Source organism: Poeciliopsis prolifica, unplaced genomic scaffold (genome assembly GCF_027474105.1).
Source record: "Poeciliopsis prolifica strain line A6 unplaced genomic scaffold, Auburn_PproV2 SCAFFOLD022, whole genome shotgun sequence".
Taxonomy (NCBI): Eukaryota; Metazoa; Chordata; class Actinopteri; order Cyprinodontiformes; family Poeciliidae; genus Poeciliopsis; species Poeciliopsis prolifica.
In genome coordinates, this window is record NW_026562397.1 from 4,550,222 (window position 1) to 4,693,650 (window position 143,429).

Genomic DNA, 143,429 nt, shown 5'->3' on the forward strand with positions numbered 1-143,429 from the left:
CATGGGGGTGGTGAGGCTGATATTTTAAGGTTTACAAAATCTTAGCTGGGTTCAGTCCTGAGGTAAGCACCAGTCTTTTTTTTTTTTTTTTTTGTTGTTGTTGTTTTTTTTCCTTTCTTTTTTTTTAATGTGCGCCACAAATCAAAAAGAAGACAAGAACAGAAAGTCACAAGATAAAGCATGCTCGATATGATCATATGCTACTGGAAGAGACGCCCTTAAATTATTGTTACATTTGAAAAAAAAAAAAAAAACATTCACAAAAGTTTTTTTTTTTTTTTTTTACTTTAAGGCTTTCAGAATAACTACTTCTGTCACAGTGTATTTATGGCTTTAGTCTTCACATTCACCTCCAGAGGTTGGCGTTGGCACTATAGTGGTCAATTTTTTTTGCATTTTTTTTTCCTAATCTAAATCAAGGACTAGCTATAAAAAGAAAGAAAAAAAAGGGCCAACATATTCTTTGGTAGAAAGAAATGCAGACAAAGAAAAAAAATGTGCCTTCAAAACACAACTTTTTTTTTTAAGTGCTCTTTGTGTTTTCAAGTTGGAAGAATTCCTCAGGTCAGAAAATAAGTTTTTATCTCAAAACTTTGGCTTGAGCGGGTCTGACATCAGGGGAGTGAGGGGAGGAGGCAGAGAGGCAAGAGGAGACACTTGGGGCTCAGATGTAACGTTTTACAGTGGATCAGAGGAGTGAGATGGCAGGCGTGAAATGGGACATCATGCTGGCGAGCAAGTGCGAATTGTCCAGGAGAAAGTGGGATTTCACAGGGATTTACTGGAGGACAGCAGCTGGGGCAGGGCTTGTTCAGGGAAGAGTCACAACAGGCTGCTTTCATCTGATCATGTTGCTTACAGATTAGCAGCCTGCTGTGTGCGAAGGGGAATATCGTCTCTCTAAGTTGGTAGAGTTCTTATAAGGCAAGGGGCCACAACCATGCCGAAAAATGAGAGGGATGAAAGTTATGGGTGAAGAGGAAAAAAAATTGGATCCTATAAAAGAATCACAATTCCTAGTCCTGGGAATTCTGGATCAATTCAAAATGCTCAAAAATTGATTTTAAAATGCTGCGCTGAAGCATCAAGAATAATTCTTTGATCTTTTTTAAATTTTTATTATTATTTAAGAAATTTAAATTGGCAATTTATGTTGCAGACTTTTATGCACAAACCCTGCTTTTGTGTAAACTGATTAGATTTGATGCAGTATGGAATATTAAAGAATTGCTTTAAATAAATCTTTTTTTTCTCTCACGATGCAAATCGTTTAAATGCAATCTCCAGATCGTCGGAGTGGACAAATTGGTCTCTGTTTCAAAAAAACACTTCTGAATTGAATCGTCACCATGAAAATCGGAATCAAATGGAATCGAAAGATTTGCATTTGAAATTATTAGACTGAGTGAAAAATAGCACGGATTCACATGATTAAAACCAAATAGCCGAAGAAACAAATGAATATAGTTTTACTCTAAGCTTTGGAGTTTGTACATAGACACTTGTTACTTTACACTGACTGGAAGTATGAGGCAACAAGTGGGGAGTGAGCAGAGGTTCGGTGTTACTCAGTGCTCCATCATGCAGCCCCCGGAATCTAAGGAAGCGTCCACAACCAGCCCTCTGACCACTGTTGATCATCACTCAATTATTAAAATAGAAACAATGTCTGTCGGTCAGTGACAGACTCCTTCGTCGCCAATTCCGCCCCGGCGTACGCCTCTCTGCCTCTCTGTCTCTGCAAAAGCGCAAGCCAACACCCGCGAGTCGTCATGAACAGGGATTAGTGTGTCATCAGCTGGGTATGTGCAATCGTTTCCCACTCGTGAGATCACAGGGCTCTGCTCAGTGCATCTCCTAAACAGCTGAAAGCTAAGGAACATTTGTCACACTGCAGAGGAAGCTTTAGCTCAAGAGTGGTTTAAAAGCCGGGTGTAAAGCCGATTAAGCCACCGCCGCTGTCACATAAGGGATGAGCATTTATCCACACAAAGCCCCGCCCCTCGCTTGGGAGAGGGGCAAAAAAATAATAAAATAGGCACAGAGAAATGCATTACGTTTCAGCTATTTCACATGAAAGGGGGAGACAAGCAAAGAATCAAGACACACAAAGTATCCCGTACCCCAAGACTGTTCAAAAAATAATAATAATAAAATTTGCTTTTTTCTTAATGTTGTTTAGACCTGAAAAGTTCTGAATATTGAAAAAAGTCCTGAATATTGTTCCTTTTGTGCTTTTTTTTCTTTTTTCTTTTCATACATGAATAGTACACAGGTTTAGGGTCAGATTGCAAAGTATCTCTGCAACATGTTTTCTTTGGATTTCATCATATACAAAAATAAATAAACAAATTTCCTTTTGGTTTTGACTTAGTCACTATGGCTCAATGGTTGGAATTAAGAAAAGAAAAAAAACATGTTTCTTTGCATAGACTGTACATAAATACTGAAGTTCTGTCAACGAGTGTCCCTTGGTCACAGAAAGTAGAGCTCCTTTATGAAGGAGGATTTAAAAAGATACATTAGATGCATAGAAAGGCACTTACAGTCTAAACAGTCTGGTGTGCATGAGCAGGCCCAGTTCCACTCAGGCCTGAGTCTGAGGTGCAGAGGAAGATATGGAGTTGAGGTGAATGGCTTTCAAATACTGCAAACTGTGAGTGCGCGCAGACCTGCCTGTGATTGCCACCGTCACATATCAAATGTCTTAGCTTGGCGAGTAGCGGTCGATGGTTCGGCTGTCAGAGATTGGCTGGGGAGGAGGGGGAAGTGGTTGGCCCAGGATGTCCATCTTTTCATGGGTGAGGCCCAGATGCTCCGACGCAAGCTTGGTGAGCGGGTAAAGGCTCTCGATGGCCTTTGCGTCTGCCACCAGTTGCTGCTGCGCTTGAATGAGAAGCTCGTTGGCCTTCTCCTGCTTCAGCCCCAGGTGCTCCGCTGCATACTTGCTCAGGGGGTATATGCCCTCTACAAAGTCCAGCTTCAGCTTCCCGTCTGCCGTCAGGCCGCCTCCGCCCCCCCCACGCTGTGCATCTTCATGTGGCTGATGAGGTTGCGCTGCTGGGCAAACTTCCCCCCGCACACCTGACATTCATAGGGCTTTTCCCCAGAGTGGATGCGCATGTGCTCAGTGAGGCGGTACTGGCGAGTGAAGCGCATCCCACATGAATCGCAGGCGAAAGGTTTGAGGCCCAGGTGGCTGCGCATGTGACGCGTCATGGTGCCGCGCTGTGTGAACTTCTTGCCACAGATGCTGCAGGGGTAAGGCCGCGTCAGCCAGTGCGTCTTCTCGTGTTGGCGCAATGTGGCTGGATCTTTGTAAGACTTGTCGCAGTTGGAACAGCGGTAAGGCCTGATCATCTCCCCGATGGTTCCCGAATTCAGGCCTTGGTCAGATTTGGTCTCCAGATGCGACATGTTGTTTGGAGTATTACCGCTGTTGAGGTTTCCGTAACCGTTTGTATTGCCACCAATGCCTTTGGTGCCGCTGTTGTTGTTGTTCCCCATCTCCCCAACAGAGCTATACAGCTCCTCCTCTGTGTGTGTCTCCACATGTGCGTTGAGCTGCTCTGAGCTCGGGAAGCCTTTATCACAGGGAATGCAGACGTACAAATTGTCCCCGAAGCTTTCGGGCTCATACGGCATATGGAATCTCCCGATGGGGCCGGTAGGGGACGGACGGCCCTCGCTGCTGCCCGTCTCCTCCGTGCCAGAGCCACTCTTGTCGTCCACGCCTTCGCTCTCCTCCCCTGGCTTGTGATGATTGTGATGCTGGTCCCCGTTCTCAGCCCCTTCTTCTTCATCCTCATCCTCGTCTTCATCTTCCCCATTGTACGGCAGGGGCTCGTGTTTCACCCAGCGGTAGATGTTTCCCATTTCTCTTCCTGCATTTTCACCTTCTGTTGGGGTGTCAGGGCTGGCGGGGCATGGGTAGCGGTCTGTCCCTTGGGAACCTGAGCGATGTAGATGAGGCAGGTGGGGGGCTAAGGGCTGATTTAGGTGGGGAAAGGATGGAGGTGTGAGGGAACCTGGCTGGTCGACAGGCTCCATCTTTTCGGACATAAAAGCTCTCCCATTTGCTCCGTGCATGGGACTAGTGGCTACAGTTAGAGCTTCATCCCGCTCCTCATTGCTGTGACTGTTTGCCATATGGGTTTGAGAGGGTGTGTGCTGAGACTGGGAGGTGGGACTCTTTTTGGAAAGATCGAGGCCAAAGCTGGGGGAGCAGTTCCTCTCGCCGTGGCCTGGGCGTCCCAGCTGAGCAGGCAGAGATGGGAACACCTGAGAGGCCTGGTTGGAAGTGGGGGCATACAACTCGCCGCTATGGATGGTTATTCGATGGGGGACCAGCTCATCCAGCAACGGCGCCCTGGGTGTGTTAAGAATCCCCCCCGGAGGACAGGACTGAATCACAGGAGTAGAAACTCTATACCTGCCTCCACCTCCTAGGCCCATGCCGCTGGGTCCCAATTTTGGGTAAGGTAGAAAGGCGGGACCGGGACGGGGCGGGTACTTCCCAATTTTCCTCAGCTTCTTTTTGCACAAGGCCACCAAGTCGAGCAGCTGCAGATAGCTGGCCGCTGCCAAGACGGCACCTAGATTGGGTTCAGTGGGAGACGTGGGGTCTCCCTCACTGAGGCGCCCGGTGTAGATGTAGTCCAGTATGATCCTGAAGACGGCTGGACTCACCATCTCGTGGTCGAGGTTGATGAGATTGTCGTGGACCACCAGGGACTTCAAGTAGTGGCTGCTGGCGGCCAGAATGTTCTTGTGAGCTCTGAAGAGCGCATTCTGCACCACAATGATGACATCACACAGAAAGCCTTTGGTGCGCTGGCTGTTGAGCTGCAGGAGGAGATCCCTAGCATGACTTGGAACTTCCATGGCATCCAGCATAGTCTTCAGTCCACCACCTGCAAGAGCAAAAATCTGTAAAATTTCATGCAGAAGTTGTCGTTCTGAAGTCAGCAAAAAAGGACACACAACAACATGGATGAATCAAAGGAAAATGTTTTTTTTTTAAAAAGTAAATAATTTTGCATGTTGGATTAATGAGAGTTTGATTCATAGCACATACATGCATTTTGAATTAAAGTTGTTGTTACGAGTACAAATATGCGGAGAAGTGAGTGCACAGGGCATGCTGCCTTTCAACTCGACAGGTTGGGAGATGAAAAATCTGACTTTTTTTCCGACCAGTAAACACAACATATGTAAACACTTGCAGATTGTTGCATCAACAACACTTTGAAGTGAAAGCTGCTACTGTTGGCCTTATCCAGCAGTATCAGTGAGGTGCACACACAGATGTATGAAGCTGAACGGATCAGTGGATGCTTTTTTTCTGATATCTGCACACTATTTGGTCTTAGAATCTTGTCTGTACCCTGCAGTATTATCATTCTTAATTAATTTTCTGTGTTTTTGACACTCTGCATGAATCTACGCGCCTCAATATCACGTCACTTTGCTGCCGCTACACCTGAATTTCCCACCGTGGAACAATAAAGGACATTTCTATTTTAAGCTATTCTTTTTTATTCTTTGGAGTTCATTCAGGTCTCAAAAGAGCCAGGTTAATAGCAGTTCACAGTAAGGCTGTAAAAAAATAGAACAAAGTTGTTACTTTTTATTTTTTTGGGTTTTCAAAACCTACCTTTCAGGGAACATGTTGAACTTAAGACACACTGGCAGCTCTTTTCAAAAATCTCAGCGTTAAGTTTGGTGACGCTAACCCTGCTAATAGGTAACATAAAATGCTAAAGAAAGCTTTGAATATACACGCTACAGTTTATCCTTTCACAGACTGCTGACCCGTGGTCTCCTCTTCTAATTTAAATAATGACTTTTTGTAGCTTGAAACACATTTAGCTCTGGGACAAACGAAGAGCCCTCTGCACCGAATCCCATTGAAAGCCTCATGGTTATTCCACCACATATTAATTTCTGAACTCGTCCAGAGTTAAAGCATTAGTGTTGTTGTTTCTAAATGAATATGAACTTGTTTTCTTTGCATTATTTGTTTTCTGAAAGCACTGCATCTTGTTAATTATTTTTGACCACTTCTCATTTCCTACACATAAGTACAAAATGTTTGCTTGGGATTTCAGAGACATGTTATCTATAGTTCATAGGACAAATAACAATGTTCATTTTACTCAAACATATCAACATAAAAAGTAAGAATCAGAGAAACTGACCATTTTAAGTGGTCTCTTAATTTTTTTTTCCAGAGCGGCATATATTTTTAACCTTGTTTTATATATATATATATATATAAATGTATTTTCTCTTATTACATTTCGTGAAGAGAAATCCAATTTGGCCAAAACCAGAATCTTTGCAAAAGTCGAGGAGTGAGCCACAAAATGTAGATTTTTGATAACAGCCTCTTTCTAATTTTGCCTTTTATGATTTAGGCTGAAACTTCATCTGACTCCACCTGACGGGAATGAAAGGGAAGTGTGTGGGAAGCGTCCACGAGGGCCAGCCAGCAACAGTGAACTTTCGCTGGAGGTGAGCACTGGGGATGGTTTTCTCATTAGCAGAAATTCAAGTCTGTGCATTGACCTCCCACTCGGCGAGCAAAACGGAGAGAAAGAGCTTGAGTTACCCAAGCCTCAGATATACATCTATTCTGTAAATTGCCAGCTTCCTGCTGAAAGTGCTGCAGAGGAGCAAGCGCAGAGCTTTCCGCAAGGCGAGAGACGAATGTTTCACAAGTGTGATGAACAGCAGGTATAAAGCGGCGGGGAGGACGGACGCGTCCAAAAAAAGAGAGAGCTCCAGCTCGCTCATTCTCCTCGGTCTTATAAGGACCACAGAGCGCACGAGGTGTAAATCAGCGTTAGACGGTTCGATACTTTGCACCGAGACGGGCTCCGGGAATCACACACACAAACGCACGCACGCACTTAAACATCAACACCGATTGTTCCATCGGGCCTAAAATAAACGACTGGGTCCGAACGCATGAAAAGCGCCGTATTGTTCAAGCGGTGGCATCCGAGGACAGTTTACTTCTGAGATTAAACGTCTCCAGCCGTCCCCCAGGGGCCTCGGTGTCACTGATGGGGGAAACAAGCAACTAAATAAATATCATGTCATCCGTCTGATCGCGGTCTTCCTGACACCAGCTCATTCACTTCTTGTTTATTTCACCCGCAGTGCAAGCGCTCAGAATAAGAAGGAGGAAGTAGAAAACCTTGACGAGTGAACTCATGAGAGGAGGAACTCGTGAAGAAGAAAAAAAATCTCATGCTGATTTTTATCCTTCAAAAAAAAAGTGCAGATTCTTGAAACTCGTGGGGAATTCTTAGCACTGTTTCTGATGATTTTTTTTTTTTTTTTGCAAGTGCATGTTCAGCACGACAAACGACAAAGTGGAAAGTCAGTCACAATGAGGAGTGGCAATTAGAACAATTGTTTCCAAATGCATCTTTATCATATATAAAAACTCCAGCATGGTTTTTTTCTTGTGTGTGTGTCTCTAAACAGCCCGATTATGACAATAAACACCAAGAGATGACGAAGAAATAACGCCTGATAAGTTGCATCAGACTCTGTGAGGTCACTGTCATTGCACACGTTCACACCTCTGATGACTTCGTTCTCTGTCCTGCTTCTGTTGCCTGCTGCCTCTCTGCTCCACAGCGTCCGTCGGACGCGCCGAGCCAGATAAAAGCGTGGCCCAACTTTTCAGACTTGCTGAAATGTTCTCTCTCCACTCCACTCAGCTCATTATCGCCCAGTGCCGAACCCTGATACCGTCAGTGTGCGGTTCTCAAGCAGCAGGCCGGCGCATCGAGCGACGGCTGCATCGGACGCAAGAAGAAAAAAAAGGAGAAAAACAGTCTCCCTTCTTCTACTGACTTATATTTATGAGGACAGATATTAAAGAAAGCTCAAGCTCAACAGCACTGTGTGTGCACCTAAGCGATGTTGTGCGTACAACACATTATTCTGGATTATGTGTTGTGGTGACAACAAGCATGATAGCTGTGGTCTAACCATGGAGATACCAAGTTTTGCTTTTTTTTTTATCTTTAGCTACTTCAAAACCCCACATCTTTAAAAAATAAATAAAATTAAAATATATATCTCAATGTGACCATGCAAAAAAGTACAAATAAAAAAATACAAAAAAGGCGTAACCACAGTTTTAATCACAGCATGCAGAGGAAATCTATAGAACTGTGAAGTGGTGTTTGAAGGCGATATTCTGCTGTTTGCGTTATATTAACGTTCCGCTTTTGTAACTTTTGTGGGTATGGAGAGAGGCAAAAAAAAAAAAAAAAAAAAGGACTCCAAGCCCTGACATCTGTTCAAAACATTGACATTTCGTTTGAGTGCAGCCACGCTCATTTAACTCTGCTCGTTTAGCACTGGCTTTATTTTTATTTTCTGCAGCACACAAGCAAATGTTGTGAGATTTAACATCAGCTGCAGAAAAAAACAAACAAAAAAAACTTCTTGTTAAGAGTTTAAGTCGGTCAGCAGAGATCAGAAACAGATCCCTGCTTGTAATATCAACGCATCAAAAAAAAAAAAAAGAAAGAAAAATAATTAGAATATTTTAAAAACTCCTCACAGATGCTAGAGATGCTGTTTGAAAGGGTCGTGCTGGTTTCTGCAGGAACGCTAAAAACCATCAGGTTCATTTGTGACCTGCGATTTCCTTCCAGTCAAACCCAGAGCAGAGCCAAAGTGTGAAGAACTGTCGATTTGTTCCTTTTCTCGCTCAGCTTCCCCATTTCGAGTGCGATTTCCAGTGCGTTGAAATCCAATTTTGATGCGTTGTGTGACTTAGGTGAGAGAGGGACAGGCAGACAGACAGACAGACAGACAGACAGACAGACAGACAGAGGGCTGCAGGCAGGCAGCTCTCCGTCCGTAATCTGTTTTACTCCGCTTCGCTTGTCGTGCAGTAAACCGAATCACGAGTGAACCCGGCTTTCTGATCCGAACCCATGCCCACCTCTAACCCCGATCCGGCTCACAAATGAAATGACAGAAAGTGTGAGATCGCCAGCAAAAACGGACACAAACAAACAAAACAAAAAAACCCAACAACGTGTCAACTCATTATGCAGTGGGAATGTTGCTGAAAGCAGCTTCAGATTATCATCAACCAGATGATTGGTTTCCCCGCGTGAACCCACGTTATTAAATCAACAACGTGACTGATGTTGCGTTCAAAAAAATAATAAAATAATAATAATAATAATAATGAGGAGAAAAAAAGTGATAGAGGGGAAGAAATGGTCTGAAAACGATACTGGAGGGGATGTTCAAAAATGCGGCGTTGAAACATGCTGCTCATTTTAGACGCTCATTTTTACGCACGTAAAAAATAAAGACGTCCGCATAATATCGCCAATGTAATATTCCCCGTTAATAATAAATTAATTAATTAATACAAAAAAAAATCCGACCGTCTTTAGATCGCCCAGTGTGACACAGAGAGCAACCTCTGTGCTGCTGATCAACCAAGACTGGAGCAAAAACGTAGCAGGATGGACTTCAATAAGAAGTAACAATGATAGTAGGAGTGATAATAATAATAATGATAATAATAAAAGAAAAGTCAAATAAAGAAAGAAAGCGGAATAAAGCCGCCGGTTCTGGACCGGAGCGCAGCAGCGCCATCCTTCCTCCCCGCCGCGTGTCGCCGCCTGAGCGGCGCGGCTCTTACCTGCATGCCCGATGTCTCCTGCCATCCGATCTAAGTCTCCCTTAATGATCATCTCAGCAGTATCTGGGAGTCATATCTGACGTTTCAGTGCTCAACTGCCAGCCTCCAAAAACCCATGCCAGTTTTCCGAGCGCGTCTGCCAGCTCTCTCTCTCTCTCTCTCCTCTCTATTTCTCTCTCTCTCTCTCTCTCTCTCTCTCTCTCCTCTCTATTTCTCTCTCTCTCTCTCTTCTTTTTTCTATGATTATTAATTGATATGAATTTCTTCTCGCTCCTCGGGTCCGTCCTCCCTCCCACCTACGTTTTTTTTCTTCCTCCCACTGTCTCTCACTGCCCCGCCTCTCTTTTTTATCCTATACGGAACCCCCTCCCCCCCAAAAAAACATATATATTCACATATGCTTGCACCAGCATCAACCTTTCCCCCTCTCCTCTTGCTCCCCTCTTTTCTTCCTTTCTCTCTTCTTCTCTCCGTCTCTCTTAATTTCCTCAGCTATTTCTGAGTTCTGCCCAAATAACGCGGAGCGAGATGATAATGGAGCCTCTGTGCGCCTTAAGTGTTTTAGCGCCCCGTGTGATGTCAGTCTATAATAAAACTAAAAGGTAACGTCGAGGGCAGGAACTTCGAGTGACCCCGACGTGAACTCCCCAGCACGTCGTCTTAAAGGGACAGGCGCGGCCGTCGCTGAGATCCGACGGCGAACACTTTGAGGATGTTGGGGAGAATGATTTGCGGATAAATAGCCTAAATAATAAATTTAAAAAAAAATACTAGGAGTACGTTGTGCTTATTTATTTATGTATTTCAATTTAGTTCTGAGATGCAATTTGAACTAATTAATTTCACTTGGGTTCATTTGCATTCTGGTTTTGCTCTCATTGCCGAAGGGGGAGGAATGAAGGTCGTCCACTTTTTCACAAGTATGCAAGAAAAGCCCCTCAAACGGAGCCGCAAATGTTCAATTCAATCGACTGGACACCTGCTGTGCAACACCAAGTCCGCTGCTCGTCAGCTGGACGGATCCAGCCGACGGCTTCTTTACGCACGGAGGCCTTCTAAACGTGATGAATCTAGAAAACTAAAAGTTTGCGTTTCCCTTTTCATTTGGGGGACGTGCTCAGACAATATTTGAACTTTTGTTTGCCTTATTTATTCTCAAGGTTCTTTTGCATCGCCTAAATGTGGTCGACCACTTTTCAGCAAATATTACAGCTTCATTTATTATTATTATTTGTTAAAGATAAACGGATGAGTCAAATCCACATGTTTGGTCCGCTTCATTAAAAAAAAAGACTTAAAAGGAAGTCATATAAGAAACCCTTGGATGAACTTCATCCCTGCGGTCTGGGTGCCATCCCTGTCCCCTCTCTCTCTTACCTCGGACTCATGTCTGGTGCTCCCGCCGCGCGTCTTCGCCCCTTTTCGGCATCCGCACCCCCCTCCAGCCGCCGCCGCTGTGATCTCCGCTGTTCCCCACTGGAGTCCTGCGAAAAGCCCAGAGAGAGAGAGAAAGGAAGAAGCGTCTCTCCGGGACTCTCTCCCTCTCTGCGTCTCTCAGTCTCAGTTCCCTTCTCTCCGCGAGTCGGGATTTTTTTTTTTTTCTCACGCGTTAACAGGACCATCTGACACTTTGGGCTGTGTTTTTTGGGGTCCGATCGGACCCAAACGCGCGGCCCCGGCCGAGAGTCTACGCGCACAGCGACACCTAATGGCGGAGCGGCGCACAGAGCCGGTTCCCCGGGGCCGGGCCAGCACGGGGAGGTTCCGACTTTTTTCCGACTCATTTTTACATAAAAGTCATTGATAAAATATGCAAAAAGTGTTAAATTTTTATTCTGCCTATAAGCTAGCACAGGCCATAAGCTTTTTGTACACACAAAGTCATATGTGATCACTGCATTGGCACAAATTAGGGCTCCGTCGATTATTTTAACTAATCCATGGATCATTCTGACAATTGCAGAAAAAATGGTACTTTGTACAGATTTTCCATTTAACCACTTCATGCTTTTTTTCATCCAAACGTGCAAATATAAGCAGGTCATTCTATTCCTTTTCTAAAAAGGAATTTTAAGCGATAAAATAAAAACATAAAATCGCTTTCACAAATCTGAGGTTTTATAGGCAAAGGTGATTTTATCTTACATGCCTACTCTTTCCATACGGCGCTGAAGTTGTTTTTTCAAGCAAATGGCCCTTGTATCAGTTAACGATTAATCGATTGTGAACTTAGCTGACAATTATTGCAGCAATTGATTGATCACAATTAATCAATTCGACCCCAGTTTTTCAGGCGTTTTTTTTTTTAAAGTCTTTCCATTACAACCAGAGCTCCTTGAAGGACGACAGGTTGAACTGACGAGGCTAATTATTTTACCATCACACACAGCCGATGTGATCCAGAGAAGCACTCGCCACGCCAAGGTCTATTCACGTCTGTTTTGATCACAACAGCATCTGACAATCTCATAAAGGACGCTGGGGTCTCTTCCTCTACGAATTATGCAGAGTTCAAGGAGCTGCAGGTCTCATTGAAATGATGCAATCCACCCCAAGAGCCTGTCGCAGTCGAGGAAAGGTATTGTCTCTCGCTTCCAGGTTGCCTCGATGAACTGGTGATAACCCCGGCGGGAGAAGGGCCCATGCAGAAGAATAGGTATCTTCTATCAAGGATGTGGCCGTTTCAATTCAACGCTCCAAAAATAGCGTCTGCCAGCGGAAGAAGGTAATGATGCATTATGCTGATGCTCGGGTCTTTTGGACAGGTTTTTTTTTTCTTTTTTTCTTCATATTACCGGTCACTTAAAATGATTTTAACTGTTGTTTTTAAAACGCCGTAACAGTTTTGTAAGAAACTGAAGTTTTTTTTTGTTTTTTTTTTGTTTTTTTTTTTCTCACAGTAGATCTACAGACCTTTCAAAATATTCATACACGGCACTTTTCAAATGTGGATAATAACCATAAATTATACAGTATCTTATTGGGGGTCAAAGCAACAGGTCAGCACAAAGTGGCCCGGACATGCAAAGTGAAAGAAAAAGAACAAATAACATTCAGCATTTTTGGCAAGTGATCGTTTGAAAAGTGTCACTCAGCCCCCTTTAGGCGGTGTTTGGTAACGTTTTCTTGGTCTGACTTGAACCTGCTGAAAGGTGAGTCAGTTTGTCTCTTTCACCTTTTGTGCATTGAGACACTAAAATTGCTGTCCTCTTTAAATAGCATAATTTTGTCCCCACATGTCATGTTGAAATCAACAACCTTGAGGAGTTTTCCTCCGATTTTCTGACAGACTAACACAAGCTAGAGAATAAATGTAGTGGAAGAGGCACATAGTGGCATTTTGTAGCACAATCAAGTGACTTCAGTTACTTTCAGCAATACAAATGCTGTACATATTCATAACATACATTAAAAGAAAACTTCCTTTGTGATTTAATGCTTTGAAATATGCTTTTGTCTCTTTAAGAAACTCCTGCTCTTTCTGACAACAATGCTCCTCATTATGCCGTTTGCAACTGTTCCTCGGATTGTTGGACTAGTTTTTAATGAGGTTCTTTCATTCAAGGTAAGCACCTTGCACCGCATGTTTTCTGTGTCCTCTGGGTTTGCGGCAAATTGTGAACAGGAAGGAATCACAACCTGATTCACCAGGCTGAGCTGTAGATCTCTGCACATCCTGGATTTAAAGAAAAAGTGCAGATCAACCAGTTTGAAAACAATGCATCCCATCCTCTCTCTTCATATTTATGCAACCTCTCATGTTGGTCTACAAAACACGTCAAAGTTTTGGGTTGAAACATTGCAAACCTTTGAAAAGAAATGACAAGTTTTGCGTTTTGTCTCCTTCGGCTCCATGCCACTTTGGAAGAAATTCTGATTGCAGTGGCTGTCAAATGTCTCTTCGTTGTCAGGATGAAGGCGGGACGGTGCAGGCAGCTTCCACGGTCATAAATAAAAACACATCTTGCACTCGCACAGGCAAAACGGATCCTGCAGAGAAGGCGTCTAATCGCCAGCGCGCGGCCATGAACAAATACGATTAAGACAAATCAAATACCTCTGATGCGATTAACAGCGCATGCAGGCCGTATCTGAGATAATTAAAGAGTCGCCACAGACTCGTAAAGATCCCAGTTCACTTCCAGCTGGAAGGCTGCTATACATACCATACCCGCCCACACCCGGCCCCTTCTTCACCCCGTGTTTTCTCCCTGCCAGTCATCCATTAAAGGCATAAAAAAAACACCCCTCAATAAAATAATAGTCTTATAAAAATATACATTATTATAGACGCACTGCCAAATTTGTGCAGGTTTGCAGGTCTCCATTGTCTTCCCAGACGAGCTTTATCTCCAGTCAATCAGCCCCTCCAGTTCCCGAGGCCCGTGCTGGACATTACATTTCAGCCTGTCCAAATACAATTTGACATACTGCAATCTGGAGCTCAGCAAACCTGAAATGTTGAACTTTTGATGAACCAAATGCAAAAAAAGAAAAAAAAAGCGCCTTCAAATGGTTGATTGTTAGCATATATTTGATTAAAACGCAGCCACGAGAGCCCATCGTACCGCCTTGTTCGTGCAAGGCGCCTTTCCAACAGGAACCAGAGCTGGAGATAAGGCGGTCCGAGCAAAGCTAAGTCCTTTAACAGCCAGCTGTCACCCTCTAAATCACACACCTTCCGCCACCCGGACTATTTCTTCAAGTGTGAGGGTTGCAGCTTTTTTCTTTCTTTCTTTCTTTTTGCATGTGCAGAACCTCAGCAACTATGGAAAACACAATGAAGGGGCGCTCCGAATGACTGTAACAGAATCTCGCGGTCGCCCACATGTTGCGGAGGTCACCGTGCTACTCGAGGCCCCCGGGGCCCGCCTCGTTCCGACGTTTATAGTGATGAATAACGCGATCACCTTATTATTGTTCCATTTGTGGCTGCCAGAACACAAGACCGAGCGCTTGCCGAACAATAGGCAGGACTGGCTAAAAGTGACTTTATCACCTTAAAACAGATGTTCCGCTCTTTTTCACGGCCTCCATCGCACCGGGCCCTTTTGACTCTCTCCTGTCGTTCTCTTGTTCCAATCCGTCACCCTGTTTCTTTTGAGTTTCTCTCTCGTTTCAAGACAGCGACAGGGCCACACATATCTCTCTGTGATGACTTGCCATGACCACTCCGCCATACCAGACGCACCCCCGCCTCTCGAGCTTCGGATTCCCACCGCCACCAGAAATTGAACGGTAGGCTCGACATTTACGCGCAGGCCTCTCCTAATTCATCGTAATGAGCGGCTTCTCGACAGCTTTAGTGCGAGGGCGTGCAAGACGTGTCATTTCAAATGAGCAGAACGTTTGTCCACATTCGGTCGCTATAGCTTTTTTTTCTTTCTTTTTTTTTACCCATATGGTGGTGATGGGTGGGGGCAATTATCATGCCATGATTAGTGCCAGATAAGAAATATTCCTCTCATTTTTTTATATATCGTAAAACGGAAGCGTGCTTGCCAAATTGTTTCTGGTTTTGTGGACACTTGGAACAAAAATCCAGTGTTCCATCTTTTTTCTCAATCAGACTGAGATGAGCGTTGCTGCAGGTTTCAGTGACGCCCCATCAAGATACGATATCTCTGTCATTTATAAGACAGATACTAAATTACTGATAATGTAACTGATGAAACTGTCGGCCTTTGCTACGTTGACAGATAAGCTTTGTTACTTTCTTGCCTAAACTCAAAGTGGGATATCGATTCTATCAACGAAGAAGCCCGGTGGATCATACGCTTAAAAGGGGGATATTATGTAGAATAAACACTTTTATTTTAGGCTTTACAACATGACACGTTCTTCCATTATCAAAAACCACTGTGGCACACTGTAAAAAATAAGTGTTGGCTCAACTAAAGACCAATCATCATCATTATTAGTGGTGGTAGTATTATTATAATTATTATTTAACAAATACTAGCGTCTCATTAACTTACCCTCATTTCCTCTCTTATCCTCTCTTACCCCGCTCACCATCATTTGCCCCTTTACCCCTCACTAAAGGGGTGTAAGCAGAAATGATGGTAAGCCCCCCTTACCACCATCTCCAAGCGCCATCTGCAGGAGGGACAGGATGCTGCACTAGCAAATTCAGATCAATATGATGCCTCTCAAGCTAATCCGAGTTCAGGTGGACCGCCAGAAAACGTTGGCTCAACTGACCGCATAGTCTACCTGCCAAGAGAGCAAAAGTGACGAATCCTCAGATAAGATTCATGGTTGTGGGGTTGAGGAGTGGGCAGAAGAAGTTTGCGCCAGCATGCGTGTCCAGCATGTTGGAAGCACAGATTAGGCTGCTTTCATATTTGACCATCTCGAAGGTGAAGCCATTAGCTGAACGGTAGCACTGCTGCCTTGCAGCAAGAAGGTCCTGGGTTTGATTCCCGGTATGGGGTCTTTCTGCATGTTGACATGTTCTTTTCGTGCATGCGTTAGTACTCTGGCTTCCTCCCAAAAAACATGACTGCCACTTGAATTGGTCTCTTTATATTCCCCCTTGTTGTGGATGTGTGCATGATGGTTTGTCCTGTCTGTCTGTGTTGCCCTATGATGGGGCAGCAACCTGCCCGGAGTGTTCCCCGCCTCTCGTCTGGACATAGGCACCAGCACCCCGCCTGACCCCAAAAGGATAAGGCTTGATTTGTCATAGTTGTCATCAACCAGGGCACATTGCCCAGTATCTTAATGCTCCTGCCCATTTCAGGTGCTCACGTTCGCATGGATCCCCTCACACTCAAACACTCCCGATCAGAAGGGTTTATGAATCTTACATGGACCATAAGTGAACGATTTACATGTGAAAAGGAAGGGCTTAAATGCATCATACATCCACTTTAAATCTAACCAAAGCAATCTACTGTGATTTTTAAAGGCAATGAGCAACTATTTTGTTATAAAAAACCTAGTCTTTCAACTTCCGTGCATAATAGGCAGAAAATAAAATCAGTCGAATTTTCTCTGAAATTTAAGACCCTGCCAACGTCTCAAGGTTTTAGCCAGAGAACTTGACTACTGGAGTTGGTCCAGTTGCAGTGAAGTTGCAGGTCATTTCACGGGACCAAAGAGAACTACAGAAGACGGGTTTATGCTCGCAATAACTGATCTCCTAATCATCTTTTTTTTTTTTTTCCGACAGGGAAAAAATAAGAATCACTTTAGCAACAACTGATGTTGCTTTTAAGGCACAATGCGGTATGCATATTGCTTGCTTTGACTTCCCCTGTCCCCTCTGGAACCTCCATCGCTTCTTATGTGGCCCTCTAGATTCCAGACTAAACACAGGGTGTGTTTAAATATTATGTTATCAATCAAATCGATGCAGTTTTTACCCGATTACTGCTAAATTATGTCAATGAATCCCTCCAGCTTCCTGAAAATTATCGTGGAAATTCACGCACACTCAACAAATCCCAAACAACTACTTTGCGCAAGCACATAATTAAGAGTTTATTGCAGATTTTTTTCTCAAAAATTGTAAAAAACTTCCTTACTTGCACTAATCAGCTGCCTCAGCCTTAATTGATGCCAGGCTAGTCCATGATCTATACAGCAAGGAACAAAACTTTGCATAAGTAGGTGCAAATATTTCCAAATTAGTGTCACGAACGCTTTGAGTTTTATTGCAAAAACGTTACCAAAAAAATCGCAAACGCCTGGAGACTGAAAACATGTTCAATAATATTATTTAATTTTACGAATTGGCTTGTGAACAAGTTTTATCAAGACATCCTGGCACAACTGGCCCTTTAAGAGCATTTATGATCTGGATTTGGCCCAAAATGACAATTAGTTGCCTTAGAGGGAATATTTCTGGCATTTTTTAAAATATATTTTTATCCAGAACGATAACTCACTCCCTGTGTTTCCAGATTCCCGCATGCCAATCGTCCATGTGTGTGTCACTGAAGAAATGACTTTAATAATAGGAAAGCTGATGTGAATTGATCTCCAGCCAACGTTTAGCTAGCAATGCTAACAGAGCAAACAGACTGAAAAGTCCACCGACGCTGGTTGTGTTCCGACGTGTGATTAGTTTCTTTTAGTTATACCTCGAGAGCATTAGATTACAGCCGCGATGAAATGCAGTTGTCTTCAACAACAGGGACGTGGAGCCTGGTTTTCCGTCTTCTCCTAGCGGCGTTGCTAGCATGTTTCTCCCCTCGCGGGTCTGCTCAGCACATGGCTGTCCGATAATTGGACCCTGGTCTCCCCTCATTAGCCTCATACAGCGCTGCATCCCCCCCACTTTTTTTTATTTTACTTTATTTTCCCTCCCCTGTAGCTTCCACTTACGGTGCACACAGAGGTTTAAGAGGGAAACTTTTGAGTTTTTCTCTTTTTCTTTCTTTCTTTCTTTTTGTTTTTTTTTTTTAAACTCCGCTTCTCCTCTTCACTGACTTAAATCACTTTTCCGGCTTCGTGTTGCTGAAAACCATATGCGTCGTGACATCATCACGGCAGGAAGCGCTGGGAGAAGCGAGTGATGCGGCCGCGGAGGGAGAGAGCGGCCTGCCAGGTTCTTTGCGAGGTGATGTCACCAGGAAAACACTCTGGGAGGCCCGACTGTGGACGAGGAGGATGAGGGGGTGAAAGTAGAGCAGGTCGGATTTGTTTCTTCTTTCTTCTTCTTCTTCTTCTTTCTATTCAGAGTTAATTCCCACCTGGATAATCAGGAGAAGCGGAGAGAGAAAGAGAGGCATCTGCACTTTAAAGGGAACCACGATGTGATTTGTGAGCGTGTCAGGTCGTGGACTGTTGAACCTGCGCTGCGTTTTTGGTGCAGGTGCAGCTTCACTGCTGCTCGTCCAAAAAATGTCAGGATGATGTTTTTGTTGTTTTTGCAGAGGGACAAGGGGAGGTGATTTCTGAGAGTTACAAAACTGGTTCGAGGCATCTGAAGATGTTTTTCTGTCTCATCCTCTGGGACTTAAAAAAAGAAAGAAAGAAAAAAACTTGTGCAGATCATCTTTGCTCCTCGTCGCTGGCAGCTCCAATCTGCTCACCAGGTTTTTCCTCCGACACATTTTTTTGTGTGTGTGTTCTCAGATCGGGCTCCCCCGTGCATCGCCTCTCTGTCGGTGTGCGCACGCGAAGCGCCCTGTCCCGTCCTCCGTGCCAGGCGAGAGGAGCGGAGAGCGGGGTGGGGGTGAGGGGGCGAAGCACTTGCGGTTTTGGAGCCGGGTCTCGTCTTCTCCCCCTTTCTCCGTCTCCTCCCTGGCCCCTCCTGGGACGCGGGGTCTTGGCCGGGCCCCAGGAAGCATGGAGTCAAGACCAGGCTGAGATGGAGCACAAAAAAAAGGGAAGGTGGGTGGGGGGTAACAGAGGAGGGAAGGAAGGATATCGCCAGAGGAAAAGGGGGGAAACAGAGCAGAGTTGATGTTGAAGTAAACAAAATATGGAAGGGAAAGGTTTACAAAAGTGGCATTAAAATGAATTTGTTATTTGCCGTTTGCCATTTCGCTCACTGCTTTGAAGATCAGATATATTTTATCATTGTGGGTAAAGTTGCAGTATGTAACATTGATTTAAAAAAAAAATAAAAATTATGCATTTGCTAAAACTCTCACTATGTTGTGACAGTTTAACATGAAACAGACGCTGTGAAAACACCGAGAACCTCCACGTGGTCCTTCTGCCATCTGCAGAAACCCACAACCCCCAGTCAGAGACAACCGATCGGAACCAGGAAGAGGGTCTTAAGCTCTGTCAATCTTCCTGACGTACGCGCTGCTCGGACCTTTTTCCTTGCTCTCTGCATTGCTGCAGCTAGTTCTGCACAACAAAGTCTGCCACGAATGCGGGTTAGCGTGGCCACTGACGACAGTAAATAAATGTTTTTCCTGGAAGAGTGAGTCATTTCTACACCATTATCACATTAAGTGGTTGGATTTCTGTACTACCGCTGGTCAATCATTTTCAACATGCAATTTTTGTTTGAATAAAACCCTAATAAAAACTGAAAAGTGATCATAAAGCTCTGCTCTTGTGTGATATCTGTCCTTTTAATGGCATGTGTATGAATATTATGTTTAAAAAAAAAACAGCAAAATCAGATTTATAAATGAGTTTTTTGACATTTTTGGCTGCAGCTAACTGACAAACTCAGCTTTTCATCACAAACAGATCAGTTCTGATTAAAAAAAAATCATCTTCTCTCAACTAAAGGCTCATGTTACATAGATAAAATATTTAGATTTTTTTTGCTTTTTGTTGTGTGCCATAAGCAGCACATCACTACCTGCGTTGGTCAGCCTCCTCTGAGTCTCAAAGGTCCTTCAGATGCTTGCAACTTGTGCTCTCCTGAAGAAACCAGGGCAACTGGATACAGAAGCACTTCCTGCACTTAGACATTCTCTTTTATTAAAATGCAGTGAAATGTGCCACAGGAAAGAGAAAAAAAACAAAAAAACATTCAGCAATCACAAAGAAAACGATACGTAGCTCTTCTAACGTTACAATAGACAGACACAAAGTAGAGTGGAACTGGAACGGAGGGAAAAAACGATGCAGAGCGATTTCATAATGTTTCTTCAGTTGAAAATCTTAAATGAATTCAAAGTCCGTTGGCAGATTATTTCACTTATGCATTTCACCAACGTTGTAAGTTAAGTAAGTCACCTTTTAAAATAAAAATCAAGTAGTTATAACTCACTAACTTCTATATCTTTCTAAAATGTGGACTAGATTTTAGAAGGGCTTACAGCCCAGGGCACCAATTTTAGGGGGCCAGCCCTAAAAGTTTTCTTTTTCTTCACAAATGTGTGCTTTTCAAATATTGCGCTTTATATAAAACTCACAAGCTGATGTATTAATTTTATTTTGGGGATATTTATGAATGTAAACATATATTAAATATGCCATGCATCAATTCTTACTACATATAATGTACTGCCATTTGAATTAGGGAAAGAATTGCATATGGCGCCAAAACTGGCCCCAGCCCAAAGGCCCACACTCACCAAGGATTCTTAGGGATTCCTGTCGGCGGGTGGATACTGGAGAGTTTGGACCAGCTCGGCTCGAAACTGGAATACGTTGCCATACGTTTGGCTAACCCTATCCCTACCCTAACCCTAACGCCCACCTGCTCCATCAAAACAATCAGGGTTGGGATCCACAACACACCGACATGTCTTGTGTCTGGACACAGTTTCATGTTGATTAGCTCAAAGAGGTAAAATAGCGACCGTTCACAGCAAAACAAGACGCTTCCTGTTCTCAGGGGGCATGGCCTAAGTGATGTCATCATCTGACCATTGGGTGTTGTACGACACCTGATGATGTTGAGTTTGTGAGTTTTTGTGTAGGAGATGCAACAGTTTCATGTTTCATGGCGAGTTGGTGAACTTTGACCCCTGGTAACGCCCCTTCAGTATACTCAAAAACTCACCATTTGGATAACTTTGAATTGGCCACGCCTTATGAAAAGACTGACCTTCGGTCGAAATCCCGAGGAGGAGTTCGATCAAACGCCGAGGCTGTAAACAGCCAAAATGGGGTCAAACTCGGCCAAAATGGCCGACTTTCTGTTGGACTTCCACTGTGACATGAATTGTATTGTCTGAGCGTCTTGGGGAGCTCTACAAGTGTACCAAATTTCAAGTCTCTACAATGACGTAGTCATAGTGGAGGGTCTTTTAAATGTTGCTAGGTGGCGCCATTGAGCCGTTTCTTTTAAGGTCGTCAATTTTTGCGATGACCTTAAAATACGTAAGTTTCACACAGGCTGCGTACATCCACCAAGTTCGGTGAGTTTTGGAATATGATGTAACCCCCGAAAAGGCAGAATCGTAATATTAATCAGTATTATTACAATAGGCCTTCGCAGCGCTTAGCTTCTCGGGCCTAAAAATACTTCAGTCAATGTGACTAGTTATTCTGTTCATCTCAGTGTCAGAACCGCTTTCAGTTTTAGTGACTTCAGCTCTGATGTGAGCAGAAAAGGAACTCATTCCTGAAACCGCGTGATTCCTCACGGTCTGACGGGGCCGCGCTTTTAAATTCGATGTCTTCTCTGCTCCATTCTTGGTGTTTTTTGCATTAAACCTGCCTTGTTTGCCAGCGGCGCTTCGTTTTCTGAGCGCGACTGAACACAGAAAGTGTAACGCATGGCGTTCTGAAAACGGCGAGGGTTCGAGACCCTTTCCTGGCTGTTTTATGGGGCTCTGTGCTGCGGCGCGGTGACCTCCCTCTCACCCTGGTGCCACCCAGCCGGTGCAGGATCCAGGCTCACTCGGGGCCCCTGCCAAAACCCCAGCACGCCACATCTGCAACCCATAAACGCCAGCCACTCTCACTCCTCTGCTCCCTCGCCCACATCGCTTTAGACTCTCACACTCATCTGTTTCACTCTTTTTTTGTTTTTTTTCTTCTTGTCACCCACTAATGTTTATTTTAATTTCCCAATTCTGCTCCTCCCCCATCCTTTAAAAAAAACAACAAAAAAAAAACATTCTTTTACTGTACATCCTTTATCTCCCCTTGTCTCTCTTTCTCTCTCTCCTTCCGTTTCTTTATCCACATCCAACGGAAAAACCTCTCACCCATTATATCTCTGGTGAGAGCCAACTGGAGTGTGGTGGCAGTGAACTGGGAACCGCAGGACATTCCTGATCCCAGCAGCACTAAAAGTCACCAGCATTCGTGTCCTCTGATGAGAGCGTGTGCCAAACACACACTTCACTTATGGGCTGGAGGCAGTCTCACCACGTCGCTGTTGGTCCCCCCTCCGAAGGCAGCTAAATGTTTATCTGTTTAAAATTGATAGTGTTGGGTGAGAAGGGGCGGGCAGCGGGACTGGGGGGGGGGGAGATTTGTGCTCAACTTATTTTTTTTTCCCAGTATTTTGACTCCTCTTACCGTGAGTTGCCACCTCCTGAAGAATTAAAATGAAAAAAAAAAAATCAGTCTTCAAAAGACGTACAAAAAAAATTAAATAATGAAATGTCCTATTTCTTCTGGATGCTGTCACTTCCGGTTTGCCCTCCTGCACGGTAAAAACTACATTTTACCATTTTGGCCTATTCTAGTGCAAGTATCTTGAAACACATGTCACTACTGAGCTTGTGTCAAGTAAATAATTTCTTACTTTTGATTTGTAAAAAGTACCAATTCCACTGGTCTGTCGTTCCAACTTTTAACTGGGCATTTTTCCCAAGTTACAAGTGAATTAATTTGATACTGGAGCTATAAATGGTGAGATAAAAATTTTCATCATGTATTTTGTCATATTGCCAGAAAATAAAAAGTACTTGGTGAGATTTTGTGCTTTTGCAGTGTAAGAGGCAGGCAGCCATTTTTTTCTTCTTCTTCTTCCACTTTTTCCAACTGTAATCAAATAAAAACAAAGTGAACTTTTAACTTACTTTCTTTCTCACCTTACTTTCTTTCTCACCTTCTGGCATGCCTCTGCGGTTCAGACCCAATTTAATGCGGGGATGAATCATGCAGAATCATGTGAAGAGTTCAGCACTTTTTTTTGTATTTTATTTTTCTTTTACGATAAATACTGAATGTCATATAAATCAATGTTTTTCTACACAAGAAAGAACGGGCCAGGAGGGAAGGACACAAAGCTGGAAAGCGTTTCGGTTTTAGATTTTCAAAACAACAAAGAGATTGTGATCCGAACGTGTGTGTGTGTGTGTGTGTGTGTGTGTGTGTGTGTGTGTGTGTGTGTGTGTGTGTGTGTGTGTGTGTGTGTGTGAGTGTTGACTGGATCTGAGAAGAAGGGTTATGGGTCAAGACCACTGTGGTGAGATAAAGAGTTTTATCAGAGCGTTTTAAGATGTAAACGCTTCTCCTCTGAGGATGTTGTGGTGTACAATGCCTAAAAGAAGTAGTTTTCACAATAAAACCACAAACATCAATGTCAAGCATGTCAAACTGGAGGCCCGCGGGCCAAATCCGGCCCGTCTGAACTATTTCTGGGGTCTGCAACCTTTTCTGGTTGTTTTCAGGCGAATTAAATAAAATTGATTTAGAGCACCTTTAGAGGGGGAAAAAAAAGGAGACAAAAAGTACTTCTTTATAATTTTCAGTCAAAGAAGGTCCAGAGAGCCACTGGCAGCTGCGGAGCCACAGCTCTCGACTCTAGAGGGCCATAAAAATGGTTCTGTTTTGTGCTTGAATATTATTTTGTCAAATTAGTTTTTGCCAAATTGCATCATTGTGAAAAGACCACAGTGACGCAAATTAAATGCAGAAGCTTTATCAATACGTTCTACCACAACCGGCTCTTTGTGGCCCAAAAAGAAAATGACTGGTGGAGTTTAATCAAGATGACATACGACTGAGCAAAACACGAGATGAGAGGACGACAACGCGTGGCCTTAAAATGCTGACAAATAAAAATCTGAAAAGTGTGACGTTCACTTCCCTTTTTACTCCGATACCCTCAAATAACCGGTTTAGTAAGTTACTAAATCACTGCAGCAGCACCAAAAAAATAAAAATAAAAATCACAACTTCTCCTTATGGCTGAAATTATATCGGAAAAATCAAGCTCAGTCAGAGAATTTTATTTGATGCTAAAGAGTTAGCATGTTTTACTCAACTAGCTACTTTTTTTTGTCTGCTGATAAAATCCATGTGCTTAAATGATCCAGTCCAAGTCTAAAACTGAATTTAATTGACAAAGCGTGGCAACATTTTTAAGATAAATCTTTTCCGGCCCCCTTTTGAAACTGGAGCTACAGTTTGTACTTTATCGCTGTGCTGAACAAGACATACCCGCCTCGATAAATTGCAGCTGGACCAAAACAGTTTGTCAAAAACCTTTGAATCCAAGGTGACTTTGCAAATAGTTTGTTCATGTAAAAGTGAAGTTTCTCCTGTAACATGTCACAATGTGAAACAGATCCAGAGGTGTGAATACTTTTGAGAGAGACCTCAAGAACAGTGTGCTTGGAAAACAGTTGTTTCCATTCCCTTTTCTTCCCCCCTGCCTTTAAACTGATGTAATGTTGGCACTGCCATGTATTTTGAAACAGCTTATAAAATGCCTAATCTTGTACTTTCCACAATTGTTTTCTGCATCAGGCTCATTCTGAAACCGGTGATTTATTTCGCCCTGGTAGCCTCTCTCTCATTCCCCCTTTTTGGACCGAAATCCACTGAAGCATGGCTTTGATAAAAGATAATAAATACAACCCGACAGCTGCTATTTGTCCGAATTCTGAAACATAATTCATTGATTGCGGACAGGAATTTGCACTCCGAGTACGACTTGGGAGTTCTCGTGTCGTGATTGCACTTCCTCAAATATCGCATCATCTCTGTGTAATTATTTTGTCCTTGTTGCATTTTAATGCAGCTGAAGGCTACACACCCGCGACTTCAAAGATTGAAATGATGGATGACGAAATGCTCAGATTATTACAAGTTGTTGTAGCAACAGGTCCTGCATTTGTTTTATCATTAAGTGGGATTAATAATAATAGTAATAGCACAGTGCTCTTCGTTGGGTCTTCCATCAAATTTGCTTGACCCTTATTTCAGCAAAAATTGAGTATGATAGTAAAAAATGTATAATTACTTATTCGTTACTGCCATCTAGTGGTTAAAAAAAACGTCAAAAGCAGCACAGGAAATCAGAACTAAACAGGTACTTAGCAAGATATTTAGTTTATTTAATAGGTTTTTCATTTTTTAAACATTTCTAAACATTATCCGTTTCTCGTGTTTTATTTTTATTCTTCTTCTACTCCATATCCAAGTCATCCATTTCAATGGTCACTTCTTTCTTGAACCAAAGTAACTGTGGGGGAACGTATGGGTCGTACGTCCAGCGAGGATACACTCTCTTGTACAAATTCATTAGGACGGTGTCCTGGGAGCGAAGCTGATTATCAAATACGCATTTCATGTGACCGTGAGTTCCTGAAATGATGAAGCAAAAAATATTTAGAAGTCCCATTGGTGAGAAGAGTTTAGAAAACGAGAATAATTCGACCGTTTCCTCACCTAAAGCATCCTTGATGTGGCCTCTCCTCCCCCATTTTGTCCGCAGCTCCACTGGTTTGAACCACATGATGTCGTCTGTTGCAGGAATGAACAAAAACAATAAAATCTAGCAGAAACACATGCTAACATCTCTTTTTCTTTCCTTTTACCCGATATTTGTGTTGTCTTCATCTGAAACCTTAAAGAAGTTCCAAAATACAGCTGTTCCCTTTATATTACGCTGCATTCACATGATGTTGGAAGTTTCTAGATAGGGAGTCAGCATTTCATGTTCTCATTTCTGTAACGCAGTAATAAGTATAATGTCACTTTTAACTATTATTAATATCATAACAGAGTCGCTCCCTGACGTGAGGGAGTTTTCAAATTATTTATTTTCAATAGGAAATTTGTTTTCTCCAATTATACCGACGCTGCTTGAATGTGGGCCCGCCGCAATAAGCAATACATTGCATAATTAATTAAAATAAACTCAATAATTTCCATCAGCATGACTCATAATTTTCTCTCTTTCTACCCAAGACTGGATGGTAAGTCTGCAACGAGTACAATCTTGTTCACAAAGACTTCATGATCCATTTTATTTGTTGTTTTGGATATTTTAAGTGTCTTCCAGTTCAAATGTTGAATATTTGAAAGTTTATTGATCTTTGAGAATGTGTTCTTGCACTATTAGGCCATTACTATTATATGATTTAAAAATGCTCTGCAAAACAGCGATATTATCGTTTATTGCAATAACTTCTGGGACAATTTATCATCCAGCAAAATAGATTTTGACAGACATACTTGATTTGTGTGAATGTCTCAGGCTGGAATGGGAAAATAAGCAAATAAAGCCACGCCACTGAAAGTGTTAACAGTGCTAACTGTTATATCGGACGTTGACATTTCTTCATACTGGGTCGATAATTATTGTGCCTATAATTATTGTGTGCCCCTGAAATCCAGTAAATATTTCTGCAGACAGCGTACAGAGAAGAGTAATGTGCCGTCTTCTCACCTCTGTTAAAGAACATGTAGCGGACGACGGCTGAACGCCTGTTGATTTTGAACGGGTGTCCGCTCAGCACGATCCGCTTCAGGACGACACGCTGGGGGTCGCAGCTGAGCAGGCTACCTGTAGCAACCAGGTCCTGGACGCCTGCAGAACACACAAAGAAAAACAAACACACAACTTAGAGCGACACTAGACGAGCCGACGGGAGCAAACTTGGAAGACTGAAATTCCAGGAGAACACAGAATTGACTTGAATAAAAACTAGTCGACGGTCTCACCGTCGTTTCTCTGTTTGAAGAGCAGCACTCCCGCAGGGGGGAAGGTGATGGGGGCGTACACCGACACCACGGTGGGTGCATCCGGCCTCAGGAAGCGCTCCATCTTATGCTTGTCAGCTGGAGTACAGGACAATACTTTTGTTATACATTTGCCATTATATAAAGAAATAATAAAAAACAAATGTAAGGGAACATTTTTAGTTTGCAAAATTATTCTATGGGCTGTGTAGAGACATTATTATTATTTATTTTTTTTGCACAAAATCATTCTTAAGATAATGAGATTTTAGAATGAGCTGTTTTAGGGCTTTGTCACTTTAAATTTAAATAAGCTGCTTCTGGCCACGCCTCCCAACTCAGCATTAAGACTCACACGCGAGAAGCAGAAGTGGAGCCTCCTGCACAACCAGCGAGAATGCAGCAAGTGGTTTCTCGAAGGTCGACAACTAAACACTTGTTTTTTCTTCAGTCTGGTGCATTTGTCTGCATTTTTTGTTTTTCAGAGACTTCAATGTCCATTTTATTTGCAGTTTCGGTTGTGTTGTTTATTTAGTTTGGATATTTAAAATGCCTTCCAGTTCCAGCGCTAAATCATTGCTAGAAATTAAAGTTTATTGATCTTGAAGAGGATGTAATTGCATTATTATGCCATTTTGTTCCTTGGAAATTGTCTCTGAACAACATCATGGTTAATCGCAATAACTTCTGGAACTGAAATTGTTTTTGTGAAATCATAATTTTTTTTTCATAAATAATTTCAGTATTGCTGTGGAGACATACACTACAATACTTGCAGCTGTAAGTAAAGAAAAAAGATTGAAAAAATAATAAACTTTAAAGAAAAAAAAAAGTCCTACTTTGTTAGTCTGTCTCATAAATTCCCAATGAAACACATTAAGAATTGATGCCATAAGACGACTAACATTGAAAACTTCTGCTTGATGACTAAATATCTCACCTGTAGTGTGCTGAGAGAATATAGGGGAGGCTCGAAACCTTCGAAATCCGCAGTGGAACACCAGTTCCTCCTTGGACTTGATTGGCTCCGTGTTGCTGGGGTGCCTCTGCACCAAGAGGTGCATCACTGACATCTGTTCAAAGTGGGGAACAATTCAGAATGAGTCCAGAAAGCAGCAAGCCGCGCAGTCTGCGACTCCGACGGAGACGATACCTTCTGCTCGTGCGGCAGCAGAGACACCAGCACCAGGGGCTTGCCAGACTGGACGCTCTCCATGACGGAGAAAGGAACGTCGATGATGTGCAGCGTGACGTACCAGCCGTCCTGGAGGAAAGGACATGCGGTCAGAAAGAAAAGTTTGTTTTTCACTGAAAGACGAGTGCTGTTTTTTTGGTTTGTTTGTTTTTCAATACCATGGCTCCTTCCTCATCGGCGGCAGCCTCGGCCAGGATTCTGCGGCGAGTGCGTTCGAAGCTCTGGAACTGGAATATGCGTGAATAATCCGGAGGCAGGTTCTCCATGGGGTCCCAAGGCGAGGATCGGAAACTTTTCAGGCCCCTATAGCGCTGAAATCTGTGGGATGAGTCAACTGTCATTGTTTTTTTTCTCTCTTTTTTTGTGTTTTTCTCTTCAAAGAACGCCTCCTCCCGCATGAAAGGTCGCTGACCTGATCCTAGCTGGAGCGTCGAGGGGCGTGTCCACCTCATCAGGAAACAACTCGTGCGATCGCGCCTCCCGGTAGCGCTTCAGGCCTTCTTCTTCTGCCGCTTCGTCCATGTTGTCGTCGTACTGCTGATCTGCTCCGCCTCTCTCTGTGGAGCACAACTCCTCTTCCTCTTCCTCCTCCTCCTCCTCGTCCTCCAAAGCAGCTTGGGAACCAGTCTCCTGGGCAAGAAGGAAGCGGAGCGCAGAAGAATTGAATCTAAAATACTAGGGAGGCTTTCATCGTTTGACGTTTTGCAGAGCCATGAAAGAGGAAACAAAAAAGTAAAAACGAGGCAGATAACCATTTGTCTCGCAGTAGAAACAAATATTCTCAAGTTGAATTGACCTGAAGAGGAATAAGAAGAAGGAAGGTTTAGAGATTCACAAAAAAAACTAAAACATATAGCCAGAGCTCTCAGATAAAGTAGATCAAATCAAGAGTTTATTCCTTTTAGTCCAGACACGAATTCTATTTAACGCTAGGGCCAAAAAGATTTAATTGGCTTAATCGTGATAAAATGATTAATGAAATAACCGTCAACTAATTTAGCAATTAATTAATCATTAACTGGACGATTAACCGCTAAAATCAGCTCCTTTTTTTCAGCAACTAAAATGCAATTAGCAAAAAGAACAACACAATGCAGCAGTAACAGTGCAATAATGAAGCCAAAACTGTAAAAAAAAAATACACATATTGTGTATTTGTTTTTTAAGATAAAAAAAAAAAAACTAATTTGCTTGTAAACGTGTTCAACTCAGAACTCTTCAATTTGGAGTTTTAGCACCTTTTAACCACCTCTTGCTATTCCATTATCAGTTAATCCAAAAAATAATCATCAGATCAGACCTACACTGTAATGATCAAGATTTTACTAAACAAAAGCTCTTATTGCATATTAGCCATAAATGCTCATCGTCTTATTTAAATACAGGAATTAAAAATGATTTGCTTGTTTTCATCTTCCCATGTGTTCAATCTTGTAAAACAAAATATGGGTTAAGTGGTGACATGAAACATCTGCAGAATATATTTTATTTGATTAATCATCAAATTAATTGATAGAATAGTCGATCACTAAAATAATTGTTAACTAGAGCTCTGTTTGAAACATTTTTTTTCCATTTTAGGACCTGATATCCATGTCCTTCGATTTCATGATCATGCATTCATTTACGTTAATCTATCTCTTTGGTCTGAAATATCTCAAGTAAGTTCACAAATGAGCGTCGGCCAACGATAGCCGGTGTTAGCTGGTTAGCTCACGTTGATCCTGAAGTCTGTGCTAGCCTGACCACAGAAAGCTCTCTTGTGGATAAATTAGAAATATTTCAGGCCAAACTAGGGATACAGAGGATGGGGTTGCTCATACTTCCAAACCTTTTAAACCTTTAATTCATGATGCGCTTCAGGACAGGAACATACAATTATTAATTAAATCATGAAATAACTCCATTTCATTTAAAAAAAAACATTTATTTGAAGCACACAAAATTAATTCCACATTTATTACCAGTTTTCAGAAATTAATGACATATCTAAGTCATTATTTCATAAGTTATTTATTTTAATTTGGCACTCAACCTGTTGGAATGGTCGCTTTGCATACACATAAATGGAGGACTCTGCCAAGGATGCACAGTATGGACAGGATTTGAGAATTTCGTAGACCCTACTTCCAGTTGCACTGCATGTGTGGGAGGAATGAATCATCAGTAGTCGCTCAAAAGGCAAATCACATGAGAAGTCTGACACATGAGACGAAAACGCACAGCATGGGGTTGATTCACAACCTCTCCAACATCCTCGGCGCAGTAATAATAATCACTGTCATTTGAAGTGCCCCTTTGCCTATTGTTACCCCGTACGACCTACGTATTCCTGCTCGCCAATGCCGACATCAAATGGACCCGATTAACAATTACGGGTCGTAATGAACCCTTTTCATAAGGCCAGCTTCCCCTGCTCCCCCTCCGAGCTCCGACTTCTCTTCAAACGCCGCTGGAAACAAATAAATGCTCGACCCCTCCCTCCGTCCAGACAGGAAGTTCGGTTCACAAGACAGGAAGACAGGAGGCTTCTCTCGGGACTCTGGCTCCAAACACTATTGTTGTGATGTGGCGAGCAGCCTGGCACTGCAGGCTGGAGACGGACACAGAAAACAAACAGTGCCTCTCAGCAGAGAGGTGCACCGTCTGTGGGTCACGTATGCACCGCTCGGCCGTTTTGCGACTTCGCCGCCGGTTACGCCGTCCTGGTTGCCATCAGAACGATGGCGCCGTCTTCCGAAAGCGATCTTGACTGTTGGTTTTTGTGATTTGTCATGCCACAGGCACAAATTGAAAGAATAGTGAAAACATTTCCTCACTCATCCAAGGCAAAGGTTACCTGGATTTGGTTTTGAAATATCTAACAATAAGAGTGATGTCGTTTGTTCTAACAATCCTCTGAGGCCTCAACAGCATAACTGGATTTATGCTAAGGTTAAGTCTTAGCAGTCAGGTGAATTCTGACGTTGGTTGCATTATGTTTTTTTTAAATTTTAGGTAAAGAAGGGTGAATGCAAATGAACGCCACACATCTCTCTGGAAACCTTCTCCTTCAACATCATAACACTATCCAATTCTAACTATAGCCATAAGTGTAACTCAGGTACAGCAAACGTCAGAGAAACAAAGAGTGGTGAAGCTCGTTAGCTGTTATGTTACCTGAGACATTCGATGAGGCATTCTTTCCTCATGAGCCGTCATCAGGGAAAAGAGGATTGGCAAAAAAATATATTCAAGAAAATAAAAACATCCACAGTCATACATCTGGTGTGTGATGTTATTTGTGGGAAACCACTTAGAAACTGACCTTAAAGTTCAAAGGTCGGATCTTGAAAGAGTCCCAAAAAGTACCACAAAATTGCTTGTGCAAAACGTTTGAGTTTCGTGTGAGCGGGTAATTCTTTTTGTTTGTTTCTTCTTCAATTTCTCTTTGGCTATCTGGTGGTTTTCTGCTGAAATTTATTTTTGAGAATTTAGCATGATTAAAGGTGGATCATGGCATTTTCTTGTTTTGGTTGTATCGGGTAAACATCGTCAGCTAAGACATTTTTGGTCAATGTAAAATATACTGTTACTAAGAAAATGCGACAGGAAAAAAACTGGCCTATTCATGTCAGCATGAATAACATTCAGTTGTCATAACTACATTTGCTATTTAAATCCAAATGAGCATTTTCTTGAACAACTTAAATCTGTTGTCGGTCAGCTTACCTGAGAGCGATTCTCCTCATCCTCTCCATCCATAGCTTCATCCATTAGGTCATCATCATCATCATCACTGCTTTCTTCATCTGTCTCACCGTTCTCCTCATCTTCGTAATTGATCCATGTGGCCTGGTAGTCAGATGTTCCCTTAGGAACTTTCATCACACGCTTGTTCTTTCTGGCCTCTAAACAAAGAAAGAAACATCCAGGAGAGTAACCCGTTAGCCTGCAGATGATACCAAATGTGCTCATGCCTGTTGAGGCATATTGGTGCATTTTACAAAACTGAAAATTTGATCTAAAGTAGCTCCGTAGGATTGTTTCCTGTACCTTTATGATTCATTACAAATCGAGATACTCATGTCTTCCGTGATTTGTTTTGTTGTCTTAATTTCTCCTCTTACTTGCTTCCAGTTTTAGGACCCTGTCTCCTCACCTTCAGCGTCGAGCAGCTCTTGTTCTGTCGGCCATGTCTGCTCTCCGTCCATGGGGTCCACCTCCGCCTCCGCCTGCAGACTCTGCTGGCTGGACGGGTCCGCCTTCATCAGCACCCGCACTGGGGCCTCGTTTTCATCTCCGTCCTGAAAACAACAAAATGACAACATGTTATGCTAATGGCAAAATTAAAGATGTTTTGACATTTACGTTTTCTGTTGTTTTGCAGGATGAAGCTGAACCGTGTCGAGTCGAAGGAGTCTGGAGGAGCTGAGCGAGGGAGGCTTTTCTGTTCTGAAAAGTTCGCAATCTTCAGCTTTTTGTGAAAAAGGTTTGTGCAAACGTCATATTTCTAGTCAAACTTACCATATTGTGAGAATCAAACGCGCTTCTAAAATGAATGGTTTCAGCATTTAAGCATTATTTTTTAAATCAACACACATTTAATCACTATACCGCTGATTTAACACTTTAAAAAAAACAACACATTTTATTCACAGAACAGATGATTATTCAGATGTAGTTTTGAAAAATGTGCCAAACTTTGGAGCTCCACATTCCTGAACAAATGTGGAAAATGTTTTATGAATTTAAGTTCATTAAAATTATTTTTTATGGCCCATTACACGAGAAACACAAAGTATGAATTTAATAGCTCTTCAATAATAGACGTTTAATTCAGTTGTCCTTAATTGCTTGGTTACAAAATAAAAGTTCTGACAAGTATTTCTTTTTAAACCTTTACAGTGGCCTCTACTTTATCATCACCCTGCTATATTTATTTGAGAGGATTTTACAAAATGCTTGATGTACACCTTGATGCCTGTGGTTTAACGTCTACCTTCATCTCAACATCTTTTCCCCTTCTGACTGCGGTCAGGTTGAGGGGCAGAGGGTCCGGCGGAGCGTCGATCTGACTCAGCTGAAAGTCCCCGTGCCCGCTGATGTGCACCAGTCTGTTGGCGTGGAGGGCACGACCTCGGACGTACCCGGACACACGCAGGGTCCCCAGGCCGCTGAGCCCGCCGACCCCCTCCGCGGGGCCATTTGGCGTGAACGCCACGCGCTCGGCCAAAAGATGGGATCGTCTGGAACGGAAGCCCAGCTTCCGTTGCCTCTGGCTTCCCAGGTGCCTGAGGAGGAGGGTGGCGTCTTGATCCGAGTCCAACGGGAAGAGGCGGCTGTCCGGGAAGCGGACCTCTGTGATCTTTGACAGAGCTTTTCTGAAATCGACCCGCTTCTTCACTGAGATGTCAGACAAACCCTGACACACCAGAGCTGCACAGGGGTGGAGCGAGAAATTCAGGAGAAATTAGATCTTAGAAGACAAAACCAGGAAAATGGTGTCAAATTTTCCACATACTGTACAAAATATGGGAACCAACCATGGCTGGGGAGGCCCTGAGCGAAGAGACAAGACAGACAATGATCTCCGTAAGCGTCCCAGCCTTCAGTTGAGTCCAGGACAAACACCAGGCTGTCTGCAACCTTGGCAACATCCAGCAGGGAGTGCATGTCATCTGGCCAAAGACACAAGGAGAAGAGCTTGAAAAATGGGAGGAAGAAAATTTCAAACAATAGCTATTCTGAGCTACAAAAAATAAAATAAAATAAAAATATTAGAAAGGCACAACCCAGTTTGCCAATAATCTGAACAATGGTCATGTCAATCTATAATCAGCTCTAATTAGGGATCGGCACCCCAAACGGGAAAATTATTAGTCTTTTAAATAAACTATGTAAAATTTCCCATTTATTAAATACATCATAACAAAGTACCGCAACCATATTCAGCTTAGAAACAAACCAACCAGCAGCATGAACTCTGAGACCGCTTAAGTTCAATAAAACATAGAAGGAAAATGTAAAACTAAAAATGGCAAACAATTTTGATTTATCTTTAATCTTGGTTTTCTTGTCAATTTTTCTAGAAATACCAACATCGAGTAACAGAAACTGCTGTAGAATCTGTTTTTCTTCATTTTAAAATAAAAAAATATAAGTAAAATATTGCTTCTTTAAAAATGATAACAGCTTCTCAATGGTAAGTATTGGGCCATAATTTTAACAGTTTTTCTTTTTTCAAAAGATAATATAACATTTTGAGTCTCTAAGAGGCATGAATTGCCTTCAGTTCACATTGTAAAGCAACAAGAAAAGAAGAAAAATCCTCTCCCAGAGTATTTTGACATTTGGCAAATAATAGATAAAAAAGATAACGTTGTTGACACTAACTGACCTAAAACATGCTAATTTTGTTTTGATTTAACATGAGAGAGTGAGGAAAAAAACTTGATTATGTGCCTTGTTATACAGTATATGTAAATTCCCAGCCTCAACAAAAAAAAGTATATAAAAAAGCCAGCTAAATATGGGATTAAAGATTATATACGATAATCTTTTATTACTGGGACATTTAAGCTGTCACAGTAGAAAATAGACAGTACAAGATAAGAGAAAAACAACAGAATAAAAAACAGTTGAATAAATACACTACTTCATTTATGCAACTTTTTAAAACCAAACTTTTGATTAAAAAAAACCCCAATACCAAACATTCAACAAATCGTACCTGTGCTCTGGTTTAGAAATGTGAACCTCTGTTTGAAGCGAGGCATAATCAGTCCAAAACTATCTCCGACGCCGCTGACGCATCGCTCCAGGTGCACCACGCCCCCGGCGCCTTCGCCACGTAGCAGCGTGCAAACCGCCCCGGCGTCGCCATTAGCATGCAGGGACACCACGGCCACCAGGTGAGGAGGACCGTCCCTGCTGCCGAGTCGTCGCTTTTCCGTCAGAACCTAAGGGGACAAAAAAAAAAAGTTAACTTTGCAACAGATCGGATATTTTAAATGTTTTGTTCTTCGTGTGCATTGAAATGACCTGGTCTTTCTTCGTTTTCCGAAGCTGATTGGCTTTATGTCGTCTGTCCATCTTCCTCAGCTCTTTCCTCTGTTTTTTAGAAAGGGTCATCACTGACACCCGGCCTAGGAGGAACACGGGAACAAGGGCGTTAAAGAGACGGAGTTCTTTTTAAAATCAGGAAAACAACTGGGGGAGAAAAAAAAAGACAAAGAGTGTGAAGTTATAACTAGGCCTGTCGCAACAGGAAATAAGTCAATTAATCGCATGATAAATTAAAACAAACTCAATAATTTACACCTGCATGATTTGTCGTTTTTTTCTCTTTCTACCAAATACTGGAGGACAAATGTCCTCAGTCTGGTGCTTTGATCTCAACTACTAATTTTATTTGTTGTCTTGTTTATTTATTTTGAGTATTTAAAATGTCTTCCAGTTCCAGGTTTTCCACCTGTGCTGGAATCCAAAGTCTATTGATATTTGAGAATGTGTTCTTGCTTTATCGGGCCAACATCACTGTAAAGCTAGACAATGATTTCAAAATAACAATATTACAATTTATCGCAATAACCTCTGGAACAATTTAATCGACCAGAAAAAAGTAGTTATAGTGACAGGCCTAGTTACAACTTTGCACTCACTGAGCTTTTTCTGTTGAGTGTTTAAATATCAAAATGGCAACAAAAGAACAAAAACAAAAAAAATCTAATCAATAACAGTTCAATTTCTTCTCCCCAACAAGTTTCAATAGTTGTATTTATTTTTTGCTCATTTATGAAAACAATTAAATGCAAGTATTTGATTTGCATTTAATGAGAAAAAGTGAGAGCTTGCATCTTAATAAGTACTGATGCAAATATTGACCATGAATTTGATCGTTGGCTGCAGATCGCCGTACATTTGACTGTGACTCTCAGCTGCACGTAGATCCAGCGAAATAACCCGGAGTCGATCTAAAAGCAAATGTCATGAACTGTCTGACTGAAACGAGTGTTATCTCATCCTCTCAGTATCTTCAGACTGCAGAACACGTGAGTCAATCAAAGCAACAACCACAAAAGACACGCAACGACATCTGTGACACTTCGCCACGGAGCGGGGCCTACCTTTGTTTTCTCTTTCAATTCCACCTTTCGTCCTGTGTTTGCCATGTTTGTGTCCCTTGTTTTTCTGTTTGTAAACGCCGGGTCTGTGGCCCTGTTGTTTTTCTTCATTCGCAGCCATTTTCACCACGTGCGGAAGGTAAGCGAATCTACTTCCTGACTCCTCTGACGTCACCTCGGAGGCGCGTCCTCCAAAGTGATTTTGTTCTTTCAAAATAAAAGCCTCTCCACAAGCGGTGTCTTTTCCTGTTTCTCGTGAACTTCCGTGAGCTATACTGCCATCTACTGGTCAATTAGTGCAAGTGTAGAAAAGTAAATTGTATGGTTGATAATTGTCGAAGTTTCAATTTTATTTTCGGTAAGAAAAAAAAGAATAAATAATAAAAAAAAGAATAATAAAAAAATGTCAACAAAATATCATATTACCTTTGTTTGCTGAATGATGTCTGTACTCAGATTTATGCCGTTGTTGCTTAAATGTTGATTTGCTTAAAATGGAATAAAGATTCAAGAACATGACATTTAACGTTTTTAGACATATCTAAAGTATGCGGCCACAATCTAAACAGTTTAGAAGTGTTTGTTATTTACTTCTCATTCAATATAGTGTCACTAATTTGTGCAGGTAGGCTGTGTAAAGGAGACTATTTTTCAAGGAGAGGATCACAAAAAAAAAACATGTATATTTGCAAAGTGCCAGAATAATGACAAAAAAGCAAGTCTTTTATTCAAATTCATTCACTTAAATATATTTTCTTAGTATTTGACATTCTTGCCTATATACTTTGGTATCGTTCCACAATTCCTCACAGCAGTTTTATGGAATTTTGATCCATTTTGATCCATTCCTCCAAGACAAATAGGTCTAATTAGTCAATTAGTCAAATCAGCTATCTCAGTACAAGAGTTATTCCACTGAATCTTGAAAACATCTTCTGCTTTGTTATTGCAGCAAAAACATAAACATTTCTCGGACACAGCACCAAGAAATGTTCATTCAAAGGTGGGTGGAGCACATTTGATCAGTATTTTGACAAATAAAAAATGTACTTAAGCTAGTAGCTGTGGAGCACTTTTGCTTCTTGTTTTTATTTGAGAAATGCTGAATAATCGCTCCTTTTGCTCGAGTGCACTTTTATCCCAAAATAGATATTACCTGCTGTATTAGTTTCCTAACCTTTGTAGAAAAAAAATACATGGCAAATATTTATTCTGTCTTCATTTGTATTTATTTATACTTTAGTGCAAAATAGTAAAATTTCAAAAAAAAATTTTTTTTTTTAGGTTTATTTTTGAGATATTAAATGAGTTGATCTGATCATTTTATTGATCATTATTTTCACAAGATACCTTCTTACACTTGAAATTTGGTGGACGTTTTTTTTTTCTTTTTGCTTCTGCTTGAGTAAAAATCTGTTGAATTTTACGTCAACACACTTTTTTTTCCCGTACTCTACTAAACTCTGAAACCTCGTTTATTGAAAAATATCTAAACCCACGCGATCCTCCTGCACGGCCCGTGAAAAACTAAAGACTTGAACCTGAAGACGACTGGATCATCCTCATGATCAATACTTATTTTATTGAAGTTGAATCAAAAGGCTACAAACTTCTCCGAGGAGTAAATGCTTTGGATGACATGTTTATGTTTCTTTGCGTTGTTGTTGTTGTTGTTGTTTTTATTTCGGCCAGCCTTCAGGGGTTTTTGAAGCGGTCGGCTCCAGAGTTTCCGCCTCCTGGTGTTCCTGGGTCAGGGAGAGTTTACTGCAACGGGCAGGGCGGAACTGCAGTTTGTAGCATGTCGAGGAGAAGACCTTTACGTAACTCCGCAGTTCAGGTGTCATTTGCGCCAAGTTAAATCTCCAGTTCGTCGAACGGCCTCGCAGACTCCACGGCGGCGCGCTCATGGGTGTTTCTGCCGCCGCCTGAACTTTTTCTCGCGTTCGTCCCTGGTGTATTTTTCACCGAGGAGAGGCGCGGCGGCGGAGCGCTCGGCAGCCATCTTTGGAGCTGGCCTGGGAGTGGGAGCTGACTGCTGTGTGCACCCCGGTTCACTTCAAGGGTGGGCATTTTTAAATCTTTTGGTAATTTCACTGACCTCCTCTGTTAAGTCGGCTGACAGCGCGAAGAGCCGCCAGGACTTTCGCTTTACGAGGCTTCCGCGCTGGGGATGAAACTGGAAAAGTACTTTCTAATCCCAAACTGGTCTGAAGTGTACGCCACTCTCCTCATCTCTCCGAACTGGCCTGTCATAACAGGGTGAGTTCCAGCTAACCGGCTAAGCTAAATTAGCAAACATTAGCTTGTTAGGCTTTTTAAACGTAACTTCCTCTTAATTAAACCAAACTGGTGTTTATTTCAATGTTTGTTGAGTAGTTACACAATAACTCAGACTGTTAACTCATTTGGAACACGGCTTGAGGTGCTCCATCCCATGACACGTAACTTGGATAGCATGAAGTTTGGGGTTAACGTTGTACAGTCAACATTGGGAATCTCTGGAAACCTTTCGACCTACACTCGTGCGTTAGAGCTCAGAAGCGCGTGCCGGCATACGGTCGTCACTCACGAGACGAGCGACTACTTTTAGGAAAATGAAAGAATGTGAAGGCTAACTTGTAAAAGTTGGGAGTTTATCACCAGTGACATGAGCTGAAACGCCCAGGTAAGATGTGATGCTGGTCAAACCCCAGAAGGACTCGCCTGGGAAACACGTGATCAACCTTTACATTTACTAACGGTGCTGATTGTATTAATGCCCAAATGTATTCACGTTTTCCCACAGATTTTTCTACTCTTGGTATACTTTTTGGAGCAGTTCTGCCCAAAGTTGGCCCTCGAGAGCCTGCATCCTGCATGTTTTCGGTTCTCTCCTTGGCTCTACGCGCCGGATCCAGTGATGGCTCATCAGAAGACCTGAGAAGAACACTGACATACTGAAAAGCTTGTTACTACCACCAGCGAGAGAACAAAAACCGTGCAGGATGCCGGTCCCTCGAGGACACACTTTGAGCACCCCTGTTTTATAGAAATTGTCTTTTCATGTCAGAGAGAGATTTTATGTGTTAGAAGGGTGAAATGTGAAATTTTAGGCCTGTATTTTACCATTTCTATATCCTTACTATTAACTGCTCTAATTTCAGTTTAAAGTGCAAAGAGGTTTTTCCAAATGACACCAAAAACAGAGTTTTTAGAAGCTGAGACTGAGAACATGTATGACTATTGATTTACCTGGAAGAAAATGTAATTTCTTCTTTCATGAGCGTTTTCTTTTTTATTGACAAAAATAAATGTCAGTTTATTGGCTTGTTATATTTTTTATTCAGATAAAATATAGGTACTGTAGCACAGAACACATTTTCTAAACCATATTCTGCTTCAAACTAAATATATTCTGCTCACGTTATTCCTCAGTTTGAAACTTAACAAGGCTGTTTTCATGGTAGCTGGGTGTAACAGGAATTGCTCACATATGTTCTTAAAGATAATTTTATTAACATAAACCTCTTCAGTAAGCCCCAGCTATGTTGTTATCAGAAGATGAAATGAAATGACAGCTATTTCTTTTTCTTTTTGTTTTTTTTTCTTCTTTTTTGTCACGCTTTGTGTTTTTCCCCTTCTGCTGTCAGATATTTCAGTGCATGTTTGCTCTTGTTTTTGTGTCAGGGATGCTAGATGTAACTTGTCAAGTTTCTCACTAGGGCCCATTCCAACCTCGCCAGAGCCGCGCGAACAGGAAGTGCAGAGAGTCACGGCGTAGTGAGGGCATACGTTGGGAATTCCAGCCCTCTAGCTTTGTTGTCCTGTCCTGCCGCATTCTTAAGCGTTTTTGTGAGCGGCGGTTTGGAAGGCTTGTCCTGACTCACGGAGGTATCGGCTATCGGCACTTCTTTCCCTTTTGTGTGGGTGTGTGCGTGCGTGTGCGTGCGTGTGTGTTTGCGGTCGAAAACGATGTCATGACATATGACAGCAAAGCTCATTGAGTCGCGCCGATGTCATGAAGGACAATGGCAATAAAGAGGCACAGTCCTGCATGGTAATGAGGCTTTATTTCGTGGCTGTGGCTACATCTGTGTGGAATAGTGGGGTTGTTCAGTGTTGTTGTGAGACAAAAGATGTCTGCTCGGACCGGGGGCTGTTTCGCCCAGGCTGGGGAAGAAGTCTTGTGACTCAAGCATCAGCTCTGCATCTGTTTGCAACTGATCATCTGAGCCACTGCATGGACTCAGTAAATTTTCCTCAGTGATCTTCTACAGTCCACATTAGCAGGGCTGTTCATAACGATGGTGACGGAGAGGAATATTTACTGCCCCAGTGGAGTGTTTTTGCGAAAGAAAAATTTTGAAACAGAGTTTTAACTATTAGAATTATGGCAAACATAAGGAAGATTGGAATTAAAATCAGCGTTAATAAAACACTACAGTCGACTTGATGTATCTCGTAACTCCACATTGCCCAGCTCTGCTTTATTTCTTCTGATTCTAATTCACATGTATTTCTAAAATTGAGAATTGCCATAATCTTGAAAGAAAATGTGTAATGTTCTGTTTGTTTGTTTTTCTGCTCCTGTTGTGTTGCAGCGCTGAACACATGAAATCACAGTCTTGCAGATGAGCCGTCGCAGGGGGCTTGCCCGTCGCTGTCGCAGACCCAGATAGTTCCCGGCGGCGGCGGCGGCACCGCCCCGACGTCCCCCGGCATGCCCAACAACAGCCGGGCGGGGAACCTGAAGGACCCCGAAATCGCAGAACTCTTCTTCAGGGAGGACCCGGAAAAGCTCTTCACAGATCTGCACGAAATCGGACATGGCAGCTTTGGAGCTGTGTATTTTGTGAGTTTTTTTGTTGTTGTTTTTTTAACCGTCTGTGTAGCAAAGCACCAGTAAGTCACCTGGTGATCACATCCACTTATTTTCCCTCAATCAGCTTCCATTCTTATTCAATAAATACGTCAGAACTGCAAACTTTCTAATTAGTTTTTGTTTTTTAGATAATTACATTAAAAAGCATGTGATGCATTTTTTTGTTTGATAAATTATAATGGACTATAAATTGTTCCAGAGATTATTGTGGTAAACAATAATATTGTTGTTTTGACATCATTTTCAGTTAATATTATGATAATGGCATAATATTCTCCTAATATTATGCCATTATCAGATATGATGCTAGTCACATAGTCAAAATGCATTTTGGCCTGTCAAAGACCAATAAACTTTGTACAGAATACTCCATGTTTTAAATGTCCAAAATGTTACACAACAACTAAAAAGAATAAATTCAAAAGAAAAAAAGCCACATACTACCAAAACCATAAATAACAGATTTTATTTCTGTAAACAAAATTTTCCTTTATCCAAAAGTAAATAATTGAGCTCATCTTCATTTATCATGCTATTAATTGCTCATTATAATAGGCTTATTTTAGTATGAATCAAATTATGTTTAGGGAAATATTCTGTCATAAGTAAGTGGAGATTACTTTCTAATCCTGCCACATTTGAGATCAATGTAAAAAAAAAAATCCTGCAGCACATGTGTAATTTCCGAATTAAAACAAAATTTGGACAAATTACATTATCGGCTTTCATTGTCCTTAAAATACAATAATAGTACAATTAGAAGTAAAAGAAAAGCAGAAATTGGAATTGGATTATGAAGTGATCTGTACTTACAGAAATGTTTATGGTCTTTTTCAGCATGACTTTTGAATTTTTGTTAAAAAACCATAACAAAAAATTACATTTTTGTCCAACTACCTAAAAAAAGGTTTTATTCCGTACAATTCTAGATTAGAGTGTGTTTATAAGTTTGTTTCAGTCTGAGGCTTCTAAAGATTATGTGATTGATTGTGCTTACCACAATCAATCACATAATCATTGCCATTGTTTATGCTCTTAATACCGGACGAGTATGTGTATTTCAGTTGGCTCTAAATGTTTGAGTACTCCCAACACATTATTTTTGCTCTTGATCAAGTAGTTTAAATGGTTGAAACCTAATTTTGTTTGATTATTTATTGTTCAGTTATTCTCCAAATCTTCCATTTTATGATTATTATTATTAGATCAGTGTCTCCAAGCAAAATCTGTTTTTTTGTTTGGTTTTACCATCCAAATACAACAAATATTGCTGTTTATGCTCTGTAGCAACAAACTGCTGGTTTGACGGTTTAAGGAAAGCATTTTGCAATTTGTGGATGTGTTCATGCACAAAAATAAAACAAACAACACAAAGAAAACAATCTTCAAGTATTTGTTAAATTACAGTGTTTACAATCAGTTCTTCTCATCTCCTAGGCACGGGATGTGCGGTCAAATGATGTGGTGGCCATCAAGAAGATGTCCTATAATGGAAAACAGTCTAATGAGGTATAATGGCGTTTTCTGGATGCAAACATATGATCAAAAACCAGGAATGCTTGCGCTTTGGGTCATAATGTAAACACTTTTAATCAATTTTGCCTTGAATGCAACGGGAGGAAAAAAAAAAAAAAGAATTGCCCACAAACACAATCTATGTTTCTACAAACAGCTGTGTATAGTTGGACTTTTTTTTAAATTTATTTTCACAACCTGGACAAATTATGGACAACACTGCATGGTGTGTTTGGGTGTCCTATATGCTACACAATGCAAATGTAAAGGTTTTGTGGGGCTTCAGATTTTGCACCTTTTTGCTGTCATTTTAATCACATTGCATGCAAAACAATACATGTGAATTAGTCAGTTTTCTGAACTGACAGCATTATATTCTATTATTATTATTTTTTCCTTCATAAAATGTGCTTCCAAGTTATTTTGGGGGTATCTTAACGCAAAAACTAATTTGATGTTGGTGTTCTTTTTCCAAACTCTCTGCACTGGTTTCACAGAAATGGCAAGATATAATCAAGGAGGTGAAATTCCTGCGGCGAATACAGCACCCAAACAGCATAGAGTACAAAGGATGTTACCTGCGAGAGCACACTGCTTGGGTAAGGGCTTCTGTTTTTTTGTTTTTTAAATCAGGTAAATTGGAAAGTGACGAGGCCTGCTTGATTGTGGAAACAAAAACTTGTGATTGTGATTGTTTTTTTAACAAAACTAATATTTAAGATGAATACACCTTTAACAACCAACTTGAAGGACAGGTAGTTGCTGTGAACATGAAATTAAAAATTTATTTAATTTGTTAAAAATAAGTGGGAAGTATTGATCCAGATGTAGCCTTTCTTTAAGAAGTAAACGCAAAGAAAATCAGCCACATGGTTTACATCAACAAACCTTTGGAAAATAAATGAATACACTGAAAATAACTAAGGGCTAAATTTTAAATAATATACATTGTCTGAAAATTAATTATGGTGAAGATAGGTTTTCTTATTTTATCCTATAATTTGTAATTTTGCTTGTTTTTTTTTAATGCATCTTATCCGTCAATAATTATTAAGAGCAGCTCAACCATTTTAATGTACCGTATTTTCTGGATTATAGAGCGCACCTTAGCATGAGCTACACCTACAAATGAAAAAAAAAACAGCTGGAAGCGTACATAGATAAGCCACGCCGGGCTATAAGCCGCTGGTATCTCCGCTGCTCTCGGTTTTTCACAAGGACACAGCAGAGGCATAGCCCTCAACTTAAAAGCTGCACCATATGAACTTCCTCATGTGGTTTCCATGATGAGGAGGTATGAGTTTGAAGACATTTCTTCGTCATGCCTGCTGCTAGCATGTGTTGTTTTCAGTTGTTGTTTTTTTCTTCTTTTTTTTTTATTTGGAGTCAAAATCAAACTGAAATGATAAATATCCTGTTGGATAGACGTATAAGTAGCAAACGTTGAACAAAAACTGAGAGACGAAAGCAATAAACAAATGCTCAATCTCTATTTCTCAACAGTTGGTAATGGAGTACTGTCTAGGCTCAGCTTCAGACTTGTTAGAAGGTGAGTTAAAGTCTATCACAACGTGGGAATGTTGTTCCCGCCAGTTTTTTTTTTTCCCCGTATTGCATCTCCAATGACGATTAATACCTTCCAGTTCACAAGAAACCCCTGCAAGAAGTTGAAATTGCTGCAATTACCCATGGTGCTCTTCACGGATTGGCTTATCTTCACTCCCACAACATGATCCACCGGTGCGTATTTGAGTATTTTTCAAGCAAATCTTTCTCTGCTCCATGTTCTACGGTTCCAGTGAAACGTCACTCGTTTCCTTCTGTATGTTTTTACAGTGACATCAAAGCAGGAAACATCTTGTTGACAGAACCGGGTCTGGTGAAACTAGCAGACTTTGGCTCGGCCTCCATTGCCTGTCCGGCCAATTCTTTTGTCGGGACTCCATATTGGTATGTGAACAGCCATGTATCAATGCATCTCGATAAATTAGGATACAAACAAGAAAGTCATTTCTTACAGTAGTTCAACAGAAACGTATAGCGGTTTGCAAGTATTCATACACCATGACCTTTTCCATGTTTTGTCACATTAAAACCTCAAATATGAATTAGATTTTATTGCAATTTTATGTGAAAGACAGAGTGGTATACAGTTGTGAAGTAGAAAGAAAATTATACAAGATTAAGAAAATTTTTTTTTTTTTCTTTTTACGAGCAAATACCTGAAAAGTGCGTATGTATGTAGCTATATTAGCCTCGGGCCTGGACTCCTTAAATATGGACTCTGACCTAGTAAATTTCTCCAATGCCTTTGCTTCTATTTTCTGTCTGTCAGTTTGTTTTCGTATTTGTGTTTGTTTTTACTCGTCCCGTCTTATCTTGGTGCATATGTTTTCTTCTCAGGATGGCCCCAGAGGTCATATTAGCCATGGATGAGGGTCAGTATGATGGAAAGGTGGACATCTGGTCTTTGGGAATAACCTGCATTGAATTAGGTACGTCCATATTGTCAAGATTGTTCCCCTCCCCTCAGTATTTTCACGTTTCTCCCAGTCAACATTACTTTAAGCCACTTAGGCTGCCTCCTTGCAACAACAAAAACCTCCACAAGCCTTTACTGGCACTGATGTGCCTTTGTTCATACGTAACTTGCCTGGGCTTTCAATGCATAGGCATGTAATTAATCTGCATTCCTTTTTCACCTTGTAAATGAAGGTTTCTCGCAGAGTGGGACGCACCAAGCATTCATCTCTATCTGCTTTGTGTGAGCTGTTGTGTTTCCTAATTGAGGGCAAACATGCTCCAAATACTTCATTGGCTCTGTTATGTGTTTAGACTGTACACGGCCAGACAAAAGAACCTTTAGAGAACGAAATCAACAAGTCAGCACTGCTCGAAGGCTAAGATTAGCTTTAAAAAACTAAAGTCATAAAAAGAATTATATTGCGACTTATTTTTTTACCTATTCAAATGTAAACTAAATGTGTAAAATTTGAGCTAAACACGTAAAGTTGTTAAAAGTTTGGATATTTTTTAAAACTGATAGACTTCTTGGTTTCTAGCTGAGAGGAAGCCTCCATTGTTCAACATGAATGCGATGAGTGCCTTATATCACATAGCACAGAACGACAGCCCCGTTCTGCAGTCGACTGAATGGTGAGTGAAAAGCCATGTGACTGAATGCTTCTGAAACTTTCGACGACGAACGACAAAATCTGTCATGCTTTCATGCTTTCTTCAGGACGGATTATTTTCGGAAATTTGTCGATTCATGTCTCCAGAAACTCCCTCAGGAAAGGCCAAACTCCGAGGAGCTCCTAAAGGTGGGCAATTAAAGATTTGACAATAGATTCTTCTTAACTTTCTTGTATTTTCTTTTTAAACAAGGTGCTTGCACATCCTTAAAAAATTTTGATGTAACTAAAATTAGGGACTTGAAAAGTCTTCAATTCATTGAGGAAATGTAAGTGGGCCTTAAATGCATTAATCACAAGTCTTGAATTTTGCTGTGGCAGGACTATGTAATCTCATATATTCTATGTAGTTTCCTTTTCTCAGAATTTTACTGTTGTGCAAAACATTTATGACTATCACTAACTAGCTAGCTTTACTTGCTGGTTGCAACCTAACTAGCAATGGGTAGATGTAAATTTATTACAAGTTGACTGGATGTTATCATGGATGTGTTGCCAACACATACAATTTATTTCTTTGATGTTTTCCTTTGTACATTTCTGTCGTGATATAGGTCTTACATTCCATTGATTAACGGTCTTAAAGTCTTAAATTTTAGTGGGTTGCACTTCCAGTAACCTTATTTAAACCATAAAAGTCCCAACATTAATTCTTAGTTTCTTTTTCGGCCCCCAGCATGCGTTTATCCAGCGTGAACGGCCAGAATCGGTCCTAATAGATCTGATAAATCGGACCAAGGATGCTGTGAGGGAACTAGACAACCTGCAGTACCGCAAGATGAAGAAGATCTTATTTCAGGAAGCTCACAATGGCTCCACGAATGAGGCGCAAGACGATGATGAGGTTTGCCCCTAGCTGGCCTGTTTATGTTTTAGCAGCATCCTCTATTGTTGTAGCCCTTTCATTGTTTCCTGCGCCGTATGTGTGTGTATAGGAGCCGGACCCCAGCGTGAGTGGGACGGGCACGGTGAACAGCGTCGGGAGCAACCAGTCCATACCCAGCATGTCCATCAGTGCCAGCTCCCAAAGCGGCTCCGTCAACAGCCTACCTGACGCAGGCGAGGACAAGAGCGAGCCGGACATGGACGGCGACGGCACGGTGATGTCCAACAGCTCGGTCATTAATCTCAAACCCGTAAGAGAATCAAGACCCAGAATCCTGAGTGTTCTCATCAAAACTGAGCTGTTGTGTCTCTGTTTTCTGGTTGCCGTGCGGTTTCTTCACTCTGGTTTTGTTGCTTTTCCTTCTGATCCAGGAACAAGAGACGCGCAAAGAAGAGTCAGAGCCTCATGGCAGAGGCACAACAGAGACACAAGCTGCACCCACTCAGACCCAGAGGACGAGACGAAACCGTGAAGACTTTGCGACGATACGTACAGCGTCAGCGGTAGAAACGCCTTCTGTCCTTACCGGGAGTTTGGGAATGAAACTATTTGAATTCATAAAGATGATGCAGGTGGAATTAGAGGCATTTCTACATAGAAACCTGATTCATATAAATGTATGGACATAAACATCATACTTTTGGTTCCCACAGATTATTTGATAGCATGGCCTATACACACACATACGGCGCAGGAAACAATGAAAGGGCTACAACATTAGGTTATGTTGCTACCATGTATGTTGTTTAGTGGATTCTATTACGTGTTGACACTTGCCTGTTAAAAGGAAAACTGCACCAATTTTGTCGTAAGAAATACTGGATCTAATTGTTTAAATTCTTGTGACTCAGCTGATGGTTATTCAGAAAGATTTCTGATTTTCCTGGGATATGTTGTCTTAACAAGCATGTGAATATGTTCTAAGTTCACATCTTTTTCTTATATCCAGTTTTTAAAAAACCTCCACGAAAGGCTTTTTTTTAATTACTCTTAATATAAAGAAAATGTGTCTCTTTGAGCTCACTGCGGAGTTTCTGAAAGGCGACAGCATGTCTGTGGCATGGCAGATTTTTTTTCTAGTTCAGCACATTATTGACAATATTTATGCAAATGTAATTCTTACAACTTGTTTCCATCAAGTTGATTTAAAAAAAAATAAATAAATCTTGCGTCTTGTGTTTGTCAGCTCACACGCCAGATGAAGGAGCACGAGCAGGAATCGGAGCTAAGAGAGCAGATCCTGGGCTACAAGCGAATGAGACGGCAGCACCAGAAGCAGCTGCTGGCTCTGGAGAACAAGCTGAAGACCGAGATGGACGAGCACCGGCTCCGTCTGGACAAGGAGCTGGAGACCCAGAGGAATAACTTCGCCCAAGAGCTGGAGAAGGTGGTCAAGAAACACCAAGCATCCATGGAGAAAGATGTGAGCTTCCAAAACACAAGCATGCACCAGCTCACAGCTGTGTTTAGCAATGCAGAACTTCTGAATATATTGATATTGCATTAGGGAAGCAATGGTTTCAAGGGTTGGTTTTTGAAGTTCCTTTTACCAATAGTAGAAAATGTCATCTTAGCATGAGCTTGTTGGAAAAATGCATAAATCCTCTAAACCACAGAAGGTTAATAAGTGAGTCAGATGTACACTCAGCACGACGTTTACATCAAACGGGAAAATATTGTCAATTGACAAAAACACACAAAAGTCAGTAATAGTCTGCTGTGTAAATGAAGTTGTTTTGAAGTGCTAAAGTTAGCTAAAACTGTACGTGTAAATTAACTATAACCAACTGTTTTGCTTCTTTATGCTTAGCAACAGCAAAGTTTACATGTAAGAAACAGACTTCGGACTGTCACTTCCAAACTTCAGATTCAGTTTAAACCACTGAAATTTGAATTTGCTTGACAACCAGCCACCACCTACAGCTAAATGTTTGTGTCTTTCCAGCACAACATTTGCAAATCAGTAGATAAGTGACGTTTTTAGATGTACAGTTTGGCTCTGTGCCTTGTTTTTTTTTACATTGTGAACCCAGTGCTTTAACATGTGTCCGCATGAATAGAGGTTATACTTCATTAAGAGTTTTTTGTTGTTGTTGTTAATTCACCTTCTATCTCGGTGTCACGGATGAAAACAAAAGTTCAAATCAATATCTGAATTCTCATTTTCTGTGGATTAAAATGTAGTCCAGTTTATGGTTTTATGGTGGCTGCTGTTTTGCATTGATCACACTGATAATGGTGGGTTTTTTGTTTTGTTTTGTTTTTTTCCACTAGGCAAAAACATTTAGCAACGATGAAAAGAAGTTCCAACATCACATCCAGAGTCAGCAGAAGAAAGAGCTGAACAGTTTCCTGGAATCCCAAAAACGAGAGTACAAGCTCCGCAAGGAGCAGCTGAAAGAGGTGTCAAACTTCATTGCATTTATTTTCATCCATATTTGTCTTTCAATGTAAAATATAAAACAAATTCGACTTTAGTATTAAGGTTAAATGTCTCTATTTTCCTCCAGGAGCTGAATGAAAACCAGTCAACGCCCAAGAAAGAAAAGCAAGAGTGGCTGTCCAAGCAGAAGGAGAACTTCCAGAACCTCCAAGCAGCGGAAGAGGCCAACCTGCAGCGCAGACAGAGGCAGTACCTGGACCTGGAGTGTCGCCGGTTCAAAAGAAGGATCCTGATGGCTCGCCACAAAATTGAACAGCAGCATCTGCGAGAGGTCAGCACTTCTCACTGTGACATTTATTGACCAAGGATGGAACCTGGTTCTTGTAGAGAATTGTTAATCTGCCTGCCTAACGATTCCGCTTGTCTGTTCCAATAACATGAAATGTACACGCCTCATATTTTGATTTAAAATGCATCCACAGAAGCGATTCAAAGTATGGAGTAAAATAACAGTCAATATCATTTTGGAAGAGAGGATTTCTGCCTTCCTGAAAGCAAATACAAAAACAAATGTGCAAAAAGTTGCATTTCATGTTAAAATGTTCATTTGACAAATGGATTCTTGTTATTTTTTTGAGCCAGTTTTTATTTAGTTTGAATCAAATGCAGCATGGTGCGTAGTTTATTTCCTAATTCAATGACAGTCAATAAGGAGTCTGTATCACAAAATTCTCATCAATTCCTGACAAAACAAAGTCTTTTCTTTGTTTTTGTTTTTTTAATTTTCACCTCAGGAAGTTCCTTTTGTGATTTTCTCTTATGTACTTGCGTTGGCAGGAATTAAACAAGCGTCAGACTCAAAAGGACTTGGAACATGCCATGCTTCTCCGTCACCACGAGTCCATGCAGGAGCTCCAGTTCCGCCAGCTCAACACCATCCAGAAGACCCGGGTCGAGCTGATCCGGCTACAGCACCAGACGGAGCTGACCAATCAGCAGGAGTACAACAAGAGGAGAGAGCGGGAGCTTAGACGAAAACACGGCATGGAGGTTCGTCAGCAGCCCAAGAGCCTCAAGGTTAGTCTCTGACCTGATGTAAAACTTGGTTCACTTTTTTGTGTTTAACATCAACTCCGGGCGGTTGAGGATACAGCTAACTAGTTGCTAGTCAACCCTTGCCTAGCGAGCAAGTTGTTTTTTTGGTTTTTTTACATTTATCATCTATTGTTCATTGTTGCCACTGGCTGACTTCTGTAGCCAGCCCTTACTATTTTATTTTATTCATTTCTGCCATGATACAGGTCTTAAATTTCATTGACAATGTTCTTAAAACACGTTTTAAACTCTTGCGTTTGCGTTGGTGACACCTGCAAAAACCTTTATATTAAAGATATTTGTCTCCTGATGCGATGAATGTCTACACACATTATTAATCGAATCCCTGTTTTTCTGTTTTCAAGTACAAAGAGCTGCAGATCAAAAAGCAGTTTCAAGACACGTGTAAGATCCAGACCCGGCAGTATAAAGCATTGAGGAACCACCTGTTGGAGACCACACCAAAGTCCGAGCACAAAGCTGTCCTCAAACGCCTAAAGCAGGAGCAGCATCGCAAACTTGCCATTTTAGCCGAGCAGTACGACCATTCCATCAGTGAAATGTTCTCAACACAGGCGGTGAGTCTTTCAGCGCCAGAAACGTACAAGCAAAGCCTGTTGACCCTCAACGCAGCATTGCATTTTTATCGTCTCGCTGTTTCAGGATGAGTAACATTGCGTTCTTCATTCCTTGTCGTTAGTTACGCCTGGATGTGACTCAGGAATCTCAATGCCAAGCATTACAGATCCAGCTGCAGCAGGAGCTGGAGCTTCTCAATGCCTACCAGAGTAAAATTAAGATGCAGACGGACGCGCAGCATGCCCGCGAGAAGAATGACCTGGAACAAAGGGTGTCACTCCGAAGAGCGCTACTGGAGCAAAAGGTTCAACATTTGTTCACATTCAGGAGTTTATTTCCTCGGTTTGTTACAACTTGTCATTTTAAGCTTATTTGCTTGGAATTATGTTTTTTATGAAAAGAAAAAAAAAAGACACAAGCTTGAAGCGGAGAAAAGTCAACACAAGGCAGCTGAAAACGAGCCAAACAAGATGACTGTTCATGTTAATTTGATATTTGGAAGCGTACTGAATGGAGCACTGCCGTGGCTAAAACTAGAACCAGACCACAAATTCTGAAACGGCAGAGAAAAACATCATTGCTCACAACTTCTCCTCCTGTCTGCTGATTGGCCAGGTTAAAATCCAACCAGATATTAAACTCAATGGGAGAAATCCCAGAAAAAACAGTAAGGGCTCAGAGATCATCCATTAAAAGAAAAATGTGAGTTGGCCGTAAATATTTTAATTCCACGTCTTAAATTTTGGGACGGCAGGACTGTTTAATCTCGTACATGTAGTTTGTGTTTTGTTTTTTCTCGTGGGTCTTGGCTCGACTCTGTCAAGCAAATGTTGCAGCTACTGCTAGCTCAGTGCTAATATACCGCCGCTATCCAGCTAGCTTTAAATGTATTGCCTGTTGGGTGGACGACATTTGTCTTTGCCATTGGCTCGTTTTTGTTTCCAACCCATACAATGCTGCATTCGTGCTGTGCTAAAAAACTCAATACTACTACTATGCAAAACATGCGATTTTCTTCTGTAAATTTCTGTCATGATACAGGTCTTAAAATTGATTAACGGTTTTAAAAAGTGCTTAATTTGCGTTGGTGCAGAAACCCTGTACATCTACTGGACTCCCATTTGTTTTTACCCTCGTACCTGTGAATAATGCTCCATCTTTTTTGGCTTCCCTGTAGATTGAGGAGGAAATGCAGTCGTTGCAAAACGAGCGCACCAAGCGCATCCAGAACCTGCTGGAGCGCCAAGCCCGGGAAGTCGAGGCCTTCGACTCGGAGAGCATGCGCCTGGGCTTCAACAACATGATGCTGGCGGACCTCTCCCCCGAAGCGCTCAGCAACAGTTTCCCCGGTGCGCCAGGCGGCTACAGCCAGCACCAGCAGCTGAGGCCCTCCTCGAGCGCTCAAGGGCCGCGCTGGAGCAGCCGCGGTTCCAGCCTGAGCTCCAATCACAGAGGCAGCCACCACCACTACCAACTCAGCTTAGGAGGGTCGCCTATGCAGCAAGGGTGGGCGGGGCACGGCTCGCCGGGCGGAGGAGGCGGAGGTGCGGGTCAGATGCAGTGGGGCCACCCACAAGGCGGGGCCCTGCAGGCAATGGGGGGGCGCGTGGAGCCCGGGATGAGCAGGAGCTCCAGTGTTACCTCGCAAATATCCAACGGGTCGCAGTTCTCCTACTCTTAGATTCGCCTTTCTGTCTGCCTTGGAGTCACTTTATATAGAAACCTGTCTGCCTGTGACGCTACCCCCCTCCCAAAACGTCTCCCCTTGTACAGATGTGGATGTGTGGTGGAGAAAATGTTGCTCAGGTCAAAAGGGGGGGGGCTCCATCTCCCCCAGCCCATCCTCAAAGGCAGTTTTATGAGCACACACAGATTCTGAAATGCATGTTACACAAGAGTATCAACAAGTAAGTTTGACTTGTTTTTCTTTTTTTCTGTTTTTTTACCGTTTCCTCTGTGGAGGAAATGTTTTTGTAAGTTTGTGCTATTCACAGCCATTGCTCTCATTTTGCACATAAAACACCACTCTAAAGCCTTTTGTTGGTTCAAACAATCGCATTAAATAGATTTTTGTAATTATTATCATTTTTATTTCAAATTTTTTTTAAACTTCCCATTTATGTTTAGCGATGCACTGGCCAATTTTTTTTTCTTTTCTTTTCTTTTTCTGTGGTACGGTGGAGAACCCAGTCAAACGACTGGGGATGCTTTGCTGTTGTCTGCCAGCCTGCTGTAATGGCCCTTCATGGTTTTTTTGTAATTAAGAAATTTTGCTGCGCCTTAATTCTCGAGGATCAACCAAAAAAAAAATCTAAATAAACTTCACAAATACAGAACCAAACAAATCTTAATCGCTTTAGACGGTTGCTTCTACTAACACTGCCTTTTTAAGCTTTCATTAGCTCAGTTTGTTTCAGTTAACTCGGGTTAAATATTTTTACATTTTTCATTTATCTCTGATCTCTATTGTAAATTGTATTTTAATCTTTTTTTTTTTTCCCATGCCTCCAAAAGGGTTTTGCATAAATTTCTATCTATGACTAAATATAGTAGAAACATTCAAAGCTACTTTTTGGCATTTTTTTTCTTTTTTTGTTGTTGTTTATGCTTGAGTGCAGAGAATGTCACTGTAACCCTTAAACGTATCAGCCTTCAAAAACAATCTTTAGTGCTAATCTTTATTTTTTATATATATACATACATATATATATAAAAATATATTAGTGCCTTTTTAATACTGCTGCCTTTTTCGAAGCACTTTATACAGCTCGACGAGTGTAAGATTAATATTTGACTTCTTTTCTCAAAGCTCCTGGTGAATGTTTCATTGGTACGCATGTAGAAAAGTCAGACTTACTGTGCTGTGATATTTTCTTTTTCCTCCTTTTGCATGTTGGAAAGCATTTTCTCAAATTTTACACAGCCTTTTCTCTTTTTTTTTTTTTTTTTTTTTTTGAGACTGCAGATGTGTGTTACTGCTTCTGTTTCTGTGTGACTTTGACTGAACAGAATATGTGAGGATGCAGCCTTTTTTCTTTTATTTTTTTTTTAGATGTGTACAGATGACAGTTTCCATGAAACCAACTGAACAAAAACTCGAACCTTTTATGTGCAGACAGCAAGTTACGCAAGACGACCGGCTCTGTGCTACTGAACGTAAACACTTATTGAAAATAACATTTTGAGGCCTAAATACACATTAAAAAAAAACACTAAAGGTCAGTAGAGATATGCATGATGTAGGTTGGTTTTTTTTTTTTGGTTGATGCAGAATCTGTCAAAAGCATCAATACCTCTTGAACTTCTTTTTTGTCACATTACAACCACTAAGTTGATTTCTTGGGGATTTTACATGATATTACAACTGATGACACGTAAAAATTCTTAACTGAGAGGTAAAATAAAAATGTTTTATTTTTTTCTGTCCAATTCTTTGTTAGATCTTTTAGAAAACAGCTGAAGGTCAGTCTGATTGACCTTGGACGGTATCTCAACATCAAGTATTTCTGCAGATTTAGTCAGACTTGGCTCAGGACTTTGACTAGTCCATTCTGACTATTGCAGCTTTGACCATAGGGTGTGGATTATTGCCCACTTTTATGTTTTTTGTTTTATTTTTACCCATTTCAACGCTAGAAATGGGTAAAAATAACCGCCCCCCCCCAACTCCCAAGTTGACTATTATACACTGCTCAAAAAAATAAAGGGAACACTCAAATAACACATCCTAGATCTGAATGAATGAAATAAATATGAAAATAATTTCCACCTGTTGTCTATTCCATTTGCACAACAGCAGCTGATATTGATTGTCAATCAGTGTTGCTTTCTAAGTGGACAGTTTGATTTCACAGAAGTTTGATTTACTTGGAGTTATATTGTGTTGATTGAGTGTTCCCTTTATTTTTTTTGAGCAGTATATATATTTTTTCATTTAATTTATTTCTGCATCACATCACGTTAATGTTGCCTCAACCAAAACCGTATATTCCGCTGTGGGGACTGTGTGATCATCTAGGTGATCATCAGTCGTACTTTTTCCAAACACACACAACGTTTGTGTTGAGGTCTTCAAAATTGAAGTTATGTTCTCATCCGACCAAATAAATAAAAACCTAATGAGATACTTTTAAAGTTTGTGGTTGTAGCATGACAAAACATTAGAAGGTTCAAGGGGTGTGAAGGCGTTTTCACTTTTTTTTTTTTTTCTAACAACGTACCTGCTTTTAACAGATTTTTTTGTTGTGTTTTAAGAGTAATTTGACAGATGGATAATTCAGGTCTCTCCTGTGACTCGCGGTAGAAAAAGAATTCTTATTTTTAGTGTCTATTGAAAGAGTTTTACTTTTCTGAACTTTATGTAGCAGTATCCACCGTCTTTCATGGTTTAATTTCTTTTTTCCGCCAAGTCTCGCCTAGTTATTTTGAAAGCACCGGACTTGATTCCTCATTCTTGAATTCAGTCCTCTCCTTTGAATGCCACTTTTGTAGTCGGTTAAACAACACTTGTGCAGATGATTTTCCGAACGCTACACCTTGGAGCGTTTTTTTTCCTCATTCCAGTCTAGTTCAGGGCTGTTATTAAACTTTCCTTTTTCATTTTCTGATGACACAAAAAGTGCTGGGATTTTTTTTTTCAGGTTGTACTTTAATTTCTGTATATATATTTCATCACAGAAAAGTATGCATAATATCAAGTAACGTAATATATGGCCTCAAAAACTGTTTTATGCCTACTGCTACTGTATCCAAGTAAGTTGTATTCAATTCCCTTGAATTTTTTTTTTTTATTTGGCTTAAAATAAAATTATAACGTACTAATAATTGGGAGTTTTTCTGCAACTCTAAAGCCAAAACCAAGTGTTTAAATGTTACGCCAACAAATGCCAAGTTTCACTTTCACATTGGACAGTTTGACTTCACTCTAAAATGTGGCTAAATCTTGATGTTACAGTTTTGCTTTTTTTTTTTTTTTTTTTGGTCCCCTCTCCCGATTTTATTTTCATCGTTTCATGGAACAGTTTCTACCATCCTACTGACTGAAAGCGAGTGGGATGCAGGATTGTGAATCGGCAACTGAAAAAAGATTCTTTCTCTACAGTCAAACACTGTGCCATACCGGAAGTCGCCAACACCGAACACCCGCATGTCTGTTCTCATCTCGAAGCTTTGACCCGTTAAGTAACTGTTGGTTAGAATCGAATCATAACGATCAAGTTGTTTTTTTTTTTTTTTTTTTTTTTTTTGTGGGTTTGAGGGTTTAAGTTTAATTTAAAAAAAAACAAAAGGCGGAGTTACAGACAAATGATGAAAAGATCGCATTTCTTTGAAGATGTCAGTATTCTTTGGCACATTACCACTACAACTTATAACCTGTATTAAAATGTATAGATGGTGGAGATTCTTATTGAATGTCAGATGCTATGAAGATACTACGTGAAAGATGGTAAAAGTACTAAAAGTGGATTTAAATTGTGTAAAAGAAAAAAAATTCTTTTTTTGAACAAAAATAGGATCCATTATTATATTGTTTGTATTGTATACCATTTTATTGTGTTGGCAGAGGGATATTGAACAGAATCAGCTGTAATAAAGTAATTTTAGTATAATTGTAGGCTTGTGCTTCCTTTTTTCTCCTGCAGCTGTAAAGAAGTACAGATTACAAAGCAGGTTCAGAATATTTTTAATCGAAACTTGTCAACTTACATTCTTCAACCACATTTTATTGTTCATATTTAAATACAATTTGTTTAAATATTGTTTTGACTGTCAACTGTCTGACTTTCAGAACAAACTTCCCCAGCTAGGTTAGTTTGTTCAGTCTTGGTCAAGTCAAAGTCTTGGTCAAGTCAAAGTCTGTGGTTCCACAGACATCTGTCACTTGTTCAAAACAACACAACAACACTTGTTCATCTGTTCTTTGAGAACAGATGAAAGGAAATTGTTCCAAAAGAAATCGCTCTCATCCCGAGAGCTACTTTAATCCGAATCCTTTCCAGGAAAGAAATGGCCACACTCTTTTCTTCATTCTTGTGGTCACTAAATATCCAAGCCCGAAACCAAGCGGGAAAACCAATGAAGCTGTAAAAAACAGAATTGTGATTATGTTAGGAGTTTGCTGGTGACAAGTTAATAATTATATGCAAATACTGCCATTGTATGCTAAGCTGTCAGTCAGTGAATGATGTCAAAGCAGTGAGAGTCATGACACACTGACTACTAAACAGCACAAATCTATATCCTCTTTAAGAAATTCTACTTATAAACGATTAACAGCTTATCAATTAAACATTTTACCTTCTTACTTCCCGCTGCACCGACGTCCTCCAATGGCTTCAGTTGACTGGAAAGTTCCAGAACTCCAGACCCAAGAAACGACGTGATTGGTCGATGATTCGATGGATGGATGGATGGATGGATGGATGGTTCGATGAATGGATGGATAGATAGATGGAGAGATGGTTCAATGGATGGATGGATAGATAGATGGAGAGATGGTTCGATGGATGGATGGATGATGGATGATTGGATGGATAATTGGATGATTGGATGGATGGATGGATGGTTGGATGGATGGATGGATGGATAATTGGATGGATGGATGATTGGATGGATGGATGGATGGATGGATGGATGGATGGATGGATGGATGGATGGATGGATGGATGGATGGATGGTTGAAAAATGACATCTCTTCTAAGAGTGTGGCATGAATATTGAACAGGGTAAATGCAGAGACAAGTGTTTACTGTATCTTATTGATCTCTTAATGGAACAACAGGCCAGCAGATGGAAAAATAACAGAACAACAAAGCTGCTATAAAAGCAAGGGTTCTGTAAGTGTGTCTTAAATGTTTGTGGGTGAAATCTGTTCATTTTTGGTTCATTGAAGTTACTTCTGTTGGATAGAATATTCCAGTTTTTTTTTTTTTTACTCAAGTAAGAGTAGAAGTAGCTCCTATGTAGTACTTTTAAAAATTAAAAGTAAATTATTCCTCAAGGTACATTTATTTCCTAAAACGTTGTACTTAAATAAGTACTTCACACCGAGAACACTTTTAAAATATCACTTACGTTATAAACAGGCATTTTGTTTTGGGCCCCTTTAATGAAAATGGGCTGACACAACCGGGGTCCATCGATTCAGCCTCGTCCAATGGAGTCCAGCCAGAATCGGAAGTGCGTCCTACGTAGGTGATGACGAGCATTGTAAACAACGGCGAGCGAGTTAGCTTGTAAAAGTTATGCAGCCTCAACAGTGTCTGACCTGAGTAAGTATTCAGACTTTGTGTTTTCCAAAATGAGCTTGTTAAGCCTGGGCTTCGTTTTCTGCTTTACAGTGCTGACATCCGGCGCACACAGGAAAATAATCCCGTTGTGCCAACGTCGCATATTGTTGTTTTTGATTTGCGTCACAAATAAGCCCTAACAGAGCGTGCTTTGACAGGGAAACCAAGCTGCTTCTCGCAGTAGGCGCGTTCAAAGCGCAGCTAGCTTTGTTGCGTAGCTACTTGGTGCTTGACTCTGGAGACGCGCTGGCTGTAGTTGGTATGCGGCTCAGTAAATTGTCCAGGTAGGAATAACTACACGCAAACCTCAGCTAAACGGTTGCAAACCCTCTTGACTGAGCTTCCCTGGCCAATGCCAAGTTCACAAACCCAGGAAGCGTCGTAATTTTAGTGACCTTGATTTAATTACTGATTAACATAATTTTATTGCACGAATTAAAAAAGAAAGAAAGAAAGAAAAGAATCCTTCCATTGCCTGCTCAGGCTTTTCTTTTCCTTTGAAACCACAACGATGCAACTGCTTTGTTTACCACATAATGTCCAAATAAAGGTTTTCACAGAAACATAAATGGTTCTGTGATGCGACATAACTTCTATACGTTTTGTCCCCCCCAAACATCAAATAACTCGATATGTGTAACCTTTTTAATTATTATGTCTTTTCGTCATTACTCTGCGTTGTGTGAATATGGACCAGGAGACAGGATGATACAAGATGAAGTTTATCTGGATGAAAACAGGATATAAAATAATCAGGGACCAGGTTCATCACCGGCAGTACAGCACCTCGCGCCCATCTCATGAACTGGCCAACTGCCGTATTTTATACATTAACATTAGACAGAATTACAAGGAAATAAAACAATAAATAAATGAAACAATATGTACCTGGATGAAACAGGATATAAAATAATCAGGGACCAGGTTCATCACCGGCAGTACAGCACCTTACGAGGAATAGTATTTTATGTTAGCAACAAACTAACAGAACATTCCACAGGACCGTTACAATGTTCCCAGTGAACCTACCTCGCGCCCATCTCTCATGAACTGGCAACGAGATATCTATGTTCACTATATTTAACGTTGCCAACCACCAGGAGGGGGTGCTGTTCACCCATTACATCTGAACCCAAACTTGGAAGTAAAGACAAGTGGAATTCTGTACAATATTTTAACTATGTTACACTCCCTCCTGCCGAATTCCACTTGCCCCATTACAACAAACAAAACTACACAACAATAGAAAAAAAAAACAAGAGAAAGAAGAAAAAAAAGTACAGTAACACTGGGCAAGGTCCAGGTACAAAAGCACAAAATCGACTAAGACCACTATTCAAATGCACAGGAAACCATTACACAACCACCGTTTCCAAAGTCGCTTGTGAGGTACAATCACATCAAATTCACAGTTACAAATATCCAATCACTTAGACTATCCCATGGGGATCAGTATGAGAAAAGGTTGGCCAAACCCTCCCTACATACATAGGAAAAATAATATGCCCATTTACATATTTTGTTAATATGCAACTGCAAATGCACCTCCCAAATAGCAAAACAGACATGACATATCAAAGTTGTTACAACACATCAAGGTCAAAATTGAAACAAACAGAACTGTAGTTTTACCATGAAGAACTCATCAAACTAATGCTGTTCTTTGGTGCATCATTTCAATTAGTCTAGTCACTGGCTTCAACAACCGCCCAGCTCTAGATCTACGGGTAGTCGCACTGTCAACTACTGCCACTGTAGCAGTACGAGTAACAGGTACATCAGTAAGAGTGTCAGGAATAGGATTCAGAGAGGTCTCTGGCAAGCCATTCGGACTGCTGTGCAACCGGGGTCTGCTGAACTGCTGCCCATCGAAACAGATCCATCAGAGGGTTGTAACTTATCAAGGATTGGCTGGGCTAATGGCAACACCCTGCCCTCTGATAGGGCATTAGTAGGTTCCACGGCTCCCTTCGGCACAGTGCCCTCCACCTGCTCGGCATTTTCTGCATCTGTCTTGCTGCTTGCTCTCAAAGGTAGGTCAGATACCCATGCTCTTGTTCTAAACTCTGCTGAGTCAGAAATGACATCACTGATTGGTGACCCCAACACTTAGGTCAAGTGAACTTGATGTTGGAGACAGAACAACCTCCTCCTGGTCATCCTGAGGTAAAGGCAGAAAGTTTATTGGCATTAGCAGGTTGCGGTGGACCACTTTTACGTGGCCTGTAGTGGGATTCTGGATCCTGAAGGTGTGGCTCTCATCATCCTTTCCAACCACCACATACACCGTGCTATCCCAGCGATCAGCAAGCTTCCTTTTTCCACGTTCTCCTTTGTTGGCCAGCAGCACTCTGTCGTTCACTTCCAATGGTACACCTCGAACTCTCCGGTTGTATAGCTCAGTGTGACGCTGGAGCTGTTTAGTCGCTGTTGACTGAGCTACAGCCATAGCCTCTCTCATGTCCCTTTGCAGAGACTCAACATAGCGGTCATAGTCCACCACCTCCGGATCACTGAGCACTGAGCCAAAGATGACGTCCACCGGAAGACGTGGCACCCTCCCAAACATGAGCAGGAATGGTGCATATCCTGTCGTCTCATGCACTGTGCAATTGTAGGCAAATGTCAGAGATTTTAGGGTCTGAGGCCAACGATGTTTAGCTCTTGGTGGCAGTGCTCGAATCATGTTGCCTAGAGTCCGGTTCATTCTCTCACATGAGCCATTCCCCATAGGGTGATAAGGCGTAGTGTGGGACTTTTGCACGCCCGCCACATTCAGCAACTCTGCAATCAGCAAACTCTCAAAAACTGGCCCCCTGATCAGAATGCAGTCGCTCGGGAAACCCATAGATGCAGAAATAGTTGTTCCATAGCTGGTGTGCGACTGCTTTAGCTGACTGATTGGGGCACAAGAACGCATGTGCCATCTTTGTGAAGTGGTCAGTAACTACGAGCACATCCAGTGAACGGTTTGAAGAATCCTCAGCAGTCCAGAAATCAATACTGACAAGTTCCAGAGGTTCAGAGGTCCTTATGTTTGTCAAAGGAGCTCTAGCTTCTGGCTCTAGTGACTTGCTGACAACACACCGTGTGCAGTGTTTTACATACTCGTTCACATCGTGCATTAGGTCAAGCCAATAAAACCTCTGTCTTGTGAGGTACAGAGTCCGTTGCTGACCCTGGTGACCAGCCTCATCATGAATGCCTTGTAACACCTTCTGATACAGTGAGCTGGGGACAACAAAAAGATAGGACTTGTTCTTCGTGACAGGGTTTTTAGCTACCCGGTACAGAACTCCATCTCTTATTACAAACTTTTCCCAGCCTTTCAAAAGCTTGAGGACTTCTGACGACTCTTTGACACGTTCCCTCCTGGAAGGTCTCCATTTTCTTTCTACAAAGAAGATCACCCTACTTAGAACCGGGTCATTTCTGCCTCCTGCAACACTTTAAGGGAGAGCACCTCCGAGTTGACCTGTGGGGTTGTCAGAACAGTCTGTGAGAACTGTGGCAGGAGAAGAGCATGAGGGCACACCACAGGACCATTTTCACTGCATCCCTGGAGTACAGCAGCAACCTCTAGTGATGATACTGCTCCTGTCTTAACAACTGCCACACCCTGACATATCTGTGGGTCACACTCAGATGCTGCAGGAGGGTTGGCTGACCAGCGAAACACCTCCTGGATTCCATTAGCACCAACCACTAAAGGCGAAGAATTCCAGTCTGTGGGCTGGATATTTAGATTGGGGGTAGCTTAGCGCTTTACTTGCAAACGCAATCGGTCTGGCTGTTGAACCACCAGCAGGCACTTGTGACAGGACTGCACCAAGTCCGTTAGTAGAAGCATCCACAGATAGGAGAAAGGGCTCATTGAAGTTTGGGTGGGCCAGCACCACACGATCTAGCAAAGACTGCTTCAGTTGATGGAAAGCCTGCTGACAATCTGCAGTCCAATCTTCAGCACGGAGTGTTTGCGGATTTGGCGGCGTTTTCTCCCACCTCCACGCGGACCTTTACAGCATGAGATCAGCTGAAACAATGGTTTGGCCATAGCAGAACACCCCTCAATGAACTGCTGGTAGTAGACTACCATGCCAAGGAAGGAGCGGATCTTCCTCTGTGAGGGAATATTCGTGCCAACCTCCATAAGGTCTGACTCAGTAATGGCGGTGATAGCAGTCACTTTATCAGGGTCAGATTGGATCCCATCAATGCTGATGAAATGACCGAGGAACTTCACTGACCTTCTCAGAAAGTGGCATTTCTTTGGGGCGAGCTTGAGGTTATGGTTCTGGAATCTCTGGAAGACCATGTGTAGACGCTCAAGCGCTAGCTCTTCTGTTGGAGCAAACACCAGGACATCATCCAGATAGCACAACAAGCTCATGAAGTTCTGGTCACCGAAGATGTTTAACATCATTCTCATGAATGTCGCTGGGCTATTACAGAGTCCCTGAGGCATCCGATTATACTTGTACAATCCAAATGGCGATGAAAAGGCAGTGTACTTTCGGTCAGCCTCATGCACTTCCACATTGTAATAGCCAGAGGTCAAATCCATAGTTGAGAAAAAGGCATTGCCCCCCAGGGCTGCTAGAGCATCAGCTGGATGAGGGAGTGGGTGTGCATCCTTGACAGTGCGTGCATTGATCCACCGGAAATCATTACAGATCCGTAAGTCACCAGACTTCTTCCACACGATCACCAAAGGAGATGCAAACTCACTGCTTGACTTTTGTATGATTTCACGCTCCTCCATCTCATCCAATGCTTCTCTCAATTTTTCATACTGGGTTGGTGGTATGCGCCGACATGGCAATCGGAATGGTTTTTCATCCATGACTCTGATGCGATGTAGAAAACCAGTGGCTTTACCACAATCCAGCTTGTCCCTTGAGAAGATCGACTGGTATTGGACAATGAGCTCAGCTAGTTTAGCCTTATATTCAGAGGCAACATCACATGAATCAATGTCCACATCTGACAGTCCCAGTCCTCTTAGCTTTGCCTGAGGAGTGTCAACTGTGCACGGTGTCACAAAGTGAGGATGATCTGGCAAGGTGGAGTCCTCTGAGACGAGGCTGTGTTTTGTACTGTTGTCCAATGGCACTTGTATTTGTTGATGGATGCCAAGTTGAGAACCAGCAAACATCTCCACTGAATCACAAGTACACACATCAGCCAACTTAGCATTACGTCTCAAGGTAACCGGCTTGTCTGATGGATTAATTACCTTTAATGGGAGCCACCCATCTGCTCTAAGAATCGACACCGACCTCCCCTCTAAGACTGTTCTTGGTTTACATCTTACTGTTGTTGGCTCCACCACAACAGTACATCCAGCCAACAGATTATTCACCTGTGGCAACTTGCCCCAAATCAGATGCTCTGTCATGGGTTCAAGAGTAACAGCTCGCTTGATTTTGACAGTTCCAACTGCATCATGGATGTTTTCATCGGCAGCTTCCACCTTTGCCAACAAACCTAGCAGTTTCTGCTCTGCCTCACTACTGTCACAGAGTGCTGTGGGGCCCTGGTCCTGGAGATCTTGCCTTTGCTTAAACCTGTTAATAATGTATCTCAACAGGTTACTGCCAACAATCAGTTATTCATTCTGATTTTCAACAATCAATGTCGGGACAATCACTTTGAAGTCATAAAGTCCCATCTCCAGATCGCACATGCCAGAAGGTAAGGTCCTGGAACCCCCACACCCAATCAACACAGTGGCTGTTGGCTCAAGAGTGGGGCTCCTTAAAACATCCTGATGTATCAGTTGAGGTATTACTTTAGAGCTCAGTATCACAGTGGTGTCAGTGCCTCTCATCGTTCGCTACTTCAGAAAGACCGGACTCTTTAAACCACCCACACCTGCTCCCTGATGACTCTCCTCTCCCTCATGAAACAACACATCCTGTCATAAAAATCAAAGCTTTTGTGTTTATTATTATTAAACTTATTATCGACCCACTATCCAGCAAAGCTCTGACTGTAACCACTCCTCCCAGTGTCACATCTTCATAGAACAAGTTGTCATGCTGTTTGAGTCTCTGAGTCTTTTGTAATATTAGTGTATATCCCATTTTCTCACTTCACATGCACTTTGACAAATAGACTCCATGTCATCTTCTACATTTAGAACAGGGGGATCACTTTTAGGCCAAACACTTGCCCCCACCACATGCAGGCCAGTCAGTTTTCCTGAGACTGCACCTCCGGCTTGTCGCTCCGAGGCTTTCTCACAACCCCTGGACACTCTGCTCGGGTGTGGTCAGGTGCAAAATAGCTGAAGCACAGGTGGTTGGACCTGCAGTGGTACTGAGTAGTGTGTCCGCCATCGCTGCACACAGCACAAGGTCCAGCAGGCCTTACTTTCGTCGGTTGGGCCCTCTGGGTGGGTACATTGATCCTACTTTGAAACGTGTGCTGTTGTGGTTGCTGCTCCAGAACACGTTCAAGCAGAGCGATGACCCGATCCAGGCGGTCCGGCAAGCTCTCAGCTGACATCCCAACAGGTGGTGGAACCACAGCAGCTGGAGGCAGTACTTCAGCACTGAGTGTCGCACTTTGCACAGAGGAGGTGACTTCCTGGTGTTGAGAATTCAGGAAACTTGACATTCTGTGTTTGGTTAGTCGCTTGCGATTTCTGCAGTGTTCAACAAGCTTCTCATGAATGTCAGCCACTGTCCAGTCTTTCAGCTGCCTACATTTGAATATGAGTGACAGTTCAGGATCAGGGCAGTTCTGGATAAACATAGTGGCTAGATCACAGGACAGAGAGTCAAAAACCTTATTTTGTCTCTTTAAAGAGTCCTCTGCCACATCCAAGGCTTTGTTGAGTCTCAGCCAATAGTCAAAGGGATGTTCATTTGGGTGGGGCACAGTAGCAAAAGTCCGCTAAGGGCAAACTAGAGGACACAGTATCACTGAAGTGCTGCTTCAGTATTTCAAAAATGGGCTCAGGTCCTGTAGTCACATTTAAAACTGGTTACTGCGTATGCCAACTTTAACTACTTCATGTGCCCTCCCGACCAGCTTAGACATCACCTCATCAGCCTGTTCAGCATGGGAGTGCCTTTCTTTCTCATGTAAGATAACATCAAAACCTCCCACTCTTGGACTGAACATGAATCATGATCCCCTTTAAAACTCACAGGTTCTTTCACATCAGGGCGAACAATGACATTTAACATGGCAGACTCGTTAGCTTTAGCTCCACCCACCCTGGACCCATTGTATTACTGAAACGGGTTTCAATGGATGATGCAATACTTTCACCAATAGAAACTCCAATTCGTGAAGCTATGTCATTCAAAAGTCTTCCATTACATCTGAACCCAAACTTGGAAGTAAAGACAAGTGGAATTCTGTACAATATTTTAACTATGTTACATATGCATCTTTTGCAAGACACTGTAGTGAGATGAAAACTTAAACGAAAGTCAATCTGTATTATGTTAGCTCAACAAGTTTCATTCTCAAATTTCATAGTCAATTCCTTATGTGTTTAAAATAAACCACTTTTCTTTAGCGTACAGATTAGGCCTGCAGCTCCTTATTATTTTAGTAATTGATTAATCTATCCATTACTGTGATGATTGATTGTATTGAAACATGGTAGTTTCTATATATCTTTCATTTAACCACTTAAACCTTTTGTACACAATGTTAGAAATGCATTAAAAGATGCTTAAAGTGAAATAACATAACATTTATTTAGAAAATCTGAATCCAGTGAAGCTAAAACTTGGCCACATGAAGAGTTTTGTTTAACGACAAAGGTTTGTATCTTTATTTGGAATATGTATATTTATACAATTTTTTTTCAACTTTGGCTTAATTTCAGCTCTGAATTTTTTTTTTCCAGCAAATGGCCATTTTTTTGCTAATTTAGTTGAGGATTATTATAATAATCAATTGATCACTATTGAGCCAATTAATCGTTTCAGTCCTGGTACACCGACTTGTATCGTTAACTTGTTGGACCTAACAGCCGATTGTTTGGCGCTAATAATCAAGTCACACACTGTGGCTGTTCTTCCTTTTAAAATATAAAAAGCTAAAAATAAGCTCAATGTTTCTTTTGGGATTTCAAAGTCATATGACACTGCTGCTCTCTGTTTTCATAGTTGGAACGAGGACAATGTTGTATTGTGCCTATTTTTGTTGTCCGATAGCGCAAATCTGAGAAAGTCCTCTTTTAACCTGTAGAAGTTTCTAGTGGTGTTCTGCATTCTGCATCCAAGTTGTTGGTTTCGTTTTACCGAAGGGTGCCACACGTTAATGTGTGTGACTGCTGTTCTTACAGAGCTCCACGATGCTGTGTGAAATCCTCCTGTCGTCACTATGGTTCCTGTTTGTGATCTTCTGGGCCGAGACAATAAGCGTGTGGCTGTTTTTATTCATGTTTTACCAGGATCAGGCCTTTTACCACTGGGGAGATAGGTAAGAGTTCTCCTTCCTGTCCTTTTTGATACCTGTAAACTTGAAAATGTTACTTGGAAAATCTAACTCTGACTTAAATCTATGAATCAGTGACACATCTGCGATACATTTTCTCAAACATGCCCTTGATTTTCACAGGTTATTTGCAGACGATCCCGGGCAGATGATTTACATGTTGAGCAGGTCGAATGTCTTGATGCTCAATCATTGAATTTATGGCATTTTATGTGTAAGAATATTACTAATTTGCAAGTTTTATATTATTTTATTGTGTCTGCAGAGTTGAGAACACAGCAGAGACCGAGCCACAGACCTGAAATGGAAATATGTCAAGAACTTTAAAGAAGACAGTGTTGCTCTCATGTTACTGAAGAGCCAATGAAAAAAAAAGCCAGTTTCTCTTTGCTTCAAATGTACTCTTATCAGTTATCTGGGCAGCAGAACAATATAAAATATGCAAATCTGATTCTCACATGAGCTCAATGCAGCTTTGTTTTACTTTTTTTTTTCCTTCACTCTAAACTCCATTTTGCACTTGCACTGAGACCATTTCTGTCTTTTGCCTTCTCTATGCAATCATTGTTTGCTAGTTGCACTCATATTTGTGTTTTTGTGTAGTAAATTGCAGCCAGTCTGATGTTTTAAGGCCTTTCATGATTTGGCCTACAACTTGTAAGCTTATCAAAGCAGAGTAATGAGAGTTTCTATTTTGAATCAATGTTTGTAGTATTATCCTGAGTTTCAACAGAAAAGCAGTGGAAATGAACATATTGTTGTTGTTTTTTTAAACCCGATGGTTCACAAATTATATTTCTCATGTGTCTTGTTTATGCATGTGTGCTTTATGGCATGTTAATTTTGTTCTGTTGTCCACTTTCAGCTGATCAACTGAAATTTCATGCTGACATCAGCGATGACTTGTGTGTAAAACAGAAACACTTTTTTTTTCTTAAATCAAAATGTGTATCACATTTCCTCCTCTCCCCGACTGATGTGTAGCAGCATGTTTTAGTGTCTTTTTGTAACTACAACAAATATTATTTTGTTATGTATATTGAGTTATTAAATAAAACTACGTTCGAGTTTGACTGACGCGTTCCCGTTTTATGCCACTCCGAGACAGCAGGGGTCGCTCTCGATAAAGGGAGCCCTTTTCTGTCTGCGGAGGTTTTATCACCGGTTCCTCCTCTACATCCTGTTTTGTCGTGAGGAGCTAAAATATGCGTCGTTTGCTGCTTTGTTAGCAGCAACGCTTACACGTTGTAGGTTGTGCGAAGTCGCGTCGTGTGGATTTCGGTCTCATCTCCATAAGCAAGCAGCTTCGGTTTGAGTTGCGAGGGGGAGGTCTCGTCGCAAACATGGCTCCCACGATCCAAACTCAAGCTCAACGGGAAGACGGCCACAGGTACGACACCGCAGCAACGCTTTTAACGCCAGCGAGCGGCGTCGACTCCTTTAATGTCCAGCGCGAGACATTAACAGTTACTTAACGTGACCCAACAATGCAGATTACCTCCAATAACTTCGCAGAGATTGTTAGTTGAGGCGGTGGAGTTCAGTGTAAAGGAAATTTAAACGTTTCAAATGGCGCAGAACAAACTGGTTGACCGTGGTTAAGTTGAAGGGGCGCTGCGGAAGACGTATAAATATGAAAGATGTATTTATTTAATGAACAGTTCTCTTGTTAAATAGGTTAGAGGGTTTAAAGTGCGACATAAAGTCACCTGTTACTGGAAGCCTTGGCGTTTAATCGATAACTAAAATAATTGCTAGTTGCAGCTCTTATCTGAACGTTTTTCTGTTTGTTGTTTTTCTTGTAGCAGGCCCTCTTCACACAGAACAGTGCCAGAACGGTAAGCACATTTATTGTTTTGTGATGATTTAATGCAAAATCATGTCTGTCCAGCGGAGGTCAGTTGTAAATGTTGTTTACTGTGCATCTGCTGCAGGTCAGGGATTGTTTGCAGAGTAAAGTACTGCAACAGCCTGCCCGACATCCCGTTTGATCCCAAATTCATCACCTACCCGTTCGATCAGCACAGGTGAGTTCATGTGCCCACTTATCTGCCTTCTGTTGAATCCAACCTCTTCCAGAGCAACACAGTTGTGTGTCTTTTGTCCAGGTTTGTCCAGTACAAAGCCACTTCTCTTGAGAAGCAGCATAAACATGAGCTCCTCACTGAACCGGATCTCGGGGTCACCATTGACCTCATCAATCCAGACACCTACCGCATCGATCCTAACAGTAAGTTTAGATCAGTGCACAGTAAAAATATGTTTGTTTGGTTGATTTTTTTGTTTTTCAACTCGCAACTGAAACACTGGATACATTAATCATACATGTAAAAATAAGGAAATATTTTACATTTTTCAGTTCTTTTGGACTCTGCTGATGAAAAACTCTTGGAAGAAGACATCCAGGCTCCATCCAGTTCCAAAAGGTAAGACTTATTAAATAAGCAGCACAATGTTTTATCTTCTTTTTGTGTCTTTTTTTTTTTTTAATAAAAAACATGCCATTATTTTATTTTTTTTACTTTTAAGGTCACAACAACATGCCAAAGTGGTACCATGGATGAGAAAAACAGAATATATTTCCACAGAGTTTAACAGATACGGCGTTTCTAACGAGAAAGTGGAAGTCAAGTAAGTTGGTGTCTCCCGACTCTCAATTTGAGTGCCTCTGTGTTTTTGGCTGGTTGTGTTTAAATCGGACCTTCTGTTGTGTTCAGGATCGGCGTATCTGTTAAGCAACAGTTTACTGAAGAAGAGATCTACAAGGACCGGGACAGCCAGATTTCTGCCATTGAGAAGACGTTCGAGGATGCACAGAAATCGGTGAGTGGGCGTATTCCGTTGCAAAAATGTGATGGGTGCACAACTCAGATCCTGAATGAAGTATGAGTACAAATACGATAATTTCTTTCAGTGCTTTACAAAAACTAAAATATTGGTACAATAGTACACTACTAAATTGTACTGAATTATAATGTAGTACAATTTAGTCCAAATATCAGAAAAGGGAATAGGCTGAAGGAAAAACTTAGCGATGCCTGTTGTGTTCAAAATTCATTAATCACACAGAAACTCTGTCATGCAGAAAAATATGTCAGCAATCCATAAAAATGTCGCCCACCTTACATTCATTTGACTTTTAATTGTCCTGAAGTCTACATTTGTTAGCTTAATTTGTCTCTCTATCTTTTTGCTTGTTTTGAGCTCCTCCAGTTTTCCTGCAGAGATGATCTTTGTTGTAAATTGTTCTCCCCTTCCTTTCTCTACTTTTCCATTAAATGGCTTCACATGTAATTCACCTATTTCCATTTTAAAATGCTTTTGTGCATTGTCACAAAATCAATCAGTTTTGTTGAGTTATTTTTGTTATGCTTAATGATGCTATTCCAAATATAAAAAGTGAGGGTGTGTGTACACGTTTGTAAGAGTTTCTTTGTTTCTCATTGTTTGCAGATCACGCAGCATTACAGTAAACCCAGAGTCACTCCTGTGGAGGTCTTGCCTGTGTTCCCTGACTTTAAGGTGGGCTTACTCCTCGATAAAGGATTTCAAACCTCTTTTATTTGTGTAAATGTTATTTTACGGTTTAAGTAATGGGTAGAGAAGACTAAATGTGGGGAAATAAACATGTTTGAATAATAATTTCTATTATTATTCCTGAAATCCAATATCAACAAAAGGAAAATTAATTTTCAAGGTAAAGGAAAAATAATTTTGAACATTTTGTCTTTCAGATGTGGATCAACCCATGTGCTCAGGTCATCTTTGACTCTGATCCTGCACCTAAAGACATATCAGGGCCAGCTGGTGTGGAAATGATGTCTCAGGCTATGATCAGGTATACACTTTTGTGTGTGTGTTTTTGACCTTAAATGCTTACCATCAGTACCACACGTTTTACTTGAATGTGTGTTTATTACAGAGGAATGATGGACGAGGAGGGAAATCAGTTTGTGGCCTACTTCTTGCCCAACGAGGAAACGCTTCGCAAGCGGAAGAGAGACTTCGAAGAGGGAGTGGATTACATGGCTGAGGACCTGTAAGCAAAAATCTTGGATGAATATGGAGCTTATATCTTTATAAGTCAGGGGCAGTAAAAAAAACATCTTTTGCTTTCAGGTACGATTACAAGATCGCAAGGGAATACAACTGGAACGTCAAGAACAAAGCCAGCAAAGGTTATGAGGAGAATTACTTCTTCATCTTCAGAGATGGCGACGGGGTTTACTACAACGAGCTGGAGACAAGGTAAATACTCAAACTATTATGCATTATTTTCAAAAAGAGGATGATGGTTTGCTTGATTCCTTATTAAAAAAAACCAAAACTTGATTTGTAGGGTACGCCTGAGTAAGAGGAGAGCCAAGGCTGGAGCACAGTCCACTACAAACGCTGTGCTGGTGTGTAAGCACAGAGATATGAATGAGAAGGAACTGGAGGCACAGGTGAGTCTCCTGCTCTGTTTATAGATATATGAATGTCGGGGCATATAAACTGAACATGGGAGCCAATTTACTGCACAATAGTTGCGTGATAAAACTCAGTCTGTTGTATTTGACCCTGTGGATCACAATAATCAAGTCGGTTTTATGTCTAAAGTCAGGACATATTTATTTAGGGTGAAAAGGGGTTGGGGAAGCATAAGGCAGGCAGGTAGAGTTAAAACTTTAAGGAGAAATGTTATCTGTGAACAGTAGTTTAGAGACCTAACTGACCAGCATTCTACGGGGCAATTTAAAAGCTCTGTGTGAGCTGTGGAGAGTAAAAATGCCAAATTACAATAAATACATAACTTAGAAAATAGTTATTTAATAGTAATTAATATATTAAAACTGCAAATAATTACAGAAACAATTTCGTCAACATAAGTTTAATTATATTTGTTCGCAAGAGAGCGATAGCCGGTGTTGACTAGTAGGCAGGGCTAACGTTGATCCTGTCTGTAGTCAATGTGAGCTTCAGCACTGATAGAGGAAGTGCTGTCAGTTCAAGCAGATTTAATCTACAATGCCATCTGCTGCTTAAAATAGGAACTGTCTTGCCCCTCTTCAATTTCATTTTTAAATGATTATTTATCTGATCTTTTTTTTTTTAGAGGGTTTTGTTAATGCTTTGAAAAAAATTATGAAAGTTTTAACTATTTTCTAGTGTTTTACAGCTTAAACCTACTAGAAACCTACTGGCTTTATCAGTGAATTATTTGGATTATTTTTAGTGTTTGACAACTCATTGATGATTTTGTTGATATTGACTTTCAGGAAGCACGTAAAGCTCAGCTGGAGAACCATGAGCCCGAAGATGAGGAAGAAGACATGGACATGGACAAAGACATGCAAGATTCTGGTTAGTTTCTTAGAAACGAACTTTCTCTTACACATTCTGGATTTTTAAAGACATTTTAATTTGCACTTGAGTAAAAAAATAAAAAGTGAAATAAAACTTCCAAATTGTGTCTCCAGGCGACGAGAAAGAAAAGGGCAGCGGCAGCGAGGCAGAGAACTCCGGCAGCGAATCCGAGAGGGAAGAGGAAGACCAGGAGCAGAGCGGCGAAGACGACGAAGAGGACGAGGACCGGGTTAAGAGGCGGAGGAAGGTCAGCGGCAGCGGGAGCGAGAGCGGCGAGGAGAGGACCCGGGAGTTGCGAGACGAGGTGGAGATCTTCGGCAGCGACGACGACAGCGATGACAACGAGCCCAAGAACTCGGCAAGGAGCAGCGGCGAGGAGGGCAGCGGCAGCGAGGATGAGGCAGAGCACAGGCGAAGCCGCAGCGCCTCCCCAGCACACAGCGACCACAGCAGCGAGCGCTCAGAGACCCACGCTCCGAGCGGAAGTGAGAGGGGATCGGACTCCTCTGAGGCCAGCGACAGCGAATAAGACCCTCAGTCTGCTTGAGCTTCACGTTCAACTCCAAAACTTGACCTTCTCACCCTGCCGGCGAGCCCAAAGCGTCGTCGACGTCCATAGCTACTTGATGCACTCTTTGCATTTGAACTCAATCCGTCTCCTTTTAGTCTAGATTTTATTTGTAGATTTAGATCGCATAGTAGTAGCTGGATTTTGTTGTCGCCACTGATCTCTTCAGGATTGTGTGTAAGATCATGTAAAAATTAACTTTGTTCTCTTCATGTATAACTTACTATACCGATACCGCTTTTGAAATGGATAATAAATCACTGGTTACATTTTGGTCATAAAGTTGGTTTGTTTTCAGTTCTTTGAGCTGCACGGTCAGCTCAGATGCAACATTTTATGAGATTATCCATAACTGAAATTGAATAATTTATTCAAGTCAAACAAGTTTATTTGTATAGCACATTCCAGCAACACAGAAACATAAAAAAACATCTTACATAAACACATTGGTTATAAAAACCAATAATAGACATTACATTTTGTTAAGTGCCATCATCAATACACATCATGTTGGTCAATGATTTATTCATTATAGTTCAAACTCAGTGTTTCGGCTGTTATGCAGTTTTCTGGAAGCTTGTTCCAGATTTGAGGTTCATAGAAGCTGAATGCTGCTTTGCTGTGTTCGGTTCTGGTCCTGGGGATGCAGAATAGGCCAGAACCAGTTCTGTTCATTTACGTAGTTCCAATTCTCAACAAATGTCATTGCAAAGCATCTTTACAAAATGAAACCAATAATGTACACTTACCAAACATCTCAGTCTTAAATAAGCTTATATTTTGTTTGTTCTTTCTTTGCTTCTTGCTTTAACTTTTTTTTTTTTTAATTTTATTTTAGAGGAATGCTTCAGATTATTTTCATTCGTTTTATGTGTTGCAGTTCTGATCGGGTCATTTCTAAACATTATTGCATAACACCAATTATGTAAAAATTGGTGATATATATATATATATAACATTTCACATACATTTTTAGAGTCATATAAAGGTATGAATACATTTAACATGGTTTGGCTTGAAATCATGGCTATAACGTATGAAGAATAACTGTTTGATGTTTAGCTTACACTTACAAAATTGAAAAACATCAACTTGAGTGGATACATGTATATATAACCAACCCGCTTAAATTTGAAGGTAAATTCACTTTATGACTCAATCATTTTCATGGAAACTCACAGAAATCTTGTTACAATATGAAGAAAAGACTTGGAAACCAAAACTCTGCTGCTGTAAGTGAACATTTTAATGTCACAACACACAAAACAGGAAGCCAAATTCAGGATATCGCCCAGGGAATGAGAAGCTGGCTTGAAAGTTGCAGAAGAAGCAGTTTCAGCGAAAAAACGCCAGCTGGTTCTTGAGCCATTCCTCCGTCAGGTCGTCGGCATTCCTGGTTTCAAAGATCTTCCAGAGCAAAAGAGATGCTGTTAGTTAATCAAACAAACAAAAAAAATCCAAATAATGGAAAGAACAACAGCGTTTTAAATGTTCACTTAGCATAACACGAAGTCCTGGCTAATTTCTGTCAATGAATGTTGTTTCAATGTCAGCCGTTTCAATCAGAAACAGCTCAGAACCAGTAGCCGACGGTTACCTTTGTGAGTTCTGCGATTTGGACCAGTCGGTTCTTGCTGCCTGCATACATCATCTGCTGCTCTGGCTTACACCCTGTCATAAAATGCGGGGTCAAATGAGCATGCGGAGAGAAAACAAAGTAATTTGCTGCCTTGCAGATTTTATTATGTTTTTGTAACATTTATACGTTTCACATCACCAAGCAAATTTGAATATCCGATGATGCATTTTGTGTTTTTCTCCCATTGAATTTTCTTGCCCTTTACTCAATAGCTACCATGTTTTCTAAAAACAAATCTTATAACAATAGTGTTAGTGATAGTCACAATTCAGCAATGCAAGTAATATTTCCACAGGAATTCGTAAACCTGGGTTGGCCAAACTTTTTTGTCACATGGGCTGAAACTGCTGAGTCAAAAGCACCCACGAGCCACGAAGAGCAAAAACCAAACAAAAAACAAAGATCAGGCAAATAAAGTTGTCCCTTTTTTTTTTTTGTAGTATCAAACTTTTTAAAAAATGTTTTCCTTTGGACATCCCTGGCATGAAAAAATTCAAAAACCTTATGATTCAGGAAGCTGTAATTACTTACCCATTGGGCTTGAGAAAATGAAACAGAGGGGATAAGACACTCTCCCGTCCGCATGTGTGTATTTGTAGCTGTAGACAATGTATGTGGGCTGTTGTCAAGGAGAATCCTCCATCTTTTTAAAACCGTGAAAAACCTTTCAGTTTGAATGGGGAAAACTTTTTCTAACAGTGAGAATGGTCCAGACCCGAACCACAAAGTGAACCTCCGCGATGGAGCGAGTGCCTGCTATCGTGACCTGTGAGAGTTTTGGAAACAACTGGGGGAAAAGTCAATTAATTTCTGTCTCTTTTTGTTGATCATCGCCGTTTCTCTCTACGGAGCGGGTAAATACTGTCGACTCTGTTAGGATATCTGGGTTGGCGCTCGGGAAGCTCGTTTCTCAGGTCGTCCAGTGAGATATCCTGGAAGACAGCGAAGGATGTAAGTTATTAATATAATATAATGTAAATAAATGCAAATGCAGAAAGGTGTATCACTTTTTATTCGGATGTTATTCAAAAAGGCCTGGTCGAAAATCGAAATAACGACAATCAAGCCCTTCTACTAATCCCGAGCAGATTTTTTTAAATGTTTTTTGACTGGTATTTTGTTTATTTATTTATTTTATGCTGATCTCCAATTCTTTGAAGGCCTCTGTGGCGCCACCTTAATTCAGGACAGAAAATTTGCTCGATGGCTCCAAAATAATATCACTTCCCTTCATGAGATGGCTAAACTGTGAATAAATTTGTTAACTTACCTCATACTCCTCCTCAAGGACAACAAGCTGTTTCGCCATATCTATTTTAACTGAAATAAAAAAAGTAAAAAAACTTCTTTATTACTGCCGAAGAACTAAAGTATCGATTGCATTACATTTGGGGGGGGAGTGAATATTTTTCACCAGGATACAGTTCTTGCAGTACTTACTGAGTATGGCCGCATTGTTGGTTTCTTTTCGAAATCTGAACTTTTTCAGCTTTTCTCTCAGACTTTCTTCCACCTCGCACACGACAAGAGAGCTTGACTGGGAACAGGTTTCAAGAATATATCTGTCAAATACAGTACTCGAACTATGACCTGATCAAAATGACGCCAGACAAGGGCCTCACATAAATGAGTTCAAATTTCATAACAAGTTTGATCGTTCTGACATGCTAAGAGCAGGAAGTGTCATTCTGCACGAGCGAGAATCTAGTTTCCTGTTTGAACATGAGAGGCGGATGGTCGACTGTTGCATTGGTGCTAAAATAAAATTAATGTGTCTCGGTTTTCCATTCTTATGCGTAAGATTGCATGAAGTCCGGTGAAATTAAACTGAATATCTAAACTCTGAAAGCCATTGTATTGACTGCACCTACCATCTTGAAAGGATCCTGTCCTGTGTGACACTGCCTTGCTGAAACTGCTTGCAACAAACAGCTTCTGTCAGATTGTCAGCAGGTCCTCCTTCTGTTGACGAGGGGAGGGCAGACAGGACTCTTTCCTCTTTTTACTGACGTAACATCAGTCTTCATATTGCACAAGCACAGCTGCAAAAATGCTGTTCTTTATCGCTGAACACAGAAAGAAACCAGATTATTTTCAGGATTACCAGGGCTCTTGTCTTGCATGTCATTCCCACCTGCTTGCTTTCACTTCCAAATTTTGCAGAGATGTATGTGACTCTGGTAAATGTGGAAATGTGTGTGTTCTGAATGAATCGGCCAGCCTGAAGCACGCACACACACACACACACACACACACACACACACACACACACACACACACACACACATATATATATATATTATATGAAGTTTAAAAAATATTTAATATTTTATTGTATTTGAAACTGGAACTAGTTTGTCCTTTTCCACATATGTCACACTCTATTAGTTTAATAATTTTTACATGAAAAATATCATTATTGAACATTTTGTCTTCTGGTTGAAGTTATGTTATTCATTCATATTAACTTTGTGATTTTGTAACCTAATATGTATGATTACATTTTAAAACATGAAATTATACCTTGTTGCTGTGTTACTCTTACTACTTTTTTTATATTTCTTTTTTGATAACCTACAAACTATTCACCCGTCAATGGAAGCTCTGAAAGGTCTGGAACTATGGCAAGCCGTTTTAACATAAATTCGGTTTTGCCTGCCGTTTTAACATAAATTCGGTTTTGCCTGACTATCCGTAATTACGTTCCAGATATCTCAAATTGTTTTATGACTTGACGTTTTAGCAATTTAAGATATGTCCAATTACATTCTGACTAGTCAAAATGACGTCAGATTTACCATTGATTTGTATGGGGACTTCAATTCAAGATATCTACAATGAATTACTGATTATGTGAAATACACATTTCAGATATCTACAATTAAATTATGACTAGTCAAAATTATAATTCAAGATATCTCTAATTAGTCCATAATTCAAGATATCTTAAATGTATTTTTGGATAGAAGAAATGTAGTTTTGACTAGTGGAAATTAAATTATAGATATCTTAAAAGCAAATAATGACTAGACAAAACTAAATTAGAGATATCTAGAATTATAATTTTGACTAGTCAAAATTCATTTTACGATATCTCTAAATGAATTAGAGATATCTTGAATTACTCAACTTTTCTATTTAAGATATCTTAAATCAACATCCTGACGAGTCAAAATGACATTACTGATATCTTGAATTGGCATTCTGTCTAGTCAAAGCGTCACTGATTTACGTGGCAATTTGAAAGTTTAATAAAACAATGAAAAATAGAAAAAACGAAAAAAGATGTTTAAAAATGCACAACTTTCATGTTGAAAATGGAATTGACAAAGCAGTTTTAGCTTTTCAAAGTTGTTTTTAAGTGCATTCAGTTTGTCAGAAATGAATAAACAGGACATTTTTTGCAGACCTCATTAGCAGTCTTATAGTTTATAAAGTCCAACATTGCCGAGCTCTTTCTAATTTGTGGCATTCATGGACAATTTTGTGCAGGAAACATAAAAGGCAACAGTTTGGTCGGCACAAAGGGGCTTCAACGCCATTCTTAATTCGGATATCTGAAATTGTACTTTTGACTAGTGATAATTACGTTCAAGATATCTCAAATCGTAATTCCGGATACGTGTCTCGTCAAATTACAAATCCAGAGACGTGATTTGAGATATCTTGAAAGAAATTTTGACTAATCAAAATGTAATTGAAGATATCTTGAATTATTATTCTTACTAGTCAGAATGTAAATGCAGATATCTTAAATTACCATTCCGGATAGTCAAAATGTAGTTTTGTCTAGTCAAAATGCATTTTCAGATATCTGGAACGTAATTACGGATAGTGAGACGAAACCGAATTTATGTTAAAACGGCTTGCCATACTGGAACAGTGGGCGGAAAACCATCTTACGCAGGTGAAAACGTGATGACACTGTGCCCACGTCTTACGTCAACTCAAAATCGAAGAGGATTTCTCCAGGCGTACACTCCTTATTTTCTGTATCCCAACTAGCATTTTTGTACATACGCTTATTCAAAAATGTTGTGTTCAAAACAACAGTTTGTCGTCACCGCCAATGGCAATTCTTAAGGGTTATCATGCGTGGGGATGAACGTAAGTGTTCCTGCCAAGTAAGCTAACGTAACTGCAGCCGTTAGCTGAACTATCCCTACTCTTCTGTCGAGCTAGCTGTGGATTAGCACTTTAGCCTAGCTCGCTAACCAGGCACATCTGAGAAAGGTAAACAAATTTTCAAATTCCATGTATTGTAAGTAACAGCTTGTGGATACTTGTGTTGATATTTTACCATCACCTTATCTCAAGAGGAGTTACCTTTGGTTGGACCGTTTTCGTCGCAAATTCTTTAAGTACCAACGGAGAAAAGGTGTAGCAGCAGCGTCAACGCAAAACAATACAAATCCCGAATCCCTCACCAGAGACTAGGCCGACCGGGCTAACTCCAGTTTACTGCTACTAAATATGCTCGTCTGCTTGAGGACAAGTTTTGCTTTAGTTGTCACTGTTAAAATCACAATTCACACATCCACGACTTCCAACCTAGAGTCGACATATGATACAGAGCTGAGTTTTTATTTTCTAATGCTAAGTGAGATACCATTTTGGCCGTGATGGGAGTTAGCTCTTTTGACATGTATTGAAATCTCACATTCCCTTCGCTGTTTAGATGTGCAGAACAATTTTCTCTTGAGCAGACCATTTGTATTATAATTATATCACAGACAGACAAACGGTGCTTCTCGTTTTATAACAGTATAGTTTGGAGTAATGCTTTTTTTTCTTTCGCTGTTAACTAATACAGACTATAATCGCCCAAGGAATAGTTGATTTATTGGTTTTCTTTTACAGACGTTTCTTATTCTTGTTGGAACACGTGTTTATTCAGACATACGTGGGAAGCAACTTTTTGAATACTGACCTCTTGAACTTATGTCCCATTCTTCGTCACTGGCTTTGCTTGCATATTATTTCATAATTGTCAGCTCAAATTTTTTTCTCAGTGAACTTTTTGAACTTTCGTGTTCATAATTTATGTACTTCCATAGGTGAAAGAACCTGCTATTCCTAGAAGTTGCAGTGATGCCACACTCATTTTGTAGCATCACTTCTCAGCCACAAGCTTCAATGTGTATTCTGTGTGTTGCGCAACACAAAGCAACACACAACTGTGAGCATGAATGCTTTTACAAAAAGCAATATGGAAAAAAAAATCAAACATGCATTGGTGTTGAACTTGTGTAGTAAAAAAGGAAAAATGTTGAACACACTTTGGAACCACTTAGACATATATAAATGTCTAAGATACTCCGTGTTTATGATACATCAACCTCATAATGTTTGAAACTCTTCCACTCATTAGTTTTAGTGATTTTGCTGACTGATATTTGTTAACATATTTATTATCCAAGTACTGTATTTATACAATAAGATAAGGTAAACTCAATTTTTTAACTTGGTGACTTTTACTATATAAACAGTCGGTTGCACTGGGTTTTATGTGTGGTGATTTGGAGGACTGCTGGTTATTTTAGTAATCAATTATTCTATCTGTTTATTCAGGCGACTAATAGGCTAAAAAATATAGGTGAATTCTGCAGCTTTTTAATTTAACCACTTAAGCCTCTTTGTACAATAGTAAAAATACATTCATAGATGCAAATGGTTCAATTCATTTTAACATTTTATTGCATAAAATACAATAGCATATCATTCCTTTAGTGTATGCTTGATCATTTCCAGCAAAGGATGTATGAGCAGATTTAAAAATGCTTCCGACTTCAACATATAAAAAGCGCCGCCCTTTCTACAGAACAGTGTAGATTCAATCTGTTGACTTTTTTTGAATCAACCAGTTATTAATTGGATCGCAAGAATTGGAAATTGAGAAATTGGAGATTTATTTGACACAATTTAAACTGGATGAAGCTAAACCTATGCAATTTCATGTATATTTTTTTAATTGTTAATGCAAAATAAATATTTTTTGCAGTTTTGCTTAATTCCTGCTCTCAGTGTGTTGTTCCTTCAACAATTATCCTTTTTCGTTTGAGTGTGTATCTTCCAGTTAACGATTATTTGATCTTTAAATTAGTTGACGATTATTTAAATAATTGATTCATCATGGTTTCTTAGTGATAAATATAGGGTTTAATACAAATGTCCATCTCCTTTTCAAGATTTTTTTTTTTAAATTGCAGCAGTTTTAAAAATTATGCGTTGTTTTCCTTCCAGCTAGCAGCTATATGGTACTTTGTGTCAGCCTATCATAAAATCCCAGGTTTGTGGCGCTGTATGTGAAAATGTCCTCAAACACAAAAATAAATACCATTGATTTAACACTGATATTAATTTTTAAAATTGTTTTAAAAATTGCATTCTTAAAACAATTTTGAGAATTGTTTTAACTTTATTTTGTTGATCTAAATAGGGCACAGATGACGTGAAGTAACACAACTCCTCCGTCGTGAGCCATTACCTGCTTCGGCCGACGCACAGTGACCCTCGAGACATCTGAAAAAAAAAAGAAAAAATCCCAGACAGCATTCGTGTCTGCAGCTCCTCCAGCACCTGAACCATGTGAGGGGGCCCCCTCGGTCCGACCTGAGGGGAACCCTGGACTGTTGAAACGACGACCCCTGACCCCCGCTGTGCGGGGAAGGACTCATCCCGTCTCAAACTTCACAACCCCCCCTCAGATCCCTGCCCGCACACTCCCACTCTCTGCACGCCATGATGTTCCGGGATCAGGTAGGTATCCTCACAGATTGGTTCAAAGGCTGGAATGAGTGCGAGCAGACGGTGGCGCTCTTGTCGCTCCTGAAGAGGGCGTCCCGCACGCAGGCTCGCTTTCTCCACATCTGCCTGGAACACTGGCTGGCAGACTGCACTGAGATCCACATCCTTGAAGCTGAGGCCAACAATGCAGGTAACTCCGATTTACCGTTTGACTTAAGGGAGTGAACAATTAATCAACTTACAACTATCGATTACTAGTTTATTAGATTTAAATTAGTTCCAATCTGACATTTAAGGTCTTCAGTTAGAGCTTCTTTAAGTTTTGTAGTTTGGCCACCCTCCAGCAGAGGGCAGAGCCAGATTATCTGGGAGGAAAGATGGCATGACTATTTTTGAAGAAAAAAGAGAGGGTCCAAACAGAGTCCAGTGTGAGATGTAATGTTTACTTTATGCTGTACTGTTTTGAATTATAAGTACCTGAAATAATCTTTTAAGTTTGCCCCTTCAGCCGAGCTGCTTGACAGAGCTTCTTAACAAAAAAAAATACAAAGGTTGGGCTGATGTGACAGAAAAGTGAAGGGGATAACAGAAAAATAAGCACGGTTGATTTTGAGAGCTGTCATTGTCGTTTAAAGCGCTTCATGGAGTGAAGTTTTCATATTCTTGCACATAAATGCTCTCTGTTCTTGAGGAATTAAATGTGTAATATAGTTTATTGTTTTTCATCTTTTATTTTTCTGGTAAGCAATGTCTTAAGAGGTTTCTGTTTTGTTATTTTTAATATAGGTTATGTTTCCGTTTATTCAGTCTATTTAATACCACTGACCCAAAATATTGTAAAAATGTAATTATGTTGGGCGCAGCTATGATGTAAAGGACAGCTGGGACACTGGTTGAGTCCCAGCTGTTGATGCATGGCTTCCCCCTCTCATTACCTGCTTTCCTGTCTGACCACTCTCAAACAAAGGTCACCAGAGCAATCCCTTAATGTTATGGAAAGACTCGATTGTCTTAATACAAAAGAAAACTCAGGTTTTTAAAAATCAATTAATTGTTAGTTGATTGACAAGATCAGTCGACTTCAGATTAACTCAATAATTAGTAACTGACATCCCTTTCGTCAGTTACTATGTTTTGCTACCTATAAGTAACTGATATAATAATGTTTTTTTTACTTTACTAAGTAGCAAAACATTCATTAATTAATTTATTTTTTTTAATATATTTTAATCAGCAACCGTCAGTCAGTGGCATCAGGAGCCAAAAGAAAAGGTGGTGTCCCTGCTGCTGTCCCACTTGCCACTGCTTCAACCGCGTAATTGCGAGGCCAAATGTGAATACATGAAGCTGCTGCAGAAAGTGTTGACTCACACCATTGAGAGTAGCCTTTTCGTGGAGGAAAGCCGGCAGCTGCTCTCTTATGCACTCATCCACCCAGCCACCACCATGGACGATCGCACCTCACTCGCCACGTGGCTAAACCACCTGGAGGACCACCTCTCCGGTGGCTATGCATCCAGGGCGCCACCCAGTCCTTACCACCCGCGCCAGGGCTCGGACGAATGGCCCGGCTCGGCCGAGGCCCTCGACCCGGGCAACACGTGGCCGGACAAGTCCCCGTCGTCCAGCACGTCTCCCGCGGGCCAGAACGGACACATGCCGTTCCCAGGCGGGCTGTCCTCACCAATCAGTGGCAATGGCAATAACACAGGTATGGGTGGTAAGCTGTTGATTTGAGAGTCGAATGTGTTAGAACAGTGTTGGCCGCCAGGGGGCGTTATGAGGGCCTCAGAAAGTTGGAGACATGAGAAAAAATATGCAAGAATAAGAAAAAAATCTGAAACCTATAAATTTTTTATCATAATTTTTGTTTTCTGACTTTTAAGCATTTATTATTTTCTGCCAAAGAAAAAGACCAAAAGATCTGCTGCAAGTAAATAGATTTCTTTTGGTCTGGTCAAATAAAATGTTGTGATTTTATATAAAATATTACATACTTTCTTGAAATCACAAGAAAATTTGATTTTCTATTAATAGTCATAATATATTATCTAGTAATATTTTCTGCCACAGAACTCATGACCATCTAAAATCAAAGGTATGACGCAGCATTTATGCTAAATGCACATCCTAATTTCTTAAACAGTTAATCAAAAACTTTCTAAAAGTTGATGTTTCTTTGTATCTTTTGTCGCATTGTCTGAGGGTTTCTAAAGTGGGTCACTGGCCAGCGGTTAATGCTCTGTGGGGGGCCATGACACGGAAAGGTTTGGGAACCCCGGTGCTAGAATGCCGCTTTTGTAATAGAGATGGCTACGAGTGTTAAAAATATGGTTGCTTTTGATCGCTTCTCCAGGTCTAGTCGGACACATGCAGCCAAGCCCTCTGAAGAAGCCCATGCAGGTCATCCCTTCCAATTCCCAGACCTGTGGCTCAGAGTGGGGCAGCCAGGACGACGCGGGGGGCGACAGAACTTCATCTCCACAGACCACGCACCGCTTTCACCTCAGAGCAGCATCGCGTCTTCAGGTAGCGAGCAGACAGAAGAGCAGGGCTCCGCGCGCAACACTTTCCTGGAGGACGGCAGCGGCATGAAAGGTCAGAATTATCTCCTGTTTGGCTCTGGTCACATTCACCATGTTGTACACAATAGTACAACCTTAAAATTAACTGTGCTTTCAAGATTTTGTGTACTTTGTTATGTTGATTCGTTTTGTCTTTATCGCTGTTTAGAAATTGTGAGCAAAACTTTGATTTGCGATTCTTTCTGCAACCCATGGCTCGTCAGCCCCAACCTCTTCAATCTGATTTGAGAATTATGTTATAATGTTATTCCCTCATCAAAAACATTGCCTTAGTGCTGCCTTGTTTTTTTTATGCATGTTTAAGAAATCCTTTAATCTCCTATGGCAACCATTCTGCTGTGGTAGTTTCGCCTTCAAGGCGCAGTTCCTCCTCATAGCTGCAGTTCCCAAGCTTTTGAGCTTCCACCTTTCCATCACTCCCGCGCTCAGTTCCTTCAGACTAGCCTGCAGCAATTAACAAACACTTGGTGGAACTGAGTAATACAAGCAAGTTGTCTGTGCAATGCTGGTAAAAAGGATGTTAAAGGGTTAATAGAGGAGCAAAGTCATGATGACTTCCTGCAGGTGGAGTTTCAGAAAGAGCAGGAATTTTTTAAGAGTGAGAGGTTACATTTAAAAGGTTAAATTATGAAGTTAATTTAAATTATACTTCATATACATTAAATTTTTCTAACAACTTGATTGTGCTATAAAATGTTACTATGTGCCTGCCACTTGAAAAAGCTCTAATCTAGTTTGACTGCATCATGTGCATCCATTTTTCACCAGTAAATTTACAATAATTCAAAGCCTGACTGGGTAGCCTGTGTGTGAATGTGCATAATGTTGTAAAGGAAAATATGACCAAATATGTGAATCTCCCTACAAGTACTGTACTTGGCTCAACAGCACTTTATTTTGATTGGCAGGTCAAATGCTGAAACATATAAACACACATAAAAGAAAAAGAAGACCTACAATTTTTGTTGCATGAACCTACTTGCCATCATATTAAAGCTTTGATTCATAAACTATGAGAGTCTTGTAAATCATATATTGTGTATTGAAAACAAAATTACTACACAGCTACCACTGTATCTGTAAAGGAAAGCTGCAGAACGTTATTTTACATGGCACAGCTCTTAAACAGAAAAAAACTCGTAACTTTCAAAATAGTACTACAGTTGTAATGACAGCAAAAATCCAACAATCAGGTCTTTTAAACTCTCTTGTCATTTATGTCCAATGGGAGCAATAATTATTACCCGCGTGGCTTTGTTTACAAATGGTAGTCTGCTTGCAAAAAAAAATAAAAATAAAAAAGCACAATGTGAAAGCAAACCGCAGCAAACAAAAAAAAAGTCAGCTTTTTTTTTGCGGATCAAGGGACTTTCCCGGTGTGAATACTCCCTTCGCCAATCATTAAAAGGTTGATATTTTTTAATCATCTGACTGACTGTGCTAATTTCTTTTTTTTGACCGTTCTTCGTCCTCTTTGCAGATGTTCCTGCATGGTTGAAGAGCCTTCGCCTTCATAAATATGCATCCCTATTCTCACAGATGACCTACGAGGAGATGATGATCCTTACGGAGCAACATCTAGAATCTCAGGTGTTTCCATTTGTTCTGTCATATTCACTGCTCGTCTACCGTGATTTCTGTACAGTCTTCAAACCCGGTGATGTGTAAGCTTCCAATGAGGCGTGAAATTAAACAATGAACCCCACAGTTATATTGAGCCGGTCACACATTGTAGGAGATGGTCGGATACTTTCCCCCTCCCCTCACTTTCCTTGAAACAGACGGTGATTAGGTTTGTTATTTAGTGACTGTATAAATTGCTCAGCGTGCTTTGAAGACACGACTTCACACAGCAGTCTGCTGTTCGTCTTCTGTCTTGTTCAGAACGTCACGAAAGGAGCGCGACACAAGATTGCGTTGAGTATCCAGAAGCTGCGAGAGAGACAGAGTATACTCAAGTCTTTAGAGAAGGTGAGTACTTCAGCTTCCTCTGAAGTTAAAAAAAGACATCAAACATCTAAATTCAGAGTGTGCACGTCCACATTTTTGACATTCATGTCCTCATGTCTGGTCAGGATATTTTGGAAGGGGGAAACCTGCGCAGCGCCCTCCAGGAGCTTCAGCAGATCATCATCACACCCATTAAGGCCTACAGTCCGCCCAGCACAGCACAACTCGTCTCGGACTCCTCCACTTCCTCAACAGACGGCACAAAAACAGGAGCGGACAAAGAAGCGACGACTGAGGACTTGCAGTCCCACAACCCACCTCCCTGTGACGGAGACTCATCGGTCGCGCCCATCTCCGATGGGGACATAGTGGGACAGTTCACTCGTGTCATGGGAAAAGGTAACACCATCAACTTCTCGGCTTCAGATTGTTACTGATTGGAGTTAAAGTGGGTTCATAGGTCAAATTCTATTACTTATTTACAGTGTTTTTTTTATTATTTATGCTCCCCAAACAAACCTTTTCAAAATTGTGTCACGTTACAATGACAATCTTCAGCGTATTTCATTGCTATATTCATTTATGTGACACAGCAAGACAAAGTTGAGCACTTTGTCTTGCTGCAAAGTTGGAAATGCGGAAAAAATATGCACAATTTAAAAGCAAAGAAGAAAGAAACTAAAATGTTTATGCTTTGGGATTGAGCTCTGCTTCCTGAGCCATATGTTTGCATCACAACATTTCACTGAAAATCCATTTAGAGAATTTGCACATCTAGAGACTAACGATAGGTCCAAAAGTTCTGATTTGGATCCAATCGTACAGATTTGATTAGAATAACTTTACAGCATTATTTATGTCTTAAATCAGACTTTCTATTGGTCTGGATTTTCACTGGACCAGATTAGCTTGTGTATATGTTAAACTCCAAACTTTTCTCCACTGGAGCTTTGGGTGTATGAAAATATTTTATAATATTTTATGGGAACTGTAGTTCCCATATAATTTTGACCCCCTCAGATTGGACTTTTAATATTTGATACAATAGTATTATTATAATTGTACAGCAACACAAGTCCACATCAAACTATTTACATGTAAAAAAAAGTATTTAGGCTGTTAAGTATTTTTCTTCCACTAAATGGTTACATTCTGCTTTGTTAGTCATTTATATGAAATCCCACTTGACGAAATGTTAAAAATTCTTACACATTACTCATAGAATCTTTATTATTTGTCAGATGTAAATCCAAAAGTTATGACCTTTTCTCTATTTGCCTCACATCCTCTACATGTGTGGTGATATAAAGTATTGTTTGGCCATTTCAGTGTGCACCCAGCTGCTGGTTTCAAGGCCAGATGAAGAAAACATCAGCTGTTACCTTCAACTTATTGAGAAGTGTCTAGCACATGAGGTGAGAATTCACTTCGATTTTTTTGTTCTTGGTCAGCATGTTGCATGCAAGCCGTATCAGTTATTAGAAACTACATTTTTAGAGGCTTTTTTTTGGGGTATCAGGCTTTCTCAGAAACTCACAAGAAAAGGCTGGTCACCTGGAAGCAGCAGGTCCTCAAGCTGCTGCGCCTGTTCCCTCGGAAAGCTATGCCGGACATGTCGGCGTACCGACAGAAAGGGTGAGGCTTCTCGCTTTCTTTCACCTTTGATCTTTTTTTGTCAGAGTAACTTAATGCAACCTCACTGAATTCATCCTGCTCTTTCCTCTATGTAACTTCCTGTTTCTGCCTGTGCTGTTTCAGCTGGAACTATGGGTCAAATTCCCTGCCCACAGCAGGCTCTGTGAGTGGGGGTGTTACCCGACGGGGCCAGAGGCAGTTCCCAATGACCCCTCGTAGTGGACTCCCAGCTGGGCGCATGTGTCTTCCTGGCGGGATCGGCGGAGCATCTCCACGCCACACACTTGCTAATCCTGCGTTGGCAGTACAGGGCAGACAAGTCAGTATTACTTACAGGGAGTAAATAATGGCTCCTGCCCAGCATAGAGTTATTTGAAGCTAAAAGTGAGGTGTCCACTCATCTGTAAAAAAAAATTAAATTTATGTATGTAAAATGAAAGTCTTAAAATGCCTTAAATTTCTTTTTAAAAATGTTAGTTGGCCTTAAATGTTACTTTCAATGTTATCTTTTTAAGAATCAGAGTTTGTCAAATTATTTTGGCATATGTCTGAATGATTAGCAAACCATTTCCAAAAGTCTGAATCAGATTGATAGGACACAGTGTTGTTTTTCCTCCACAGAACCTGTGGTTTGCCAACCCTGGGGGCAGCAACAGCATGCCAAGTCAGAGTCGCAGCTCTGTGCAGCGGACCCACTCGCTTCCTGTCCACACGTCTCCACAAACCATGCTCATGTTCCAGCAGCAAGGTGGCGCACATTAGCCAGTTCATTTTTGAACCTTGCAGACAGACATTGCATATTTAAAGGTGTATCTCAATTGGACATAAGAGAACAATTGAAGAACACTATTACTTCTTCTACTGCTTAGACAATGTACAAAGCAGACTACTTTCACTCATACAACTCAGTATCATGTAACACAATCTGTATATTTTGATTTACTATACTAAGCCGCATTTTAAAAAAAATCTCTTAATACTATTTTAGTAGTAGTACTGTATTATTCTTAAGTATGCTTTGGTTTAGTTTTTTTCTTGTTTTTTTTTTCCCATTTGTGTCTTGTTTTTTTTTTCCCATTTGTGTGAGTATGCACGCCCCCACTTACTTTAACTTGCTGCTGACACCTGGATGTCAACTATTTTCTTTGCCAACAATTTACCTATTTTTCATTAGTTGATAAAGTGGAATTATTTTCTGTCTCACAGCATGCTTTAATCCTGATTTTGTAAAATAATAATAATAAAAAAAACCCACATTCATCTTCTTTCTACATGTAAGAAAAACATATCGGACATTTAAAAAAATTAGCGTGAAAAAAGCAACAAAAAGCAAATGATCTTAATGTTAATTTTTTCCCCGTTTTCTTAAGAATGCCAAGTTCCAGGTTCTGACCTGGAGATCAACCCCACGCTGGAGTCACTGTGCCTCAGTATGACGGAGCATGCCTTAGGGGGTAAGTGTCCTCACCACACATCCTGAAACCTTACATGTTTGTTCACTCAAAGAACACCAACTCGTGGTGTGCTTGATAGGAAATTATGAGAAACGGCCGTGCAGCCAGAAGAAAAATACTAATCCCTGTTTGCGTTTCCTTTGCAAATTGGCGCAAAACTTTGTCAACATTCTAATGGCCGAAGAACAAAATTTTGCATAATTAAAATTACAAGTCATTAAAAAAAACACACCGGGCCGTCATCCTCCAGCTACTTCCTGCCATCGTCTTCTTGTTTGTTTGTGTCAGTGGCAGCATCTGATTGCTTATCACGTGACTCGTAATGCAAAAAAGTGTTTCATTGCAGTATTGTGAAATGAACCACTTTTGATACAGACAAAAAGAAAAAAGATCACTCTAGTGGCAAAACGTTTTATCAAAGAAAACTACGTATCTTTCTATGCGTCCTCAATGAAGCTGATGATGTTGTTGATGATGATGATGATGATGACAGCTTTTTTTAAATTAGCTTGTGAACTTTACGCAGATTTATTCTCGAAATGTCAAATTGCTCAGTATGGTCAACAGAAACTCAGCAAGTGAGGGCAACCAGAGAAAAAGGCTTCAACTTGTAAGGGAAGTATAATGTTACAGATGAATATAGAATTATTTCAGCTGATTGTGTCACTTCCTGTATTTTGCTATGTATATCTGCACCCTAATAGGGAATGAACTGTTTAAAACTAAAAAAAAAAGGATTAAATAGATGGTACTGTTTAAAAAAGAAAAGAAAAACTAAAATGGCATCCTAAAGGTGGCATATTTCATATCCACTGTCTTGAATACAAAAACTGTGACTGCAATGCATTCATTAATGTCAGGATTTGTGGAATGTTAAGATTACAATGGAAAACTAAAAAAGAAAATGATTTTTTAATACATACCACCACCTTCTGGACAAGAGATGCAATTTCACCCCCCTGAACAATTTCAACATCATCAGGGTTTCCCTGCCTGCCACTATTAAGACTAATATGTATACAGTCAGTGCAGGCTGTTACCTAATTGTGTCTCATCTTCTTCTCAGATGGAACTGATCGGACATCAACAATATGAAGAGGAAAGAAAAGACACTTCATTTGAGGCCTGCTCGGTTCAGCACAAAGACAGACATGATGCTTCAAAAAAGACAAGGAAAACAAATTACAAACCCAGGCAACGCAGTCACTACAATATGACAAAAAAACTGTGTATATGTTCTTTAATATTTTTGTACTTTATTATATACAACTAAGTTTATTAAAAATGGAATACAGATGATTATTATATTGTGGAACAGAGAAACGGTGAACTGTGTCGGCTGTGCCATGTCACCTGCAGCAGGACTGTGACATGGTCGTGCAGCGGTTCAGTTTACCACAATGCGGAGAAAAAGAAAACAAAAAAAAAAAAAAAAAACGAGCAGTGGACCGGTGCTGTCTTTAGGGGTTCTGCCCTGAATTTGCTCTTCTTCTCTTACTGCCTTGGAACAAGGTTTTCTATCCACAACACACTGACAGCCCCTTCACCCGTGTTCTAGATTCGACAAAAATAATAATAATAGTAATAAATTTCCAGCCACAAGTGAGGCACTTTTATTAACTTATCTTTGATATTGGGCACTAACTGTAATTGGTCATCATGGTACACTCTCTGAGGTTTCACCTGGAGATTGGTGTTAACCTTCTAATCCTATAGGCAGCTCTAGTCAGGGCTTTAAAATTAGGCTGTTTCCTTTTTTTTTCCTTTTTTTTTATGTCCTCGTTGGAGATTTCGTTGCACAAACGGAAACCAGAGGACCAAACAGGAGTGACAAATAGTTCGTATTTCAACTTTAGGACATCTCTTTTTGTTTTGCTTTAACATATAAATTAAAAAAAAAAAAAGCAACTGTCCTCCTCTAAGCTTCTACAAAGCCAAAGACCAGGGTTGTGTGTTTGTCGATTTGTGAAAGATATTTGTAGTGAGTTGCAGCAGAAACAATTAAACGGAAAAAAAAAAAAAAAATAGCAGAGTGAAAAATTATTGCCAGCTGCAACTTGTCTTTTATTTTAACGTCCTATGTCATAAATGATGATGAATCTCATTTTGTGCCAGGGAAAACCCGACAAGGGGTGAAGGGGCGGCTTAGAAAGAGCTGGCTAAGTTTATACCGTGCAGGTATAAAAGCGAAGAGGTCAGAGCGTTTTCAATTTACAATCCAGCGAACGCTAAACGCAAAAGGTTCTCTTGTGGGGAACTTTGCGATTGGCTTTCCGAAAACGTTTAAGAAACGCTCGCAGTGCCCTCGTCCTTTAAAAACGGCCAACGTGACGATTTGATGAATCATTCATTCTTTTTTTTTTTCTTTTTATTTTGAGGTGCTTGACGATGTCCCTGTTTGTTTGTTTTTTCCGTTTGTCTGTGTTTCAAGTCTCAGAGCTCCCTACGTTATCATCTGTTATCAGTGTTGAATCAAAAATTTCTCTTTTTTTTCCCCCCCAGCCTGTCTTTGAATGTGACAGAGCCGGAGGTGCATGTTTGTGTGATAATGGACTTTTTGGATCACTTTTTGGTTGCTTCATAAGGCAGGGAAAAGAGAGAGTGAGAGAAAAAAGACATTCTTATATTATTTCAACAGAGCCATAGGAGGTCTGTCTAGTAAAGATGGTTATTTACAGATATCTTTTTTTCCAATTGTATTTTTTACTCTTCCCTTGATATTGATGACTTGTGCTTCTTTTCTATAATCGCATGTTTTGCCACACTAATGCAGCACTGTTGTAGATAAGAGGACATGATGGCTGACGGTGCCAGGTGTCGCCAACAGCTAGAGACATCTTGCAACAGATGTTGTGTTCATATCGCCTAAATGTCACTGTTTACATCTTTCTGGGATTATCCCCCGATTCATAATATTTGATGTCATGAGTAATCTATTGTCTCGCTATGTAACGCATAAAAGAACTGAAGCCTTCTCGATTTCGAGATGGCTGGGTGGAGTCTAAAAAAAACAAAAAAAAAAAAAAAACAGTCCTCTGTCTGCAAATCTGTGGACTTCCAAATAGCACTCAGTTTTTTCCCCCCCTGTTTATACAAAGTCTGGATGATGCGGTGAGGAGAAAGAACAGCTTTCTCTAGCCGTGCGATTTCAAACTGTTAGCTGTCCATGTCCTGATAAAACTGTTCATCTGGTGCCTAAAATGGAAAGACTCGAACCATTTATTTTAGAAGTGGCCGCATTCTAGTCATGGATTTCTTCAGAGCAGGCTCTCGGATTGATCTGACATATTAAAAAAAAAGAAAAAAGCATTGCACCCACAGTCTGAACTCCAGTTTGTGGGGTAAATGTGGACTTTCTGACACGCAATTGACTTTTTCTTTTAACTGTCCACCACGTTCATCAGCTGTGTTGTTACAAATGGCTCAGATTATCCTTTTCATAGCCTCTGTTGCTTTCAACGGCCTATTTATTACATTTAATGGACACAGAGGTACAATACAGATTTCTGCAAGTGTGTGTTTATGATTCTGATGCAGCAGGGGATGACGATGCTTATCTGAGCCAAAAATAAAAATGATGCGCTGAGTCAACTGAAACACTATCAACGGGCCAAGGAATACGTTTACTCCATGTTTACATTCCAGCGATCCAAGAAATGAGTTGGGGGTGGGGGAGGGAGAAATGCATTTCCTGAGTTCAGCCTGGTATTAGGAATCCAGTAGAAGAGATGCAGAGCTTGTCATATGGAGACATCTACCAAGTGTTGCCCAGGGTTTATGATAGTTCAATTTTGCAGCCAGCTGTAGGTCAGACTGCGCGCGTGTTTATCGTGTACAATTTATATTTAATTATAAATAACTTTTCCCCTGACATTTTCTAATATTTTGTGAACCTTTTGCATCACATGCTTTATTCTACTTTTTTACTGTCACTGTTGTGTGTGAATGGTCTGAAGTACAACATCCGTCGGATCATGACAGTCCAAATAAAGAGGTTCAGTTCTTTTGCAAACTGAAGCTGTGTTTTGTTGTTTTTTTTGTGTGTGTGTGTCCACTCTTGGATTGACTTTTGTACGTTTGAGAATTTCATTCGTATGAAAATGTCCTGTTTGCTTTTATTTTATAAATTTGCCACAGTTTCGTGTGGCTTTCACTTCCGAGTCATAGGTAGTTCCCCCTTCCCTCCCCTCCCCGCTCCCCCGTCTTCTGTTCGTCAAGCTAACAGCTAGCTTCCTTGTTAACGTCCTTACTTTATCAAGGGAAAAGCCACGTAGTTGACATGGAAACTGCATTGCAATTGCTCGTGGTAGGTTTCAGTTTTGTGTATTGGCAACAAAAGTTGAGTTTTACGAGTTGTTTCACCATTAAAACTAAGTCGTTGCTTTCCGGGAGTTAGGAGTAGCCAAGTTAGCAGAAAGCTAGTGGCAAAGCTAACTTAGCTTGTACCCAATGAAAACAGCTGACTTAGCTTAGCTTAGATGCTAACTTAGCAGTTGCTGTTAACATTTTTCAAGTATTTCTAAAGCATGAGTCATCAGTAAACATGCGAGAAACAAAACTAAAGATCCCCCAACATTAAGCGAGAGTTAATATTAGTAATATGTATAAAGTTGATGCACGTCCGAGTCTTTCTCGAAATCCCAGTAACTTAGTCTGATTTAAGGAGACAGAACCTGGTGTTTTAAGTACGAGAAAGTAAGTTAACATTACAGTGTTTGGCTTTAAACGGAAAATAAAATGAGGAGTGTCTTCATCGGGATGTTTTTATACCACGCAGCCTTCTTCAGAATATGAAGTTGTTATAATAATGTTGAGTCGTTTGAGCAACTTCAAAAATTTTTTGAATGAAAGTCGAAAACTTGGGGTTAAATCTTAGCAGTTTAAGTCAAAAACTGTTGAGCTCGTTTTAAATATAGGCGGATAGATGGACTCACCTTAAATTGAATGAATATGCATATTTCTATCACTTTTTAATTCAACCAAAATTATATAATAAACACTATGTGTATCACCAAAACTATTCCGAGTCGAATACTTTTGCATCATTCACGCTGTGCATCGTAATCTGGATTCGATGGATAATGTTTCAACGCAATAACTAAGGTTTTTTTTCCTGGTTCCAGCGCCTAAAATTTTCTGGTATTTGTCTGAAAATCTTGAGTGAAAACAGTTTTGAGTCAAAAAACTATTTAGGTTGTTGAGATTGCATCAGTTTTTTGTGTTGTGATGTAAAGCACTTTGAAATGCCTTGCTGCTGAAATGTGCTATACAAATAAAATTTGACTGATTGATTGATCAGTGCATATAGCAAGCCTTTTAGTGATCCACGCCACTGAGCAAGGCAGTGAATTAGATAAACAAAATAACAACCATGTTCGAAGTGTGTGGCCAGAATAAAATATCAGAATACTTCAAATAAAAATCCGGAAGGAAATTAGAAAACAGGCCGTCATTGGGTCTTTGCACATTAACATCCAATGCATCAAGGTAGAAATGATTTACCAGACACGAAATCAACTTTCTTCCATCTCAGGCTTTGGTCCTCAATCTGTGACAGAGGTTAGCTGAAGACAATAGAGGATAGGAGGAGCAAGGACTCAAGGCTGCAGCCTTGTGAAAGCATCGTCTTTTTGGTGGTCATAAATATATATTTTTCCCAATAAATTGTGTTAAATTGAAAAGACTATTTTTTTTTACATTTCTCGTACGAGACTGTTGGACTGCAATATTTTAAGACTTTTTACATACGGTCAGCATGGGTCAAATTTGTTTGTGCCTGTGTGGCATAAATTTTTTCTCGTGAGTTGTAAATTATACTTTCATTTTTGTTTTTGCAGGTTGTTCAACACCTTGCTGGCTACTGTACTTGGACATTGATAGACATCTGAAACTAGTGATGTGGATGAAAAACGTGCCTAAAGATAACTGCATATCCAGCTTGTCCTATGGCGACTTTCTAGAGTGGTACAACTGTGACTCCTCCACATAATCTATCATGTCATTACCGAATGAGTCGGGAAACAGAGGGAAGGAGCGAGAGAGGGGAGCCCGCCCAAAAGTGAGACAGAGCCGGTCGGAGGAGAGAAGAGACTCTGGGGGTGGTCGGAAAGGCGGGAAGGGGAAGAAAAAAGGCCTCTCCACGCACGACGCTGCTGCCGAGCGACCCGTCAGTGACGGGTTTGAATATGGCGAACTGTTGAACGATCTGGAGGCCAGGAGCCAAACCTCCTCTTCCACCTCCCCGCTGAAGGAAACCTGGAAATGGCAAGACTCGGACGTGGCGGGGTCCACTCTGGGGCAAGGCGTCACCGCCAAGCAAGGTCAGGGCACCGTTTGCTCTGCCGCAGAATTACCTCCCCTGGGCGAGGCAGAGGGCCGAAGCTCAAGCAGCAGCCGCACTCTCAGGCAAAAAATCCAAGACGCAATGGGCCAGTGTTTCCCGATAAAGACCCACAGTGCTGCAGCGGCACCTCCTCCACCCCCGCAGGCCTTCTCATCATCAGCTGCCTGCGCCTCCTCCAGGCGGAAGATCCATCTCAGCGAACTGATGTTGGACGACTGCCCGTTCCCCGTAGGGTCAGAGCTGGCTCAGAAGTGGTATCTCATTAAGCAGCACACAGCCCCCATCACCCAGGCTCCCCTGTTGGATCCCGCAGTGGTGGTGTGCAGCGCCCCGACTTCGGCGACGACCGCCGTGGAGGATGTGGACGACAAGCTGCGAGAGCGCAGGCGCATTAGCATCGAGCAAGGCGTGGAGCCGCCGCCCAACGCCGAGATCCACACTTTCGAGGTGACGGCTCAGATCAACCCGCTGTACAAGCACGGCCCCAAGCTGGCTCACGGCATGAATGAGCTGGCCGGCACCGAGGGCGCCTCCGCTCACCAGCAGCAACAGCTGCTTCTCCAAAGGCAGCAGCAACACCAGCTCCTGCTGCAGAGCTGCTTGGACACGCTCGACGAAGTGGCAGCCTCAGCGTCCGCTTCCCTCCACGCCTCGGATGCCGCCTCCGATCCGCCGGTCGACACGGAGGCAGCGGTGGCGGTGAGCAATTCGAGCTCGAGAGCCGCCGCACTCTCTCTAACCGAGCACCAGACGCCCCACGAAGGCTACCGCTTCCACACCCAGATCGACTACATTCACTGTTTGGTGCCGGACCTTCTACAGATCACCAACCTCCCGTGCTACTGGGGAGTCATGGACCGCTACGAGGCAGAGACGCTGCTGGAAGGGAAACCCGAAGGCACCTTCCTGCTGCGCGACTCCGCCCAGGAAGACTACCTGTTCTCTGTCAGCTTCCGGCGCTACGGCCGCTCGCTGCACGCGCGCATCGAGCAGTGGAACCACAACTTCAGCTTCGACGTCCACGACCCCAGCGTCTTCCACGCGCCCACGGTCACGGGCCTGCTGGAGCACTACAAGGACCCCAACTCCTGCATGTTCTTTGAGCCCCTCCTCTCCAACCCCATCCACCGCGCACACCCGTTCAGCCTGCAGCACATCTGCAGGGCGGTGATAAGCAGCCGCACCACGTACGACGGCATCAACGTCCTCCCCATTCCGAACGCGCTGAAAAAACACTTGAAGGAATACCACTACAAGCAGAAAGTGCGAGTACGGCGGATGGACACGTGGTGGGAATGAAGAAGAATAGAAACTGGACTCAACCAAATATTTAAAAGTATTTAGCTGTATCAACTCACACAACACTGTATTTATTTATTTTATTCCTGCTGAATCTCATAGCAATTGTACTAAACCACACTGACGAGGCATCGTGTAATCTCACTGATCTTGCACATCCAGAGCGATGCTAAGCTGAAATTAAACAAACAAGTTTCAGACTCCTGCTGCTTCGAGGACTGCATCTCATCTGTGTCTTCAAGTGTGACTAAATCATCTTAATTAACTGATGATGAGGGTATGAATCAAGATGATTATAATGGAACTGCTCATCGATCACACACTGAGCAGCTGAAACGCGTCCTTACGGGGATCGTCACTGAGGTGCTGCAAGTTTTACACCGCAGTGCAGAAGAAGTCTTTGTACTTGAGCTTTTTTTTTTTCTTCTTCACATTTTGTCACGTCACAAACCACAGATTCCACTTTTGTTCTTAAATTTGGACCAACATAAAGTAATGGATTATTTTAGTATTAATATTGACCTTCATTTCACCAGGTAAAGCCCATTGAGATTAAGAGTGTTTCCTCGTTTTGGTCCAATGGGGACCAAAACCGCAGCATTTGTTCCGTTTTCAGCTGGTGCAGTTCGCTCTCACATCGCACTGTCAAACCAACCGGACCGTTTGAAAACCCTGCATCGAGAACCACTGAAGGAAACAACACAAAACCTCCGGAGAAGATATGAGCGCAACTTCCTCCTTCTTGTAAACAAAATGGAACAGCATCAGATTTTAGCAGCTGTAGGATTTCCCGTCTGTCCCCGGCAAGAGACCACGAGCCATTTTCCCACTAGCGTTAGTCTCGGGTGTTTAGTTTAGTAGTACTTACCCAGAATGCCCTGCTCTTATAGCAAGAATAAATTAGTGAAAAGATTAATTAAAGCGTTTATGGACAGATGAATCCTTCTCAAAATTAGTGGGAGCAGCCTTAACACATTTACTGAAAACAGGATCTTTAACTTCACGGTTTTCTGTTTTTTTCCTAACTGGTTCCTAGAAGATGAAGCAGGAAACAGAAAATCCTTCTTTCCAACCGGACCTTAGGCACCGAAAGTAAAAAAAAAAAAACAAACAAAAAAACAAACTGCACCTTATCAGTGATTGATGTAATTAAACTGCATGTAAATCCAGCTGTTCTGTGAAGACCTCAGGTAATTGTTAGGGAATATTGCTGCAAAGCTGCACCATAAAAACCAAGAATCTCACCTCTCCGGATTCTGAAAAGAAACGGCACAAATTTTCAGTCTGTCGTTGTGGAAAGCTGGTAGAAATGTGGCTGCACCTGTTCTTTCAGAAGCTGCCTCTACAAGCCCTAAAACAGTGAGTAGAATACAAATGCGCGACTCAGAGTTTTATTTGTGTGACGAAATATGAAAAAGCTTTCAGCAGCAGTGTGTTTTGTGTTTTGTAATTCTACGCCATGAAACCAATCGTCACGTTTGAGTTTTAGGTCAGTATGCTACCCTCCTTAAAGGTTTGTGTGCTATACTGAAGCAGCCCTGTGCTCCGTCATCAGTATCCTGCAGCAGAGTACAGGACTACAATTACAGGTGAACATAAACCCAGACTCCTGACTAACACTGAACTGCTGCGCAGTGAGGCATTTAACTGGAATTTGGACAAAACTATTTTCCCCAAACTTCATTCCTGCTCTCATTGTTGACAAAAATAACTAAATTTCTAAAAAAAAAAAAAACCTGCCACTTCTTTTGGTCTTCATAATTTCAAATGTGGGCTTTGAATCTGAAGTAGATGGTTAATAAAATGTTTTTTTTTTGTTAGGTTTTTTTTTTCAAATTTGTTAAAAAATACCACTTTGTTGAGAGAATATAATATGAGAGATGATTATGGAAAAAAAAGCTCCTCTGGCTTCTTGTCGTCTTATGACCATCTGCCGATATGCAGCCAGGCGGAGGGTCTTAGCGTAGCAGAACCTGCCGTGAAAGCTAAGGCCAGTTAGCATGCTACCAGTGGCAGCAGATAAAGAGTTTCCCTGAAATGGTAAAATGTTTCTCGGCCATTCACACATATATCTAGCGCCACATGGACAGACATGATTGACAGCCAGAAGACCCTCCTCCTGGCTCTGATTGGTTGTTTCTGACCAGTGTATTTCTTCAGATGGCAGTTAGACCACAAAGAGGAGGTACAGGAACTTATCTTTTTTACAGATTATCTGTCTCATGTTATACTGATGCAACAAAATGACAGTTTTAACAAATATGTAATATATATTATTTTTATGTTTTTTGTGGAAGTTATAAAACTTGTTGGATATATGGAGATTTTACAAGCTAGTTCTTAATTTGAGGAACGAAAGTTTAGTAAATAAATAGGTGATTAAATATTTATGGATGTGACCTAAATAAAATGGAAAATACTCTTAAGAATTACATTTTATATCTTTAAGTTGTTCATTAAAAAAAAAGTTAAAGCAATAATTTATTGCATTCATGATGTTAAATCTGCTTCATCAGTTTCAGCCGTCAGAAATAACCAATCAAGCTTTGAGTGAAAGCATGCCAGAGCCAAAACGCAACAACTTACTGTATGCTGATAAAATGCATATTCAACTTTTCTAAGTTATTGAGTTAATTAAGCTATTTTTTAAAACATTTTGTCTTGGCTGTTTATATATATATATATATATATATATATATATATATATAATATATATATATATATATATATATATATATATATATATATATATATATATATATATAATATATATATATATATATATATATATAATATTCTTAAAATGCCTTAAACTTAAGCGGTTGGAAGGTGAATGTCAGTGTGCTTGGTTAAATATGGTACTAGTGTAATGTCCTTTGTGTGATTCATATGTTTAGAGAAGAATAATATAAATTTGTTCTATTTACCTTAACCCCAGACTTGTTTTTGCCTACCACCTTCGCCCAGGAGTTCAGCATTTCAGCGTTTTAGTCGCAACTTTCTGAATCCCAAACTGAAGAACCGCAGGTGCGCTCATCATCAAACACCTCTGAAGGTTTTATGTATAGACGACCTATCACCTTTTCTAGAACAGGTGATAAAGACGAACCCCATGATCTCACAGCTCCAAAAACAGCTAGGTGGTAATTTCTTAGTGTTGCTTTATTTTTTTGTCTTCCAATCTGCTCACCGTCGAGTTTCTTAGGTTGCACTTCCTGATTCCAATACTTTATCGAATTGTTTCTACTCAGTGAGATAGAAAGTGCAATATAATGCCCAAATAAGGCAAAGTCAACTACCAAATGAAAATTATGTAAAACTGGAAGACATTTTTTGACCTCTGCTGTATTAACACTTTGTCTCCAAATATAGTTCTCTGTAAAATTCAGCTTTAATCTGCACATCTGCAGTATTGTACAAGAATTTATGTAGTGCTTACAATTTTAACATTTTGTCATTTTGCTGTGACAGACCAGCCCAAAGCAGTGAGGTAATATGATGTTGAACTCTGCAAAAACACAACATTTTACCAAGCGGCTTTGGTCTAGTTTTTCTAGTGCAAATATCTTAACTAACTTACAAATGGCTTTTCAGCAAGTATAGGAGTTTGCTTTAAATCAATAACTCTGAAATATCAATGAAAAAGTATCATTTTCACTTACAGCCTCGGAAATAGGCCTTATTATAAGCGAAATAATCAGCCAGTGCAGCCAGGCCTTTATTTTATTCAATATTAAGGAGTTATTAACTTAAAACCAGCTCTTGTTTCCTCCTGAAAAGTTACTTGTAAATTAATTTTGTCCTATTTCAAGTGTATTGAGACATTTGCACTCGAAACTAGACCAAAATAATTGGTAAGATTTGAGGTTTTTGCAACTCAAAATGAGATTTAAATGATTAAAAATTGTACTTAATCAAAATTGTCAAAGTAGGTGTTTTTGTATCCTGTCCCCTTTAGTCTAATTCCCCCAAACAAAAACTAGTGCAAACCACTGCCATGATCTAATGCGCCAGATGCAATAAATACAGTTCAGGCTGCTGTGAAAGCAGGTTTTGTTGGAGAACATGAGGGAAGAAACAGCAGAAAAGCAGGATTAGATTGCAATACAATGTCCTAAGCTTCAGGAATCTCACAAAGTGACATTCCATCCATTGTCCGGAAATGGAAACAGCAGATTTGCAAACTCCCTCCGAGAGATGGCGGCACACCTCAGCTGACAAGTTCTGTCTGCTGTTTGTTGACAGTCATACAGGGGAACAAACGAATCCTGTTAAAAGAAGCAAATCTGGTCAAAAGACCACCGCCTCCCACACAAAACATTGTGTGGGAGGCGTCATGCTGTGGGAATGTTCATGTGGTGAAGGACAGAAAGCCCAGACATGAAGCTATTCTGTAATGAACCGTTTCAAACAACGTCGAGGTTTTTGAATGACTCAAAGTACAAAATTAAATACAGTTTGTGTCCGTGCGTAGAAATCCACAGACGCTTTCCGTCCAGTCGAGCTGGGATTTGAACCGTTTTAGAAAGAATATGCAAAAAAAGAAAAAAAACAAGTGCACAAATTTCCTACCTCCAAATTATGTGCAAAGATTTGTTGCCATTTTTTCTGTTTTTAGCATTTGGTATAAAGATAAACATGGAAGAGGATGGCTATTCTTTTTTTTCTGTGGGATGAAAAATGCCCTAAAAAAATAAATAAAAGAGAGTGAAAAATAAAGCAGATCTTAAAATAGATATTGGTACATTTAGTGTCATTCTCTGTAAAAAAATTTGTGCAAAAATCTTGTACTTTATTAGGAACCACTGGAGAAGCTCCAAATAGGTTGTAAACTCCTGGTATATCCTTTCAAATTTTAACAAACTACAACAGAGGTTTTAGTTGCATTGTGACATTTAACAACTCCCTATATTGCATTCAATAATTGAAAGATTTTTTTGTTTTAAATGGGCCTCCAAATTAAATCTTCATGCTGGTACAGATGTTCAGTTTCCCCCCCCCAAATGTTTTTCACACAATTCTTCGATTTGTTTACATTTCTCGTAAGAAAAAAACCTCTTGAGGTCACCGTCGGCATAAAGAGCTTCCGCATCCGGTTGCCACTGGCCATACGAGCACATTTGAAGTGTGACGTGTCAGAAATCACGCTTAAATGTCTTGAATTCCACGTCGGGCCGCTTCTTGTTGCATCCGCAGGGCGTCTGCGGGCTTTCTGGGGTTAAATGACAACGAAGGAAGAGCCAGCTGCCCTCATTAAATTCAAAGTAGAGAATCAAAAGTGGCCTTTGTGAACTTTGTCGCCGGTGATGCGGTCGCGTTATCAGAATGCCCGGTCCGACCGCCGTGCTGCCCAGTTTCATTAGTCCGAAGGTTCGGGGTGTCGTTCTTTCTAATTAAGATGTAAAGCGCCATAGAAGAAAGAGAAAAAGAAAAGAAAAAGTCATCCGACTGTATTTCCTGTTGTTTGGAAAAAGGCGGTCTAATCTCCCACTCCTGTTTTTAAACGATGAAAATGACCATAAACAATTGGCTCGGGTGAATCTCCTGAAACGGAGGCAGGATGAATATGTTTTCAGCTTTCTGTGAGAGTCTGACACATTAGTTGTCATGGAGACAAACAAACAAACAACAACAACAACAAAAAACGCTAGAGCCTTGAAAGAGCTCTCCCAAGAGAAATCGGTCCAGGTATTTTTAATTTTCATTAAAAAAAAGCAGTAATGACCAGCAAAAAAAAAAAAAAAAACAAAAAAAAAACAAAAAAAAAAAAAAACATTACCGTGGCAACTGAACACAGATGAGTCATGTTATTGAAATACCTTCCCGCCAAAATAAGGTGAGTTATTCTATTAACTAAATCACCATAGGACAGCATGCCACTAAAACTGAGTGTCCTTGAAAAGTTAATTATTTTTCCAGAATTTGATTTTTTTTAATTATTAAAGATTTAGTACATGCAGAAATATTTCAAGCATTTATTTCTGCTCATTTTGAATGTTAAGACAGTTAATATGCTCTATCCAAGCATATTAACGGGAAGTCGAAGGAAGCAAAAACTGGCATTGATGTTTTTGTTTGTTTTTTAGGCAGACTTGTGAAGACGGTGTTGCAGTCATCAATACAACTAAAGATAAACACATGGATGAGTTTCTCTAGATCCTGCTGGGGTGTTTGTCCTCTAATCTTCCTAACTGCTTTATAAGGTGACAGAAGACTGACTTTGCAACTGTCTTTATGTGGCTTCGATGGTTCAAGCCCAGGTTTGGGGCCTACTGCTCACGAGTTTTTAAGCTGTAATGACTGGAGCTGAGTGCTGACTCTAGATCGTTCCTCCTTAGGTCCACAGATCATAACTGTGGACCCATTTCGTTTTTGTTTAGCAGGAGTGAGTTACGGCACCTCCACACATTGATTTGTTCTGAGCAATTTGTTTAGCGCTTGGACGGGTTCAGAGTCAATTAGTAACATTGTAATGTAGAACTGTGGGTAGTTAAGGTAACCAGTCTAATATGTCTTCTTCTTGCTATTAGAGCATGTAGTTATTGAATAGGAGGGGCCCCAGGAGTGAACCTTGGGGTACCCCACATGTGACAAAATCTTATTAAGATGTTTGCACTAGGCTCTAGTGCAAACATCTACATTTTAAATAAAACTTAAAAGCAACTTTTCAGCAAGAAACAGGACCTTACCTCAATGTAAGGTCAATAATTCTTTCATTTGGATGAAAAAAAAAATACAAATTAATACTCAAATCATGTCCTAATCTCCAAATCAACTGGCAGATTATTTTAATTGCAGCTAGGACCGTTTCATCAATGTTAAGGAATATTAATATTATTATTTTTTTTTTGCAGTGTAACTTGTTAAGTAACGGCTGACAGAATCTGACCTCCATCAACTCACAAACAACCCCGATGCAGTTTTCTCCTTGAGATGTCCGATTTGGCACGCCGGACGCAAATCATCCATGACGGGCACTCGCCCAACACAGACGCAGCTTTAATTTAAACAGCAGCAGCGAGGCACCATTAAAGTCTGCATTGGAAATGCAGAGTCAGGATCTGTGACCTTTCCATCCTGAGCGAAGTCTCTCCAGAAGATCAGCTATAAAATGAGATTCGCAGTTCTGGACGACATTTGACCCGTCATGCATACTCCAGTGGCCCGCAACGCTGAACCTTCCAAACAAGCAATTTGAACGTCTTGACAGCTCACGGCTTCTCTCGGGTGCTTTTGCAGAACTCCACACTTTGCTTTCTGACCCAGACGGGCCAGGGATGACGCCGTGGAGGCGGTCGACCAACGGACGTTACTAAAAAAGTAACGGACGTTACTTTTTTAGTAACGGACGTTACTAAAAACGTCGTAGGCTCCTCATCAGCCTACGACTACAGTAAGTCGTAGGCTCATGACGTTGTGGCCTGTTATATTTTTTGTTTGGACAATGAGCAGCTGATGAGGAGCAGCTGATATCATGGCTGAAATATGACTCACGGAGCTGACATGTTTTTAATGACTTAATGCGTGAGCAAACTTAAGATATGTGTCATTTGTATTGGATTTGGAAACACAGCAGTTGCGAATCGTTTTTTTCGACGTTTGCAGAATATCAACAAAGATTTGCACACATTTGTAATGGAGACACAGCTGCAGTCAGACAGTTTTTATGTGTTTTGTGGAAAAAAAAGAAACTTTTTTTTCTTTAAAATTGTGTTGTGGAAGTTTGCACCTAATTATCCACCTGTATTTATTTTATTTTTTATTTTTTTATGAAAAACAAACCTCTGGTTACTAACTTTAGCACAGAAATACATTTATATTATCGATTTGAATAAAAAAAAGTTGTCTTTGAAAAAAGAACTGCATTTATCACCAGTAAATTACACATTCCTGTCATTCACAGCCCCAAATGTATCATGAAATTACATATTTGTTAACTTGAATCGGCTTTGCAGTTAGCAGGAAACTGAGAAGACACTTGCTATATAGCAATTATTATAATTTTTTCTTTAGCTTTTTGTCTAATATGCAGTTTTTGGTGAACGTTGTATTACAACAGCACACCAGAGGGCTCTAAAGAGCTTCAGCGTTCCCTCAGCCACTGCTCTGTGTGTGTGGATGCGTGTGTGTGTGTGTGTGTGTGTGGGTCGTTCACTTGGTGGGATTGAGCTCGCTTGCTGGCACTCATCACACAGGTGTTACAGGACCTGAAGGGGAAACATGGAAAAGGCTTTTCTTCTCCTGCATCCAAAAGGCCCAGAGGAACAGGAGACTCGCAGGAAACGCCGAAAGCTGATTGGCCACACATCCTCAGCGCGTTTGTGTCTTCGTGCACATCCTTTTACCCCATCGCTCCACTAAGGGAAAAGATTTCCCTCCCAGCTAAAATCTCTACCGTTGAGTGGCACCAGGGGTGGAGAATGAGCTTTACATGTTCATAACACCTGAGGACAATTACGTCCCCAAATCTGCCAGTCATAATCTTCTGAAATGCCTTAAAGGGGCTCGTTGCCGGACATACTTACTCGTGACGCAGCCTGTCTGCATTTGGGGAGTTGTAAGCAGACCCATATAGATTGCAAACTCGGTTACCGTGAGATGTAGTGTGTGTGTGTGTGTGTGTGTGTGTGTGTGTGTGTGTGTGTGTGTGTGTGTGTGTATCTGGGCCATTAATTCTACGGAGGGCGTATCAAACCGACTAAGAAATTCCTCCAGCGTGCGTACAGCCAGACGTGTTTCTTATCCAGCCAGACAGGAGGAATACATTTCTTTGAAGAGCAAAAAAAAAAAAAAAAAAAAAAAAAGGCAGAAGGGGAATGAAATAGATAATTTTTTTATTATTTTTTTTGTTCTATTTGAAAATGAATCCAGCTGAATAACAACCTCGCACATGAATCGGAACATTTTAGCCCTTTCAGTCAAATGAAGCTCTGCTTTTGTCAGAAGCAGGCAGGAATCGTAATTTGACTTGTATCAATTCTTAAAAGACTCACAAATCCCTCCAGGAGGCACACAGCCGGTGACATCGTCGCAATTGAAGCGTGTTCCTGTTAAAGTAAGTCACAGTGTTTCCAGGTGGGGAGCCTGTTTTAAATCCACTCTCCAGGCCTCTGCTGCATCACTGTTCTCAGTTCAAGCTGCTTGTGTGCTGTGAAGAAATGTGTTATCGCCTTTGGAGTCTTTCATTTTGTTTCAACCACAAATTTCACTCTAAGTTTTTGGACTTTTATGTACTGGACGGCAACAGAGTAGTTTATGTTTATTTTATGTGGAAGTAGAATGACAGATGGTTACTTACAAATATACAAATACATTGTAAATTGGTTATGCAGTAGCATATGGGGCAACAAAGGGGGGTGAGTGTATGACATAATCTGTACCTTTGTATTAAAGGATCTAAAACTGCTTATTAGAGAAATAAGTATCTTGTCTAGAATGACAAAGAAAACAGAACGGACACAACGATTATTTCGAAGGAAATGTTGAACCAGAACAGGAGGATTACTGAAGCACAGATTTGTTTCTGCCTCATCATTCCTACCTGTTCTGTACTTTTTACAGGAAAATCAGCAGCTGTGACGCTGACACCAGTCCTGGTGCGTGTAACACATGATACAATCACAATCTTTAGTATGTTTCCTGGAGATGTTGGCGTCAGGGCTGCCGGCACAGGCCTCCATGGGGGCTGAGCAGAATTTTATTTTCTAACTGCTATGAACGTGGATTGCTGCAAATCAACAGATGATTAGAGAATTCGAACAACTACTATAAACTCATTGCATCTCTGAATAGTGCTGTTTATGTTATATGCTACATGCATATCATCAAGCATGCTCTGGACTTGACATGGAGTACATTCACACATTTTCATGACATACTTTGATTAAATTAATAAATGTAATTCCAGTACCGAAAATTAAAACTTTATACCAGGCCAATATCTCTAACCTGAGAATGTGAATCTGTATTGGACTGATTCTGTGTCTTGAAATAATTTTAACAATGCTCCTGGAGAAGATTCATAACTTATAACTTATAAGTCTGAAACAGGAACAGGTTTAAAAAAACAGTCTGTGCTACACTTAAGAGAGCGATTCATTTGATGCATCAAAGAGTGATGTCATCACTGCTGATGTCATCGTTACCATAGGAACTGAACATTCTACTGGTACATTGACATTTTGAGCGCCAGGCGAGTCTGGTTTGTATTCAACGTCAATGTGGAGTGTTGAATGTGCTAGCTGTGTCAAACGCTCCGAACGGTTCAAATCGCGCCGCCCTAGACACTCAATGCGCCTCCACATAGAGTTTGAATGCAAACCAGACGCGCCTGACACTCAGAACACGTTTGGTGTGAACGCACCACCATATGTCCAGTGTTACTATGTCCATCGTATCAGGACCAAAGCCTGGTCCTAACACGATGGACTCATTGATTTGGGGCAGGGGTAACATTTAGAGGTAAGATGCAAATTCAGTTTTAGTTAATGTTGAGGTTAGGAATAGATTAGTTAGGGAAAATGTGGGGTTGGGCAAAATCACATCTACTAAAATGAAGAGAAATCAATGGAAAGTTCTGATATGGGTTGAAATAGTTTTGACAAACCTGAATAGCATCTTATTTTTTAAATCATTATATAAATAAACAATGATGATATAATGTTAGGTTGTATTTCTACCAATTGCATAGCTGCAGTAGACTCGTAGTCTAATGTGATGAATGTGTTCAGACACGTTCAACACATCGATATCCCGCTTGTTTCAATGACTTTGAACGTGCTCTGAAGAGTGATCTGCCGCGATAGAACTGAGGAACAGGTCTGAGAAAACACTCTCTGTGAGCTACATTAACGAGAGAGATTCCTTTGTGGTATCATAGAGTAATGACGTCACTGCTGATGTTATTGACGTCATTGGAACTGAACATTTTACTGTAGCCTGATGTGAAAACGTTTACCTAGACAATGTCCAACATTGAAAAGTTAAAATGTTTGTCAAACATTATGAAGCCAAAAACTCAAAAATAAAAAGGGTAGGGTTGTCACCCGTCCCCTATCGAACCAATACCGGACGCAAATTGCGTTCATTTATAGAACGCAATTTGTGTCTATATTTTGATATATATCAAATTATTGATATATATATCAATTTGTGTCCAACAGACACGCCTATCATACACATATCAACACTAAGTGTAACAATAATAACATTATAATAATAATAATAGCAATAATAATGATAATGTATAATAATAAACTGTCAGCCAAAGTAATATGAATGGCAATTTAAAGAACAAATGATACTAGTAGATTAACAATACATACCTAAATATTTCCTACTTTGAAACAGTTTTTGCATGTTCTATTTAGAAATGTTGATACATCTTATGAATAATTGTTCAGTAGACATTTAATGTATTATTTAACTATTTTATTGACGTGGTTTACCAGATTGGATAACTCGACTTCCTAACTACAAAGAAAAAAACATGCAAATCAAAAATACACCAGACACAGACCTGCAGCCCAGGAGCGGTTCTAGACGGGGGCCACCGGGGGAACCGAAGAAATTATACTTTCTTCGGTTGAATTTTTAATATTCAGTGGCAGCTGTTAATTATTTCACAAGTCCTTATAAACCAAGCATCACATCCCTTTATGAATCCAGACATGGACAATCCTAAAGACGAAGCGAGCAAGACGGAAGGACGTACAAGACCCATTATTTGTGATGCTGTGCAGCTAAACAAATCGTCGATGTAACGGTCAGTCGACAACAAAACGAAGTTCTAATGTCCGTGATAATGCGTTTTGCACAAACCGACTGTAACGGATACACAGATGTATTCACAGAGGAGCATCGTTTGTTCTGAGGACAGTGCTTAATCATGACAAGGCTTCACAATTACCACAAAAAACCCCCAAACAAACAAACAAACAAAAAACACAGCCCATGCATCGTTGACAAAAAGGTACGGTGGGGAAAAAGCAAAAATGAAAAAATGCATTGCATGAATGATGCATTAGCTTGTGTACCTACTAAATAATGACTAATTAGGCTGCTGCTCTTAGAGAGACCAGGAATGCGCGGCCCCCACCCCGTACCACTCCTCCTTCAGCCGGTGGTTGAAGGAGTGGTTACCTTTCAGATGAAGCAAATATTTTTTTGGCATTCGTTTCTATCCTTTTAGCGCTGTCGGCGAACGGACGAGTCTAATTAGTAGGAAGCAGAGATCAGACATCTAAATTATGTAGAAGTTACACTGTGGCACTCAGAACAGCCTGGGTGCATGCTTCACTTCAGCTGCCTTGCAAAAAAATCTGTGGCTATAAGAAGCCATGAAGCATAATGATATGCTAATAAAGAGAGGCGTAAAGAAAAGGGTTTACTTTTTATTTTCATCAGAAAACAACCTTTGTTTTCTGATGAAAAGCATGAGCTTTCAGGACGTTGACAGGACGTTTGTAGCTAATTAACTAGAATACTGCTAGTTTGCATTTATACACTGAAATATAAATGTAGGACTGGGGGGAAGTCCATGCACAACTTAAATAAGACAGATGTAAAAAAAGGAAAAAAAAAAGAGCGAGTTTTCAATATGGAGAGCTTACTCATCCATAGCAACTACCTCCACCAATTCCAGTCAAGCATGGACTTCCTTAATAACACTGTCAGAAATGAACATGATAAGAACTAAAAGGGATTTGTTGTGCCTGACTTGGCAGTTTGAATTTGGTGGTTGTGTTTGTGTAACCCCGCGGACGTACCTGACTGCCTGATGAGTTTATTTTCCTTGTCGCCAAATAAAACATGGCCAACTCTGAATTCTTCTTATTTGGAGCTGAAGCACCAAAGAAAAAGAAAAAAAAATCTCATGCTGATCTTATAGGATCTATTCAAATGAATGTCCAGATGATCATTTTAATGTATAAAATAATTACAACCTGAAATATTCTGGAATAAGTCTTAATGATGTGGTAGATATTTTGCTGGTGCTAAATCTCTAGTCTTTAAATCCCAGGTGTATTTTGAAATCTATCATTTGCAATAATCAAACTGCTAAAAGTCAAGATTTTTATCTAACAAACTTTAGTAAAGGACTAACATTCATATTTAATATGGCATGCTATTACGATAATTATTTATTCTACTAAGACTTTTGGCCAGCTATTGGAAGGAGGCGGAGCCATTTTGTTTTGATCAGGGATATAATGTCTTTATAAACATTATCTGAAAAAATCTGCAAGTCTGAAAATCAGAACCATGAGAATGTGGAGCAAATAATTTAAGATCAGATTTAAATATGTTATTTTACCTTTATTTAAAATCGTTAGTTTCTCCTTTACCATTTTTAATGTGTAACAGAAGCTTTTTCATGATCTTTAAGAACAAGCTAAATGCTTAATTGCATTTTGCAAAATGCATGAAGTGAAAACCTGCAAAACGTATCAGAAACAACAAGAGAACAACAAAAAAAGTCACATTTTACAAGTCACTCATAAAGCGAAGAGAAACGAGCGGCGCACACCAGCTGTTGGCTGAAACCCAGTACAGGATATTAAATAGTTAAAGTTCAAGTGTTTATTATTCTGGAGGCGCAAAAGCGAGGAGCAGCTGCGGCAGACGACGAGAGAAAGAGAAAAAAGAAAAAAAAGGGGGAGAGATTTTCTCCCTCGATATATGTAATGGGCTGAGATTTCACAGAAACCTTACACTTTCAGACGTATATGAGCAATGGAGAAAAAAAAACACAGCTAATGCCACTCAAAAAAAGAAACATTCAGCAGCAGAGAGAACGCTGCGCGCTTCGAAATGGACCATTTAAATAATGATAGGAGGTGGGCTACATCTGAGACAAATAGGAGCCCACTCAGATCATCTTGACCCTCTCCGGCTCTGTCTCTCTAATATTCTAAGTACTTTCTAAAGCAACGTTTCTACGTTGCGGCTCCAGGCAGAGTGCATCTGGATTTTGTTCTGTAGATCAGACATTTACTCAGTTGCTAAGAGTGGAACGCGAATCCGCAGCATGTGTGTGTTGAATTCGGTGTGTGGCGTCGGTCGTCAGTATGCTGTGATCAGAGTTTGCTGAGCAGACTGCTGAAATGTGTTAAATTAGGATGTGAGAATATTCATGCTCTCACACTGTGCCCAAGAGCTCCGTTTCTACCAGAAACCTTTGCAAGTTTTATGGCATTGCTGGTTTGAAATTAGCCTGCCTTCATGTGGAGTGAGTCTTTGGAGTGAGGGTCACTGACAGGTCGACCTTTGTGTCGATCAGACTCAAAGAAGTTTTTTACAGAATCTGAGCTGCGTGCTACGTCAGTGTTTTGTTGTGCAGTGGATGTCAGCAGTCAGTTAAAACGTTGCAACTCTGGAAGAAGAAACTTTGCATCAGCATCATGGGCAAATAAAGTTGCCGAAACTGAAGAAGAGTGTTCCGTGAGTGCAACGCTGTTTGTGTGTCAGGTTTCCATCCGTCCGTTTTCTAACACGCTGATGCATCTCCAGCGGTCATATATTTAGGTTTATGTTGTACGTATTTCATACTTTATTTGCACTTGTTCCAACTGGATTTTCTTTCATTGTACATGTGCAAATTACAAATTAATTCTTTCTATCTTGTTATCAGACGAGCTCAAAGGAAGTGAAAATGAGGTGGAACTGCGGTAATTTAATTCAAACTTGGAGCTTTGCAAATCAGTCAGGGGCTTTAACAATAACGCGTTCACACTTTTCAGTACTCGAACCAATCAACATTTTGATTGACTGGAAAAAAATGTATATTAAGAATGTATGTAAAATTAAGGAGCTCAGCACTGGCCTTTGTTCGAACCACAACATATGAAAATGTCCAAATCGTGGACCCAGCCATTCATAAACTGGACATGTGCCTCCATTGATTTTTAATTCTTGAACTGATTCGCCGCGTAAGCGCTGACACCACAGACCAGGTATGCAGATATATTTGGGAATGTCAGATGAGGTGAATGATCAGGGTCTCTGCTCCAACTTTTCATTTCAAACGGGTCAACGTGTCCAATGTTAGCTATTTTTTTCCATGTAGCATTTTGTTGGCTTCTGGGAGAAGCCACTTTGTTTCAAACTGCTTTCCAGCATTATGAAAGAGGAGGATACAGCGGTAACGCGATGAAAACGCCGGAAAAAGCTTGTTTTGGAATGCGGCCGTACAAGATGGCGCTGAGAACTAATAATCCTTTTTATTTATGGTTTCGGTTGGGTGGTGCTTTTAGTTTCTTTCCATTTATTGCTTTTGGTTCTAAAAGCAATAAATACTTGATACCAGTTCTGATATCAAGTGTTCTGTAAAAAGTTAAAGTTCATTAGTCCTTGAGAAGGCGAGCGTGCATCATCATGCCATTCCCAATTCATTATTTGAAAACCGTCTCAAAACGGCAATATTATCGTTTATCGCGCAGCAAAAATTCATCGTGACTGGCCTTGATGTGGCACACCAACACAGTGTGTATAGTGATAAAGTCGAAGGAAGATTTTTGCAAATGTGAACAGAGTGGGGTGAATTTGTATTCAGCGCACATGTTTGGTCAAATGACCGCTCACACCACTTTGACTTGCTCTACTACATGAGTGCAAATATGTTTTCAGTGAGCTTCAGTACATCTGCTCTGTCAAAACATTTTACTCCTTCAGTTTTTTTTTTTTTTTAAATGGCTTGATGCTCAAAAACAAACACACACGTACTGTTGCATATGTTTGCTTTGTAGAACATTGGAAACCACCCTTGATTGGTTGCAGGTTTGATCTCTGCAGCTAATTTAAAGGTGTGAAGAACTCCTGATGAGATGTTAGCAAGCAGCAAGTGACGTCTGAACAAGCCTAATAAAGAAGCTGTAACTTGTATCTGGAGCTTAAGTGGACATGAAGGCCTTAAGTTTGTTTGTTGGCATTGTGTTTCCTCTCTCAACATTTGTTCTCTCATTCACCTCTGGTGGTGCCGCACTCCAACGAGCACTCTGGCGTCGAGAGCTGTTTTATGACAATGGCTTAGCAAATCCAGAGAGCTGCCAATTGAGAAAGTGCATGCCATTAAAGTCAGAGTTTGTGAAGTATTTATGAGTAATCGCTACCTAATCGGCTCAGGAATGTGGTCCAGATTGGCCGTAAAAATTTATACACCCACATGTGCAAAAGTTTCTTGTTCTGGGATTTAGTGTCTGTTTATCTGAGGTTTTCTATTACTGCCCATTAAGATTTTCTAAATACATATATTTTTTTATCATTATTTAGCAACATAAAGTAATTTTTGGCACCGCTAACACTTCCTATAAAATCACTGTCATTGAGGCATTTTATATTTTTTCAAGAATACCCCTTTTTTCTTTATGATGGTCAAAATTTCCATTCACTTTTTAAAAGCAATTTACAACTTCCTGCTTATCTGGGATATAATGTGACTCTTTAAAATGGGAATTGCAACACATCATAAGATATATATAACCAAGAGGTTTTGCGCACGAATCGCGATCTCGGCCACCAACCTGAAGCTAAAAGTTTGAACAGCTTGTGTCCAGGATGTGTGGGGTCTGCACGGATGTTCGCTGTGACGAGGGTGATGTGGGAGGTACGAAAAAAAAATCTCTATATATATACGGTATACTGTATATCAAAGTTCACCCTTAGAAAACGAGGACAAATGTTTTATTGAGAGATTACACTAGTTATCTCCTTCAATCACAATTCACTGACATCTTGAGTAAGTTGCTGTATTTTTCGGGTTAATTTAAATAAAACAAGTTTTCATCTCAGCATGCTGAGCTACCTGATTAAAGAAGCAAATGTGCAAAATCAAATATATTTTTGCAAAAGGGAACAAGAACAAAAACATGAGACACAAAAAGCAGACGGCCCTATTATCAGCCGCGAAGCTCGATTTTACATCCTCGTCGCATTTGCTCTTGTTTTTTCTGTGTACAGCGAAAAAGCAAAACGTGTCATGAATATTAATGCCTCTCGCTTTGGACTTGTTCCTATGAACACCTCCCAGTTCATTTGTGACCTAAGCCTGGCATTTGTCTGTCCGCGTTGCATAATAACTCTCGCTCCGTCTCCACGGTTCTTAATTACCTACTGGATATGCTAAGCGAGTGACATGTGAGAGTAATCTGAAGAGAGACAAGAGAACATGCCATTCAAGCATAATTTTAAATCATATGTCATTTTCTCTGCCTTTTTTCCACCCAACGGTTATAAAAGGAATACACTTTTTTTTTTGTGGTAAAAATAAGCAAAGTATTTACCCCCTCACATGTTTCATGTTTTTGCTTTTTTTGTCACAATCACATACTAACATCAGACAAGATAACTAGGGTAGAATAAAAGGTAATTGAATTTATTATAGCTCGTTATGTAGAATTGACTTTTTTGAGCTTCATATCTTGCCGTAGCATGAGTGTTGATGTTGATTCTTTAAAGTATATCTGATAAATCCTTTAATCTCCTGTAGCAACCATTTGAATGTGCCTAAACGCTTGTTCTCACAAAGCTCCGCCTATTTCTGCAAGGCTGTAAATTAATACCTGAATATGTTAACAAGTCGTCAACCTGACAGATTTTCATAAAAACATGAAACTTGTTATAAACTAGTTTGAATTGTTCGATTCAAATGGCTTGAAGGTTTCTGGACGTGTTGAAAAGTCCAGGCTGACAATGATTCTCAGCAGGAATTCGTTTCAATTCGGGCACAAAGTGCAGCAGCAAAAAGCTGCAAGAGCTGCAGCAGAGCAGAAACTTTCTCGGGCTCTTCCGGTTAAAATAAATCGGCCCATTTCATTCCTTATTCACAGAGGACGAAATTTCATGCGCACTTTTAAGTCGTTCTGCCATATTCTCTGAACAGAACCTGCTATGCTCGGCTGTTTGATTCAGCTTTTAGAAGCGCGATTCCATAATGTCATCAGTAATGACGGCCTCACCTGCAGAGAGGGGGGAGGCTGAGCTCTTTGCGCAGCAGTGCAGAGACATTAACTTTGTCTTTACGTTATTGAAAACAATAAATCTGACGCGGGTTTCCTAAAGAGTGTGCATTCGGCATTGCGGAAAAGCTTCCCGTTTATTTGTGGCGCTCGGTGCCGCAGCCATTAAAAGGGCCCAGCTGTGTCTTACTTTCCCTGTTCCTCAGTGGAACGGGCTCAGTGTGTCTGTCCTTTACTGCGGACTGCAGGTGAGTAACGAGAAATGCCCCACATAGGATGATGGGTCACAGAGCACAAAAAACATTATTGGCACATCACTTAAAGAAAGACGTTCAGACCGCACATTGTTCCAGACAGAAAGAATCATATCCAGACTACAATAGCAATTTCCTTCAGTCTAGAACCTCAGAGCTGCTGGCAAACTCCATGTTTATTGTACGATGTGACACGGAACCTACAGAACAGGCCAACAAGGTTGTCCTACTTTTTCTGATTTCTGTAAGTGAAAGTCAAGGCCGTGGTGCAACTGTATGATTCCCAACTATAATGGATGTGGAAGGCCCTCACCTGTCTAAATGCCAGAAACGAAAGACAAAGCTGATCACTTCGCTGCTGGGCGTGATGACGCGTCTCTGGCTCACGGCATGTTCATCCCAGCTGCCAGTTTCTTCTTCCTGTGTCCTGGCATAATTAATGGACAACAAATGTTCCTGGCACAAAGCAGCCATTGCGCTCTCCCCATTAAGTCCACAAAGAGGAACATAAGAACTGTGTTACGATGTCGACTGTTTCTGACTGTTCTTTTTTTTCCCTTTCTTCCCCTGTAGCGACAATGCAGCAGAACTGCCGCTGCTCTGTTTCTCTCCCCATCTGTTTTTGAAATGGATCGGCATGGATACGTCTACTCCTTCCATAGGAAAGTGCCAACATTTATCAGAGTGCTAAAATATATTTCAAGCAAACATTAATCATTAATATTTTTTTTATCATACTATATCTGCTTTTCTCCTGTGCTTTGAGGTACGTTTTCCTTTTTATTTTTTTGGAAGCTGTGCATGTGCTTTCTTTTGACTGGGACTGCACTGCTGAAGGAGTTCACTGATCATTCACTGATCATTCACTGATCATTCACTGATCATTCACTGCCAAAACACCAAATGCAATCGAGTCTGACATGTCGGGAGTCATTCCACGTCCACTTTTGACCCGTGTGTCACGGATGAAGCAGCCTAACGTCAGTTTTTCTTCCATCTCGTCGACTGGAATGAGCCAGTTTCATTGTTTTAGGAGAACCTTCCACTCCATAAAGCAGAACGAAACAGATCCAGTTAATATTCGATTATCTAGAATCCTATTCAGTTCAAAATTATTTCAAATCAGTCTAATTCCCTCAAATCTCATTATATTATGCAGGTAAATTCAAATCCAGTTCCAGTGCCGTCCAGCACATTGGAAGATAATAATCTTCCAATTGAATAAAACTATGTCAACCTCTTTTGTCTCCATGTCATTAACTTTTTTTCTTTTCTCCCCCAAGTATTTTTTTTATCATTTACAAGCACAGGTTAACATCTAATGACATATTTAATCTTTTGGTATTAAAAATCCCACACATTTTCCCCTTTGCAGTCATAAATTTCATATTTCCGATTAATTTAGCGCCACACTGGGGCCATTTAACACCGACGGACTGCTTTGAGGTCATCCGAAAAGGACAGTGATGTTTCAAGTATTTTATTTTATTTATTTATTTATTTTATCTGCTCCAGGAGATTAAAATATTGCAGGACAAACTGCCTCCATCAGCCTGCAACATGCACAGTTATTAGCCGGGGGTAGCTTTTAGGGAGCAGCTTCCATTAGCCTGACACTCTGCAGCCAAAAGGCCAGCCGCTGACTGACGGGACCATATTTTACCACTGAGAGGACTGTGACAGTGCGAGTGTGCCTGTTTAATAAGGATGTGTCAGTTTGAGACGCTCCTGCTAAATGAGTGGCCTCGCTTCATTTTTACCAAAGCTGATTGCTCAGATAAATGGAAGTCGCAGCTGTGTAGATTGAACGATGTAACGGCTTACATCATTTTTTTTTTGTCCCATTTTTATTTTTTATTTTTGTATATTGAGTTGTCTTTCAAGCCACCCAGCTGCATCCTGAATTTTTTTTTTTTATATTATTTTTTTTCCCCCTCCTGGCCGTTTTGTAGGACAGAAAGGTAGGACAAACTTCTGTCTGAATTTGGGGGAATTTTAAACCAAAAAGAGGTGATAAATAGATCATAACTATATATGACTCCAATAAAACTGAGGAAAATAGGGGAAGGATAAAAAAACAAAAAACAAGATGTTGCTCTGCCGATGTAGATTCACAGAGAGCGTTTTTAAATTAAATAAAACCTCACCTGCTGAATGAGTGGACGTTTGCTCACATATTGGCTTTTTACCCACCAGCATATTCTGCCCTTCCTTTAAATGAAAGTGCTGCAAAATTTGCCCTCACATTTTGGACTGAATCTGAAAATACTAGTATGATTTCCTTTGCGCCCCCCCCCCCCACTTCAATATCTTTGTTAAATTGTCCATACATAAAATTGAGCTCAGTACATTAAAAAAAGTATAAGCACAACTAAATTAGAAAATATGTGAGCACTAACTCAACACTATGTTGACATTATGTTTTTTTTTTAAAATCATTCTTATTATTCTGTTACTTTCACACCAGATGCCAGGCATTATTTCCGAATAGTTCCACCTCTGTCTCGTTCCCCATAAAACATTAAAGTGTCTCTCGGTTCATGGAGATGTCTTTTGGCAAAAGTGAGACGGATCTCGGTAGACGCTCAGTCCCTTTTATTGAAGCTGGATTACGAATGCTGAACGACCCGCTGGACGAGGCGTCGGCCAAACTCTACTTGGAAGCTGCTGCACTTTCCAACGTTTCCTCCATTTGTGGACAGTGGCCGTAACTGTGGATCGCTGCCGTTTCCAAGCTTGGGAAATGGCTCTGCTACCGTTTTCAGGCTGATGGATGTTAACGACTCTTAGCCGACTTTATGCTGTCAGGTCGTTTTAGCTTCTGTTTAAGTGTTTTCCTGATTGCAGAGGTCTGACGTTGATCAGGCTAATGAAACCAAGCTTAAGTTTTCCAAAGCCGGTGGCTAATTTCAGTTCATTCATGTCAGGAAAGTCAATTGCTTTGTCTCGTGGCGCTAGGTTGGATGCAACAGTTTTGATTCTCAGTAAATCACCAATTTATGTCTTTGTGGGTTATTTTGGTATGTAAAAATCATGTTGATGAATCAAAACTTTTAGTTATTCTAATAGCAATTCAAAGATTTCTTTGACATGACTGAATGTGACAAGAGGCAAATTGGATGCCATGTCTGTGTGAATGCACAAAAACAACAAATGTTTACCAAAGTGCTGCACAACTGAATGAAATAAAGAAAGATAACAATAAGTACAATAGAAACATAATTAAAAGTAAAGTTAAAACTAAATACACATATACGCCACAACTGTCATCATAAAAGAAACTCAAAAATAGGATTTGAGCAAAGATTTAAAAGTCTCAACATGCAAGTCGGGTGGCATGCTAGTCGTCGTGGGCAATCTGGCTTTAGGGTCATAAAAGGTGACCTCACTGGCAGGTAACCAGTCAGAGCCGTTGTGACATTGAGCGGTACCATCCAGAAATACCTGGAGTCGCCTTTATGCACAACTTGGACTTTGGAAGCCAACTCTTGGAGACGGGCTGGAGTCTGTCTTACTTCCCCAGGGAGAGAGGCATCAGATGAGGGTGAGGAGGAGACAGACAAGCCCTGGGCAGAGAGCCACAGATTTCACTAGTTTTCTTTGACCGAGAGGGTCGCCTCGAGGCAGCTGAATGTTGCAAGAGGGGCGATTCAGACTGCAAGCTGTGCTTCTACACCAAACGGCCAGACCAGATTGCCAAGCGTTCTTGGAAAAAAAATTCACAATTTTGCAATTGCTGTGTCTCTATTCAATGAGAAATGCAGTTAAGTTTGTTCATGAGATAAATTGGTGAAAAAGATGCAGAGCCATTACCTTTCTGTCACTTCCTGTTGTCTTTTTCGTCTTCAGCAACATCTAGTAGCTGATCAAATGAATGGCTTGTGATACGAAAAAGTGTTTCCATTGCAGTTTTGCGAAATACACAAATTTTGATTCAGCTGAAAAAAACAAAAACAAAAAAACCTGCCTCATCCCAGAGAGAACACTTTTTATAGAAAAACTTTAGATTTTTTGCAATTGCTGTGTTGATTCGACCTTCTCACTTTCAGACAAACGCCGAGAGGATTTCATTGTCATGAAAACAGAGAGCCTGTTTTTGCCAAGTTTGTTAAAAATCGAGTGAATATTGGAGATGAAGTGCAGATTTTCTGTGTTAAAGGAGGCATTTAGCCGTAGCTCCAAACTTTAGCTTTGACAGAAAGTGAAGCATTTTTAATTTTATTTGATCACTTTGTCTTTGAGCATTGACGCGCTGTCTTTACGACGGTTTACGTTTCTCTTTACAGATAGTCGTCTAAATGTCTGTCTGTGTATGAAATCCTGATTTTTGGACTTTGTTTTCCTTTGACACAAAAACATTTTTGCAGCAGACAGATGGCAAACAGTTTCAGTTTATTTTCTCCTGGAGGCCGGCGTCAACCCCCCCTTTTTTTTTTTTTTTTTTCCGTCTAATACAAACACACAACAAGGCTGAAAGCCAAATATGTGCTGAAGGTTCATTCCAGTAAAGCAATACTATGATCTTTTATGTCCACAGTGATATGAACAATTAAGGGTTTGTTCAGAGCGGAACGAGCAAGGCTGGCGGCGAAGAGCCGCACGGCGAGCAACAGGTGCTGCTCAACCTAGCAACCGCTTTGTGTGTGCAGAACCTCCCAGTGCACTGCAACATTTTGATTCCCAAACACCTAAAAAATACATAATCCCATTATGTTTTGTTTGATTTAAGCAGAGTCTGGCACCGTGGACAATATGTTGTCACGTGAACTCATTGCACTGCTCAGTAAAACGTTTTTCCAGCAGTTTGGCAAGCTGAGGTGAAAAACACATCAGCAATTTGGAGGCAAAATTTATTTTATTCCATTGTGGTAAAAAAAAAAAGTGAAATGCAGTAAGTCAAAAAACTGTTTTAGCAGGAAATACTACTCGATTATAAATAGTGTTATAAATTATTATTATTATTAAAGAGTGATGGTCAGCGCTTGCATCATTTGTTGGGTAATAAACGAACCTTTCAGTTGTGACGTGTGTGTTATATTTCTAGCGTCTGCAACTCTGTTGTGTTTTTAAAGAGGTGATTGCTTCTGCAAAGTTCAGGACCTGCACAGTTTATACACATTTCATACACACAGCACATGGATTCTAAAGGATCCATTCTATGGGACCTGTGTGTGTGAGATAAACTCACTTCTTTGGAGGTGAGTTTATGCAACACATTTGTTTGTGTATACTTACTTACATGCTGCTCTAATGTTGCCGTCGTGATGCTGAACTCATGCTGTTCTTGCACAGATGAAGATTCACTTACCTCAGCACCCCGGAGTCTTGAAGTGGTGCCAGCAGGAGAACAATCCGACCCGTTTCCCTCGTGTCTATTTGTTCAGTTAGCTGGTTTCCCTTTGGGACTAATAGAGTGTTTTTGAATTGGAGTCGAAATGAACTGAATTTCTGCATAAGGACCCGAGAGATCGTTTATAGAGCGTTGACGTCCCATCTGCAGATATTCTGTCGATCGATTATTACGTGAAGAAAATAAGCAGAGGCGATGGTGTCACTTCAAATTGAACTCCCTCATAGAGCAGGCAGTGAATGTTATGACATTTACTCAAGTACCAAAGAGAGACACGCCACAAACGACGCACAGGAATGGATGAAAGCGCAATTTTAGATATGCAAATGTTCAAGGAGAGATAAGAGAAACATTTTGACTGGATCTACATTGATTGCTAACTGTGTGTTTAAAACGAGCCGCTGCTTTGATTTTTATTTCACAATGATAAACTGCACAGCAGTTTTATTTTGCAGGGCTATATCTCTGTCTCGCTCTCTTATGTATCAAAGTCTGTGCTGCTGGCCATCGGTAACCGATTGAACAGTTGTTTTCTCTCCTTCGACATTAGAGAGACTTGCTCTTGATGTGAGACCCAACTGGTAAACTGAACGCGGGTTTGTTCTGATGAAAGGAATATTTTAATGAGATATGGACAGGTTTGGTGCTTATTGCTCACCTCGTCTAGCATTTGAAATGTTCTGGAGTCCCAGCAAAACAGAGGTATGCATGTCTGAATGCCCATCGACTCAACAGTAGCCAGTCTTCAGAGCATATGCAGACCTAACAGGGCGTTGAGTCCGGGAAAATCAAACCTGGATAGGTAATTGTTTCTGCATCTGTTTTCCTTTTAGCAGCATTTTGACTGTCATTTAGTTGGAGCCTCTTACGAAAATCGCGCACACAGCTTCTAACCGCACACTGTTAATAAACTTTTTATGTGTGAGCTCCAAAAAAAAAAAAAGCCATATTAAAGAGTTAGAATCTGATTACATCTATTGAAAAACTTGTCACATCAGTGTATCTGATAAGATTACGTTTTAATACCACAGTCCTCATTTTTGCATCTGCAAAGCTTTCCATTATGTTCCGCTTTTGAAATTCTTCCCTTAATTAAAATTTTGCGTCATTCAAGAAAAGAGGCTGTCGGGTTAAGCCGCTTTGCTGTGATGCAAGAAAAGTGCATTATGTGTGAAATAATGTACATGAAAGGACTCCAGAAGTGAATGCGTCTCCCCGAAATCTCCATTGCTTTACACGGGGAAAGTTTTACTTTTCTTAAACAGAGAAAGAAGAAAAAAAAAAAGAGTATGTTGTAGTTTGTAATTTTTTTTCGAAGACCCTAATGATTAAGGGTCAAAGCTAAAAATCAAAATCGTTGGACAAAGTGCAGTGGAAAAATCCAACAAATATCGGTACTTTAGTCCCCATTCGAGCCGAGTCTACCGTGTGAAAACACCCGTAGGAGTAATGGTGGCAATGGGTCCAGTAATGACTAGGCACAGAAAAGAAACCAAGAAATACTGAAGCATTTGCATTTTCTAGAGGAAACAACACTAAGACGGTACACAGAGTTAATAGCGTCAATGGTTCTATCAATTACTCAATTTGGAGAAAATATAAAACTAAGCACAGGTGGGCATTTGACATATACCTTTAATTGCAAATGTTGAATAAATTGAGAGTAGTTAGAGTGCAAACAGCCTAGTAAAGCAGAATAACCACAAAGAAAACCCCAACGTTGTGTTGGTCTTTAATTGTCAGTCGTAATGAAATGTACCTGCTCTTCATTACACCATATAGAGCTCAAGTGTGGGGACGAGCTGACAGTTTTATTAAACTGGAGCCCTAATTATTATGTCTGTTTATTAAAAGCGTCATGATATCAGCATGCCCCCCTCCCCCCCCGCGCCCGTTTACACATTGTCAACATAACAACTCGCGCTGACGTCTGACTCGATCAATTATTTAAAAATCGGATCAGCCTTTAATTCGTGATGAACGGTTGTTTAAACATTGATGCCGTCATGGCGTTTTAATCCCCAATAAGAAGTTCTGACAGAGTGCCAGAGGCTCTGGTCACTTTCATTACGCCAGACAGCTGAGAAGATTTGGTCTGTGCCGCAGTCGCCAGGCAGCTGTAATCAGGAGCCCCGGCTCCCTCGTGCTCCCGCTCTGTAATTAGAAACCCGGAGGATGGAGCGGGGAGCCATTATTTCAACCTTCCATACCCTTGTCATATAACAAAGCGAATCTCCTCGATTATTATTATTTTTTTTCCAATTTCTTTTTGAGGATTTCTTCTTCTCTGTCCACTTTCACGTTTCACAACGCATCAGAATGCGTTAGTAAGAAGCAGGCCGCGTGTCGTCTTTGCACACAGCTGATTCTAAACGCCAAGTGGGGTTGTCGGCTCGCCGCCCTCAGCGCCTGCACCGAGGGAATCCCACATTTCCATAGTGGAAAAAAAAAAAAAAAGGAAAAAAAAAAAAAAAAAAGAAGCACAGGAAGCTGTGACCTCCTTTGAGAAAAGCATGAATCATCCTGTTATCTCCATCTCCTCGGCAGCGGGGGACTCTGCCTGGCTTTTGGTAAAAGCGATGCTCCTGGTATGGAGATCGCAATGGCGGTCTCGGGATTGAATCGTGGAATCACATTTGCACGCCTGCAGATAATGCGCGCGCTATTAAGGAACCGAGGTGCAAAGGGAAAGTCGATGCGGGAGGGAGTCTAATTCACACAGAAAAGGTAGGATGATCGAAAGATGTGTTGAGTAATGGGCCTTTTAAATAGTGTAGTTCCAGTTTGGAGTAATGAAGCGCAGGGAGTCATTAGTATGCCCTATGGGTGTCTCGTCAAATTACCTCTTGGCCTCGCTGCTGTGACTCAAAACAACTAGTCCTTCCAGTCAGCTGATTAAATGCAGCAAATCCCCACACGGGCTGATTTTCTCCTAATTGGCGTTGAAACCTCAAGCCAAGTTTACACTCAAAATATCATTCCTGGGATTTCCATTTCATTTGCACTACATTCAGACCCACCGGGGATTTCATTTGTGCGCAACAGTTGAAACGGTGAATTTAAGAGACAGCTTTCAGACTCTTACGCGCTTTGAGGGCTGTTAATTATTCCACTGCTGATGTGAATTTGGGTTTCCATATCTTAAAGGACAGATTATGCCACCGGGAAATGGCACAGTCTGGCAATTCCCCTCGCCTGCCACCTGGCCTCTGTAGCGCCTGACCTTGACGTCCACCCCCCAGCTGGTGGGCTTAGGTGGCGGACATTTTGGCACACATTTTGAAAAACTCTGTTACTCTGTTTGCTTACTTCCCTTCCCAAGCGAAGAAAGTACAGCTTCACATGTGGCGACATGTTAGAGGATGAATCACAGTAAGGCTCAAATCTGTAATGCAGCTATTTCAGGCATAGATTTCAGGGACACACAATGAATCCAAATTAGCTTGATTTCAGCAAGGTATCATTTTCTTTGTTGCACTCATCCTTAAAATTAGAACAGAAAGACATCCCACACCACAAATGTGTCTAATCTTTTAGGTAGGTTAAGGTTTTCTGACCCTTCGTTGATATTTAAAGCTCTGTGTATCGCTTGCAGGACTTTCCTCCCATGATGTCGGCTTGATTTGTTTTGTTTTTTTAATCATTTGTGTGCGCGAGATGTTGCTGGCTTGGTTTGTGATGTATGGCTGCTTCTTTGCAGGTTTGTGATGGAGCTGCTCGGTGAAGCGTGGTGCCGCCCCTGCGGCCGCTTTGCCTACCAGGAACCGGAGATCTAGGCGGCATATAGTCCCCAGGATTGTGATTAGATTGTTAAATCAATAATATGTATAATATGTGGTGATTAGAAAAGTAAGTGATTGACTCATAGGTAAACCTGCCAAGTATCTATCAGATACTATGTAAATAATAGTACCTGCTACCTCTATTTGCGTAGTAAATCCACTAGACCCCCTTCCCGCCCACCAGCCTCATTAAGTTCCTGTTCCAGTTGATAGACACAGCAGTGGGTGCTTCATTATTGGTATTTCTGGCAGATTTAGATTTTTATTTCGGCAGGAACTTCAGGGAACAAAATTGTCATTTCTAAAAAGAAAAAAAGTCTGTATCAATTTGAAAATATATTTATTTTTAATTTGCATCATATTAACAAATGGCACATCAAATATAAATTACACACTCAACAGTCAATTGAAACCACTTTATTGGCATTAAATCAGTCAGACCTTAGAGTTGCTGATCAGCTTTTTAAAATTTCCTCTGGTATTTTGACTGTTTATCTTTGGTGATGATCTTCAGACTTTCTATCCCATTCTAGTTGGGCTGCTGCTTGGTTCACTTCAAAATATGATAAGAAACATGTTGATCTAATGAAATGATCACTCCAGACCTTTAAGGAAATAACACTTTTGGGCTTAATATATCCCTTTTGGCCTTGGGAATGCTGTTCAATTCTTCAGAATGAGTTGATGAGTGTCGTTAGGGAGAGTCTAGTTACCCCACCGCCCCACCTCAATGGTTGCAGGTGTGGGTTTGTGAAACCGTGTAGACGCAGAGCGTGATTGAGAGCAGTGAGTGTCAATGAATCGGCAGGCCCTTTCCAGAATGAGGAATTCCAGAGCTGATTGTTGAAGTTGCCGAGTTTTTGCTTTTGAGTCGCGTTAATCCTCCGGTCGAATTAACGAGGCGGGTTCCGATGATTAATTTCTGTGAGTTTGGCAAGAACTTAAAAAAACCCCAAAAAAACCCCCAAAAACATTTGCTTGATTGAAAAGAGGAATTTCCGGTCCACCCTTCAATCTGAGTGCAGAAAAAAACTGAATCTCAAATGTCATTTCTTTGCAGACATGATTGGTATTTTGACTTGCATTTCTTTTTCGTGACTACCGCCTATACAAAACGGTCACGCCGCGTATCAGCTCTGGATCCTCAAGCATGAAATTACAGCCCGGCCTCTCGTTGGCGGGGATGCTTCCACAATGGTTGGTGACTTTTTTGGGGGTTTGCTCGAAATGGCTGCGAAGATCAGCAGTTTAATTTTTAGCAACAAACCATATCCAGGATTAAATGATTGTGTTCATACATGAAGCAGGGGAAAGGAGAGCGTAAATCACTGCAGGCAGTGTTCACAGGTGGTGTAATTGAATTCTTAAGAGGGCTGGGAAAAAGGGTCACGCTGGCCTTCTGCCAGCCTACTGAATAAATCCTGGCCATACCAAATGACTGTTTCCTAAGTTGTTTAGAGTGTTAAGCTCCCTAATAAAGGTTCTCATAGATAACCGAGAACCTTCTGAAGTAGAGATTTGTCTGTGACTGGAGTATAAAATCTTCAGCGTATTTCTCTTTCTCCCCTGGTTTAGTTCATTTCATTTTGTTAATGACTGTGACATTTCTAAATGTCTCTTTAAAATAGGCCATATTGGCCGTCTGTGAGAGCGAAGTCGGGGGCACCTGGTGGTCTGAGGCTGGCCGGGAGACCAGAGAGTTAGAGGAAACGCTAACCTTTTAAAATAATTAGATGAAGTCATTTGTTCTTGTCTCGACATTTGTACAGTTGAGTTTTGTGCTGTGAGAACATTGAAAGGGGTGGCATTGCGTAGAACTTTTTTGAGCTTTACGTTATGTCAAAACTTACCCAGAGTGTTGCTTTGATTGTTTTATTCAAGTTTGAGAAATCCTTGAGTATCCTGCCATCCTCTCACATCTCAGATTTTCTTTATTTATACAGGCTAAGGTGCAATTAAGACCAAAATTGAATTTGTGAGGCAAAACAATCTGCAGCCGCACATGCGAGCTACACTGACATTTTTAAAGACAACTAGATCAATAAAGTTATCAGAAAAAAACGGTTTGATTTTTATTTTTGCATACATTATTAGTTTTTCTTCACCCGTGCATGCATACTGTTAGTCTCCCCACATATTTTATGACCAGAATATAACTCAGTAATCACCTGAATATTTTTTAAAACCGTCACAAATGAAATGTTAACTTCTTGAACATCTCTTTCCACGTGGAGTTCGAAAAAGTCAGGGCTTTTTTTTTCTCTCTCTCTCTCTCTCTTAATGCATTCATGACTCAAACAAAAGCCATAATTCAAAAACTTTTACACTTTGAAGGAACCAAAACAGCTGCAGGGCGCTGAAACCCTGGTCTGCTTTGGTGAGTCACAGGCGTCCGAGCCTCCAGCTCTGGACCTCATGTCATTCCCATTTAATATTTTCATTACACTGATTACACACAGAGGCCTTTCTAAAACCTGTGTCATTGTTGTTGCACATTTAACTCTCCGCCCTCAGGAAATTAACTGGGGTGACGTTGACCTTTGTGTGTGATAAAGATAAATCTCTCAATTTGGGAGGTAGTTGTATCTTGGGGACGCCGCCCTCCTAAAATAGAATAAACTGTTTCATCATGCTTCAGTTGGGCTGGAACAGTTTTTTTTTTTTTTAAAAGCGTTGCAATTAGTGCTCTGCGGTGCACATCTGCCGCCTTCTCCTCTTTTGCTCATTCTGCATTTTCCTGCATTACAAGCTACCGCTCATATTCACAGCATGCCCTCAGCTGGAAGATCAAACTGAGGTCTGATCTCGATCCAGTCAAATTAGTTAGAACGCTCTTAGAAGATTTAAAATCCTTGATCATGTTCCGCGTTATCGCCTTGTTCAGTTTCGGGTGGAAGTGTAATCGCTGATCAATCAGCATCTTTTTTTTTTTTGCCCCCAGGTTTTCTTTGCTAATTTGGAAAAATTTGATCCAACTTAAGAAGTAGGAATAAAAGAACCCTAATACATTAGCAGATATGAAATATTGGCAAAAACAAACGTAGATATATTCACTATTTTTCACACAAACCGCAACAATAGTGTACATAAACAAAACGCTCAAGCACAAAAAAAACCCAAACCAATGTTTGTGATTTTTATGATAGCCCAATACAAAGTAATACTGAAAGGAGGTATTATGTAAAATCAACATTTTTGAGTCTTGTATAATTTTGTGATATTCCATCATCAAAAACATACCTGGAGTGTTGCTCTGATTCGCCCTTCAATCGTCCATGGAAACCTTTGTAGAGTACCTAAAAGCTTTCTCTGCCTATTTCCACAAAGTTCCTACTTGGAGCTGCAGTTTCCAGGAGTTTTCAGCTCCTCCAGACTAGTGGCAGCAGCAATTAGCAAACACTTAGTGGACCCTCGCGCCTTCTGAGCTCATCATACAAAGTACGGTCCTGAGAATGTTGTTTAAAGGCTTAATGGAAGAACGTTGTGTTGATGACTTCCTGAAGGCAGAGCGTCGGAAAGAGCAGAAGCTTCTTAAAGAGACAGAGGCCTGATTCCATGGCATAAAATTTTGAAGCCAAATTGTTTTTTTTTTAAAGTTACATTTGTTATGTGTAGCATTTTTCTAACGACTGAAGGTAGCATAGTTGCTTAATTACACTATATAAAACAGTCACTGTGTCTGGAAGATACATTTTCCACCCCCTTTAACAAACTTTTTCTTGGCTTTTATGCAAGATACTAAAAAAGCAACAAAATTATTACTTCACATCAACTTTGAGTTATTTAGCAGAAAATCTGAGCTAAAAGCTTCTACATTACCTAAAAGGCTCAGAGCTATAATCTGAATTAAAGGTTCTGCAAAGAAACAGAGAAGAAGCATACATTTTCTTAACCTTAATAATTTTGCATAATTGGAAAAAAATGTAAAATAAGGTTAATAAATGCTTTTGAAAGATACTGCCTTCATGGGAGCATTTTCTATAAAATGTGTCTCTCTTCAACATTAAAAGCTGGAAATACTCCAGTCTTGTTGCATAAATGCCATTTTATATGTTGAGCTTTCAGTTTGATTACAATCTCTTCTGAACAGCGGGAAGCCACCTACCACATAATTTGACCTACAGGGTTTTTGTCCCAATACAAATCCCCCCCTCTCACCCCTTTAACCCCCCTCTCTCCAGTGCAGTCAAAACAAAGTTTAAAGATGTAATTACAGGACTCAGTGAAGAAAAAAAGAAAATGTTTTTTCACCAGACAACAAAGCTTTGTTCTGCTGGATGTTAATAGACTTTAAGTAATTTCATGGGAAGGGGAAGAAGGGCCCTCGGCTTTTGCATTCACAGAAAAATATTAAACACTGCGGGCTTATTATTTAAATTATATTGCTATTTAATCACCGAGAATGTTTTTTTTTTTTCTTCCCCTTCATCTGAAAACATTATGGGAAAAACAGCAATTGTCGGTGCATCTATATAAATGTTTGATTTTTGTTTAACTCAGGGCAACTGTTATGTTTCTTTTTAACCAAGCTCATTTCATTAATTTGGCCTTGAATGAATAATTTTTTTTGAAAGATTATTCTAAATAACCTTGATGTTTTTAATTGTATGTGTTATAATATTATTCCCTATATATTGGATGTCCAGGTTTATTTTGGTAATTCAATAACCAAACTAGATATAATGTATAATTCACATATCCTGGCCTAAAGTATTGATCCCAGACAGGCTGTGCCGATTTTTCACTTCCAGGTGACACAAGCTGTGCTGTACAATTAATGTTTGCCGTCAGGTTTCTCATTTACAGCGCCACCTTTTCAACCTGCTAAGAAAGCCGAAGGAAGAGCGATTCTTTTCTCCTTTTTTTGCGCGTGCGCCAGCATCTGCAGGCCCCGATAAGCCAAGTCCTGCTGGTGTTAGTGAATCAAGACCCTTGACTATCGGTACAAGTCGTTTCTGCAGAGGCTCACCGTCTCCCAGATGCAGGCTCGGATAAACTCAGATAACCTAAAAGGATGAGGGGAAGATGGAGAATGCGCTGTGATATACACACAATGCAGGCCGGCGCACAGACCTCCCTCTTTTATGCGGCCGCTTTGAATGCGGGCCGTAAAAAAAAAAAAAAAAAAAAGCCACGCTGCGACTCTGGGCTGCAGCTGCAACATGCCCTCCAGCAGGTGTGATGTCATGTCGGTGTGATGCAGGACTTCCAGAGACCCCGGCTTGTGGACGACACGACTCATGCTGGTGTGGGGAGGTCTTGCACAAACAGCTTGAAGCCAATATATGAATAATCAGTGTTTGTCCCCTTAGGAGGCGAGGGGGTGGGGGGACATGCACACTGTGCAGGGATAAAATGAATGTAGCGTTCAGCATTTAGTCACAGCCAAGCAGCTTAATGCTACTTTTCTTACAGTCAGGAATTGTTACTGAAGATCATAAAGTGCAGCAGTGTATGTTATGAGATTCTGTGAGCTTGTCTAACACAGAGTAGAGTATAATTATGAGCTGAAAGAGAAATAATACATGGTTTCCAAATACAAATTAGAAGAGATTAGTATTCTTTTGTACTACTTTAAAGCTGTTGATCATTTGAGGGATGTCTCTATAGAGATTTAATCAGTATAATTAAGATGTTTTTTTTTATTTCTATTATTGTCACGTTCTTATTTCCAAAATACTTCAGACCAGCCCTGTTTAGCTCCTCTAGTTTGTTTGCCTAGAAAGTCCGTTTTGTTCTGGAGGTCTGAATGCGTAACTGAACTCTGAACTACCACCAAAATTCGACGCGACTCCATTTTTGTTCCCGCATTGCGAAGAAGGAAGTTGCGCTAACGTTGTCCTCAGAGGTTTTTGACGTTTCCTTCAGTGGTTCTTGGTGCAGCGTTTCTGATTTGCTGTCTGTCTGTGAGGCATGAAGTTTGTTGTGTCCTCACCCGTCTCTCGGCTTCGAGTCGTTTTATTTTCCCCTTGAATCACGGGGGAAACGAGTGTTCTGAACGGAGTGAGCATCTTTTGTGGATGAGGAAAGAGCGGCCTTTTTCACCAGTTTACTTTCACCAATTTCACCCACTTTTCTTCAATCTAGGGATCTTTGAAGGGAAGGAAGTATACTCACTCCATCATTTTCTGTTACCATAAAGCAGCCGCATCCATCTGCCACATTCAAACTCATCCAGACAAAAAACCAACAACAAAAAAGAACACCCATACATACACACGTTAGAAAAAGGTGCTTGGCATTATAAGATGACACTAGAGGAATTGACTCTTCACCAGATTTACATGAAATCATCCTTTTTTCTGCTTAGGACAAAATGGCAGGTGTGTGCTCTAATTGTAAATATACCATATGTTATTGTCTGCCAGTGTTAGTAAGTCTGGACTTTCAGGCTCTGTTTCATAAGCGTACCTTTCAAGATTTCCCATCTGCTTTGAAAAACAATTGAACGGCCAATTGGGATTTATTTATGTTCAAACTTTTAAGTTGTTTATTTTGGTTTTCTCACTGGGAAATATGATCAAATCTGGTCTTTCAAGTGTGGCTGCAGCTCCGGTTTTCAGGCACCCATTGTTTGTTCTGGTCTCTAAAGAGTGACTCTGAAGTTGCTATGGTTGGTCTCTAAAAACTATAAGGGCTGCAGCTGTTTTAGTAATCGATTATTCTGACAATTAATTGATTCATCGGATATTAAAAAGAATTCCCATATTCTGCAGATTTTTTTTATTTCACCTCTTAATGTTAATGTTTTGTGAAATGACATTAAAAATGCAACTAAGTCATTTTTGATTATGGGAAAAATTAATATTTTCTTGCCTAAAACGCCTTAACGTCGCATTCCTTTATTGTATGCTTGATTATTTGCAGAAAAGAAAGAATCTGCAGCTTAAGAAAATATACCTAACACCAACATTTGAAAAGCTTCACCTTTTCTGTTTCACTGAATGTCAATAATTTTATTTATTTATTTATTTAGGATTAAAAATTGGTTAGCAAACAACAGTTAGTAGGAGATTTTTAAAAAAATCAAAACCTCAGCAAGAACTCCCAGTTTATTTGGTCACAGATGCAAAATGTAAATGTTTTATTTTTTTAACAGTTTTGGATTAGTTAGTACTCTGAATATTTCAGCAAATAGGCTTTTTAAAGTAATGATTAATCAAGTGCTCAATTGGTTCATGATTATTTTAATGATCGATTCGTTACAATCAAACTGATTAATCTTGGTGCAGCACTTGACGGCTGCAGAAGAGGTCATGCGATCATTTGGATCAGCTGTTCTGCAACGGATTCACATCTAAAACATGCAGAGCAGGGCTGAGCGAGGACCGGATCTGAGAAACGCGTGCAAATAAATAACAATAATAATTAGAATAATAATAATAAAAAGTATTTGGAATCCAATTAAAAATGCCACATTTTCTAAAAGAAACAATTTTCACAGTTTGCTGTTTTTGATCTAAGTGTTGTTTTAAAGATTTATGGCTGACTAATTGGGGAGTTACTCATTTTAAATATTCACGTGCACATTTTGTTTGATGCTCTCTCATCTTTCCGTGCTTGTTTTGACAGTGGAGATCAGCAGCTCTCTCCTGCTGAGCGGAGCATGCTTTTCTTACCGTTGTTGCCAGCCAATTAAGTCATATATCATATCTCAACGATTACTTTTGCCATCGTCCAGCGAAACCTGAAGTCGTTATTTACAGAGTCATACTCGTTTCAGTCTTTCTAGAAATTGCTCAGCAACACACAAAACATTTGTGTAAAATGGTTCATTCTAAGATTTTTAATCGACTCAGTGTCATTCTACGGATACGTAGGAGTAGAAATATTATTTTCAGTGCGGTCAAAGTAACGTTTAAGCTCACCTTCTTTGTATTTTATTACTATAATGCATAATTTATCTGATACAAACCAGATGAATAAAGATCTCACTATGTGTGATGGGGGAAAAAAACCCCAGGACTGCTCTGCCTATTTCTTATCCCGGGGCCTGCAGCCGACATCTGACATCTGAACAGTTTGAGCAGCAGGTTGTGAGATTTCCATACGAGTTCTGAGAAACACCAGGAGCCAGTTTTGGACATTTTTTCTGAGTTTAAAACACCTGCTCAGTAATGCTCTTTGCTTTTGTTTGCCTGTTTGATTCTCGTTATATTTAAAGCATATTTCCACCTTCTTGTCTTGGATTATTGCTGTCTCTCTGAATAACTCTATGCACTTGAGTCATTTATTATGAATAGTTTAAAGTAGCCGTGTTTTTTTTGGGTGAAGCAGCACGACTTGCTATAATCCTGAGGCCATGGATGTTTAAGGATAATTTTCAGTCAATGTGAGCCATCTTGTTCAGTTTCGAGAAATAATAAAACAACCGAGATGCTACTTAGGATGTAAAGCTACATCCTACTTCAAAATCATCAAACTCTCCAAAGAAACCGTTTGGTGGGCTTTTGGTTCTCTACGTGTTTTCGTTGACATTCTTTCCATCTTTCTTATCCCTGCTGAAGAAAACTGAATTGATTAAAAATATTGATAGTATAAATAAAAGTTGGTATGAGTATCGGATCAATGCTGATATAATACAATCGATACTTTACTTACAGATTCCCTCTTGGAAATTGGTTTAATTTAAAAATATATATATTTCTCAAATCTACCTCAAACTATTGTTTTAATTTTCTCTCAAATTGTATGTTTTTTGCACTTTATTTAGGAAAAATAGATGTTTGATACATAAAACTTAAAAAAGGTGCTTGTATCGATGCACCAACACTGATATGCAGCAACTATAGCCTCACAAACACAAATACCGCTCTTGAAAACACAAAAGTGTGATTTGCCCCACACTACCTGCGTTTAATCATTTTCGATGCACTCAACAAACATGAAAAAAATAAATAAAAAAATCCCAGGGTACAATATGAATAACTACTGACATTAGAATTAATGTTTCGCCAATGTTTCCTTTGCTTTAGAAATGAAATGCATAAAGGATCATCAGCCCCCTTCCTTGGCTAGAATTATTGATTCAATTTGCGTTGGATTTTCCTGACGGCAACCTCAAAGTTATTCATGTCAAGCGCATTTAAACTGGAAAGTGCTCCCTCCACTCCACTTTTGTCCCTATGGATACCCTTGGCTTTAAGTGGTATCTTGCTGGTGATTCTGTTCGGTGTTTGATCATATTTGGACTTTCGAAATGCAAATGTAACAGAGACCTTTCTGCATTTCTGTCTTAATTCAGTCGGCCTGATCCAGCAAATAAATTTGAATTGCTTGGTTAATTTAGTTTCTCTGTTCTTAATGTTGCTTCTATGCAATTTTTCTTTGTGGAATATTGTTTAAAAAAATAGACAAAAAAAAAAAAAAAAGCCCTAGCTGCGGCTCTTTTTCAGGCGGATTAATAAAAAACTTCAACCTAAGCGTCCTCCGGCGCCTTGGTGTGCTCAGCATTAGGCGCGATGGTGACCTCGCCACCTTCGGAGAGCTGTCTTTATGGCATTAAAAATCTAAATTTAGACTCATCACACCTTGCTAAGCCTCTAATCTCCCATCACAGAGAGCCCCTCCGTGCTCCTCGTTGCCGTGCTCTCCTCTGCATCTTAAAGGCTGCTCACAAAAGCCTCACGTACGCCGCGCGCCATCGCAGCTGCGGCTCTCGAGTGTTTTAAGTTCACAAGGTCTGAAGATGCTTTTTTGAAAGTACAAACTAAGCACACGTTGATTTTGCTGCTAGCAGCAGGGTGAAACCGTTGTGAAAAAGGGGAAGAATGAAGGATCTACCTGCAGGCCTGCAGCCCTGACACCTCTTACAAGTGGGTGGGAAATGCAAATGCGTCGCTTATTGTAAAGTCATGCTGTGAATCCCAAGAGACAATTAATTTGAATAAAACCGCTTTTATAAGATTTATTTCCGGGGACCGTGATGGTGGAGGAGGAAGGTTTGATTTTGTGCCTGTTGAATCAGTTCTGTGGTGGGCTGTCTGTGCTGGATCTTTACTCTCCCAAAGCATTCAGAGATGAATTATTTTCTCAGAGGCCACCGGAGTGTGAGCTCCTGATCGGCTGCGTTCTCACAAGACTCCCAGTAACCGGTGAGGAAAAGCTGACTTGCACTCTCACAGATCCTTCCCGATGCTCGATACAGGAGATCCCTCAACGGTTTTGTCATTTTGTCCCGTTTGCTGTTGATTTTGGAAGGACAAAATGCATCTTTAACTTTACTGAAATCATCCAACTGTTTTATCTCCCTTTAGTTTGTTTGTGTGAAGATCCAGCTCTGCTTGTCCTTTTAAACAACTAAACTGAGTTTTGACTTTGAACGCAGGCCTGGAACAATAATCAATAAATCAGTTAATGTCATAAATTAAACTAAAACAAACACAATTTACTGTTTTTTGTGTGTGCTTTTTTCTATTCCCTCTGTTTCTGCTAAAATCTAGATGGTTTCAACTAGCAACTGTTTTTTTGTTGTTGTTTGTTTGTTTACTTGGACGTCATAATTCTCTCGCTATTTCTGTTTTATTTATTTTGTGTATTTAGAAAAGTGTCTTCTGGTTCCAGCGTAAAATGTTCATTAGGATTTAAAACTTATTCATATTTGACAATGTGTTCTTGCATTATTTCACCATCCCCTTCATATTACTTCAACACATTATTACTTTGTTTGCCGCAGTAACTTCTTTGACAATTTATCAACCAGCAAAACGTATTTTTGAGACTTATAAGGACAATTAAAGTCATTGGATAAATGAAGATTAAATCACAAGTGAATAGTATGTCCGTCATTTTTAATTCACTGTTTCGTATCTTCTGAATTCTTATGTAAGAATTGTATTTATTTATTTATTTATTTATTTATTCCATTTCTTTGTTTTTGTCTCACGCCGGCCAGAAACAGTTTTAAGACTTCTCCGGTTTAACAGGCGACAGAAAGCGCTGAGGTGGCACTTTCTTCAGAAGAGCAAAGCCGGACAATAAACTGTGCAGAGCTGCATTCATGTTCGGAGATGTCGGCATGTGCAAAATAGGAAGCCACATCAAAATAACTCCCAAGGTATTTTGTTGTCAGCTTGGGGCTTAACGTTGCCAATTTCAACCTGGTCAAACATGATAATAAAACCCCAGAGGAAGACAGAGCTCTGTAAGTTTATTAGCTTTTTTCACTGAAACATCAAAAAAAAAAAAACGTTTTTCACGTCGTTTTCCAAAAAGAGAGAAGCTGCGTTTGTAGTCGCACCGTCTTTCCTGTGTCGCTTTCTATCAGATGTAACATCAAAGCGCCTTTCCTCCCCGTTACAACGGAGTGAACTTCGTGTCTGTTGGCGAGCCTTTTTCAACAAAATAAAATATAAAAAAAATTGGAACTCATCAAAGCAAACCGGGAGATCGTCGTGTCTGAAAGGATTTCAGGTACCAACGCTGATCTGTCTGCCCTCATTACTGTTTTTGTGCATTACCTCAGAGCTCGGCGGTTCAAAGCACCGGACCTGATGTCCACTGAAACTCTTTGCAGCCATATAGTCTGGTGAAATGTTAGCTTTTGCAACAATTTCTGCCAATAAGAAAATCAGATTGACTCTTGAAGAGCAACAGAATGTAGATGGTCAAGAAACGACTGGATTGTTTGCCGAACGGTTATCGTGTGAATGTTTGTTCGCTCTTCTTTTCTTACAGCAAGGTATGAAGTTCGTCACGGTAATCCTGCACCGTTTCCCGATGGAACAACACAGCTGGCGAGATGCACTTGAAGCCGCACGGCAAATCTCCAGGTTATAAAGGAGAAAACTGAAGTCCTGTTTGCGGCTGATAGAGCTGAGTGTTGCGCGCATCATCACAAAGCCTTTGTAACGTCGAGGCTGCGATCGCCTTAAAAGCCGAGTTTCAAAAACAAACTTCATTGTAGTTCAGAGGGAGAAGAATTCAAACTCCTCAACACACGAAACACAAATTAGCCTTTCCTTTGTTTCCAAAAGCAGGCGAGTACTTTTTAAACAAACTTTTCTTGAACGAACCGATGCCTCTCTAAAGCAGAAATATCCATTCGTCTGTTTGTCCTTGCAGAGCTGGTGTCCATCTCCGCCACTGGTCATTGACTGAGAGGCAGGGTGACGTTCAGGTGTTTCCAATTTCTGTGAACAGTAAATAGATTTTCTTTAATAAAATGTACCTTTCAAATGTTGAGTGAAGGTGTAACCACTTGTCGGTGAAATAGAAAAGGGATTGAACGAGCACTTCTACTTTTCCTGGGCAGCTAACCGGAAAAATCAGAGGTACGTTGAAGTATGGAGGTGAAAGGGAATAGATTTCTTCTTACCCTCCAAACAGAGTCTCTGTGATGGACAACTGGATTTAGGGAAAGGAAATAAACCAAAGTTGTCACATGAATTACCAACACGTTTCATGCAATGGCAGCAAAACTTTACTTGAGTAGTAAATTACTGGGCCTAATGCAATAATGCCGTATTGGGAGTAAATTTCTGTCAAAAAAATATCAAAAATTTTTAATTTTGATCTTAGAAATTCTCTACAAAAACACTTTAATGTATTTATTGTAGAATATTTCAAAGATTAATCTCAATTTCTGAGTTGTTTTTTTTTTTTTTTGGGGTGGGGAGCAGAAAGTTGCTCCTATTTTCTTTTTCCTCAGTTGCAGCCAGATGACTGCAAGGAACCCAAATTGTATCAAGTTGTCAATAAAAATTGTGCCTCCTTGGTCATCATTAAACATGATCTCACTTAATTAAGTCGTCACACAAATCAGCAACTGCTTTTACAAACGATTCTCTGTTTATGCAAAAATGCAGGAGTAATGAATAAACTACTCAAGTGTCAAAGTGAAACTTTTAGCTGTTTGACCGTCGGGTTCAACAGGAAGTGCTGATGCTTGTTGGTCCATATCGCAGTAACACGACAGACGAGAACCACGGCAGAGATTGTCGACGCAAATGCTGCCAGAATGATTTTTCTTACCTGCAGATTTCACCACAATTTGTCTTTAATATTTGTGCAAATATTTAGATTTCAAACATGAAAATGAATATAAAGTTCTTGAGCTATAAGGGTGAATCCAATTAAACAATGCAATTATGTCTAGTGATTTTAATTGCCTTCAATGTATTTCACTACTGAACTAAAAACAAATATGAATACTAAACTTGCAGGAAGTTTTTCACTGTGGGCCTGATCAAGCGACACAAAAACTATTAAAAAAGATGCTAACCATAGCTTAGAATAAATTGCCACAGTTTATGGGTAAACCAATATGGCCATAATGTTTTGACAGGCATAAAGATGCAATAGCGGTGTTTGAGTTCAGTATCTTGTCATTATTGCCTTGGGGGAATTGCTGTTTTCCGAATAAACTAATGGAAGTACATGTTTACCTCTGTAAAATGATAGCTGTTACCCAGCTATGCTTTTTTTCCCCGTGGCCTGTTTAAGAAAATTGAATGCCGCGCCGCAGCTTTCCGCGAACATAATCGCATTTGTTTGGGAAATTGCTTTATAAACATGTAAATACATGCAGATTTTGCAGAGGGCTGCCGTTAAACTTATGATTTTCTTTGCACAGACATTCTCTGCAAATGAACTGTGACCTCACCAATTAGGCAGGTGAATCAGAAGACCTCTCTAATAGATGTTGTTGTGGATCTGATGAAATCAGAGATGCGAGGGAGAGGAGGAGGAGAAGTAGAACGAGGTTCTTTGATCTCCGTCTACTTGAATGAGCGCTGGCATAAACTGCCGCCTCAACTATCAGCAGTGAAAAATCAAATGAGATCTACAAAGCCTGTGTCTATAGCCTGGCTTACGCACTCTTTAGAAAATTGCAGGAACTAGCAAGATATCATCAACGCCAGTGGAGTGAGTTGGTGCAACTCTAGAAAACTGAGTGATTGCAGAAATATGACGTTTATGTTCTTCTTTTTGATTGAAGTGCACTGTTGCACTAATCAAATATCTTTAATTCACATCAGGTCTGGGACCGCATGCACTGAGTGTCTTAATAGACAGTAGCAAAGTAACTTTATTTTGCTTTCACCTGTTACATATTAATAGTCTTCCAAGCCATTAACCAAGTCTTCCATCAAACTTGTTAAAGCATAAAAGTCTGAGGATGTCTGTATTTTTATTTTTTACCATTTCCAAATCAAAATCAGTATTGTTATGTGTAGTCCCTACTGTAACCTAAAACAACAGTAAATAAGATGTTGACCACAACAATATGCTATCTGCCAACATCAGTCAAAGATTTTTTGCAATTTTCAGATACAGAGACAGAACCACACTAAATAATCAAAACGTTCGAGTGTGTCATAACCCAAATTGCTACAGAACCACCTCCAAGCTGCGGCTGACGGCTTTTAGAAAAATGTTTTGATTTTATAGGCACGTTTCTTAAAACTGTCACTATCTTATGACGGTATAACCCGAGACTAAAATTGGACTCCATCTGTCCTTGACTAGCCCTGCCCAGAAGAGTTTACATCAACCAACCAAAGTATCAATTAAAATGAACTTTTTTAAGTAATTCCTTTAAAACGAAAGAAAAGAGGAACGTATTGATTCATTGAACTACGGTGAGCATTTGCTATTGTTAGCTTTGGCAGGTTTTAGACCGATCGATCGGCCCACCCACGATAAATGGTTGACTTCCACGAAAAAGTGTATGATCGGTGATTGCCGATCGCTGTCTCGTGTTGCTGATCACACAAACCCTTCGCCTGCATCTCATTTCGCAGCCTGCGTGTGCAGCTCCTCCTCTGTCCTTCACAATGCTAAGTGCACAGCAACCAGTGCTAAGCAATGTGCTGAGGAACTTTAAGGATCAGAAAGCTAAACAAACGAGCCTAAAAATGATCTAAATAGACAATCTATTGGTGTAAAACGCTGGTTCTGCTCTCACTGTTGGACCGCCGCGCCATCTTATCTGGGCCGACGATAAAAATAAAAGCGAAACTGTTGCTCAATCGCTCAATTTTTTTTTTAGATGGAAGAAAATTTTGCATTTGGAAATTAAAACACTAGAGTCTGGAGGAAGGAGCTTTGATTCCTTGATGAGTGATTTGGGGAACCATCACCTGCTGATGTTGATTTAATTAGTTTCATCAAGTCTAAAACCTGTGAGCCCATCAACCATAAAAAGTTTGACCTTCGAGCTCAGCTGATGAATTTTACGAAGACGCTGATTTCATTTTCTAGCAGCACTGCCGAAGTATTAATGTATGCTCTAATAACCGTGCCATCACTGGGCTATGCTTGCCAACAAGTTCTCTTAACCAAATCCCTACAGAGGATCAATGGAACACAGTGGAGAAGAAGATGAGATAAAAACCTGGCAATGCAGTCAAACTGAAGGCAGCTGTTAAAGCAACCTAACTTTCACTTAGTTTATAAGACAGCAGCAATGCCACAAGCTGACATCGCCATGCCACAGGCACGAATGCAATAAGTCATGATAGAAGGGGCCTTGGGCAAGTACTGACTGTAAATACTGTTACCACTGGTTTTATTATTATTATTATGTAACACTGAAATTTTCTGAGACTCAATTTTGTCGCTGTCAGCTATAGTCATCACAAAACCATAATATATGTCATTCTGCGACGAGATTAACATAATTTAACTAAACAACTGAAACAATTTTACAATCTAATTCAGACATTTCTTAGTTACAACTTTTTTATTTGAGCCTTTTGTGCATTATACACACAAACACACACATATATATATGTAATAAAGGATGCATGCTGTAATTAGATAATACAACAAAACTACACGGTGACTGGTTCAAAACATGTAATTGCGCGATGATTTGTTGTGGCCTGAAAAAACAAAAACTCATTAGGGAGTAGTTCCTCATGTCACACATAGAAACTTAGACATAAAGACTTGAAGGATGGACGGGTAATGAAACTTTATTGAGCCTATGTTATACTGAATGATTGAGCTGTGAATCGCACAGACCTGTCACATCACTTTGCCATCCCACATCGTTGAAACAAAGCCCATGGAGGCATTTTGCACCGGGAAACTCTTTAAACCTCAAAGGGAGAACAAATTTACTTCGCAAACAATTTTAGAAAACTCTATAAAATCAGTCAAAACGATCAAATTAACCAGCTACCTCTGAAATCTGATTGGCCGCCCATCACAGGGTTGTAAATCAATTTGTTCATGTCGTACTGTACACATATTAGTGTTTTGACCGCACTCCACGTCAGTAGGTGACAGAAATGCTCCTTTTGTTGTTCCACAACTGATGTTAATTTCTTTTGTTTTTTCAATTTTTTTAATGGGACATTTTCAAAAACATTTGCATGCAAAAAACATGAGATTATAGCCAAGTGGGCAATGTCCATTTCTAGTTCCATTGGCAGATTGAAGTACATAATGTTTCATAATAATAATAAAAAGTTAAGGCTACCACCCAAAATAAGGTTTGTCTTTGATGGTTAGATAACTTTCACTTGGTTTATAAGACAGTGGAATAGATTTAGCATAATGGGACTGAAAACATTACCTAGTTAAGCTATGCTAAGCTAAACAAGCTAATTGTGCAAACAGACAAACGACTGCATAAATCTATGTGTTTTGTTCGATTAAATAAATAGTTTTGTTATTCAAGTTTTGGCCGACTTTTTCATTGTGATCCAAGACTGTAGATGACATTTTGCCCTCACACAGTTTGTGCCTCTGCTTTGCCCCTTCAGAAAAAAAAAAGTCTAGACACACCTTGCTGCTTTGCTTCCAGCGACTGTTACTATAGCACAAAAAGATGCATTACACTTTCAGGAAAGCAATACTAAAGAGTGTGCAATCGTAAGGCTTTACAAATAAATCGCATATAAACACTCAGGAAAGCTCTGAGCCCATGCTGCCAATTCACAGTTGTAAATTTGAAGCATAAGTATTCACAGAACATTCTCAACATTTTATATATATTTCTTTTTACAGCTAATGTGTGGTTGCAGTAGTACACACCTTTCACTTGCAAATAATCTTTGCTCTCTTGCCCACTTCAGCTGCATTTGCAGGATTCTAGGATTTAACCAGAAGGAATCCTTAATTTAGCTTTTAGATTATCTCTCTCTCTCTCTAAAAAAAAAAAAAAAATCGTTCAACATTATTGTCTTTATTGAAAAAATGTCATTAATGTGAACTAAGTCACTCAGCTACAGAAACTCACCGGCTCTCAGGTGCTATAAAGAAAGAAAGACCCAGTGTAGTCATCTATTGCTTCCCTTGTCACGCCGTTGCTGCAGTTACACCTAAATCCACCAAGTCTCTTCCCATGTGGGTGTAATTGCAGCCTCCCTTATAGGGGCCGAGTCACTCAGGTAAAACTTCAGTTCTGTGAGACTCACTATCCTCTTTATTAGCCATATCCTTTTAATCACTTAACACAAACAGCAAATCAGCCGGTCGCATGGCAGTGACTCCTTTCAGCATCTGTTTGTGTCCGAGAACTCACTGACGGATAAACGGAGTGTCTGGATGGAGAAGGAAAGAATTGCATCATTTTGCTTCGTGCAGACGGTGTTTGCTCTCTGTCCACGCCTTGCTCCTGGAGCTGGGGACTCTGTTGAAGTTTTCAATTTTACCCAACTGCTAACATTTGCCGGCGACGTTCATGATGGCCAGTGCGGCGCCATAAAGTGTGAGTCATTGTGAAGGCAGCCAAGCTGAAGGAGGCGGCCGTTAAAGTAGATTCAGTATTTGGAAGCGTGGCCAACAGACCGAACATTTCTTCTCCTGTCATTGTTACACTACAGGAAAACTACAATTGAAAAAGAGCTCAAAAAATGATCATCCTTGTTCACGACTTCTTCTGTTCACTAGTTGACCCGGTAGAAACTCTGTCAAAGGAATTCAAGTGAATCGGGCTGGGGGGGAACCCAGACTGGTTGTGTGGTAAGCTTTGTGTCCAGCGAAACAGTGAAGGACGGCAACGACCAGGCTATTAAAATCAGTCGTTTGGGCAAAAAGGACAGACTCGGGCTTCAAGATTAAATAAAGTCGCTCAGCTGCCTTTCCAGCTGCTTAAGAACCGAAAACTGACGCAACAGTTTGCACAAGCTAGCCAAAGGCAGGACAACGACAGATCAGACAAATGTTGCTTCAGGCGCAGCGATCAGAAAGAAAAGACAGAATTTGGACGTGAGCGTGAAAAATAATAATACAGTCTACCTTGCATCGACAATTAAGTTGAAGGGAATCATTTGTGACTGACTTTCATCACTTGAAGCGCCACAGTCTACCCAAGTACAGCTGATGGCCGTGTCGGTCCCTTTATGGCCGGAGTGAACCCGTTTTCTGTGGCCTACTTGCAGCAAATCACCTCTGGTTTAATGAAGGGAACAGTGCGTTCATCACACTCCCCTGTCCTCCACAGACCTCAGTGCATAAAAGCACCTATGGGACACAGTGGCATAAGATATTTCTTATGCAATCACCATATGGACCATATTCTCTTAGAAACATCTCCAACATCTTGTTCAATCTATGCCACAAAGAATGACGGCAGCTCTGAAAGGAAAAGTGGAGGCCCATCCCAGGACTAGCAAGGCGTAGCTCATAAAGTGGCTGGTGGGTATGTAATGGCAAATGACAGCTAACATGAAATGGGCAGAAACTACATGCGTAACTAGATTAGACTGTCAAACTATCTCCACAAAACATCACTGCACACTTGAAAACCTGCTTGGAGCGAGCGCTGCTCACGGCCACGGACAGCTGGATTATGTTGAGGGCAGAAAGCGATCCCCTCACAGCTGCCGAGAGAGCGGCTGTTGTTGTTGCAGCGGAGATGCTGTCGAATCAGTCTTTGCTATCGCCTCTCCCTTGCGATTACATCACGAGCTGCCTCGCCGAAAATTTGGTTTGGGGATTTATTCACGTTGCACAACAAAAAAAGTGTATTTTAAACTCTTGAGTGATTATTCTGTGCAAAGAAATGTTTTTCACGGATGTTGTGAGCTTGAAAGGGATGTACTTAGAAAAAAAAGAAGTGCATTCCAGTTGTTTATCGCAATGCCATACAGGACAGATTATTAACACTCCTGCAGGCCTGCGCGTCTCCAAACATCTCGTAACAGTCGGCGCACTTCGTGTGCGGCTGAGCGACACGTCGGCGGCGAAACGACGAGCGCCTGTTCTTCCAGAGGCGGCTTTGCAGCGTCTGGTCCTGCATTGAAATTCCGGTCCTGTAGAAAGACACAAACGTGGAGCGGAAAGATAACAAGCTCACTTCTAATCTTTGCAAATGCGTTTGAGGCAGGTGCTTCCTGTAAAATGGGGACAGCACAGCAAGATCAAAGCAAATTGCTCCATAAATTCAGTCATCTTATTCTGCATTCAGAGTGAAACCACCAAGAAGCTCTTTGCCATTTGGAAAAGTGGTCAAAAAAATAAATAAATAAGAAAAACAACTACACATCTACACAGAGCTTTAGTTTAAAACTGGAGTCAGTTTCTGGCATGAAGGAGTTCAGGTGTTTCCTTTGATATTCCGCTAATGTCAAAATGTTGCTGCGTTTCCACTTACGCAAGAAGCTCAATTAAAACCACCTGCAAATAAATTCGTCCATGCGATAAGTCATCAAAAAATTTCTCAGCTCCATCATCTTCCAACTGCTTCCTGCTGTCGTCTTCTTCATGGTTCAGTGGCAAGCCATCATGTGATGCAGCTGCGGCTGCGCGAAATAACTTAATTTTGACAAAAAAGCCCACCCTTTTCAAAGTGTCAGCCTTTTATTGAACTTTTTTTTGTTTTGTTTTAATTGGTGTGTTTCTATTTAGTCAATTTAAGTTCGAAATGTCAAATTGTGCAACTATATGGCAAATGGAAACACAGCTGCAAACTTACAATACACAGATGATGTCTGATGCAGCCTGAACCTCTAAAGTCTGCTGTCAAAAAGTAATGAAAAGGATGAAATTCTTCCTTTTCATAAGGAAG

General features: G+C 40.6%; 7 protein-coding genes across 9 annotated transcripts; 4 read left to right on the forward strand and 3 right to left on the reverse strand.

Annotated features, from left to right (window-relative positions):
* Positions 1–272: 272 nt before the first annotated feature.
* On the reverse strand, positions 273–9,873 carry hic1 (hypermethylated in cancer 1). The gene is given in 3 exon segments (XM_055045481.1): positions 273–3,012; positions 3,015–4,913; positions 9,695–9,873. Coding segments are annotated over 3 exon segments (2,256 nt in total). The 5' UTR covers positions 9,747–9,873; the 3' UTR covers positions 273–2,707.
* A 15,460-nt stretch (positions 9,874–25,333) lies between these two features.
* On the reverse strand, positions 25,334–36,446 carry tsr1 (TSR1 ribosome maturation factor). Its single transcript, XM_055045748.1, has 15 exons — positions 36,299–36,446; positions 35,214–35,317; positions 34,903–35,131; positions 33,716–33,850; positions 33,172–33,608; positions 32,332–32,476; positions 31,902–32,080; positions 28,603–28,820; positions 28,349–28,508; positions 28,149–28,259; positions 27,936–28,068; positions 26,978–27,094; positions 26,703–26,843; positions 25,700–25,774; positions 25,334–25,615 (listed from the first exon to the last, which is right to left on the reverse strand). The coding sequence occupies exons 1-15, from the start codon at positions 36,414–36,416 to the stop codon at positions 25,437–25,439; spliced, it is 2,481 nt and encodes an 826-aa protein (XP_054901723.1). The 5' UTR covers positions 36,417–36,446; the 3' UTR covers positions 25,334–25,436.
* Positions 36,447–38,262: 1,816 nt separating this feature from the next.
* Positions 38,263–56,417, forward strand: taok1a (TAO kinase 1a). 2 transcript variants are annotated; one of them, XM_055045550.1, is made up of 20 exons: positions 38,263–38,357; positions 40,876–41,126; positions 42,594–42,665; positions 43,169–43,270; positions 44,175–44,220; positions 44,315–44,411; positions 44,508–44,621; positions 45,075–45,166; positions 45,734–45,827; positions 45,913–45,994; positions 46,542–46,709; positions 46,801–47,001; positions 47,123–47,254; positions 47,938–48,174; positions 49,026–49,154; positions 49,262–49,465; positions 49,972–50,211; positions 50,595–50,807; positions 50,930–51,112; positions 51,986–56,417. In XM_055045550.1, exons 2-20 carry the CDS (start codon positions 40,995–40,997, stop codon positions 52,487–52,489), a joined length of 3,042 nt encoding a protein of 1,013 aa, XP_054901525.1. In that variant the 5' UTR covers positions 38,263–38,357; positions 40,876–40,994; the 3' UTR covers positions 52,490–56,417. The 2 variants fall into 2 exon arrangements, with proteins under 2 accessions (XP_054901525.1, XP_054901524.1); XM_055045549.1 differs by lacking the exon at positions 38,263–38,357 and adding an exon at positions 38,425–38,554.
* A 1,558-nt stretch (positions 56,418–57,975) lies between these two features.
* On the forward strand, positions 57,976–72,756 carry paf1 (PAF1 homolog, Paf1/RNA polymerase II complex component). 2 transcript variants are annotated; one of them, XM_055045613.1, is made up of 17 exons: positions 57,976–58,079; positions 66,409–66,545; positions 66,684–66,728; positions 66,826–67,465; positions 68,366–68,398; positions 68,495–68,587; positions 68,669–68,790; positions 68,920–68,986; positions 69,090–69,191; positions 69,278–69,383; positions 70,014–70,082; positions 70,295–70,398; positions 70,483–70,599; positions 70,680–70,808; positions 70,900–71,005; positions 71,819–71,903; positions 72,020–72,756. In XM_055045613.1, exons 4-17 carry the CDS (start codon positions 67,362–67,364, stop codon positions 72,433–72,435), a joined length of 1,653 nt encoding a protein of 550 aa, XP_054901588.1. In that variant the 5' UTR covers positions 57,976–58,079; positions 66,409–66,545; positions 66,684–66,728; positions 66,826–67,361; the 3' UTR covers positions 72,436–72,756. The 2 variants fall into 2 exon arrangements, with proteins under 2 accessions (XP_054901588.1, XP_054901589.1); XM_055045614.1 differs by having other exon boundaries at positions 57,977–58,079; positions 66,826–67,950.
* Positions 72,757–73,235: 479 nt separating this feature from the next.
* Positions 73,236–76,164, reverse strand: gmfg (glia maturation factor, gamma). The gene is made up of 7 exons (XM_055045352.1): positions 75,985–76,164; positions 75,554–75,650; positions 75,384–75,433; positions 74,993–75,045; positions 74,645–74,724; positions 74,072–74,145; positions 73,236–73,881 (listed from the first exon to the last, which is right to left on the reverse strand). Exons 1-7 carry the CDS (start codon positions 75,985–75,987, stop codon positions 73,810–73,812), a joined length of 429 nt encoding a protein of 142 aa, XP_054901327.1. The 5' UTR covers positions 75,988–76,164; the 3' UTR covers positions 73,236–73,809.
* Positions 76,165–78,051: 1,887 nt separating this feature from the next.
* LOC129369753 (protein Smaug homolog 2) lies at positions 78,052–92,501 on the forward strand. The gene is given in 14 exon segments (XM_055045351.1): positions 78,052–78,346; positions 80,553–81,050; positions 82,095–82,571; positions 83,217–83,315; positions 83,318–83,458; positions 84,926–85,035; positions 85,330–85,416; positions 85,521–85,794; positions 86,725–86,810; positions 86,915–87,030; positions 87,154–87,349; positions 87,652–87,778; positions 88,401–88,484; positions 89,551–92,501. Coding segments are annotated over 13 exon segments (2,022 nt in total). The 5' UTR covers positions 78,052–78,346; positions 80,553–80,854; the 3' UTR covers positions 89,580–92,501.
* A 180-nt stretch (positions 92,502–92,681) lies between these two features.
* socs9 (suppressor of cytokine signaling 9) lies at positions 92,682–96,336 on the forward strand. Its single transcript, XM_055045353.1, has 2 exons — positions 92,682–92,790; positions 94,322–96,336. Exon 2 carries the CDS (start codon positions 94,480–94,482, stop codon positions 96,124–96,126), a length of 1,647 nt encoding a protein of 548 aa, XP_054901328.1. The 5' UTR covers positions 92,682–92,790; positions 94,322–94,479; the 3' UTR covers positions 96,127–96,336.
* The last annotated feature ends 47,093 nt before the right edge of the window (positions 96,337–143,429 follow it).

What these genes read in the sequence shown, in the direction of transcription:
- tsr1 (XM_055045748.1), bottom strand. Translation starts at nt 36,416, where the DNA reads ATGGCTGCGAATGAAGAAAAACAACAGGGCCACAGACCCGGCGTTTAC. An exon ending in ATGAGGAGAATCGCTCTCAG is followed by an intron (nt 28,821 to 31,901) that starts GTAAGCTGACCG and finishes CTTCTTGCCCAG; the next exon opens with GAGACTGGTTCCCAAGCTGC. An exon ending in CTTCAAACAGAGAAACGACG is followed by an intron (nt 26,844 to 26,977) that starts GTGAGACCGTCG and finishes TGTGTTCTGCAG; the next exon opens with GCGTCCAGGACCTGGTTGCT.
- taok1a (XM_055045550.1), top strand. Translation starts at nt 40,995, where the DNA reads ATGCCCAACAACAGCCGGGCGGGGAACCTGAAGGACCCCGAAATCGCA. An exon ending in AGCTTCAGACTTGTTAGAAG is followed by an intron (nt 44,221 to 44,314) that starts GTGAGTTAAAGT and finishes AATACCTTCCAG; the next exon opens with TTCACAAGAAACCCCTGCAA. An exon ending in CGATACGTACAGCGTCAGCG is followed by an intron (nt 47,255 to 47,937) that starts GTAGAAACGCCT and finishes TGTGTTTGTCAG; the next exon opens with CTCACACGCCAGATGAAGGA.
- paf1 (XM_055045613.1), top strand. Translation starts at nt 67,362, where the DNA reads ATGTGTCTTGTTTATGCATGTGTGCTTTATGGCATGTTAATTTTGTTC. An exon ending in GCTGACATCAGCGATGACTT is followed by an intron (nt 67,466 to 68,365) that starts GTGTGTAAAACA and finishes TTTTTCTTGTAG; the next exon opens with CAGGCCCTCTTCACACAGAA. An exon ending in CTACCGCATCGATCCTAACA is followed by an intron (nt 68,791 to 68,919) that starts GTAAGTTTAGAT and finishes TACATTTTTCAG; the next exon opens with TTCTTTTGGACTCTGCTGAT.
- gmfg (XM_055045352.1), bottom strand. An exon ending in TCCTTGAGGAGGAGTATGAG is followed by an intron (nt 75,046 to 75,383) that starts GTAAGTTAACAA and finishes GCTGTCTTCCAG; the next exon opens with GATATCTCACTGGACGACCT. An exon ending in AAATCGCAGAACTCACAAAG is followed by an intron (nt 73,882 to 74,071) that starts GTAACCGTCGGC and finishes TTGCTCTGGAAG; the next exon opens with ATCTTTGAAACCAGGAATGC.
- socs9 (XM_055045353.1), top strand. Translation starts at nt 94,480, where the DNA reads ATGTCATTACCGAATGAGTCGGGAAACAGAGGGAAGGAGCGAGAGAGG.